General features: G+C 41.8%; 2 protein-coding genes across 16 annotated transcripts in view; both read left to right on the top strand.

Annotated features, from left to right (window-relative positions):
* The window catches only part of MYT1L (myelin transcription factor 1 like), a 371423-nt gene extending 335194 nt beyond the window's left edge, over positions 1 to 36229 (top strand). For 12 of the 14 annotated variants that reach the window (XM_075269099.1, XM_075269101.1, XM_075269096.1 and 9 more), the window contains 9 exons: positions 2787 to 2855; positions 13154 to 13216; positions 15162 to 15245; positions 19265 to 19486; positions 19926 to 20017; positions 25190 to 25293; positions 26422 to 26481; positions 28288 to 28431; positions 35629 to 36229. In XM_075269099.1, the coding sequence (XP_075125200.1) occupies positions 2787 to 2855; positions 13154 to 13216; positions 15162 to 15245; positions 19265 to 19486; positions 19926 to 20017; positions 25190 to 25293; positions 26422 to 26481; positions 28288 to 28431; positions 35629 to 35769 (979 nt within the window). In that variant the 3' untranslated portion in view covers positions 35770 to 36229. The remainder of the gene's footprint in view (positions 1 to 2786; positions 2856 to 13153; positions 13217 to 15161; positions 15246 to 19264; positions 19487 to 19925; positions 20018 to 25189; positions 25294 to 26421; positions 26482 to 28287; positions 28432 to 35628) is intronic. The other 2 variants (XM_075269104.1, XM_075269107.1) reach the window with 2 other exon arrangements.
* Positions 36230 to 49106: 12877 nt separating this feature from the next.
* PXDN (peroxidasin) lies at positions 49107 to 134861 on the top strand. 2 transcript variants are annotated; one of them, XM_075269093.1, is made up of 23 exons: positions 49107 to 49394; positions 88370 to 88441; positions 90777 to 90848; positions 97946 to 98017; positions 104052 to 104123; positions 104208 to 104279; positions 106674 to 106843; positions 107983 to 108100; positions 109952 to 110121; positions 110392 to 110664; positions 113029 to 113145; positions 116580 to 116738; positions 119753 to 119865; positions 120690 to 120846; positions 123198 to 123306; positions 125042 to 125199; positions 127016 to 128516; positions 129795 to 129929; positions 130378 to 130586; positions 130950 to 131070; positions 132145 to 132265; positions 133114 to 133227; positions 134416 to 134861. In XM_075269093.1, the coding sequence occupies exons 1-23, from the start codon at positions 49219 to 49221 to the stop codon at positions 134527 to 134529; spliced, it is 4395 nt and encodes a 1464-aa protein (XP_075125194.1). In that variant the 5' UTR covers positions 49107 to 49218; the 3' UTR covers positions 134530 to 134861. The 2 variants fall into 2 exon arrangements, with proteins under 2 accessions (XP_075125194.1, XP_075125195.1); XM_075269094.1 differs by lacking the exon at positions 90777 to 90848.
* Positions 134862 to 144179: the final 9318 nt, after the last annotated feature.

The following is a 144179-nucleotide window of genomic DNA, read 5'->3' as shown; positions in this document are numbered from 1 at the left end:
TCATCTCTAATTATGTGCACTGGGGGCGGGCCTTCAGCCCTGAAGCACCACTCTTGCTGCTCAAGTGGGATTGCTGATGTCATAGCAGTGTGAGGATCAACTCCTACTTCACATTGTAGCACAGACAGGAAATGGTAGGGGTCTAAATGGCAAGAGCGGAGGTCGCTGGATATGAAGCCCCACCCCCAGTGCACCAAATGCCTCATTTGCATAGAATTTTAAAGTAGTTTTTCTCCAAAGCTACACAAATGACATACATAACAGAGGTATGATATGTATCACTATAATGTGCCCTGTAACACTTAAATATGTTTGGGAAGATGGTAGATGCAAACATTTTACACCTATGTTTGTTGATGAAAAATTAAAAAATAAATTATATTAAAATAAATGATCATTTTATATCAAATAGAAAAAAAATTAATGCAAAGTATTAATTTTATCATGAATGCTTTCCTACTCCAATGTCCATACTGTAGCTTCCTTGCCTTTTTGCATTCGTTTATCCTGCAGAAGTAATAACTATGCCTCTACCCCAATACTGTGAATGTAACATTGTACATCGCACTTTCATAACCGGGTCCATTAGCGGTCGAGCCATCCATATTTTCAGAAGAATACTCATCAGATAGATGCGGAGTCATATAAATATAGCTGTCCTACATATGTGAATAATAACAGAGCTCTTATTGGCAGGGAAAAGTTTGTGAATACCAATTTGCACCTTTCAATGTCTTTTTGTTCTGCTACTCTGTGGTTTCCAGTCAATTTATATCACATGGCCATTCACGGATCCAACTCTTCTGGCCATAATTGGTGATAAATGATGCCCTGCGTTATAATCAATGGACATTACTGTAAGACGTTCAGCCACTGTAATATTAATATGCCTTTAATAACTAATGCATCCTGTTTCTCTAAATATATGTTGGATAATATTTCACTTGGTAAATGTAATTGTACTTTTCAAACAGTTAGACTTCACTTTTTGCTGTCCTCTATTTTAAAGCTTAAGGGAAAGTTCACACTGAGCTTTTTTGCAGAAGGATTGTGAGATGGAATCCCTAAAAGGACTTGTGATGGGTCTGAAAAGCCCCATGTCATCATAGGATAGGCACTGGCACCCTGAGCATTTTGATGCTTCATTTATCCAAACCTATTGAGTTATTCCAAAGATATAAGCCCTTTTAGTGTTGATGTAAATAAGGGTCAAGTCAACTAGCCAAGTGGGTGGTAACGCTTTGGTTTCTCTAAGGGAGAGTTCACACGGAGTAAAGTGCCGCATGATGTGGCACGTATACGCCGTGTGAGATTTTGCGGGCCATATACGCTCCCATTGATTTCAATGGGAGCCGGGATCGTATACGCGGCGCTATTTCGAAATCAATGGGAGCGTATTTTGAAATGAATGGGAGCGTATACGGCCTGCAAAATCTCACACGGCATATACGTGCCACATCATGCGGCACTTTACTCCGTGTGAACTCACCCTAAGGGTGTGTGCTACCACTCACTTGACTAGTAAACCCTAATTTACATTAATTGGGCTGTGAAAGGTCAATTTTAAGGGAATCTGTCATATTGAAAATTGTACCCAATCTGCAGGCAGTATGTTATCGAGCTGGAAGAGCTGAGCACAGTCATATACAGTATATTTTTATGGTAAATCGCTGTTCATTCTGGGTTTAGGTATGTTTTTGGTGATCCTACAACTCCTATATCATCACATGCATGTTAACCAGATAACAGTATAATATATAGGCTAGGGCCACACAGTGACTGTAGCTCTAATTCCTGTTTTGTGACCAAAGATCACCATGCTGCCCTGTGACTCCTTTACTAATGTAAGAGAATAGAGTCACATTGCTACCTAGCGGATGCTTATAGCACACAAAAAAAAAACACTGATCAATTTTTTTGTGACTCCAAGTCACAGTTTCACTACCTCATATTAAAGGGCAACTCCTTTCTATTATATTAATGAAGGAGTCGCAGGGCAACACGGTCTTTGGTTAGGTGACAGGAGTCATCTTGTGACCCCTAGCCTAAAATTAGTCAATAAGGCCAACAGCAGCAAAACACCCTTCTGTGCGCTCAAACTAATGGACACTAATGGAGATCCATGAACTGCACGTTGCTTAAGGCTTCCGAGCTGCAACAAGCATTACGTTTCTTTCTACATTGCACAGAGAAAAATATTTCAACATTTTTCTTCAGGATTTTACATTTTATGGCCTATTGTTGGGATAGGACATCAATATCAGATTGGGTGGGTTCCAATCTCGGAACTGTCCATTTCACAGTGGCCGTTCCTGGCACCGCAACTTAGCTTTGTGCTTTATCAGGCACAGCTACAATACGATATAAGGAGCTGTGTCTAGGCTGCCGCACTTTCCTGTGCCTGGTAACAACTTCAATCAGCCGATCAGCGGGGTTGCCTAAAATTGGATCCCCACCAAACCGATACTGATGGCCTATACTAAAGGAGCTTTCCATTTTTAATTGAATTAGAATAGATCTGCAGTAATCCAGCATGGCCACTACATAGTGGATGGAGCTGTCTACCTTTGGCTGCTGAGAACAGAGTATACAGATATAGGACTATGTGATTCCATGGTGCCCAGTGTTGGACTCCACCAATCTATTATTGACCACCTATCCTATAAAAGAGGGACATAATCCTGTATCTGAACACCCAAGTGGCACATACTCCCCATCTACACCCTTGTACTTACCATCTCTTCCTAATAAGACATTTCTAAGAGTTTTTGTGTATTTTTTTGCAGACTATCTGGTTGTCCACTGGCAGATAAGAGTATTCGGAATATGATGGCCACTAGTTCACAAGAACTCAAGTAAGACCCCAGATTTTCTGTCTTTCTATTGCCTGGTTTAGTTAATTTTTGCATTACGTCTCCTTCATATGATGCTGTCTTGAGCTGCTTGAGCTTGTAGAAGTGAAGGTACTTTACTGTGAAATTGAATCTAAGCTTTATCCAGGGTATCATAAAGCTTTGTACTAGCTACTGGCTGCATTTCTCTTTATTTCCATCTGTTTTACTGTTGCTCATATAACTTGTCATTATTCTATCTGGATTTTACTTTTCTTTAAATCAGTGAGGTTAATACTCTCTATATCAAGTAAATGAAATGCCCCGGTGTATAGCGTGAGGCTTACGGGCATATCGCATAGACTAGGATATGAAAAAAAAACCTGTCCATTCAGCAGTGCTGATAAAATGTAGATTATAGATAATACCGTACATTGGATATAGGGTTCTTACTAAGTTTATACCAGCCCATAGCATAGCCTCAAGTTCAGACTACTGTATATAATAATTGTAACTGGGTCCTGATAATAGTAATAGCAGACCTGACCCAGAGGCGTAAATTAAGAAATCCACTCTACTAGAGAGGTGTTACTGATACTCAGAACCCCTTCCCCTTGTCCTGTACTATTCTGAACAAGCGGCCATATAGCCCTAAAGCAACATGATAAAATAGTTTCTGCCTGCAGCCACCACTAGGGGGAGATATGTACAGGCACATTGATACAAAGAGCAGGCAGCTCCATAGGGGCTGATTAAATTATTACAGCATACCACTTTTTTATTAATGAATAGTGTCAGTGAATAGAAGAAACTATATCTTATCAAAGACATATGTTTCCTTCTTCACTCAAACTCTACCACTCTCACCCCCACCCAGCCACAGACACAGAAGTCTATGGAGAGGGGTGAGGGGAGGAGACTGCTTTTTTTCCCAGCAGTCTCCACCGCCCCCTCCCCTCTATATAGAGTAATATTTTATATGTAATATGTTATAAGTAGCCTGATATATAGTAGGACCACCCACTGGACTCCTAAGCATACAAAGATCAGAGATTTAAGTTATACTAAATCTTTCCCAATTAATACTATATATCAATCTGTTCAGCTCGTCCTATTCTATAAGATGATGCTGGCAGATCACATAGACACCATGTTCAGCAGGTTCCCTTTTTAGGTTTAGGTTTAGATCAGTAAACTGCTGCAGTCACAAGTAATGGAGATGGTCAGACCCTGTAAGATGACTTTTGCTTGCTGGTATATGGGATCAACCAGTGGATATTATTGAGGGCCCCCTATCCAGCTATTCAGGACGTTTTCGTTAAAATTTCAACGCAAACTTGAGATATAAAGTTATGTTTGAAGCAACTCCCCAAAGAGTAATATACCCCAGCAGCAAATGACCCACTCTGTTACGATCTTTGGGGTTGTACACTGCACGGGTTAAGTATAAACTGGATACCATTAATATGTGTCCTTCCTTACCTTTCCTCTAAATTCGACATATCTCAAGTTGAGTGGCAGGAGGTCACTTTGAAAACAAAACACGATTTTGCGATACTCTGTTGGGAGTTGTTTGAGCTATATTTATCTATATGTGGCCACCTAGTGGTTGTGATGTGAATTGCAGCCTGTCAAAGTTTTTGCTGGCATGTTTCAATAATGTATTGAATTTGTATTATGATAGATTCGAGTTTTTAATGAAATTTGCAGAAAGGTAAGGGTGGACACATCTGTATATGCTTGGGACCAATGATAGACCATGTGGTGGGTCAGTGCAACCCGGATTCCTTGACCCATCGATGTGTATTTGTATTGTGCTATGATGTGATTGGAGTAAGGGTACAGCAGCTAGGCAGAAGATGGATGGTGGCTGATGTAGACGCTAGCTGCTTTCACCTTTCTTGCAAGGTTATTATTTCTTGAGGCTGTAAAAAAATCAAGAATTCTGATCTGTATTTCATATGCTATTTATAAAAAAAGGAAGTGAGAATAGGAACTGGATCATTAAGTATTGACAGATTCTTCTACAGGCCTCACTAATGCGTCCAAGACCAACACACGGCATAAAGAATGGCGCACATGTAATATACGCTAGCTGCTAATTGCCGACAGTGATTGCAGGCTGTGTGCGAGGATGATGATATAATGATGGCCATGCTGAGCTCCTGATAATAATGGTGGGAGTGATAATCAATACAGAAATTGAGAAGGAAGGGAAGATATTGTATCTGCTACAAGCTGGTCTGTAATCCAGGCACTGCTATATCTAGACCTTAATAGTGTACAATGTACAGGCCGTTCTCTGGTAATATAGAGATTGGTACCAGGATGTTACATATGTGCTACAAAGCATATATGGAATATTCTGTATCATAAATGCCCCAGATGGTAATACCCCTTTAAACATATATGGGTGATTTAAGTCTGGCGAAACACCTTTAGGTTGAGACCACACGTTGCAGAAACACAGGTTTTTTTGCTGCAGATTTTGTTGCAGTTTTTTAAGCCAAAACCAAGAATGGCTACAAAAGGAAAGGGAAATACATAGGAAGCTCTTACACTTCTACCTTACGCTCAACCCACTTCTGGCTCAAAAAACCGCAACAAAATCTGCAACAAAAAAATCTGCGTTTCCACAATGTGGGGCCTCAGCCTCAAACAGATTTTTTCACTGTTTCATAGTGGATGTCCACTTTCTAATCTCCTAGGGATAGATCATTGGGGAACCAGCAGTTGGGACCCCTACAGATCAGCACAGCCCCCGGTAATGTTTATATGCTGGGAGACGTTCTGCTCACCGTACAAAGTGGTGTGGTGGTTTTAGGTATTGCAGCGATGTCCCATTGACGGCTATACAATACCTAAAGCCTTTGCTATAATCTGTATGGTGACTGAGCAGCAGGGCTGTCCTGAAACAGGTTATCTGCAAGGCCCCGGCTGTATGATCTTGATGGCTTATCCTAAGAATAAGAAATTAGCATTACATAGCTAGATAGCTCTGTGATATATAGGGTTACATGATAGAGGAGAGAAGCTGAGCTCTGTGATATATAGGGTTAAATGATAGAGAAGAGAAGCTTATCTATGTGATATATAGGGTTATATGATAGAGGAGAGAAGCTGGGCTGTGTGATATATAGGGTTATATGATTGAGGAGAGAACCTGATCTCTGTGATATATAGGGTTGTATGATAGAGGAGAGAAGCTGAGCTCTGTGATATATAGGGTTATATGATAGAGGGAGAGAAGCTGAGCTCTGTGATATATAGGGTTAATATGACAGAGGAGAGAAGCTGAGATCTGTGATATATAGGGTTATATGATAGAGGAGAGAAACAGAGCCCTGTGATATATAGGGTTATATGATAGAGGAGGGAAGCTGAGCTCTGTAATATATAGGGCTATATGATAGAGGGGGAGAAGCTGAGCTCTGTGATATATAGGTTATATGATAGAGGAGAGAAGCTGAGCTCTGTGATATATAGGGTTATATGATAGAGGAGAGAAGCTGAGCTCTGTGATATATAGGGGTATATAATAGAGAAGAGAAGCCGAGCTTTGTGATATATAAGGTTATATGATAGAGGAGAGAAGCTGAGCTCTGTGATATATAGGGTTATAGGATAGAGGAGAGAAGCTGAGCTCTGTGATATATAGGGTTATATGATAGAGGAGAGAAGCTGAGCTCTGTGATATATAGGGTTATATGATAGAGGAGAGAAGCTGAGCTCTGTGATATATTGGGCTATATGATAGAGGGGGAGAAGCTGAGCTCTGTGATATATAGGGGTATATAATAGAGAAGAGAAGCCGAGCTCTGTGATATATAGGGTTATAGGATAGAGGAGAGAAGCTGAGCTCTGTGATATATAGGGTTATAGGATAGAGGAGAGGAGCTGAGCTCTGTGATATATAGGGTTATATGATAGAGGAGAGAAGCTGAGCTCTGTGATATATAGGGTTATATGATAGAGGAGAGAAGCTGAGCTCTGTGATATATAGGGTTATATGATAGAGGAGAGAAGCTGAGCTCTGTGATATACAGGGTTATATAACAGAGGAGAGAAGCTGAGCTCTGTGATATATAGGGTTAATATGACAGAGGAGAGAAGCTGAGATCTGTGATATATAGGGTTATATGATAGAGGAGAGAAACAGAGCCCTGTGATATATAGGGTTATATGATAGAGGAGGGAAGCTGAGCTCTGTAATATATAGGGCTATACGATAGAGGGGGAGAAGCTGAGCTCTGTGATATATAGGTTATATGATAGAGAAGAGAAGCTGAGCTCTGTGATATATAGGGTTATATGATGGAGGAGAGAAGCTGAGATCTGTGATATGTAGGGTTATATGATAGAGGGAGAGAAGCTGAGCTCTGTGATATGTAGGGTTATATGATAGAGGAGAGAAGCTGAGCTCTGTGATATATAGGGTTATATGATAGAGGAGAGAAGCTGAGCTCTGTGATATATTGGGCTATATGATAGAGGGGGAGAATCTGAGCTCTGTGATATATAGGGGTATATAATAGAGAAGAGAAGCCGAGCTTTGTGATATATAGGGTTATATGATAGAGGAGAGAAGCTGAGCTCTGTGATATATAGGGTTATAGGATAGAGGAGAGAAGCTGAGCTCTGTGATATATAGGGTTATATGATAGAGGAGAGAAGCTGAGCTCTGTGATATATAGGGTTATATGATAGAGGAGAGAAGCTGAGCTCTGTGATATATTGGGCTATATGATAGAGGGGGAGAAGCTGAGCTCTGTGATATATAGGGGTATATAATAGAGAAGAGAAGCCGAGCTCTGTGATATATAGGGTTATAGGATAGAGGAGAGAAGCTGAGCTCTGTGATATATAGGGTTATAGGATAGAGGAGAGGAGCTGAGCTCTGTGATATATAGGGTTATATGATAGAGGAGAGAAGCTGAGCTCTGTGATATATAGGGTTATATGATAGAGGAGAGAAGCTGAGCTCTGTGATATATAGGGTTATATGATAGAGGAGAGAAGCTGAGCTCTGTGATATACAGGGTTATATAACAGAGGAGAGAAGCTGAGCTCTGTGATATATAGGTTATATGATAGAGGAGAGAAGCTGAGCTCTGTGATATATAGGTTTATATGATAGAAGAGAGAAGCTGAGCTCTTTGATATATAGGGTTATATGATAGATGGAGAGAAGCTGAGCTCTGTGATATATAGGGTATATGATAGAGGAGAGAAGCTGAGCTCTGTGATATATAGGGTTATATGATAGAGGAGAGAAGCTGAGCTCTTTGATATATAGGGTTATATGATAGAGGAGAGAAGCTGAGCTCTATGATATATAGGGTTATATGATAGAGGAGAGAAGCTGAGCACTGTGATATATAGGGTTATATGATAGAGGAGAGAAGCTGAGCTCTGTGATATATAGGATTATATGATATAGGAGAGAAGCTGAGCTCTGTGATATAGGGTAATATGATAGAGGAGAGAAGCTGAGCTCTGTGATATATAGGATTATATGATAGAGGAGAGAAGCTGAGCTCTGTGATATATAGGATTATATGATAGAGGAGAGAAGCTGAGCTCTGTGATATATAGGTTATATGATAGAGGAGAGAAGCTGAGCTCTGTGATATATAGGTTTATATGATAGAAGAGAGAAGCTGAGCTCTTTGATATATAGGGTTATATGATAGAGGAGAGAAGCTGAGCACTGTGATATATAGGGTTATATGATAGATGGAGAGAAGCTGAGCTCTGTGATATATAGGGTTATATGATAGAGGAGAGAAGCTGAGCTCTGTGATATATAGGGTTATATGATAGAGGAGAGAAGCTGAGCTCTATGATATATAGGGTTATATGATAGAGGAGAGAAGCTGAGCACTGTGATATATAGGGTTATATGATAGAGGAGAGAAGCTGAGATCTGTGATATATAGGATTATATGATATAGGAGAGAAGCTGAGCTCTGTGATATAGGGTAATATGATAGAGGAGAGAAGCTGAGCTCTGTGATATATAGGATTATATGATAGAGGAGAGAAGCTGAGCTCTGTGATATATAGGGTTATATGATAGAGAGAGAGAAGCTGAACTCTGTGATATATAGGATTATATGATAGAGGAGAGAAGCTGAACTCTGTGATATATAGGATTATATGATAGAGGAGAGAAGCTGAGCTCTGTGATATATAGGATTATATGATTTAGGAGAAAAGCTGAGCTCTGTGATATATAGGGTATATGACAGGATTACTCTCCTTTTTGCTCTGAAATCCTGAAAGGACTCCTGGGAGAGACAGTGAGAGTCCTGATTACTCTGCCCACACATGATGATTGACAGCTCTTCCTGTATCACTGAGTGTATTGTTCATTTATAGAGACGGATACACCGGGGCGTTGTCAGGATGTTCTGAGCCTTGTTGTCCTCCAGCACACAGACCTTAGCAGAACCCTACAATAACCTGTGTAATATGTGTCCCTATAAATCCCCCAGCTGTGCTAACAGTCTATTAGAAGATGACACCTCACATTACAGATCAGGAGTAAACTGACATAATAAATTCATGTTACACTTTATGATAAAGGAGAATGTGAAAATTTACACCAGGAGTAAATCAGAGAGCTCCCATCCATGCTTATGTCATCCTCGTTTCAGCTAATTATCACTTTGCATCATTTGCATAAAAAACTTGTGAAATGAATATCTCAGGAGGGAATACTTTGCCAATGTCTGTTACATATGATCTGGTGTTTAGCGATAACACCTCCCAACCTCAAATGTGACGTGCCACAATTATTTTCTGCTTATTTATGTATCTGATAAATTGACAGCTGGTTCTCTGCAGTTCTAGATTATATAATGAAGCCTGGCTGAATGGAGCAATGCTGCCCCCACCTGGCCAGTCTGAGAACAGGTAGTCAGGGCACAGGAGATGCACAAGCATCTTGGATCACAGAAAAGACAAAGTCTGGACTATAAATAGAAATAGAGACGGGTTTTAAGGAAAGCCATATTGCAAATTACGGATTAAAGATCCTTTACAAAGACTTTCAATGCTGAACCTTTATACGTGATTCAGCACTGAAACCATATTTTGTTAAGAATTAAACAATTTATCTCATCCTCTATATGACATCCATAAATCCGAAATGTTCAGAATTAGAATACGCCTGCTTTCTTCATTAAACAGTGCCAGGACTGTCCAGGGTTTGTCTGTGCTATTGCAGCTTAGTTCTACTGAAGTGAATGGAGGTGAGCTGCAATACCAGGCACAACCTGTGGACGGGTGTGGCACTGTCTTTGGAAGAAAACAGCCATGCTTTTCTAATGTGTTACTGGTTCTCATTGAGGTATGGAGTTTTACAGGCAATGATTCATGGGAAAAGAATTATGCAAATGAGTTTCCTTCTGATGGATAGCTAATTTGCATATTTCTAATCCTGTATCTTCACAAATTATCTATTCATGTAATGATTGTCATTACACCTACTAGAAGTCAACTGAAAAATTGAATATGTCTGATGAATATCCCTTGCTATTCAGATGATTTCAGCTGGATATGTATAGGATAGATAGATAGATAGATAGATAGATAGATAGATAGATAGATAGATAGATAGATGCATATGAGATAGATAGATAGATAGATAGATAGATAGGAGATAGATAGATAGATAGATAGATAGATAGATAGATAGATAGATAGGAGATAGATAGATAGATAGATAGATAGATAGATAGATAGGAGATAGATAGATAGATAGATAGATAGATAGATGCATATTAGATAGATAGATAGATAGATAGATAGATAGATAATAGATAGACAGATAGATAGATATTGCAGCATTTCCGCTGTGTGTATTTTTCTGCAATATGAAGACTCCCATCCACTTTGTAGTGATTGTAGAGCACTGCAGTTTTAGTTTATGTCATGTGGGGCCCTAGCCTAAGGGTAAGTTCACATGGGGTTTTTTGGATCGGAGCCTGAGACGGGTTCCGATCCAAAAGCCAGGTAGACACGACTGAAAGCCGGTGCACTGCAATGGCATCCAGCCGAGTGCTCCGCTCCAGATTTGGCCCAATGAATGGATCTAGTCCAGAGGAGGAAGTGTCTTCAGGCCGAATCACGAGGCGAAACCACCTGAAGAATGAGCATCTCACTTCTTGTGCCAGCTCCTGGAAAAAGCTCCTGAGCGGCTCCCATTGATTTTGGTCAGGATTTTGAGGCGAATACGGCCTCAAAATCTTGACCAAAAAACTCTGTCTGAACCTACCCTAAGGCTAAGGGCCCACAGGATGACCTGCAGCTATAAAACGCTGCGGGAAAAAGCGCAGCAGTAATGCATTGCAGTTCTTCCCGCAGTGCTTTAGACAGAAAGATTGCGGACTTTTCCTCCATGGACTTCCTGTTACAATTATATCTATGGGGGAACCGCTGGCGTTTGTTTAGGTATAATTGACATGCTGCGTGGGTTTTGGAAATCGTGGCATGTATGAAACACAATTTGGCACAAATTGGGCATGGGATTCACTCGAATCCCATCCACGTTGCCCATACTGTAAAACACTGCGATTATTCCTGTGGGCAAATCGCGGCCTTTCCATCCTGTGGAGCTCTGGCCCAAGACAGACTTCTGTAAATTAGAATGTCAGTATTTAGCCATACACATGAGATAGAAGTCAAAGGGGCAGTTATTGAGAGCAAAACTGGCTTAGTTGCCCATAGCAACCAATCAAAGCACAGCTTTCATTTTGTATTCTGCTCCTGAAAAATAGCTTGATTGTAATTGGTTATTATGGGCAACTAAGACAGTATTGCTTTTATACGGTTTAAAGGGACTGTCCAGGACTTAAAGTCAATCGATACAGATGACCTATCCATAGAATAAGGCCCCGTTCCCATGAAGTAACACGCCGCTCATTTAGACACGTAAACACGTGTTACAGTGAGGCGCTTCAATACAGATCCCATTGACTTCAATGGGTGCCGGCTTACGCGCGCTACACATTGAAATCAATGGGAGGCTTTATAACCCATTGATTTTAATGTTTAGTGCGCGTAGGCCAGCTCCCATTGAAGTCAATGGGATCTGTTTTGAGGCGCCTCACTCTGACAAATGTTTGCGTGTCTAAAGGAGCGGCGTGTTACTTCATGGGAACGAAGCCTAAGTCATCAGTATTAGAGATGAGAGAACACTGTTCGAATAGAAATGAATGGAAGAGGCCGGCACGCGAAGGGTTAAGCGGCCGGCCGCTGGCAAAGTCTGCGTGGCAGGTGCTTCCATTCATTTCTATGGGAGTGTGCTATTCAGATTGGCTGATCCGAACAGTACTCGCTCATCTCTAATCAGTATCAGATCAATCGGACACCCAGTCACACCCGTGGCTAGGTCATCAGTATCAGTTACTTTCAGGTCCTGGACAACTCTTTTAAAAATCTGCCCAAAATTTTCTGATGTCGATCAGACAAAATGATTGACACCAAAGTTTTCTGATATTTCTGAAAACTCAGAGCATTTTTTAGGTTTTCTTTATGTGTTTGGTCAACTTTAGCATAAAGTGGGTCCAATTTTAACTAAATAATTACCCTCTAAGCAGGGGCGTAACTTGAGGGGCTACAGAGGGTGCGCTCACACCCGAGCCTAGGAGTCTTAGGGGGCCCACGAGGTATCTCTTACTAATATGAGGAGACAAGTACTATAAACAGAGCATTATAGATGGGGAGCTTGGTATAGATTTTACAATTGGGCCCATGTTACACCAAGGTAAATGGGTCTGGAACATCTGTTGGGGGTGATATGCAGCACACTAGAGATGGTTGTGCTTGATAACGGATTATTTGTCCCCCTCTCGAGAGACCTTGGGCCACCCTCCAATAACCTCATGTAAATAGATCTCAGTTCCCTTCACATTTGGATGTCTTTGGACCATTATTTTATTAAAGCCTGATGTTCTTGTGGGCCATTCTGACATATACAACCTCTATATTAGTCATTTGCAGTATTACATATAGTTATCTCGCTTTTCCCTATTTACCAAGCCAGGTATATGATATTACAATGAAGAATAATTATATTTTAAAAATTCCCATTTTTTTTTACAGCACCACTCTAGCCCTTGGGCCGTGATTGGTATTGCAGCTTAGCCTCAGGTGAATTGAACAGAGCTGCAATACCAGACACAACCTGATAGACCAAGGTGTCACTGTTTTTCTCTATATAACTACTCTCTATAACATTTTTCTCTATATAACTTGATACCATGATTTTTTAAAAAAGAGAAAAATATATGATATTCACTTTTTTCTGGCCTTAGGTGTCCGACTCCTGGCTGCGATGGCTCCGGACATATTACTGGAAACTATGCTTCCCATAGAAGGTATTCTTACAGAATGACAATTAAAAAATTTCACAAAACACAATAATACGCATTATTTGCAAAAATCTTATCCTGTACTAAAGTCCCTACATTTGAACATACACTTATAGCAGCCAAGATTTCCCTCAAGTAAATGCCGATCACTTGTAGTACTATAAGATAAGATAATCCTTTAATAGTGCCACAGTGGGGAAATTTCAGTATGTTACAGCAGCATAGTAATACAGATACAGGATAATACACAGTAATATATTACAGACGTAGACACACATATGCTGAGAAGAGAAGATATACTAGGAGTCCATAGCAGCTAAGGAAGAGATGAAAGAAAGAAGGAAGACTTCAGGATCATTTAGTTCTCTGTGCGCTTGGTCTGATGTAGATTATACAGCCTGATCGCAGTTGAAAGGAAGGACTTACAATAGCGCTATAGATATAGTAGTCATTGTTAAATATTGTACAGTTATTAGGAACATCTTTAAGGGGTTTTCAGGTCTTTACCATTAATGGACTATCCTTAGACCTTGTTCACACAACAGTAACCAAGACTGAATGAGTGTATTCGCTTGGACAATTTTTTGATGGGCAAAAAAAACGGTCAGTTAAAAAATGGAAGTGAGCTACTTTTGTCCATTTCGTCAAAGCCACTGACCCAGGAGATATCATCGAATCTGTTTTTAATGGATGCAAAACAGACTGACTCTAGGTTCACACTAATGTTCGGGTTTCCATACCTTGGGTCCGCTTGCCCATGGAAACACGTGGACCCCGCACTCAGCACAGAGAACTAAATGATCCTGAAGTCTTCCTTCTTTCTTTCTTCTGTTTCTTAGCAATAAATACATCCATTTTTTTTTTAGGGTTCCCTTAAAAACAGATGCAAAATCCATCAAAAATGGACAAACGGGTGTGGAATAGATGCACAAGAGCCATCTAAAATGGACTGTATTTCTGTTTTTCATGGATCTTTGCTCCATCAAAATTGGATTAGTGTGAATTGAGTGTGAGTGAGTAGACCACAAATGTTTGATCAGCGAAAGTCTAAGGGTTGGTTCACATCTGCATTGGTATTCCGTCCAGGGGAGTCCACATGGGGACCCCCGAATGGAATAACAAACACAATTGCAAGCGCTATGCAGTAAAAGCACATGGACCCCATAGTCTATAATAGGGTCCATATGCTTGCTGCACGTTGCCCGTACGAGTCATACGGACAGGAAAGTAGATTGTGAAGTACTTTCCTGTCCGCATGTTCTGCGCGGAGATATGGCGGCAAGCACACCGACCCCATTATAGTCTATGGGGATCTGTGTACATTTACTGCACAGCGCTTGCAATTGCGTTTGGTATTCCATTCAGGGGGTCCCCATGCGGACTACCCCGGGTGGATTACCAACGCTGATGTGAACGAGGGGTAACTTCCAGGACTCCCAGAATCAGCTGAATGAAGGATGTCATTTCCTCTATAGTGTTGGCCCGATGCATGTGGAGTGACTGTACCTGGTGCTGCAGCTCAGTCCCATTCAAGTGAACAGGACCAGGCTACAGTACCAGGTATGACCATAACTTCAAGCATAGCAACATACTAGGGGAAAAAATGAAGGTCAAAGTGACACTTTAGACAGGAGTCAGACTACTGGTCAAATATGGTCCATCAATTGATGGTCCATCCAGAGGATAGGCTATTAATACCAAAGTCCAGGAAACCCCTCTTAAAGGGGACTTGTCGTGTTGACATGTGGTCTGATTTGTGGATACTATATTGGAGAGCAGGAGGAGCTGAGCAGATTGTTATTAATAAATAATGATATATCAATCTCCTAAGCTCCTCCTGCTCTATAACATACCCACATATGGACTACACGCTCCAATGTGACAGGTCTCCTTTAATATCTACGGTCAGCTTTTATTGTGTATTTATTGTCTGCTTTGTGTCGTTTCTCAGTCTTTCGGGCTGTCCAAGGGCAAAGAAGAGCGGGATCAAGATAGCACAAAGCAAAGAAGACAAGGAAGACCAAGAACCAATCAGGTTCCTTATAGTTATTCTGGGGAATATTATGCTACAGGTCATTTTCAATATACAGTAAATGTAGCCGTATGGCTGCCTGAAGGGCGTCTGTCACTACGTGTACAGATGTGTCCTTCCATACCTTTCATTTGGGTTCAACATACAGATGTGTCCATCCTTACCCTGCTCTTGTCTAGGCATGTCCAGATATGTGTCGTCAGATAACTAGCTTTCAAGACATGATTTTGTGATATTGTGCCACAAGGTGATATGCTATATGTGTCTATGTGAAGCCACCCGGTGGTTGTATTGTGAATTGCAGCCTGTCCTGGGTTTTGCTATCATGCCATAATATTGTATAGAATTGGTTTAATTAGAAATTGAAGTCTTTAGGTAGATTCAGGCCAAGGTAAGAGTGGACATGTCTGTATCCCAAGACGTGTGACATAAGATAACCGGGTTTAAAAAAAAAAAAAAAAAAGAAAGAAAGAAACATGAATATCCTATCTGAGATGTGTCTAAGTGCGCCACCAAGAGGTTGTGTTATGGATTGCATCCTGTCAAGGGTTTTTCTAGCATCTAGCAATATTGTATTGCATTATACTATAAAGGTTTTATGAGAAATTGTAAACCAAATTTGACATAAGTAAAGGGTGGACACATCTAGCACTCATTGTTAGGATACCTTTAACATGTCAGGTTCAGGTCAAGTCAATTGGTACATTCAATTCCACTACAGACAGTCTTCTACCTTCCAAGTTCCAATCCCCGTTCTCTATATGTTCTCCCAAATTCTTGTGACAAAAAGTCTATTAATCAGAATTTTTTTTATTAGGGGGTCCGGATAGGTTTGGCCCATTTTTGTTTCTCTGTTATTTGCCCCTATAATCTGGATTGCAGGTAAAAAAAAACTGGTCAATAAAAAGCACAGTGGCAAATTTAGCTAAACTACATCTCTTTAATGTATATGGCGGTAATATAGGTAACTAAAGGCTCATCGGCCCTAGTGCAAATAGTCAGCCTTAGCTCCCCCTGCACAAATTTTCCTTGCAAACCTCAGCCACATCCTATCCATACAGTCTAGGAGCATGTACATACCCCTTTCCTTCTTTATCTGGGCCCAGACCACCATGAAGAATTTTTCATAATATGTTTGTGAACACAAGCTGAAATCTTGTAAAACACAGTATAAACACAGTAAATATTCCCCCCTTTTGTGTCACAGCCTCTCTATAAAATCCCTCCTTGACTATATGCTACTAATCCACTGCTGTGTTCATAAATTTCCTTATTCTAGTGCATCAGAGGTCAGGAGTAGTAAATTTACTATGCACAGACTGTCAGCCATCAAAGAAAATCAGAAAGGAGATCCAAAAAGATTACTCAGCGTAGAATGGGGCCATAGGCCCTCTGGCCTATGGGCCCATTCACTGCTGTGACCAAAGCAACCCCTATACCTATGCCAAGGCTCCTGGGTTTGAATGCAACTGCAACCTCTGCACCCCTTCAACTTATATCCCAAAGATTACTCATTCATTAGGGAACATTTATAAAAAAAATTCAGTTTTCTAGAAAAATTGCAAATGATGTCAGCAAACAATGTAAATGATGTTAGCACAGGTATAGGTGAGATATATAAAACAAAACTTTGGGGTGCATATACATCAGCATCCTCCTGTCTGTTCTTCTGGTCCATTGCAGGACCAGAAAAAAGAAAAGAAATGATAACAGACAACAACAGATCCCGAGTTGGGCTTGCTGGACTTTTTTGTCCAGGATTATTTATATATTTTGCGATAGCAGCTCCTACTCAGATGTCAATATGGCCTTACAGATAATAAGTTATCTCCAGATCATAAATGGAACATACTCAGGACTCATTAGGGCAATGCCCATGGCCAATAGACCCAGAGCCTCTTAGGATGCCCCTACACCACCAAGTGTGGATATTGACACTGTGTAAAGGGGAGTTGGCTGCTGCCAAAAAACCTCTTCCCTAAGATCAAGGTCTGATCTTTCTTCTAGCTTCATGTATTGAAGGAGAGCTGGGAGACCCCATACACATAATAGAGTTGACTGGTTTAGAGGGTCCGGCCATCTTTCCCCTTATGTGTATGAGGTCAGTTATAGTCTGACCACCCAGCCAAGTGTACCATTGCTGTAGTGGTTAGTAAGGGCCCTATGACCTTTAGTTTTGGGGACACCAAGTCGGCCATTGCTCTGGAGGCCTATTACACCACAGCCCTGTAGTCCTCGGATACATTAGTCTCATCACCTCAGGATAAATTACTGCATTTACTTTCTCTTTTGGCAATTTCTGTCACTTTAGGACATTAAAGTACAAGGCAAAGGCTTTATATGTGATTGCTGATCAATTAGGAGCGTTTCTTGCAGCTGTAAAATATGCTTTTAGCCCCTTGAATACAGAAGTCAAGCTGAGACTTCGCTTGTCACCGTTATATGGCCCTAAGTGCAGATATCTCCAGGTTCTGTCCCTGAACATTGAGTCCTCCTAAATATAACACTCTCCTGAACCCAGCGGTAGAGAAAATCATCGCCTGAACTGAAGCGCTTGTAGGTATAAAATCACTTTCAGGCTTCAAATGTAGCAGAGCTGAATTTGTCATTTACCTGTTTCCTCCATGCACTAGGATAATATCATTGTTTTACCTGCAGTCCTATTGATATTAATATTCTAAATTAAAAGGGTTGTCCTAGAGCTGATATTTATGGTCTGTCCTTGGAATAGTTCATGAATATCAGATTGGTGGAGTTTTCAACATCTGATACTGCTACCTCTGTCAGGTGCTGTGGCCACCAGGTCTGTACAGTGTAAGGAGTCGACAACCTCTGTCAGGTGCTGTGGCCACCAGGTCTGTACAGTGTAAGGAGTCCACAACCTCTGTCAGGTGCTATGGCCACCAGGTCTGTACAGTGTAAGGAGTCGACAACCTCTGTCAGGTGCTGTGGCCACCAGGTCTGTACAGTGTAAGGAGCCGACAACCTCTGTCAGGTGCTGTGGCCACCAGGTCTGTACAGTGTAAGGAGCCGACAACCTCTGTCAGGTGCTGTGGCCACCAGGTTTGTACATTGTAAGGAGTGGACAACCTCTGTCAGGTGCTGTGGCCACCAAATCTGTACAGTGTAAGAAGTCGACAACTCTGTAGTGGCCTTGACACTTTATTGCAGCTTAGCACCAATACACTTGAAAGGGAGCAAAGGCGTAGTATCACAGAATGGCCACTACAGTGTGTATGGAGCTGTCTCATGCACTGAGCAGACCCCAAAACAGTTCTGAACAAGTATAAGTCTTCCCCACTTCTAACCTATGTGCAGCCACTCATCGCGCTATTTTTCATAAATCTATAGAAATCTGCCTGTGTCTATAACTATTACTCATGCCTTTACTTCTTATCTGAGTGATTTCAGTCCCTACATTCTATACAAGCAGTGTCATTTGACAATGAAGTCTATGGAGAGGGGAGGAGGAGAAGGACAGAGATATGAGGTTGCCTACATATTAAATAAGTTGGATAGTAATTTATGATAGCCCAACTGTGTTGTAAAAGGCAACTGTCTCTCTATAGTGCAGATTCCTCTCTGCTTTGAGGGTCTCTCTCTTCCTCCTCCTCCCCTCTCCATAGACTTTTATTGTAAAAATTTGATCAGTAGCAGAAAAAGGCAAATAAGTGAAGAAATAGACCATTTTTGTAAATAACATGTATTACAAAGATTGCATCTTCATCTGCACTATGAATTTAGGCAACAAAAAAAAATTAGTTGCACCCTTGGGAGTGTGGCATGGAAAACTCACCAAAATCTACACCTAAAAATTCTGAAAAAATACATGTACGATAACCTGGGCCACCTGGATTTGAAAAATCTTTCCCATCCTAACAGGCTTTACACGTATGGGCATATTTTTGGCAATTCCCAAAGAAAAGGTTATCCAGATTTCATCAGTTAGGATGTATGTCAGTGATGGAAAATACTACAAAAATGTAAAATAATATGTTTTGTCCTATTCATTTTATAACCAGATGCCCAGTTCCAGGGTGCGATGGCCAGGGTCACGTGACGGGGAAGTACGCATCACATCGCAGCGCATCTGGATGCCCTTTGGCAGCCAAGAGACAGAAAGATGGCTACCTAAATGGTTCCCAGTTCTCATGGAAATCTGGAAAAACCGAAGGCATGTCCTGTCCTACCCCAGGATGTGACGGCTCTGGACACATCAGTGGTAGTTTCCTCACACATCGAAGGTAAGACCCGGGGTGTGACATAATAAAGGTTGTGTATTCGTGTATATCCATTCTCTTCCCCAAGGGCCTGTCCTCACGAGACTCCAATGTTACAGACGCCATTGGATTAGTTGAGCGTGCATGTGGGTGAACGTTGTTAGGCCTCATACATATTAGGTGGTCGGTGGGTTCAGCGGACCAGCTATGTTGGACTATGACACCCCAGTACAGAATGCCGTTGCCTTGACTATCATGACACTGTCTTCGGAGATACTTATCACAGAGCATTGTAACTTGCAGTGAACTGGAGCTAATACAATTACACAATGTCTGTGTGTAGTGTAATGTGATAACTTGTCCTATTCATGTTGTGTCTGACACTCACGCTTCAGCTACATACAAACATCATTTTACAGCAGCTGTAAATAACGACTTAACCCCTCATTTACCATTCTTGTAGCTTATCGGGATGTCCACGAGCCACATCAGCAATGAAGAAAGCCAGATTGTCAGGAGAAGAGATGATGACTATAAAGCAGCGGGCGACAAATGGTATATACCTTTCAATTATTATATATGATTACTATGCTAACACAGTCCGGAAAAAAAACTGTCACCTCCGCTGTCTGGCTGAATGGATATTTGTGTCCAATGGAATTTTTTTTTTTGCCCATTATCTATTGGATTATTTCAATTGGTAATGGCAGATATTAATTATTTCCTCTTAACTAAGGGGGCAGTATACAGGGTGTGGGGATACTAAGGGGGCAAACATAACTTTTCTTGAGGTCCAAAAAATAAAATCTAACTCTGACATTAAACTTGACAGCTGAGGGTTGCCAGTTAGGGAGATGCCCATACACCCAATACTGTACACATTCTTGTACCGTATATACTGGAGTATAAGCCAAATTTTTCAGCACAGTTTTTGTGCCGAAAAAGCCCCCCCTTGGCTTATACTTGAATCAGCAAAAAAAATTATTTATTTATTTTTTTAGGGGGGGGATGTTACTGACCAGCCGCAAGATCAATGTATAGAATCTCCCTTAAAATAGTGAAAAAAAAAAAGCTTTAAAAAAAAAATAAAAAGATTAAAATTTCTAAATCCCTCCTTTCCCTAGAATAGATACAAAAGTAGAAAATTACTGTGAAGCACATACACATTAGGTATCCCTGTGCCTGACAGTGCCCGGTCTACTGAATATAGGATCTGCAGTGCTCCTGTTCCATCAGGAAGGGGTTAATAGGAGCACGGCAGATACCCTATATTCAGCCAGGCTGAATTCCAAGTGGGGGAAAAAAAACCCAGTCCTCAAGCTCAGGGAAGGGGCAGACAGACAACCAAAACACCCCCTCCCCTTCCCCAGCAACTACTGCACCCAAAAACTCCCACCATTTTAATTTTTGAAATTTTCCAGTAGCTGCTGCATTTCCCGCCCTCGGCTTATACTCGAGTCAATATGTTTTCTCAGTTTATTGTGATAAAATTAGGAGCCTCGGCTTATATTTGGGTTGGCGTATACTCGAGTATATACGGTACTTTACAGTTAGTGCTACCACTGTCATACTGTATAAGGACACATCTGTTTGACTAGGAGAATAGTAACACCAACTTGTCAATTCAAGAAAGTAGGACTTTCCAGGCTATCTTTACAGGTATATGGAGTCTTAAAGGCCATGCCTGCAAGGAATTCATTTTATGATACATATCTTACGTCTACATACAGTACATTCATACATGAACTGCACATGGATGGTCTCCACTCATTGGCCATGATCTTCAAAGAGCCATAGACTTCACTGAGTGCGTTTGGTTCACATAAAAGACTAAAGTGGAACTTGCCTCCATCTTATTTCCAGTCTCTGAAAAATATTAGGAGAATTTATTAAGTCAGACAATTCTTATGCCGGTCTAAATTCATTCCCTGGTGGGCACAAGATGCTCTAGAAATATCTTTGTAACATGTTAGCCAGTGGATATGAAATTGAGAGTCTTCAGTAGTTGATACCTTTTTTAATGGCTAGCTAAAATGATGACAGATTACAAGCTTTCGAGACTCTAGGCCTCTTGGATGCCTGAGGAATGCCTAAGGAAGAGACCTAGAGCCTCGAAAGCTTGAAATCTGTCATCATTTTAGCTAGCCATTCAAAAAGTTATCAACTACTGATGACTCTCAATTTTTTTATATTTCTAGAATTACTTAGAAACTCCAGCTTCTTAGTAGTTCTTGGGCATATAGATGCACCTGATGTCACATCTATGCCGGCATCCCCAGCCCACCTAGATTCATACCCCGTTCCTCCCACTATCTAACATAGTAGCAAGCAGGGATCAGGAGCAGGTGTACTATGGGGTGCCTAAAATGGGCCAAGTTGGGCATTCTTGGGCAATCTAAGATAGTAAATTGGTCCAATGTCTGAATATACCCATTAAAATTAATAGGCAGTACCTGTGATTCACAGAAGTGTGAATAAGACCTTACTCTGCTGCTGTAGATCTGTTTAGGTTAGTTGTAACCCTATAGAGTAAATGCTGTATATATAATACCTGAAGTTTTTATCTTACAGATTACTATCAGTTTTAGATTTCTGATTTATGTTGCAGATATAGTACACGTATAATTAGTTTTGCATTTGTAGTGAATTTGCAGATAAATCTGATCCCAATGATGTACATTCTCGTCATATCAATTTCTGTATTATTTACATTACATGTCAGGTTTCAGTAATTTGCCTCAACAAGAAATATGTTCTCAATATTGTAGTGTGAGCTTGTAATATTACCCCACAACTAACGTCATTGTGAATTGTTACCGTACGTCAAGTATTTAATCACATTGGAAGCCGTGAAATAATAAGCATTACTTTTTATATTACAAATCAAATATGAAATATTAAGCTTAATAAATTGATTCCTTACAGGGAGTCTATCACCACCTAAATGGCTTCTAAACTACTGTTGTAGTGGACTTTAGTGGTCATTAGTGACATAGTTAAAAAGTTTTTTGTGTTAAAGTGCAATCTTTGTGGCAAGACAAGTTCTAATCTATATGTGAATGAGCTATTTGTGCCTCTTGAGTGTGACCTAGTGTGCTCGATAGGATTGAGCCGATCTTGAGATTTCAGGATCCTTTTTAAAATCCGATTTCCGATCATTTTCTATCCGAATCCGATCCCAATCCCAATTCCGATCCTAATGCAAGTCAATGGGATTTTTTAATGATTGAAAATCGGATTTTAAAAATGATGCTATTCACTACACAATGTACGCTGTGTAGTGATTAAAAAATACGCCAGCTACTTAGTCCCCCCTGCTATCCAGATACCTGCATAGAACCACTGCCGCCTCCCCTTCCGGTGTATACGCCACTCCCCAGATCTCCGGGCGCCCCCACCTCCCTAGGCTAGTGTTACTGATGCTGAGAGAAGGTGGGGCTTACTGTGGCTTAGGAGAGTGTGGGCGGGTACAGTGCGGGGAGATGTGAGTGCATAACTCATGTCTCCCCTCCCTGTACCCGCCCACACTCTTCTAAGCCACAACAAGCCCCGCCTACTCCCAGCATCAGTAACACTAGCCTAGGGAGGTGGGGGCGCGCACGGCGCTCTGAAGGCTTTGAATGAGAGAGGAGACGACAGAGAACAACGGTCCAGAGCCCTGGGGAGTGGCAGCGGTTCTGTGCAGGTAAGTGGGCTGAGCGATCAGGATCGAAATTCCCATCCCGATCTTTTTAGGCAAAGAAAAAAAAAAGAGAGAGACACCGAGCGCAGTAAGTGTAGTAAACACTACTATAATGGGACAAATGTTAGAGGAGTAGAGTAGAAAGCGACCAGTTGGCCTCTCACCTGGTGGGGTTGTGATGGATTCACAACACCCAAAGATGCAGTTATATGATGGATGGTTCTTGGTGAGAGTGGCAGCGGTTCTGTCAACAAACACCAGAGACCGGGGAGGTGAACAGAAGAAAAAATGGAGACAAGGATCCACACTCTGAGGTCGTGCATATGAAGCGGGGAGCAGGAAACAAATGTGTCGTTGAGACCAGCTTTAATAGGATAAAATACAGTACAACTGTGCTGTACTGTATTTTATTCTACGACACGTTTGTTTCCTGCTCCCCGCTTCATATGTACGACCTCAGAGTGCGGATCCTTGTCTCCATTTTTTCTGACGATCTTTTTAGGCGGGATTGGAACCTGATCACCATCATGAAATTTACTCGATCGCCATCGGAATCCAATCTTTTCCAATCCGAACGCTCAACCCTAGTGCTAGAGCACCAATTCTTGCCTGTGGTTGCCACTCAGTGCCACCATCTGACATTAAGATCAACAGGTCCTAATGTATCATGACCATAGACAAAAATGACAGCGCAAGTAAATGTGGCCACATCCCAAATTTGGCCACAACAAACAGCTCATTTGCATGTACATTAGAATTTGATTTTTATGGCATCAACATTACACTTTGACAAAAGAAGGGCATCTATGTCTACTAACCGTCCCTACAACAGTGTATATGTGGTTTAGAAGTCACTTGGGAGGTGGTAGAGTCCCTTTAATTATCCTGGTCATGTGATGAGCAACAGGACCTATGATACATATACCATCCCTGTACCCAGTCCATGTGAATATCACATGATCAGGACAGGATTATATCCTACAGGATGACATCAAGGAAAGATCTTGAAAACTATGAGAATTAAAAACAAAACGTACATTGGAAAACTGTATGTTTTCATTATAAAATATATCCTGACAGAGCCCAGAAAACTCCATAAAAGTTAGACCAACCTAGAAATTTCTAACATCAAATTTTGAGGTTCACAGTACTGATGGCTTATATATTGGTTAAGTTATCGATATCAGTTCTGTGGGGGTCCAACCTTTGGCACCCCCATCGATCAACTGTTTGAAGGAGCAATTTCCCTTCAGAAGTCCAGAGGTGAAAGAACTCATTACAGGATTTATATGGGATTTATATGGGATTTTCTTTTACTAGTGTCCCTGCCTGATAACATATTCACAATAAGGTAACAATGGCTAGGCTGGCAAGTCTCAGACTATAGAAAGTTCTTGCATTCATGGTCATATCCATTTGAAACTGATCAAGATAAAATATGTCACCACTGAGATGGTTGGAGAAATGTTTAACCTTTAATTGCCTACCAATCTAAATATGGTTATGGTTGTGGAGAAAACCCCTGTCCATAACTGTATATTGATGGTCTGTCCATAGGATAGGTCATCAATATGAGATTGGTGTTGGTCCTACACCAAGAAACTCTACCAATCAGATCATACCGGACCAGCCATCTGTATTTGGCAGATATCCACCAATTGTGTAGATTTACAAGGTGACCACCATCAATCTTCTACCGATGACCTATCATAGGTCTTAGTGAACCCCTTTTAATATTTCAGTGCACGGGCAAGTGGTAAGTTCTGCAAATGCAAATCAATAAAATATTGGGTATAGCGGGGCCCATGACTTTTACGGTTGGGGGTCCTCAGTCTACCCCCAGGCCCTACTATTTGGATATAAAGTTGCAAAGATGATCTTACTTTTTTATATGTCTCATAAGCCTCATTTTCGAACATCACATTAAATCCTAGAGTCTTCTGTTCTAACTAAGCTTTATCGATAGCACCGCTAATACAAGTGTTACCAGTGATGCGTTGATGGTTTACAACTCTATTACATATTTTCCTTTAATATCCCCTTAGGTATAGAAAATGATGAGGAAATCAAACAATTGGATGAAGAAATAAAGGAACTAAATGAGTCTAATTCCCAGATGGAGTCTGATATGATTAAGCTGAGAACTCAGGTAACAGTTTTCTATAAGCAATATTGAAAATGTCTCGCTTAGGAAATTTCAGAATGTTATTACCGGCTCTGCCGAGAAAGCGTACAACTCTGCTACGTACAAGATCCCTATCTGAGATGCCACTAACTTATTCATAAATTTGAGAACAAAATACTAAAACTAAAAAATAACGCAGTAAAGCTTTTATTCTCATACTCACCCATACTTCATGCATGCCCAGGTCATTGTTTCGAAGTGAACGTCACCCTTTTTGGTCACTTTTGCTTCCTGTAACACGGGTAGTCGACAACACAGTAGCCTAGCCCATATCAGACTGTGATACTAAACCTCAATTATCATTGTCATTGTAACATTTTTCTTTTTAAAGCCTGCACTGTTTCTTTGTGACATGCATGTGCATGAAAACTCCGGATTACATCTCTATGTGACATACGTGAGTGCATCCGTATTTCTGTAAATACCGTCTTCTGTGGCCACATAATCATGCTGGCTGCATGGTATTCATCAACCAAGACATCAGATGTATCTATGGACAGATCGGGAAAAAAAAAAAAAAAAAATTACATGGAGGGTAAGGGTGAGGATGAGAACTCGGTGACCATCAAGTGTTACATTCAAGCGTGTGGCACGGTTACAAAAGTTATATGGCAAAAATATTTCAATTGGACCAAATTTAAAAAAAAAAAAAAAAAAAGTAAAAAATAAAAGTAATATTAAGAATTATCCGTAAAAAGTAGAACAAAATAAGAAATGCCTATTGTCTACAGACTTGCGAATATTGACGTAAATTGTCGTAGAATAGTTATGTTTGTATAGTAGAATTTAGTAGTTATGGTTTTTATCATTCAAAGAGGTGGAACTAAAAAGCACACACATTACTAATGATTTTCCAGACAACCATCAATTCCAAGCATCACCTAAGCCACTACTAATGAGTGCTGGCTTACTATTGTAACCAATCCGATTGACCTGTTGGGCTAGTCTGGTGGCTAGTCTAACCAATCTGGTTCCAAAAGTGACCCATGCTGGTCGATGACACACATGTCCATTATTTTGTTCACTTGAATCAGTTCCACCTCTTTTGCTTCACTCTCTGCCCCCTTTTCAGCTTCTGCTCCCTCCCACTAGGTACTGGACGAGCGTCCTGTTGCTTGCCAAGAACCCTGTGTTGATGAATACCAATTTCATGTAAGTTACACGGGAGGGGAGGTTGTGTGATTTTTCCATGTAACTTACACGAAATTCAGCCTTCGAAGAATAAAAGTTTATCATAAGTAGTATTTGATTTCATTTTTGTTATTTACTAGCTTCACATTGTAATACACGGGAAGTTTTCATAGTAGGGTTCAAGACAGAAACAAAATTTGGACATGAGAAATTTTATTTTGCTGTAGAGGACATGAAGTCAAAGTAATTATATTTAGATATTATTTTGGCTCAACTCATACATTTTAGATAGATGAAAGTGATACCGTTATGTCTAATGCAGGGTCCATGGGGGCTGTGTGTGACAAAAAATATTCCTACGTTAGTGTTTTTGAGACGTACCAGCCCCAGTGTTGGGCTGACCCACCAGAGTACCAGAGTATTCTCTGGTGAGCCCAGACTGTAACACAATCATGGTCCAGCAGATGTCATCCAAATTTAAAGGGTACTATTGTCTATTTCCTAGGGGTTGTTGGCGGGTGGGACCCCAGGATCATTTTATCTGGTGGGCCCAAGGAACTTCAGTCCAACACTGACCAGCCTCCAAGATCTAAACATATCATTCATAATACAAAAGGATGCTATAAAACAATATATAGCTATATATCATTTCAGTAAAACTTTATTAAAGATTAAGCAGTTTATAATCTAGAACCGGGGATCAAAACTTGAGGTCTGGTACCAGTTGATGATGTCACTTTTCTGAAAAATTATGATGTCATATACTTAACAGATAAGCAGAAAAGGAACACAGTGCTGTCAGTGGAGTGTTACGTGTTACTGTCAACATGTTGGGGGTTAGGATTGTACTTCATAGAATACTGATGGGCATATGGAGGTATATAGGGTATATAGGGTTTATACCACAGGGCTATACCACAGAAATCAAAGGTACTTTCTGGACTAAAAATATTTATGATCTATTCTAAAGATAAGTTCTCAATACCAGACTGGTTAATGGATAGGTTCTCAGCATCTGATACACAGAGAATAGAGCAGGAAGCAGATAGCTCTGTCCCCTGCGTAGTGGCCAAACCTGGTATTGCAGATCAGCTTTTGTTGGCCACTACACAAAGAACAGTGCTATCTGCTTCCTGCTCCATTCTCTGTGTATCATCTGCTGAAAACAGAAAATCGATGGGTTGGCCCATTCAATATCACACACCCACAGATGTGATATTAGTGACTCATCTTTAGGACAGGTCATTAATATTTTTAGCCCAGAAAACACTTTTGGCTAGCCAGCTATAAAAATATATGACTCTACAACCATGAGCATACATAAATAGGTAGTTATAGAAGGTATCATGAAAATGTAACTATAAATCTGGCCATACACACAATGTTGGCCAAACCTGCCAATGTTTGCATTTGGCCAACCATCTAATGTTGTGGGGCCTCCTAACATTCCCCTGACATCAGATGGGGAAACTAAAAATTGGGGTGTTGGATTTCAACATACCAAATCTTTTTTTTTTTCAGAATAGACAACTTGATGGGGTGCAAAGAGTCTGGTTGCACCCTCACCCTGAGGTTTCCCAATTTGAGGGGAACCAGTAATGTAAGCCTCCACCAGAGGTATCTGGCAATGGCTTAGTTTAGAAGACATGTACATATGAGTTGGGGGGACAGCCAGTGGTCATCTGACCATCGGACTCTTTAATGTAACAGTTACTATTGCAATAAAGTGTCTTAGACCTGACACTGGTAGCATGCTGATAACGCCATGATTATATTACATGTTTTATAATACTTTTGTTGTATTTTGCACCTATGTATGCTTTTTAGATTACAACAATGGAGAGTAACCTGAAGACAATAGAAGAGGAAAACAAAGTCATTGAGCAGCAAAATGAGTCTCTTCTGCATGAGCTGGCCAATCTAAGTCAGTCTTTAATTCATAGTCTAGCTAATATCCAGCTACCCCATATGGTGAGTAATTCTTGTATGTCCAACATAGAAAACGATATTGTATTCAGTTATCGATCAGATAAAGTGACTATTTTAATAACCTCCAGATATAAAACAGTGGTTTCCTTCCTTTGTACGGGGCTCCTTGTGTTTTGGATGTTTCCTCTGAAGATATATGCCCATCATTACTATTACTCAGATGATATCTTTGGCTCTTGTCTCCTGTTTAATTTTTTATTTTCATGGTGTTTTTATGGCTTATCTTTGATGTTCATCATCATGTATAGCAATTCTGCCACCAGACAGAAGTTTCTACTTTCAACTCAACTTTTTGATCACGTAGGTGGAGTAGCGGGTACGAGAACTTTCTTCATAGGCACAGGACTAAACGCTTGGGAAGGATGTAGGAGATTCTGAATCTGGTGGCAACCATTTCTTCTCAATAGTCCTCTTTAACCATCTTGATGTTCATTACCACCTTTGCCTTCTCATTTATATCATCTATATTCCGCCTATCTTGACTAAGCGGTTTTAGTTCCTATGTTGTGAACAAGCTCTGTCTATTTTTGTTGGACCTAAATTTCGATTCCTTGGCTTTTCCTTCATTCTTTTGCCACATAGAGTTAAAGAAAATGTGTCAACAGAAAATTGCCAATTTTTTTTAAACACGTTTTTATTTTAACCATATTTTTTATGAATTTTTGATCATTTTCTCTTAAATTTTCCATGTCATTATCTATATTGTTTGAACAACACTAAATAAGTTAAATTCTGGCCACTAAGCCTAATAGTAGACTGACACTTGACAATTCTGTAGGCATTTTTTTTACAACAGTAACCTCATATACATTACAGACAACAAAGACGGGATTACAATAGAAGATAACACCCCTATAGACAATTCCACATAGCACTAATCAACTTCCACTACAGACAATAGATTATATCACAGCATGCACATAGACCTCGATGACTCGGCTCTAGTCTAGTACTGACTATGGCCACGAAACTTCAGTAAAGCATACCACTAAATAACAGAGCAGAGAAAAAGTTCAGGCAAGATGGCTACCCCACAATGATGTATGCAACATGATTTCACTATATCTGGTTTCAATGAATACAATAATGCTGATACTTTCCCTTTAAATGTATATAACTTATGTCTCAAGATCCAAATACGAATGAGATCACATCTTGAACTCTACCCATGGTCTACTCCTCTTCTCTTTTCTCACTAGCTCATCCCATGCACATCTCCCGGATTCCTCTAGGGCTGGACCTCATCTTTGGAATTCATGATGGTGCTCGATTAGAGCCTCTCAGCGTCGATCAACCAACCTTTCATTTTCCATCTTTGTGGAGACTCATGTTGTTAGTGTTATTTATGTGGAGTCACTCTAGCCACCGTATCTTCCCAGTGCAACCTATGTTGTCAACCCAGTTTCCATTAAAAAAAATTTGTGCTGTACACATTGCTTATCATCATCAAGCCAAGTTACGCCTTGTTATTCCATGTTCACCTCCAGACTGCGCTCAGGACCAACCCCTTCATCCAAAATTGTCTCTAGATCTCTCTTACGTACAGCCATGGTTTCTTTAATAAATGTTGACCTAGGAACCATTGGAACCAAGTGGGACACACACAATAACATAATCGTATGACTTTAAATAGAGTTGTATTTTCTTTTCATGTAAATATATAGACGTATATTTTTCATATTTTTCAAGGCATTGACATATAATATGGTTAAGTGGGCATTTCGAGAAATGGACAATAGCGTGAATCGCATGTCTATATAACAACTTCCTTTTCACATACCGCTCCATTTGTCCGACCTTGTATGGATGTATTTGCACTGAATATAAATTTGTTTTTTATTGACTTTTTGTTGGTTTTATTTGCAATGAATTGTTAAAGGGAAACTTTGGCCAAAAAATTTTAATTTAACTTTTGGCCAATCTCAGGGATAGCTAATAATGATGACTGGACTGTGAGAAGATTCATTTCACAAAATATTCACAAATTTCACTTCAGTCTGAACAGGAAGTTCTAGTATTATATTCTAGGATCTTTTCAGACCCAAAAGTATAAGAATCGGAGAACCAGGGAAGGTTTGGAACAATTAAGAAAAATATCATCCTCATCTTTGAGAGACACTACTGTGGTATTCTGTCTTGTTTCCCACGTGTCCCCGATATTGGCTTCCTCTGTGATGTCAGAGACCAAAGGTCACTGTTAAGGCATGTGATTGGGCCTTAGTGGTCACATGAGGGTGTTAACGTCATAACACAGAGTCTCTGATTATTATACTCTTGGGCCAGAAAAGACTTGACAGTATAATTATGATTCACCGGTAGCAAATTCTAAATCCAAAATTTATGGAAAATTTGTAGCAAAATTGGTTCAATTTGTTGGTTCACTCATCTCTAATCTCTACATTTTCAAAAAGTTTACTGAATACCCCATTTTCAGTTTCTTCTACACTCCTTTATCAGGCCATGGCTGAAGCATTACTTGTAGTTGTTAAAGGGGTTACCCAAGATTAGCAAGCATGGCTGCTTTGTTTCGGAAAGACCTCTACTTCTTCTTGTCAGGAAGTGACATCACATCTGTTGGTCATATGGTCATGCTACAGTCCAGTCCCATTCAAATGACCAGACATGATGTCACTGCCTAAGAGGAGGAAATACAGAGTGCTTTGGCCGTAATTTGAGTGGTGCAAAAGGTACTATGCACTGCACAGCCAATGGGTGCAAAAGGGTTTTATCCAGTTGGGGAATTATAATGAACAGAGAGTGGTGTGGTGGCTGAGCAACAACAAGACTTAAAGTGACAGTGACAAATATGACTTATCATATGAACAGTGCTATTTAAAGGGATCAAAACACTGTAATGTACAGAAAATACACGGAGGAAGAAATAAAATGCACACAGGAACACACCAAGCCTATCTTGAGCAGGGATACCTGTGATGTTGCTATATTATGTTCTATATGTTCTGTTCTGCTTACTTATTCTAATTTGTCTGCCTAGCACCAGTGAGGTAGTAATGGAGGAGGAGCTGAGCTTAGGGGGAGGAGTTGTTAGACAGGGAGCCATGATGGAAGCATGGAATAAAGCGTTCTGATCTATAACAGTAACTATCTCATAGTGGATTTATTCCAGAAGACCTGCATCCTCACTACAATACCTAAGGCTAAAACTATTAAGGGGTATTTCATGGACCCAACACTGAGCACAGACCCGGAACCCGAGCATGTTATCTATGATGTTAGAAACACCCACTTCCCTGTGGGATTACTGCCCTGAACTGCAAACATCACTCCAGTATACAGTAGGACAGTAGTTGTGCTGGGACTCCTATGGTCATAGATGTTGGAGGTTGTGTCCATGCTCAGGGTTGAGTCTGGGAAATATGGCAACTATATGGTCTGCATTTCACAAATAGACCCATGTGAAGTCAACCTTCAAAAAAAAACCAAACAAAAAAAACACAACATTAGATTTTTGGCATCTTTTAAATATTCACATAAAGGTCCTTATGGTAAAGCGTACGACTTAGGTCCATGTCCATAAAAATTGAAAATTTAATATATCCAGAAAAAAAAATAAAAGAAACCCAAGTTGTAGCAGACATCCTATTTTACCGGAATAGTTCATTTCACTTTGTCTATGGAGAATTCTTTCATCCAGGTAATGGAAAACCTAAACAATTTACAGAGATCTAGACTGATTCAGAAATTGTGAAGACATAGTAACATTCCTTACTCATAATAAGTATCATGGGAAGAATATGCAAATCTGTCTTCCATTATGTAAATAGGAAGACAGTGCCTCAGTCATGCAGCCCAATAGAGGTCGCTCCCTTTAATATCATGCCTGACCTTCCCAGAGGCCTTTGCTGCAAATGATGTGGAATTTTACCAAGCCAGTCTTCTCAGCCGAGGACAGCTGTTTCGATCTGATTGGATCTCATCAGCCCGGCGCAGAGAAGACTGACTTGGCAGAGGTGAGAGGCTTCTAGACAGGGTTAAGGGGATATCGTCACTCCTTAGGGAGAGACCACCATTTAGGTGTGTGGAGTCTTATTAAGCCATAGATGCTCCACTGTGAAGAGGATCATGGGAAGAATATGCAAATCTTACTTCCATGATGTAAATAGGAACACAGTGCCTCAGTCATGCAGCCCAATAGAGGGCGCTCCCTTTAACATCCTTCCCGACCTTCCCAGAGGTCTTTGCTGCAAATGATGTGGAATTTTACCAAGCCAGTCTTCTCCGTTAAAGGGAGCGCCCTCTATTGGGCTGCATGACTGAGGCACAGTCCTCCTATTTACATCATGGAAGATAGATATGCATATTCTTCCCATGATCCTCTTCACAGTGGAGCACTCATGGCTTAATAAGACTCCACACACCTAAAGGAGTGACGATATCCCCTTAACCCTCATAATAAGTAGTAAAACTGCCGAATATCATGATGTGATCATTAGTTGGCATTGTACTTAACCATGTGCTGTTTACCGTCATTTTAACAAAAAAATGTAAAACGTTCTTTTTTTCAACCAAAGGCCATCCAAAAATTTCCATTGGCCACTATATTTTTAGAACAAAAATATATGGCCAGCTTAAGAGTGGTACTAAAAAGATTTACTGTGAACCTAGTCATAGCCTGGTTAAAGGCTCTTTAGTTTAATGAAAGATCGCCTTAGACGTTCTACCTAGGACCGCACAGCGGCCATGCTTCGGACCCATCCATTCAATGGCCACAAAATCAGTCAGGACCTGTCCTGAGTTTTGCGGCCTGGACTGTTGGCCCCCATTCACGTTTGTGTCGTGGGCCAACAGAAACGAATGGGCCAGTGAACTATCTGGGAAAAATCCGGATAGCACACCGAACCACGTAACAGGGCCTAAGTCACAATTTCTTTTCTATATTCACTGTGATTATTACAAAGCCTTGCCAAATATGTCTACCTCGTAACATATTCATTTTAATTCCTGCTCCTGGCCGGTCTTATTATTATCATCATAGTGGTCACAGAGGATTCCTAAGCTCAGACTGAGCAGGAATTAAAAAAGTGAATATAAAAAAAGCTTAAAAAAAAAAAAAAAAAAATTACAAGTCAGGTCTTAAGAACATGTTTGTGTCTGTTTTTCGTCTATGAAAAAACATAAATTTTTCTTCCATGATGATATTTGTTTTTGTCCATTTGATGCCCATGTCTACATTATTTTTCCCCTGTATGTCATCTGTTTTTTAGATACTAAAAAAGCAGTGAAGAGGTCAAATGACTAAACAGATTCCATTTTCACATCTTCTAGTAATGGTCTATAAAAACACAATGACTGCACACTTGATTTTACATATCCATTGACTTAAAGGAGTTCTCCAAGGAAAGTTCTAATTCAGAGTATTGGAATGGTTCCATCACCAGGACAAATGATTAGAAACAACACTTGATCTCTAAGGCTGTGGCCCAACTTTGCGGAAAGGCAGCTTTTTTTGTTGCAGATTTTGTTACATTTTTTTAATTTTTTTTTAGCCAAAGCCAAGAATGGCTACAAAAGGAATGGGAAATATATAAGAAGTCCTTATACTTTTACCTTCTCCTCAGTCCACGCCTGGCTTTGTCTCAAAAAACTGCAACAAAATCTGCAACAAACAAAGCTGCGTTTCTGCAATGTGGGGCTTTAACCTAAGAGTATGTTCACACAGAGTTTTTTGCAGGTGGATTTTGATAAGAAATCCGCCTCAAAATTTGCCTGCAAAAATGCGTGCCATTCATTTCAATAGTTTTTTTTTACAGCTAGCGATTTTTTTTTCAGCTAGCGGGAAAAAAATGTGATAGGCCCTATCTTCACGCGGATTCCACGGCTGAGTCAGCTGCGTTGTCCGCGACTCCCTCCTGATTAGGCTCATTCATCCAGAACTAATCAGGAGCGGGATGTACTGCATCAGAATCCCGTTGTGGCTAGCTGCGCGAAAATGGTAACTAAGTCACTCTGCTTCCTCTCCCACTACTACGGTGGGGATGGATTTACTTCTACAATGATGTATTCATCCAGAACATATAGTTCAGGCAACTCGTAGTGAACATGGTAGTGGAGGCAGGAGGTGAAGCGACTCGTAAGATGCATACCTCCTAACTTTTGAAGAACTGAAAGAGGGGCAAATTTAGCTCCACCCACTTTTATGTTGACTCTGCCCATTCTCATTCATTTTTCATGTGCCCCCACACAGTATAATCCTCCTACAGTCACCCGTAAATTATATGTCCCCCCTCTATCTCTCCCCCAGTTTCATATACACCCTTCATCTGCCCCCAGATTCATGTCCCCCCATCTCTGCCCCCAGATTCATGCCCCCACATCTCTGCCCCCAGATTCATGTCCCTCCATCTCTGCCCCCAGATTCATGTCCCTCCATCTCTGCCCCCAGATTCATGTCCCCCCTCTATCTCTCCCCCAGATTCATGTCCCCCATCTCTGCACCCAGATTCATGTCCCCACATCTCTGCCCCCAGATTCATGTCCCCCATCTCTGCCCCCAGATTCATGTCCCCCCCATCTCTGCCCCCAGCTTCATGTCCCCCCATCTCTGCCCCCAGATTTATGTCCCCCCATCTCTGCCCCCAGATTCATGTCCCCCATCTCTGCCCCCAGATTCATGTCCCCCCCATCTCTGCCCCCAGATTCATGTCCCCCATCTCTGCCCCCAGAATCATGTCCCCCCATCTCTGCCCCAGTGTCATGCCGTCCCCTCCTTCATCTGCTCCTTGCTTTAGTCGCATGGTATGTATTCAACTCAGATCTGCGTCCTCCAGACGCAGATCTGAGTTGAAATTGGGACATACCTCCCTCCAACCGCGGGACACGTCACCGAAATCGTGAATGTCCCGCGGAAATCAGGATGGTTGGGAGGTATGAGGACGGGTGCTGGTTTCCAATGATGTAACCCAGAGTTTGTCTACCATATAGCCCATGGGAAGTAACTATAGAAATCCTCCCTAGAGAAGCCCTTTCAAAAAATGGACACCAATAGTGCATGTTTTTTTCGTTTTTTCGTGGAATGGTCCATGGACCGTCAATTTTTTATCTGTACAGTAGTGTTCTCTTAAGTTTACAGGCTCCGTTTTTTTCATTAACCATTATTACCATTCACCCGCCCATAGCGGGATACTTCAAGAATAACATTGACTCTTCACTGTCTTATAGGACCCCATCAACGAACAAAATTTTGATGCCTACGTGACCACGTTGACGGACATGTATACGAATCAAGATCGCTATCAAAGCCCGGAAAATAAGGCACTTCTGGAAAACATAAAGCAAGCTGTAAGAGGAATCCAAGTCTAAGCGGAAGGTTTTGCTCGAACAACAACCAGATCAAATAAAAGATGCCTCTTGTTTTCTGCTGCTGTAATCTACCGGAAAAGTGTTATATATATTTATTCATTCTGAGACAGTGTTATGCTTACAAGACTCCATGATGATTTTCTGTCTTGCTTTAAGAATAGTACCTGCTGAATAGATTTTGAATACATTCACATTTTGTACGTTTTCATATAAGCTAACATTGTGTGATATGCCATGTAATGTTTATAGCTGCTAATGTATGCACATTTTTAAGGTAAATATATTTCTGAGAAAAAAAAAAAAAGGAAGCTGCCGAAGAGAATCAGACGGGAGATTTTTTTATGCTTTGGTGATCAACGTTTTAGTATTTTGAACTGGAGAAGACAAATTCCACCTCTAAATGGTATTGTCATCCGCTGCCACTTTCTAGAAAATTTCATTTGGTCTCGACCGGAGATTTTAGGGTAGACCACTGTACTTTTACAGCAAGCAGTAAAGTGAAATCGCTTTATTTTTTAAGGACCTTTCGAGTATAAGGCTGAAGGTTTTGGGGGGTTTAGGTGTTGGCAATTCGATGAGTTTTTTTTGAAACTCTGAAGAACGGACATTCGAGAGTTGTAAGATAGACTCACTCGAGATTTTTGTCGGATGACGTAAGGCAACATCTAGCGACGGAGGGAAAGTCAAAGCAGCTTAAAAGCACTTTTCATTCATAACTGAACTTCATCTGATCTCAATATGGGAACCTCCATTGTTGAACTATATTGGAAGAGAACGATGAGATAATTCCTACTGATCTTTTTGCAAACAGACTTTGGAGAAATAGCCACTACTCACCCTTCACTCCTGGATCGATTAATTTCCCTTTGAACTTGCGTGTTACACAAAAATATACTTGTACTGGATTCCTGCATTTTTGATTGAGGATGAAAGACACTATTTTTAATACATTTTCTGTTGCCTTTTTTCATTGTGTTCTCATTGAATTGGGGGTTTTACAAGTAATGCAAAAAAAATAAAACCCGTTTCTGATCCCTGGAATAATTCCAAAAAATAGATTTAGCAGAAAGAGTAGACCATCTAAGTTTGAACCTTTTACGTCTAGCCATTTTTCCCCCGTACGGGTTGCGTTTGTCTCTCCCCGTACGTTGTTGGATCGTCCATCCCGGGGGGGCAAAAATGTGAAAATTCGTTAAATGACCAAACTTCAAACAGCACTTATTTTTTATTATTTAGTCATTTTAATGCACATTTTTTTATTATTTTTTTTAATTTTATGTTACATCATTTACGTTCTTCGAAACAACTGCACTAATCGTATGCATAAGACCACTTTTTAAGTCAAAGATGTGTTGTGTTTATAAAGATGTCAAAAGGATTCTTATTTTTTATTTAAATGGCATATCTTTTTCCTTCCATGCGTCGACGTTATGCAGAAAGTACAATGTACTTTAGAATTTTGCTATGAAAAAAAAAAAAAAGATGGGTTTTTTTTAAAAAAAAGAATAAAAAAAAATATTTTTAGCAAAATAGGACTTACAGGGTCATTGTCCCCACAATGTGCCAGTTGATAATTTGCACTTACCTTGTCCTATATATCCATAATATACGGAGGTGTGCAATTTTTTTTCGTGTCTATAGCCTTTGTGACACTGACGGAAAAAAAAGAAAAAATGAACAAAAAATATTTAAAAAAAAAAAAAAAAAATGACAGAAGATAATGGAAGCCGTTGATGGCTGTTTCAATAATATCGCTATGGGAGGTTACAGGGATCTCACAACTAATATTCTAATACAATACTCAACCTCGGTATATATATGTATAAATATATGTATATCCCAGCGGCACTTTATACTATTCACTGTACAAATGCTAACAGTTTTCCAAGAGGACTTTAATAACTAGCTGGGAGAAGATTATGTAATTACTTTGGGGGGCTTTGCAGTATGTTCTCTGTAAAGGCCTGTCTTTCTGTTGTGCTCTTAGTCGTAGCGGTCATGCTCAGAACTGCCTTTTCGAAAGCCGAAGCAAGGTGCTTGATGTTCACCTTCTGCCATATCCATGTCATACATCGCCCCCCGGTGGGAAAAAAAATAAAAAATAAATAAAAAATAAAACTCTTTTTTTCCGGGGGTGTGACCATTGTTAATACTGACATTAGCCTTTTCCACGGCATTGTGTCTGCAGCTTATTCGCCAATATAGTAACGCTTTCAGTAGATTAATAGATAGTATCAGTTGGGAATATTATTGTTATCACCTATGTACAATGGAAAGGGATTTTAAGCACAAACCTGCTGCTCATTTAATGGTGGTACATGATACTGTATCAAATCAAAACCTATCTGTGACTATTATATATAGGGATCACAAAAAAGTGTCACATATTAGAATGCTGATCTTTCATATGGAATTATTGTGAGTCATCGAAGTTTATTATTTATTCTAACTTATTGTTCATATTCATTTCTAAGTTTAATTTAAGTAATCATTTATTAAGACAGAATTTTGTATAAACTATTTATTGTGCTCTCTGTGGAACTGAAGTTTGATTTATTTTTGTACTACACGGCATGGATTTGTTGATGACATTTTAATTTTGCGATAAATGTGTGGAATCACAAAGTTGCTGTGATACTTCATTTTTAAATTGTGAACTTTGTACAAATTTTGTCATGCTGGATGTCAACACATCTTACTCTAAATAAAAGAGAGAAAAACAACGCGTTGCCATATTTGTAGCACAGTGGGTCTACGACGAGTCGACATGTTCACCTTGCTCGATGTACTGGCAGCCATAGCAAAATAAATATTCAGCTGATATAGTTTTAGTCTTCACGCTGTTTGGTTTCTTTTTCTCTTTTTTTAAGTTCTTGTTCGATCCGTTTTTTGCGTGCTGTTTTATGAAGCTGTGGGCGTCTGTGTGGGAAATGTTATACGTCATCCATAACGTTTATGTCTATAAGTTAAGACAAACTTGTGTTCATATCGTCATTGTCTTTTACCTATAAGGGATGCTTTAAAAGGTTACATATTGATAAACTATCTTTAGGATCAATATTTGGTTCGACACCTGGGACCCCCACGGCTCAGTTGTTTGGAGAGACCACATCACTTCTTTAGTGAATACCTATCACAGTGCTACATATTATCTAGAGCAGGGGTGCCCAATACGTCAATAGCAAAGGACGTATGGGTCGATCGCGGGATTCAGCGATCCCCGGTGTCTGCTTGTTCACAGTGCAGGCTGAGAGTCATCTCCGGACACTGGAAGGCGGGGCTGTCTCCTGTTCTCACAATCTGCCCGGCCCCGCCCACAGACACGTCTGCCCCGCCCACAAGCCTGCCTCGGCCCACCCCGGTCCCGCCCTAGTAGATCTTTTGCCTTGGTCAGCTAATAAACTAGCTCACATGCTGAAAAAGTGTAAGCACCCCAATCTAGAGGCTGTGTTTGGTATTGCAGATCACCTCCACACCTTTAAGGCCAAAGCCCCACGATGCAGAAATGCAGTTTTTTTGTTGCAGATTTTGCTGCTTTTTTAAGCCAAAGCCAAGAATGGCTACAAAAGGAATGGGAAATATATAAAAAGTTCTTATACTTCTTTATTTTTCTCATTCTACTCCTGGCTTTAGCGCAAAAATACGCACCCAAATCTGCAACAAAAAAAGCTGCATTTCCGCAATGTGGGGCCTCAGCCTAATGGGACTTACCTGCAAACAAGCCATGTTATCAACATCCCTGACGTGGAACAGAAGCTGCATTCTCACGAGCACTGTTGCCACAGCTGATCTCTGGGTGCTGGGTGTTGGACTTCCGCAAATTATATACAGTCCTATGAAAAAGTTTGGGCACCCCTATTAATCTTAATCATTTTTAGTTCTAAATATTTTGGTGTTTGCAGCAGCCATTTCAGTTTGATATATCTAATAACTGATGGACACAGTAATATTTCAGGATTGAAATGAGGTTTATTGTACTAACAGAAAATGCGCAATATGCATTAAACCAAAATTTGACCGGTGCAAAAGTATGGGCACCTCAACAGAAAAGTGACATTAATATTTAGTAGATCCTCCTTTTGCAAAGATAACAGCCTCTAGTCACTTCCTGTAGCTTTTAATCAGTTCCTGGATCCTGGATGAAGGTATTTTGGACCATTTCTTTCTACAAAACAATTCAAGTTCAGTTAAGTTTGATGGTCGCCGAACATGGACAGCCCGCTCTCAAATGATCTGAAAACAAAGATTGTTCAACATAGTTGTTCAGGGGAAGGATACAAAACGTTGTCTCAGAGATTTAACCTGTCAATTTCCACTGTGAGGAACATAGTAAGGAAATGGAAGACCACAGGGACAGTTCTTGTTAAGCCCAGAAGTGGCAAGCCAAGAAAAATATCAGAAAGGCAGAGAAGAAGAATGGTGAGAACAGTCAAGGACAATCCACAGACCACCTCCAAAGAGCTGCAGCATCATCTTGCTGCAGATGGTGTCACTGTGCATCAGTCAGCAATACAGCGCACTTTGCACAAGGATAAGCTGTATGGGAGAGTGATGAGAAAGAAGCCGTTTCTGCACGTACGCCACAAATAGAGTTGCCTGAGGTATGCAAAAGCACATTTGGACAAGCCAACTTCATTTTGGAAACAAAGATTGAGTTGTTTGGTTATAAAAAAAGGCGTTATGCATGGCGTCCAAAAAGAAACAGCATTCCAAGAAAAACACTTGCTACCCACTGTAAAATTTGGTGGAGGTTCCATCATGCTTTGGGGCTGTGTGGCCAATGCCGGCACCGGGAATCTTGGTAAAGTTGAGGGTCGCATGGATTCCACTCAGTATCAGCGGATTCTTGAGAATAATGTTCAAGAATCAGTGACGAAGTTGAAGTTACGTCGGGGATGGATATTTCAGCAAGACAATGATCCAAAACACCGCTCCAAATCCTCAGGCATTCATGCAGAGGAACAAGTACAATGTTCTGGAATGGCCATCCCAGTCCCCAGACCTGAATATCATTGAACATCTGTGGGATGATTTGAAGCGGGCTGTCCATGCTCGGCGACCATCTAACTTAACTGAACTTGAATTGTTTGTCCAAAATACCTTTATCCAGGATCCAGGAACTGATTAAAAGCTACAGGAAGCGACTAGAGGCTGTTATCTTTGCAAAAGGAGGATGTACTAAATATTAATGTCACTTTTCTGTTGAGGTGCCCATACTTTTGCACCGGTCAAATTTTGGTTTAATGCATATTGCACATTTTCTGTTAGTACAATAAACCTCATTTCAATCCTGAAATATTACTGTGTCCATCAGTTATTAGATATATCAAACTGAAATGGCTGTTATAAACACCAAAATATTTAGAACTAAAAATGATTAAGATTAATAGGGGTGCCCAAACTTTTTCATAGGACTGTATGGATGGTCTAAACCAAAGATCAAGAAAGGACTTTAAAGTGTTAATTCTTGGGATTCATTGCAGCTACTCTCTGCTCACTAGTTCAGGGAAAATTGAAAAGTAGAATCTTCAGAGAGGAAAACAGCTAAAAATGCAGAATGCAAGTCATATAATGGCCATAAATAGGTTATTCCTCATATGGGCATGTGGTTTATCCAGAAAAGTTAACCAAAACATTAAGTTGTTAGGGAATCACTAGATAAGCAATTCCTCAGTCACTGCTGGTGAAACCTGGGAGGAAGGGAACAACAAGATAGTGGGACCTAAGACTGAACCCACCCACAGTCCCTGCCTAGTTGCTTCACATATGTGATAACACAGAACACAGACAAGACGAATGACATCAAATGGGAGGTTAGCTAGCCAAGGAGTCAGAACCAATTGAGCAGCGAGGTATAGAGTCAGAATCCAAGAGAGTAGTCAGAAGAAAAGCCAAAGGTCAGAAATGTAAAAACAAACAGCAGGATCACAGAGCCAGCACGGACAAGGCAATAGCAAGCACAAAGGTGAGGGAAACAATATATAAGAAGAAAGAACCCACCCCAGGCTTGATTGGAAGACAGGCTGTCAATCACACAGGTAAAGCTAAGATTGACTATTTGGGGAGCAGAGAGAAACAAAAGTGTAAGAGATGGGTGTGGTGAAAAATCAATCAGAGGTAAGGGAATAGGACAGTGTTCAGACAGTACAAGAAATCATAGCTGGGCATGCCTCTTGCCCTGTAGCATGTGGACTGAGGATGGCGCAGAAGTCTGAACAGGCAAGGATATTACAGTACCACCCTTTTACAAGGACCCTTGCTAGATAGATCACGTTTCGAGGGGTTCTGACGATTAAAAAAGCTAAATAAACGTGGGGTATGAAGGCCCTTCCAGAAACCCACGTCCACTCCTCTGGCCTGTAACCCTTCCAGTGCACAAGGTACTGGACAGAATTCTGCACCTGGTGGGAATCCAGTGTTTTCTGTACCTTGTATTCTAGTTCTCCCAGGACCACGCAGGCGTTGGTGAACTGGATGATGTAAGGACAGGTGAGATGTACTTTTTCAAAAGTGATGCGTGGAAAACATTGTGAATACAGAAAAAAAAATTAGAAGTTCTGGGGGTGCTGGGTGTTGGACTCCCACATATGATATATGCATGGTCTATCCCAAAGATCATGAAAAGACCTTTAACAGTCTTAATTCTTGAATTATAGTTAAAAGGATTGATTCAACAGGATTACCAAGAACAAAACAATCTCTTGTAGTGCCCAAGACTGGATTTATAATATGCTCCATCTTGTTTGGTTTTCTAAATTAAAGTAATGGTTGATGAATGGAAAATTACAAATTAAATTATCCTTGTTCCCACCACCTTACTTACCAATAGAATTCTTATTTACAGTATATAATATCCCTTCATCCCATCTCCACTTCCTGCTCTCCGAATGGATAAACAACGAGATTTAATGGCAGAGTATTGTTGCCCTTGAAGACTACTTACTTCTTGTTCCAGCATGTAGGACAACCTCTGTATGTGTATCCTGGTGGACATCAAGGTAGCTTTGGCTCCGCTGGACCCAGGACATTCATGTATTTACATGGATGGCCCTTCATTTTAGCTATGACAGCTCTCCCTGCTTTTTGGTTGTAGTTTTACAATTACACCTCCCCTTTAAATAGGCATTAAAGGGGTTGTCCCATCACAAGGATCCTATCTATACTGCTAGTTTATGTGGATTTAAGACTTTTCCTAAATGCATTGCTTTATAAAAACTGCTTTGTTTGGCCGCTATCTTAATTTATTCACTTCATTGTTTACACTCCGTTTCTATGGCCCTTGGGATTATCTGCTCATTTGTCAAGTGATGTAGCTGCCTGCTCTCAGGGGGGAAGAGGGAGGGGCTGGGATCATCTCTGGGCTGTTTGTGTCTGATAAGTAGTGGAGCTTCTCAGATAGGGGAGGTGAGAGCTCCGGGATTTCTTTTTTTTAATTCAGCAAGAGCTCCGGGATTTCTGAGATCTTATCAGTCAGTTTAATTGAATTTGGCTGATAAGGGCTAAGATAGGGAGTCCATTACCTCTGTATGTAATGCAAACTGACTCAAATCCAGCTCTGCTACATCAGCTTCACACTGTGGTAATTCATTTACAACCAATCCCGTGCAAGTAAAAATCCCGCCCACCTATGTGCCGAGAAAAGCAGGGAGTGAAGAGAGCACAACATCCTGCAGGTTAGTGAACAAGCGTCATGGGAATACCCCTTTAACTTGTCAGAAAATTTAGCAAAAATTGATAGCATACGACACTTGAACATAAGGAATTTTGGGTATGGAATAAAAGAATTTCTAATAAAATCTTCTTGGTGGAGAAGAGAAATTTGCTCTAGTGCCATGTTTTGGAAGTTATCTCACCCCAAGTGCTTTATTCACATTAATGCCCTCCATGATAATTCTGACTGAGTAGGAGAGCGGTAAGGAGGAGAACCTTCTGTCTTCTCTATGTGCTCCTTATGAGAGATTCCATAGCGGCTGTTCAGGGACAGCTGAAAAGTAGAACCTTCAGAGAGGAAAACAGCTGAAAACGCAGAAGAGAAGTCATATAATGGCCATAAACAGTGTTATTTCTTATAGTAGCATACGGTTTATTTTTGGGAGGCCGCTCCTGTATTGAACTACAAGAGCAAGAGCGGCCTCCCAAAAATGGCATGCGCACTTGGCTCTACTAGTGTCTCACTGGCAGAGCCAACTGTGCAGGCGTCGGAGGTGACGCAGAAGGAAGACGACGAAAGAAGGGGAGGAACCAGCCGAAGATAGAGGCGTCGCAGGAGCGTGTTCTTGAGCAGCAGTGGGGACGCACCCATTGCATTTTCAGCGCTGGGGCCTGCCCCCATTGGTGTGAGAGAACTAATTTGCATACCGGTAAAAACCGGTATTTCTAAGGAAAGGCGCGGCGGAGACCACGTCTAAAGGTAAAAGTCAAATAGCCTTTCTAAAGGCTGTTCTGACGAGTGATCGCCAAAAAAAATTCATTTCAATGGTAGAATCCCTTTAACTGAAATGTTAGGTGCTTTTAAACTAAGTCATATAAAAATTAAAATGATATACAAAGTTATAAATCTGCCTGCACATATCAGGGAGCAACTGTTGTCCAAACAGCCGACATAAATGTATGGCAGATGTTGGGTCTTTAATGATTCTGCTTGATCTGGAACTGAGTGGGAGCCATAGGTGGCAGGTCTCTGCTATTTTAGGGTGCATTCACACGGAGTAACGTGCCGCGTGACCTGGCACGTATACGCCGTGTGAGATTTTGAGCACCGTATATGCTCCCATTGATTTCAATGGGAGTTAGTCTCGTACACACCGCGTTAAATCACGGCCGCAAAATAACGCGGCATATACGATCCAGACTCCCATCGAAATCAATGGGAGCGTATACGGCGCTCAAAATCTCACACACGTGCCAAGTCACGCGGCACGTTACTCCGTGTGAATGCACCCCATTACACAGAAAAGCCCCCCCCCCCCCCCCGGTAGTGTCTGTGATAGAAGACAACTCTGATCATTGATAATTAACCTTTCAGATGCTGTGGTCACAGGTGTTGATGGCAGGTTAGAGGTTAATTTCCGATTAGATGCCAGGGACAAGAATATCAAAAGCTTTTTTTTTTCTTTTTTTACTTTTTGGTGGTAAAAAAAATACTAGCTCTACTGCCACCTTTTGGAAGAAAACCAAACACAAGAGTCATAAAAATTGTGAAAAAATAAACAAATTCACCACGATATGGCGTTTGTTTGGTTTTGTTCTTTGTGATATGTCCTGGTGAATTTGTTTATTTTTTACTATTTTTTGACTCGTGTTTATTTATACGTTTTTTATTTATTAAAAGTTAAGTTTTACATATTTTTGGAGTTTTTCAAGTTGCTGGATACCTTTTTTTGGTTTTCTTCCAAAAGGTGGCAGTAGAGCAAGTATTTCTTTTACCATCAAAAAGTAAAAAAAATATATCGATATTCTTGTCCCTGGCACCTTTTTTTTTTTTTTTTTCTCTCTCTCTCTCTCTCTCTCTCTCTCTCTCTATTGCTGCCTGGATTGAGAGTTGTTTTTTTTTCCGTGCATGTGAAGGCTCTTGTCTGCTCACCATTCACAATAGTCTATAACTAGGCTGTGAAAATTTGTTTATTTTTTTGCACCTTTTGGAAGGTAGCTCTCTAAAAGGTCTTATCCTATCTATCTATCTATCTATCTATCTATCTATCTATCTATCTATCTATCTATCTATCTAATCTACCTTATCTTATCTATCTATCTCTCTTGTCTATCTATCTATCTATCTATCTATCTATCTATCTCCTATCTATCTATCTATCTATCTATCTAGTCTACCTTATCTTATCTATCTATCTATCTATCTATCTATCTATCTATCTATCTATCATCTATCTCTCTTGTCTATCATATCTATCTATCTATCTATCTATCTATCTATCTATCTATCTATCATCTATCTCTCTTGTCTATCATATCTATCTATCTATCTATCTATCTATCTATCTATCTATCTATCTAATCTACCCTATCTATCTATCTATCTATCTATCTATCTATCTATCTATCTATCTATCTATCTATCTCTCTTGTCTATCATATCTATCTATCTATCTATCTATCTATCTATCTATCCATCTCTCTCTCTTGTCTATCATATCTATCTATCTATCTATCTATCTATCTATCTATCTATCTATCTATCTATCTATCTATCTATCTATCTATCCATCCATCCATCCATCCATCCATCCATCCATCCATCCATCCATCTATCGTATCTATCTTTGTATCCATTAGCAGAAGTAGTAACCTTATGTATAAAGCTGTATACCTATACACAGTCTGGTTGGGTTTCTAACATGAGATTCTTCCGCCCCTACGACTCTATAACTTCTCACATATCACACAGTGCCAGCAGTTACACAACTGTAAGCAGCAGACCAATGATGTTACGTATTCTGGAGAGCACCATGGAAATGTTTGGTTGACACTTTGGATACTTAGATAAAATACATTTTCTTCCCCCATGACATCCTATAATGAAGCTTAAGCGCTACAAAAACAGGAAGCGGGAAAGAGAACATTCTCCAAGTATAGAGAAGAATCCAGGACATGAAATGCTTTATGTACAGCAGAGCCTGGAAGGAGGAAACGCACTTGGCATGGAGCATATAACTTTCCATTGGTAAGATTCAGTCATGGAAAAATTAGGTAAGATAGTCAAATGCGAAAGGTGAAATGGAGGGGACCTGGAACATAAGATAATATGGACCTAGTAAAACAAGGTTACAGGAGCTTCTCTTGTTTAATGGACAGAGGTGTAACGTCAAGCTCCTGAGCCCCCAAATCCAAAATCTTGAATGTGCTGTTTAGAATAGTGATATATTTTATGTGGTAGAGAGACCTTTGTGGCCCCTACAGGGCGCAGGGCCTGGTAGTGACTGCTACGGGTGCACCTCCTATAGTTACCCCTCCAAAATTCTGGATATATAATGTCAAGTATGATGGTCCCTAAAGGTACAATGGCCTCAGGATACAATATTCTCCCCATACAAGAGTCTGGTCCTTTGTAACTTGCAGCCAATGCAATTCAATGACCTCTATATAACGCTTGGCTATAGGTCCCAACAAAGCATTACACTGGTAAAGAAATTCCCTGTTTTAGTGAAGCGCATGCGCTGACTGGCTGACTAGTAGCGCCTCACTACAGTATAGCGCAGTACTATATCCTCTCTTTACCTGTGTTAGGACGAGCTGCCCTTTTGGATACCAGGTGACCGTGGCTCCATGTTATTTTTTTCTATGTGCTCTGTGTACTGTACAGGACCCTGAAAAAGCTCCCGTCCCCATCATAGAAAGTGATTTACAGCTTCCTAGAACCAATTACTAGTTTCCCATAGAGTTACAGTCTCAAGTTACAGTGTTTGCACGGGAAGCAATTAACCCTTTCCTGACATTTGCCATAATAGTATGGCAGATGCCGGGCCTTTAAAGGGGTTGTCCCATCACAAGGATCCTATCTATACTGCTTGTTAATGTGGATGTAAGACTTTTCCTAAATACACCGCTTCAGCAAAACTGCTTTGTTTGTCCACTATCTTACTTTATTCATTTCTCTGTTGACACAGCCCTGACTTATCTGCTCAAAAGTCAAGTGATGTATCTGCTGCTCTCAGGGGGGAGGGAGGAGGGGCTAAGTGCAGGGAGCGAGCCTGGGGGGGGGGGGTAGTTTACACTTTAGGGGGAAGGGGCCGCCAATACAGACCCAGCATCTGTTGTAATAGAGAGGCGGATGTCGGGGAGGGTTAGACGCCAGCACAGGTTCCGGGGCCTGCGACATCGCTACGTTCCTGCCCTGCATGAAGCCAGCAGCGGCAGGAGCGATGCTGCTATTCCGGAGGGGGGGGATGGAGGAGCGAAATAGCAGCATAGCTCCTGCCGCTGCTGGCTTCATACAGGGCAGGAGCGTAGCAATGTCGCAGGCACCTGTGCCGGCATCTAACCCTCCCCAGCATCCGCCTTTCTATTACAGCAGATGCCGGGTCTGTATTGGCATTGTTAAGGCTGGGGAACTGACTGGTCTCACTATTCGCTGTACGTCCGATGCCTAGCTGCATCGGGAGCGCGCACGCAGGGCCAGTGGCATAGAAGCGACGTCATCTCGCCGCTGGCTTTGCATATGTAACCCCGCCCACCAATGACGCAACAAAGCAGGAAGAAAGAAGATTTTACAGAAGCGAAGACTGGTGAGTATGCAACGTGGGAATACCCCTTTAAATATGGGGGCCACTCTGGAGCAGAGCAGTCGCCGGGTCACAGTTATATTACACAGCAGATAACTGATGGTTATGCCCACAATTTTTTTTTTTTTTTTTGTCACCCAAAAGGTTTCCGGAGCTCCAACCAAAAAGGGGGTCATATACTGTGTGGGGTCCATACAAAAGGGGGATAATATACTGTGGGGAGGGGGATAAAAAGAGATTAATATACTGTGTGGGGGCCAGAAAGAGGGAATTATATAATGTGTGTGGGCCAATTAAAAGGCAGTATACCATGTGAGGAACAAAAAAGTGGGCATTATACTATGTGGGGGCCAAATGAGGGGATTTTTTTATCTGCAAATGGGATGACATGTCGTACTTGAACCCTACAGTGCTGCAGAATTTGTTGTCGCTATATAAATAAAATGTATTATTATTATTATTATTATTATTATTATTATTATTATTTTGGCTGCAGAGTGAATGACTAAAAACTAAGTTGCAGTTTTCTCTAATTTCACCCCATTCTGAATTTTTTTCAAGTCTTTGCATGCCATTCTTCTGCACTCAGGGGTGTAACTTGAGGGGGTGCAGAGGATGCAGTCGCACTGGGCCCAGGGGCCTTAGGGAGCTCATAAACACTGGTATCAGTATTGAGATTGCAGCTTCCATCTGGCCCATAAACCAAGGAGACCACAGATTACCATAACCACACTAAGGAGGATTAAACTTCTTAGCACCCATAATTGTTACTATCAGAAATTCACTGTAGGCGCAAAAGATTGCAGCGGGGCCCACAAGACTTCAGTTACGCCACTGTCTGCACACCTTTATGAAATCCATGTTACAGCCAATACATGCAGTGCAGCCATATACAGTATATATTGGAATGCTCCAGAGCTGCTTGCTAGAATGAAATCCTATATTATAATGGACATACCAACAGTTGTCCCTGCCAGGGCTGAGGAATGCCCACAAAGCGCTTGCACTTCCACAGTTATCCGCTAGATGGCAGCGGCGCTCACGTCTCAGCGTCACGTCCTCCATAGTAATCCAGGAATCCGCGCAGAGTGCGGCCTGTGTGGGCGAGGGGAGGACGTGCCGCTAGCGCTGCCTCCCTGTATCCTCGGCTCCCCTTCCTCATATATGCCCTCTCCCCTCCCTGCACCCCCTTAGTGTGTCCCCTGCTGCCAGCATGGAGCTCTGCAGACCGGGATGCATGTGGTTTATCTTTGCTGCAGGGATTTTCCTTGCTTTGCCCCAGCAGATCAGCTCCTGCCCCAGCCGGTGTCTTTGCTTTCGGACCACGGTGAGATGCATGCATCTGATGCTGGAGAACGTACCCACTGTGTCACCCCAGACTACTATACTGTAAGTCACTGATCCAGCTGCAATACCTGGGACAGACTTCATTCTGTAGGGGAGAAGGGGGGCTTTAGAGAACTTTCTAACTTTTTGGGGGAGGGGAGATAGTAAAGGGTTAAGAGATCTTATGCAAAAAAAAGTTTTTCTTACATTCTGAGACTTTATTCTACTTTGTTCTTCGCTTTGTCTGTATGTTCTGCATTTAGTGGCAGCAAATCCTTCCCAGATCTTAGTATTAAAGTTTGTTCCAATTGTTTCCATTCTGAACAGTCCTTTGTGGTCTCTGTGTATAATGTCTGTACTTTGTTACAATGTATCAGTGTATGCAAAACATTTTATTCTCAGTTCTACCGCTATAGCCAACAATAGTTATTTTTAATGGTCGTCATACAATTGCATTTTATTTAATGCACGCGAATGGGGGCTATTCGTATGACCGCGGTCTGTATTAACGGACCGTCAAAAAAATAGACTGTTCTGACTTTGCATGTTCTCACGGATCCCTTTAGACACTCAAATGTATGACGAATCCGTAAAAATGGGCGCCCCTCTGATGCAAAACGGTTGTAAAAATTGTCCATTGTTGATGGTTGTGTGATTGTAGCCTAAGGGTATGTTCACATGGCAGATAACTTGTGTTTCTGCTATGGTGTGCGGTTCTGGTTGGCATGGGTCTGCATGCGCATAATACTAGGCTCACACTAGCATTGCCTGACCATTGTATGGGTTCACTGAAGGAGAGATAGAGAGAGACAAATCGCTTAGCAGTAACACACTGAGCCCAACGGGCCCCATTGACTAATAAAGGAGTCCAAACTGCAACCGGTGGAGGAAACAGTCAGTGCAGGACTTTCTCCTATACCAGTTTTGGGAGGGCACTGTTATGGGCGCAGCTATAAACATAGCCTTACCTGTGTGGCCAACCAGTGCAATTTCAGTGCTAAAAACCACAAGATAGGACATATGCTGAATTTTGTTTCTTTTTTTTAATCCGTGTTGCAGGATTTTAGTTGTGACCGCAGGAAAATCTGCACTGTATAAAACCGCATTGGAAAAACTACATGCAACTTTGATATAGTTTTTTTTTTTTTTTTTTTTTTTTATATCGCCGAGACACTCTTATTGAACATGTTTTATTTGTAAAATCAAAAACTGCTCCAAAAAGCCCATCCAAACATTTCAGCAGTTCTGACCTCACCCAGTTCCATGGTGTGAATGCATCCCAAGGCGCCATACAATTGTATGAGAAGTCATATAGCCCATAAGGGATGCTCATGTAGCAGTTGCTGAAACTCCATTGGCATGTGGACACAGAAAATGCCAGTTCATTGGCAGCCGCATGTGGCTACCACTCTTTGAGCCTACACGGAGTCTCCAGGTGCTGTTCTCTAGCATGTTCCAATTCACTGACAGCAGAGTAAAAGTTGCAGAACTTTAGGTTTAGGATAGTTTAAGATAACATCGTTTTTGCACCCATTTTACATGCAAGTGTCCTGGCATGACTGCAAATATATGGCCTGAACCAGTGGTGTAACTAAAGTCTTGTTGGCCCCGGTGCAATCTTTTGTCCGGGGCCCCTACCTCATCCTTACAGCGAATTCTTGATAGTGATGCTTATGGGTGCTAAGGAGTTTAATCCACCTTAGTGTGGTTAGGGTAATCTCTGGGTCTCCTTGGCTTATGAGCCAGATGGAAGCTGCAATCTCAATACTGATGCCAGTGCTTATGGCCCCCTAAGGCTCCTGGGCCTCGGTGCTACTTTGCAGTTGTCTATATTCCGGTGAGTTTGGGTCTGTAGACCCACATTCTGGCCAATTTTGCTCCCTTGTTTTTGGATTCCTCGTAGATTTGAGTCTGTTGAGGGAACCGTACCTATGAATAAATATAGGGAATGTTTCACCAGACCATCATAAATACAGTTGTGTGAATAGTCACATTCACTTACACTGAACTTGATGCAGCTGATGTGTGAGTATAAGCTTAGGATGTCCCATACAAATCTTGCATGTCCATGCAAAACAATGGGAATCCATTCATTTCACTGGCACCTTGTGGTATAATCTACATAACAGCTGATATAGGGATTCCCATTAGAGATCAGGGTGACTCTCCAGATTGTCTGATCTATAGTAAAAGATAACATCTGATAATGAATGGATCATGTAATGGATCTCTGACTGTGGCTGATACTTTGTGCCCCTGTACAGTTGTACTCTGTAGAGGTTGTTTCAGGTACTTGCATGGGGGAGGGGAGTCGACGAGGGTTAATGCTAAACAGCTGGCCCAGCTTGAGGACATGGAGCTCAGAATTTGGGATCTGACCCGTACTTGATTCTTCTTTTGCCTGGTACTGAGCTCCATGGCTGTGTATTCTTTGTGTAGGGTAGAGGGGTCTGCCTGGAGTAGGCGGGGGCTCCGCTGTGTAAGTAAAACTTGCTGACTGCTCTGACGCCTCATTAATTTTTAACATGGGGCCGGCCCTGTAATAAGACTCTACAGGCACAGGAGGAATTCCTGCTCATTGTAGGGGAGATAAGGGAGGTGCAGTTATGTGATAAGGAGCTGGAAGTGATAGATTTGCTACTATGTACTGTATACATAGCTGTCATTGTAGTGGATACATTGTATTTCATGATGGCAATAGATTATACTGTTGTATACATTACCATATACTTGACCTACTTGGTATATACTGTCACCTCTGGCTCCCACATGACTCCGTACAACATTAAATTTATATGGCAACCATAGAAGACCTTCTACATCTCATATGCCTCAGATTTTATACAGAGTCTTTCTTCTGCTGGACTACCTATGTAGTGTAGTCTATCGGATGACGTGTGTGGAAGGTTTTCTATATAGAGGTCAAAATCCTGACCAAAACGACAGCTCCCATTGAAATCAATGGGAGCTGGTCAGTTCTTTTTTCCGGGAGCCGGAAAAATTCAGGAGGAGTCACCTGACGAGTCTGCCTGAAGACACTCCCTCCTCCCGACTAGGACCATTCATTGGGCCTAATCCGGAGCAGAGTGCGTGACTGGATGCCATTATACTGCTTCTACAGGGGTTATAATACGGAGTCCAAGCACCGCTTTTAGGCCAAGGCCTCATGTAGCGAACTGCAGCTAAAAAACGCACATTGCAACATTGCAAGGATGCACATCTAGAGCAGGTTATGTCTGCCATACAATGCCTGGACAATTGTATGGGGGACGTATGAAGTCCCTCCATATACACAGCCACAGGGCATGCTGTGTGTCCCCATACGACCTCCTGGTAATGTAGACACAGCTATCGTACTGGATATATGCACCAATTTTATTGCAGATTATTCTCCAGCTATGAAATACTGTATGTAGTGTGCTGTGACTTCTGCCATGTACAGGATACTATATAACATGGCCATGTCTTACAAACATCTGGAACAATTTGCACCATCTTGCTCTTCCTGTGGAAAGTGTCAGTCTTGTCCCTCAGTGGTTGAACATTTGGTGACGTTGCCCAAAAATTTGCTACAAGGCTCAAAAAGTTGTTTGAGTTGGTTTCTCGTGATCTGCAACAAAGTGCTTTTTTTTTTTTTCTTCAACCCGAATGTCATTACCAGGGTAGGACCCTTAGCAGATTCTGGGGGGCCACCGTGAGCCGAGGGGCCCTTTACACTTAGACGTAACATGTAGCTAGTTATTAAATCTATGTAAGGTGTCATGGAGGATGGAACGCAGTCTAAGGGCAGCTTAACCCTGAGGTCACACAGTGTGAACATGCTGCAGACTTTGTGCAGGGAGTTGGCATTTTTGTGACTTCACAGCGAGCGTTATCCTTGTATTTTGACATCACTATTTGTCACTTTTCGTATGGTGACATCATCGTGTGCTATAGAGAGCAGGGCTGTGTAATTGGTAGGGCAGACCCACTCGGATTTCTCTATTTTTTGATAGCTTGACTCCAACTCCTTGGTAATTGGGTGACAGCCATGATCAGACAGAAGCAGGAAAGATCCTCTGCTTCATTACAATTCTAGTGACTAAATGCCTAGAAAAGTCTGTCTACATTCACATCTGTGGTGGAGTCTCTGTTGGATATTGGCAGGGGAAAAAGTCCTATATAGACTACTATTTTCTCCAGCATTTTTATAGTGATGGACACCACATGGACCCAATTATAAATAATAGGGTCAGTCAGACTCCTCGTGTGTTACCGGAGTTTTAGCAATGCGCCTTTCCATTGTTGGGTCTTTGACAGATCAGATCAACGGAGAGCTAGTGGGAACATAGTGTAGCAAACTATACATCTAATTATACAATAATTGTATAGTATAATTATTCCTTTTATGTTAGTCGGAGTCGGTAGTTATGTTTTCAACTCTCTCTGCTCAAAATTAACCCTGACTATTGCAATGCAAAGGGTTAAACCTATTGCATATCAGCAAAATGTGCAGGTCCCATTACCTGTTCCACAATTGGTAAAACCAATTCATTAGTTAGTCAGCGTCACGTTATATTGAATCGTCCCGCGCCTTTCCGACCAGAGATAAGAATCCGCCATAGTAACAGTGCCCTATTTGCTACAATAAAGTCTTCTCCATCTGTACACTCTCTAGGCTGCCATATTATGACACATGCTTGTTAGCTTTTGCTCTCTCCATAAGCATTAACATGCACAAGTTCCTGGCGTATTCCCTTGGCAATCCCTCGCCTGTTATCTTTTAGGCTGTGGAATGTGGAAACAACTGTGGATTTGCCGTATAATTCGATCCTGTCTCAGGGGACCCCTGCTTTATATCTTTCTCCTCGCTGGTGATATTAAACTCTTCCTGGGGGCTTCACAACTCTATTACACACACAGATGTAGCAGAGCTGAGTTGTTGTGCGCTAGTTATTGTTGCTGTGTTACCAGTATGGTTGTAGAATGCATCAATGGATGGTACATGAAAGTGAAGAAGTGTATTAAATTGTGTCAAATGTATCAAAATAGATTCCTGCGACTTAGTAAATTTGGTAGAACCTGCTAAACATGTTATAGATACACTTCTTTTCTTTATACCCGTTCATGTATATTAGAATACGACATAAAATAGGTTTCACTAAAATCAAAATTAAACCTTACAAAAATGAACCGAATTGACTAATCCTACACATACAAATGATGCAAGCTCCCAAAGAGCCCATCTGTAATTGACTGACATAGTAGTGTCCATGGTCTATCCACCAATTATGGTCGGCCATAGCACCGGTTTCTGTACTAGAGTAAGTTGTCACATGAACTCGTGTTAGCGTCTGTGTCCTCCAGTAAATGATGGAGGCCTCTGGATGAGGAACCCGAGATGCTCATAGGCAGGGGCGTAAGATATTACAAATTTTGCTATGGTGCCCCACTTGCCCATGACCACGTTAAGCAGCAAGTTGAGAACTTGAAAAGTGTACGTTTTTTTTTTTTTTAAATTCTTTTACATACACAGATAACGCACACAGTGACGTCACAGTAGCGGGGGAACGCGTATGCAGAGATCAGTGTGACATCATAGTGTGATGATGTCCCAATAAAGTAATGGAGATACATTCACTCTTCTAGATCCCCTTCCATTTTCCAGAGTTACCACTCATTGCACCCTGTTAGTGAAAATGGGCCTCATAGCAGCTAATATGTCTGCTACCCCTGATGGTCACGTCTGTGTTCTTGTGCCTTTAAATCATATCAACTGTGGTGCGAAGGCTGATCATTTCCATACCTGGCATCTTAGGCCCAAATTTCATCAACCTCCTCCTGACTATGTCCTGTCTGATATAAAAAGAACGTAACCTATAAACCACGTCTGCCTTACATTTAATGGTGCAGCTTGTTTGGTCCAGAACATCCCGTTCATACCGCTCTCTTAATATGGAGGCATACTTTGCCAACATTTATACTGGTAATAAAGAGTTGTTTAAGTATAACTTGTATTCTCCAAGCCCTAAACGGATGGGAACTGCCCCTTTTTAGTCTGGGTTTTTGTAAAACTCCCCCTTTTCAGATACCACATGTCTAAACTTGCTGGGATGATTTCAAAAAAGGGATCCTATCATTGGATACCCTTTTTTTCTGACTAACACGTAGGAATAGCCTTAAGAGGTTATTCTTCCCCTACCTTTAGAGGTCTTCTCCGTGCCGCCGTTTGGTAGAAATCTGGGTTTTCTTCGGTTTGCAAATGAGTTCTATCACACTCAAACAGCACAGGGGGCATTCCCAATGCTGCGAGAGAACTCTCCAGCGCCGCCTCCACCTTCTTCTAGAATGCCCTCTCCCTGTGTTGTCTTCCATCCTGAGTTTCAATCTTCTAGGCATGCGCAGTCGGCCCTACCATCGGGCCTAAAGCAGAGCCAACTGCGCATACCTGGGTCACATGAAAAGGGCCGCCTACAGTATATACTCGAGTATAAGCCGAATTTTTCAGCACAGTTTTTGTGCTGAAAAAGCCCCCCTCGGCTTATACTCGAGTCAAGCAAAAGAAAACATTTTTTTTCTTTTCTTTTTTTTGAAGGGGGGGGGGAGGGGGACTCTATGACCAGCTGCACAGGTGTCCCTGTGTCTGAAAGGGTATCTGCAGTGCTCCTGTTCCATCGGGAAGGGGTTAATAGAAGCACTGCATATACCCTATAGTCAGCCAGACTGAATTCCAAGTGGGGGAAAAAACCCAGTCCTCAAGCTCAGGGAAGGGGCAGACAGACAACCAAAACACCCCCTCCCCTTCCCCAACACCCAGCAACTACTGCACCCAAAAACTCCGACCATTTTAATTTTTGAAATTTTCCAGTAGCTGCTGCATTTCCCCCCCTCGGCTTATACTCGAGTCAATAAGTTTTCCCAGTTTTTTGTGGTAAAATTAGGACCTCTGCTTGTTTTCAGATCGGCTTATACTCAAATATATACGCAGTGTTAGTCAGAAAAAAAGAGTATCCAATGGTAGGATCCCTTTAAGGACTGTCCCAGCAAACTCAAGACAATTGGCAGCTAGGCTTCTATTACTATAGTACTAGAGAGACTATAACCTGGTAATAATCCCAGCGTCATTGCTAAACAAAGGCCTCTTGGAAGGTCGGGCATGAGGCTAAAGGGAGCAGCCATTATTGGGTTATTTCACTGGAATCCTGTCTTAAGACAGGCTTGCACATTCCAGTGAGCGCCCTCTATTGGTTTGCAACAATGAGGCAGCAACTGTCTTCCTAATTACATCATGGAAGGCGGATTTGCATATTCTTCCTATAGTACTATAGAGTGCACAGAGTGCAGCATGGTGATTCAGTGGTTAACACTATATCCTTACAGCACTGGAGTCCTGGTTTCGAATCCATAGAACATCTACTAGGATTTTGTATGTTCTCCTTGTGTTTTTGGGGGTTTCCTCCAGCTACTCCAGTTTCTTCTCACATTCCAAAGACGTGCTAATAGGGAATTTAGATTGTGAACCCTACATGGGATAGGAATAAGGCGACGCTACATAAATAAGTATAATGCTAAACGCAATCTAGTGTCTGAATATTACACCCTTAGGTGGCCATCTTTAGTGCCCCCCTTTTAACTTTGAAGACTAACACAGCCAATACAACACCAATGGCTGTACCTGTATATAAATGTATTACTTGAGAGCAAGTTCATAGTGACAGTGTAAGTTCTTTTAAGCATCTTTTAGGACGGCTTCTTAAACTGCAGCCTTGTTCCTGTTGAGTGTCTGAACAGTCTTCTAGAGTTTTATAGGACGCGGTGAAGGTCGGTCTCAGGGTCGTACAGCTGGCAGATTGTGTTCTTGGTTTGCCTTACTTCTCCTGGCATTGTTTAATGAACTACAGATCGTAACACGCCATTTCCTCGTGGAGGAGTTCATGTTCGCCTCAGGATGTGGAACAAAAAAACATTTGTATTAACCCTCGGGTGGTAACGTGTAGTGCAGTTACATGGCTGCAAGTCGTCCTAGACATTTCTTTTATCTTCAATTGTCTGCGGTTATGTCTTCTTCTCCGTATAGAATAATGTGATTATTTATAATAAATTCCATGCAAAGATTTATGCAGAGAGATTTAGTATATGGAAAGCAAATAATACAAATAAGTAAAATTCCATCTGGAAATCTAGAAAATCAGCTAATCCAGAACTTGTGTCTAGCAAGCCAAAGCCAGGAGTGGATTGAGTAAAAGTATAAGAACTTCCTAGATATTTTCTATTCCTTTTGTAGTCTTTCTTATCTTTGGCTCAAAAAAATGCAACAAGAAAGACTGCTTTTCCGCAATGTGGGGCCTCAGCCTTAGGCTCCTTGTAGACGACCCTGGTGTGGTTCAGTGTGTATCTGGGTTTTTCCTGGATAGCACAACAACCCATTCATTTCTGTCGGCCCATGACCATGAATTACACGGTTTCATGTCTGGGCTGCAAAACTCAGGATAGGTCCTATTCCGCTCCGGTTTTGCGGCCGTGCTTCTGAAGCTCCTATTCAGTCCCATTCAATCACGGTTGACGGATAGTGCATGTTCTTGTGCAACCAACCGCCTTAGTCTGTGCTCACATGAATGGAGAAGTGGAATCATTTTATTTTTTTTAAATGTAGATTGGAACCCTATATAGGGCTCACAATATACATTTTCCCCTATTAGTATGTCTTTGGAATATAGGAGGAAATTCACACAAACACGGGGAGAACATACAAACTCCTTGCAGATGTTGTCCTTGGCAGGATTCGAACCCAGGACTACAGCACTGCAATCTGCAGTGCTAACCACTGAGCCACCATGTTGCCCCAAAGTGGAATTATGTGGTCCTTAAAATCTGTACAGCAATTCTTTATGTAGATTTCCCTTCAGATGTTGTCTCCTTTAGTAGAATGCCACAGTTTCACTTGGAACCTGAATTTAATAGGTAACGCGCCATCTCGGATGACGGATGGCCAATAAGATTCATTAGGCCATGGGGAGTGGTTGTCAAACACAAATATAAAGAGATTTTAATAGGCAGTCATATTAGGTTGGTCCAAACCACCATTATTTAATGTCTGTTGTTCTGATCCATCAGAGAAAGGAATATAAAAGACAGAAACAGACAAACACTCTCTGTCTCCATTCACCCAATGTAATAAGAGAAAAGAGTGGCAGCTTTCTTATTTGTATTTGTATTTTTTACATTTTTTGATGGAAGAAAGTGCTGTGCTTTCAGTGCCTTCACTTCTGTTATAAAAGTAAATATGACGTAAGAAAACATCCATTGTGTTTTTTACATTATAGTCAATGGCAATAGACGCAGATGGAGGGGACTCAGTTGAACAGTGTGAACATACCCTTACAGACTTCTAAAGCCGCTGTAAAGTCCTTTCGACTTTTATCTTTTGCCATTTAAAACTTTGAATAAACGTCTTTTGGTTTCTGACACTATCTTTCACAGGGTTATCACTATCATTGTCTCAGAGTCTGATGGACCCTATTAACTAAAATGGGGTCGATTGCTTTAAAATTGAAACTGGCGGGGGAAAAAGTCCCCTGTGCAGAAGTTTTTCTGCCCTTTTTCAGGCAGACATTGCAATGGAATCTCCAAAGGAAACTCTGGCACAAATGTGTGAACATAGTCTTACATAGCTAAGAAATTTTCAAGTTTTGATGTAAGACTACATCAGTATAGGGGGAGCTTTGTAGTGCTTTTACTTTGATATACACTGTTTACCAGTAAGTATTTGGACCCCCATGCAAATGAAGATATCTGCGGTTGTGATGTGCGTCACGCCTTCTGCCGTTAAGTAGGAAACAGCATTGGCGTTAGTCACATGCAGGATGCCACAAAGTGCAGAGTTGTGAAAGGGGTAATTGTGTTTATCATCTTCAGCCCATCCTGTATGGCCCCTCCACCTGACCCATCTATCAAAGTTAATGGAACCACAATTACCCCTGTCCCACAGGCCCGATGCCTTGGGGTAACCCTGGACTTTGACCTATCCTTCAAGCCACATATTCAAGCCCTCAACACCTCCTGTCGCCTCCAGCTCAAGAACATCCACCGAATTCGCCCCTTCCTCACCCAGGAAACTACCAAGATGCTCGTCCATGCCCTCATAATCTCCCACTTAGACTACTGCAACACCCTTCTCCATGGACTCCCAGCAAACACCCTCGCCCCCCCCCCCCCCAGTCCACCCTAAACTGCTCGCTTAATCCACCTCACCCCCCGATCTTCATCGGCTGCTCCCCTCTGCCAGTCCCTCCACTGGCTACCCATAGCCCAGCGAATTGAGTTCAAGCTACTAACGCTAACATACAAAGCCATCCACAACCTGTCCCCTCCATATATCTCTGAACTAATCTCCCCCTACCTGCCCACACGTAACCTCAGATCCTCCAATGACCTCCTTCTCCGCTCTGCCCTCATCCGCTCCTCACACAACCGTCTCCAAGATTTCTCTCGTGCATCCCCCATACTCTGGAACTTCTTACCACGACACATAAGACTGATCCCCACAATCACAGGCTTCAAGAAGGCCCTGAAGACTCAACTATTCAGGAAGGCCTACAACCTCCAATAACACTATCACCGCACCACCATCTGTACAGTCTCCCCCTCTCCTTCTGTCTCTACCCCCCTTCCCTCATAGATTGTAAGCCCTCGCGGGCAGGGCCCTCTACCCCACTGTGCCAGTCATTGTTAGTATATCTACCTGTATATTTTGTGTATTGTATGTAACCCCCAAATGTAAAGCACCATGGAATTAATGGTGCTATATAAATAAATAAATAATAATAATAATAATAATTGTGGGGTACCACAGAAATGATCAATCCTTAAGGGACATAACAAGCGAACTGAAGCGAACCCAAAATCAACAGTGGCCTATGTGATTACAAAGTTGAAGGTGACCGGTGATTGGCGGAATATGCCCCGAGTCGGCAGACCCCCGAAACTGGGAGATAGAGACCGACAAATGCTGGCCAGAGAAACCGCACCCAAGCGATGTCTCACATACACCAGGAGTGTCACCAGGCATCCGGGAGTATTGTGTCGCTCAATACCATCCGTAAGGAAGCATCTGCTGGGGTCAACCAACTATTGTATAGGAAGAAATGTTGTTTTTCTATCCTACCACACGTGTCCAAATACTTATTGATAGACGGTGTATTAACCTTCCAGGTGATCACACAGACATTGCTGCACGATTACCGACTGCCAGGATCAGAGACCTGAGCTGTACGACCCATAATGATCTCTGAGAACAGAAGATTTAAAAAATGAGTTCAGCTTTAGACATGAATGAAGTAACTCAAAAACCTTACAAGACTGGAATTTACAATTTCACCTTTTTTTGTAGATTTTTGTCTGTGGAATGCTGTAAAAATGTTTTGCCGATGGAAAATAAGTTTTCTTTTAACTTAACTTTGGCAGTGAGATCTATGGGCTTTTCCAATTCTAGTACAGTTGAAGTTTTTAAGCTATGGCAGATGCCGAGTGAAGCAGTCAGAGGTCTTTTCTTTGCAGTATTTTACCACATATGTCTTGTGTCCAGTCAGTGGGAATTTTTTAAATTTGACAGTAAATAAAAAATAATTGGTAAAAACATATGATTTAAATTTTTACCTATTTCTGGCACTGATCAGTCACTTTCTGTTGGTCTGAGAATCAGAAGAACATTTCTGAAAATTCATCTGTGGTATATGTCGTATTTTCTGGCCGGTAGTCTATTTATCAAGTCCTGCACTCCAGAATTTTGGCAGGAAAAAAAAAGTTAAAGTAATTTTATAACTTTTTCAGCTTATTAGTTTAAAAAAAATCACAAATTGACACTCTCCAGAACAGAGTTGTTACTTATAGCTGGGCCAAACGTATCTTAAGACGTTCAATAAATTTAATGTGCAAAAATAACTTTAAAAAAAATAAAATAAATAATAATATAAAATCCCATCATGGTATATTCCCTCCAATATGTAGAGATCTGCCCACCAATCTAGTATGTCAAGGGAAAGCAATATCAGACATGTTCGGGTTCAGGGTCGGACTGGCCCGCCGGGGAACCGGTGAATCCCCCGATGGGCCCCAAGCCTTGACTATCAGTTCGGGGCCCCAGGCTGCCGGCAACACTGTAATGATTAAAGATGGCCGGCTGCCGGCAGTTTCCAAGGGCCCCGACACTTGCACAGAGGGGCCTCCTGTCAGTGCTATACTTTGCCTATTAACATAGGGAAAGTATACATCGGGACTCGGGAGCATACCAGGGGCAGCAGCTCTCCCTGCAATCTTTAGAAGCGATCTCTCTGCAAGCCCGGACTTTCCCCCCTCCCCCTTCCTGCAGTGAGTTATCTCTTACATCGGACCGTGTGGGGACAGAGGAGTCTGCTGCTGCGATGAACTGCTTCACAAATGTGAGTATATATTTTTCTTTTTTTGGTAAAATGTAATGTTTAATATGTATTTGTGTACATTTGTTTAACCCTTAAGTCCTATCATGGTGTCTATCATACACCACTACCGTACACATATCACTATGATAGACACCCTGATAGTACTTAAGGGTTAAAGTATGTGACTTGTATACTGTGTGAGGACTGTATGTTTGTATACAGGTATTTGTGATTGTATACAGTATGCTATAATGTGTATATGTATATATAGTATTCATACATTCATAGTGTGTATATATGGCTTATATATGGTATATGAATGTATATCTATGAGTGTGTAGGTATATAGTGTGTGCAATCCCATCCACACATTGCAGAAAAATACACAAAGCGGAAATGCTGCAATTTCCAAAACTGTTGCAGTTTTGGAAATCGCAGCATGTTACTTATACCTACAGAATCACTTGCAGTGTCGCTAGAGGTATAATGGAAGCAGAAAGTCCTCAGAGAAAACCTCTGCGGAGTTTCTGCAAAAAGCACTGCAGGAAAGACTGATGTGTTGCCGCCAGGGGTTTTCCCACAGCGCTTTTTTGCTACGGCTTGCGACATGGGGCCTTAGCCTTATAGTGTAGTACACAATGTATTGAGATAATAAGGATGAGGCCCAACAGCGAAACGCAGCTAAAAAGCACTGCTGAAAAAAATAGCGGTGAAGCACAATGTATTTTTTCCGCAGTGTATTTCTTTGAGCTTTTGATGCATTTTCCCGGCACTTTCTCCTGATTGTGCAGCTGAAAGTAACCGGCCATGTATTTAGAAGAACACGCATTTTAGAGTTTGCAGCATCTTCCACGTCTTTTTTTCCTGCAATGTGCGGATGAGGTAAATTTGATTCAATTTCATTCACTTTGCTTGTTTTGTTAAACACATAATCTTTTTTTCTGCCGTAGCCAAAAATGCTGTGTTTCTGCAGTGTGAGGCTTTAGCTTAAAGAGGTTGTCCACAAACTGGAGCGATCACTGTGGCGGCCGCCAGGTGGTTGTAAAAAAAAAAAAAAGCCTTCTCACCTGTCCCCAGCACCCCATTGTTCCCCGCCTGTGTCTGTTCAGTCTCATGGTAGCGCCTAATTTCTGGAAATCCTGTACCTAATTGTTCTTAGCAGTCACATGAGGTGCAGGACTCCCAGCAAGGAGGCGGCAGCACGAGACTGAGTGGACACTGGCAGCAGACAACGCAGCGCCAAGGACAGATGAGTGTGTTTCTTATTTTTTTTTTTATTTTACTCCTCCCGCCCGGCACATGGTTTGTTCCAATTCCTGGACAAATCTTAAAAGGACTTATCCACCTTTCGAATATTGATGGTCTGTCCTTAGGATAGGCCATCAATATTACATCTGCGGTGATACAACAGCCAGGACCTCTGCAGATCAGCTCTTCCAGGATAGTGTGGCTGCAGGTAATGGTAACATTTCTAGGAGCCGCGCTGTTCATTTGCCATACAGGGTGTAGCAGTGGGTTTAGGTAGTGAAGTGGTGCACAGTGTATGGTGGGTGAGCATCATGGCTCCCGAAATGTTACCTGTAGCCGCCCTGTCTCAGTATCACTGGTCTGCAGGGTCCTGATGGTGGGCCCCTAGAAATAATTCCACTGGTGGGCCCTAGACACCCCAGTCCGACACTGTTCGGGTTGTTTCATAAAGACAACTCCTGTCCATATTCCCAATAAGGGCTTTTGGAAATCATGAATGGGTGTCCTATCTTCTGGATCTGCCTCTAGGCCCTAGAGTCTAGGGGGACACTCTGTATAAAGGATACCCTTTTGGCAGATTTGAGTCTTCCTTGTATTACATGGATGTCTGAGTATATTTATAGGATACATTTTCCATATACCAGTTACTGCAGAAAAAAGGCTTGGCTGGTTGTTGTTATTCCCAAGCAAAGTCTGCCAATTCCTTGTCGATAAGCTAGAATTGTGGAGGTATTGGGCCAAACCACCGACTCTGACCCCCGGTTCACATCTCCGTTTGGGATTCCGTTCAGGGAGTCTTCTTGGGGAACCCATGAACGGAAACCTATACACATTAAAAAAAAAAGCGGTTAGCTAAGAAACCACTCGGACCCCATAGACTAAAATGGTGTCCGTGTGGTTTCTGCATGAAAAATTCAGAGAGAAAAGTAGTGCCTGCAGTACTTTTCTCTCTGCATGGGTCATGCGGACACCGACCAGAAACCACACGGACTCCATTGAAGCCTCTGGGTCCATGTGGTTTGTTAGCTAACCGTTTTTTATTGCGTATAGGTTTCCATTTAGGGGTCCCCAAGCAGACTCTCTGAACGCAGATGTGAACCGGCCCTGACTCCTCTACTTTTCCACGGCTCACTTCTGCTCTGGATTAGACTCCTTCATAAATAGTCAGACCTAGGCGGTAAAACTCCTCCTATGTTTTGCCAAAAATCTATTGGTTGAAAGTAAATACACAACCAACTATAGATCTAATTATTCAATATCAAAAAATTGTAGAATTTAAAAATTTATTTTGAAGCCAGTGTCCAACTGCACCCAAATCTGGCCCCATATCGGACTCTACAACACATTTTGAGAGAGGTTGTTACTGCTGAGACAATCCCTTTAATACTAGTCCATTATTAGTAACTTTAGTCCTCTTCACACTACATCAGTTTCTTCCACAAAATACAGTCTTGACGTTACCACCTACTAGACGTACTGTAGACTTAGCGATATGGCCACCTCTGGTGTTTCTAACATGCTGAAATTTTACAAGAAAGAACTGATGATGGCCATAAAAACCTCAGTCTCACTCCTGGTTCTGTATATCTTGGCCGCGTTTTGTAAGCGTTAGTAGTGATGTCATTGTTTCCTTGTGGATCTCTACTTGCTTGACCGAGTCTAGTCTATACATACCAGATCTTACCCGCCTTCTGTCCTTAGATGACAAGGGCCCTTTAATTTAGAGCTCAAAGGAAATGATCACTTTAAGGTGTTTTTGGCTACAAATAATCTGGACCTTTTAGTGCAGGAATTTGTAAGATAAGTCACGTGGAGGAGCTTTGATGTTTAATGACCTCTGCGCTATTATACATTTTATTGATGGTCTTGTCTTGGGTGGTTTTGTAATCCTTCATCTTGGTAAACCCAACACCCTCTTCTTTTTGCAGAATCCCATTCTGCCTGGGCATTTCCACAATCATGTATTTGTTTTGTAATGTTATAGGCAAGAATATTAGACAAGTTCTCATCCCAAACTTACTGAATTTTATGACTCTACATCATTGTTTTTGAATGGTTTTTAATGTGGCATATTTTATCAGAATTGTATTTTCTTGCATCTATTATTTACAATATGTTTTAAACTAATAAGCTAGTCAGGTCACAGAAATAGTCATTACATTTTCGGAAGGGTCATGGGAATGTTCTGGGAAGTGGGGCACAAGTCTTGTGATGGGCAGTGACCTGTCCATTTGTGGGGCTGACGTCAAGGGCTGACGAGGACTCCTGGACCAAATCTGGCAGTAAAGTTGTAGCTTCATTTTCTAGACTTCCCGGAGATAAGAAACCGTAGTTGACGCAGATGTAGCATCTTAAACCCAATCTCACTGTTTACTGGTCCAAAAACACCGGACTGATTTCTGATAAAAACAGCAGAGAGAATTCATCATTCTCCCATCTGGTGATATTGAAGCGGACGTATGGCATAAGGCCTCTGCAGTAGATTTCCATTCTGGCACAGGAACAATCCAACAGATTTATGAAAGGGTTGCAGACTCTTCATAAATCAACCATTCCCAATTGGGTCAATTAAGACTGCCATAAGGTCTTCTAGCATTAATAAATTTGCCCCAATGTCCATACAAGGGCATATAGGTGTCCTAGAGGGTGGATTCCCTTCTGTGAGCCAGGACAGTCTCTAAGTTAGGCCTGGATCACATCTGCGTTCCGGTTTCCATTTGGGAAGTCTGCTTGGGGACCTCCCGAACTGCAACCTATACGCAGTAAAAAGCGGTTACCTAAGGAGCCACACAGACCCCATAGACTATATAGAGGTCTGTGTGGTTTGGTTTGGTTCCTGCAAGCAACACTTTTCTCTCTGCATGTTTACGTGGAATCCGAACGGAAACCACGTGGACCTCAATATAGACTGAGGTCTGCGTGTTTTCCCAGATAACAGCTTTTCTGTGCATTTAGGTTTCCGTTTGGGGGGGTCCCTGAACAAAATCCCAAACGCAGATGTGAACCAGGCCTTAGAACAGCTCCTGCTCTGATAGATCTAAATGCCATACTACTTGTCCTGCAGTGGCCACCTGAAGCTTCTCCTAGGAGGTGACTTTCTGATCTCAGGAGGTCTCCTGTGCCCAAGCAGAAAGCTCTTCAATATAGTGTACCTCAAGATAGATTCAACAATGTTTATCTATTGATGTTAATGCGTAAGAACACGCCAAAAGTTCCACAAACTTAGTGTTCTGTGGCATGTGCTTTAAATTCAGAAACTGATATGCAACAAGAAGACCTCATTTCCCATTGGAATTGTGGTGGCTTCATAGCAACGTGTATACAAATGTGCATTGTTTGGTCTCGTGGGATAGTGGTGCCGTCCATTTGGGAGCTATTTTGAGTACACTATGTGGGAATCTACCCCTTCTTCAGTCCATTTTAGAATAGATTGTCATGTCTCCAGCTGTTTTGTATGTTTCAGTAGCTGGTGCAGCTGTTGGTGGCTGAGACAATGTAAGTGACATGCCGAGGAGTCATAGTTGTGGGATGAGAAGTTATGACTAAGGCTATACAGAACAACAACTTAATCCCTGTCCCAGATGAGCAGTCTGCTCTGCGCTGGTTTTATGTCCTTCTTCTCTACAAGACGTCTTTGTATTGTATCTGTCCTTCCTGTGCACGCTACATCTGGGATTGACCTTGTTTCTTCGCGGCACCTGGATTCAGTTGGGTTACCCCTGTGAGTGAGCTACGTTTCCCTGGATTCGGGCTCGTCTCTGGTTATTTGCATGTTAAGGCAAACATAAAATGATGTGTATATAATCTAGCAGTAAATATTTCTGCAGATTAGACATGTGGTTTATGTTTGGCGCTATTTATTATTCAGTTCCCGTAGAGAAGATGCTACATGTGAGTGACTGCAGACAGTCAGGGCCTCACCTCATGTTTTATAGGCCTGTAGATTATTTTTCTTTTTATTATTTGTATTAACTAAAAAGTATCTCTGTGGTTAACAAGTCAATTGCAGTCTTTGGTTCACTCTAAGTGTAACCATGAGCCAGTCACTAGCCAATGACTTGTATGTATGGGTATAACATGTGTTAGGGTGAGCTTTATTATTCCCTGGAGAATTCCTTTTAAGGTGCAAGTTCAGAATTTTAAAAAGTGTCTTATTTACCCATGGGGGTAATGCGTGCCCTGTCGTGACAGTGCAGGGGTGATGCACACAGTACAGTGAGGTCACGGTATGGGGATGATGGGCACAGTGACGATACAGTGCAGGGATGATGCGCACGGTGGCGACACAGCGTGGAGGATGATGAGATGGGCATGGTGATGACACAGCGTGGGAGATGATGGACACGGTGACAACACAGTGCAGGGATGATGCGCACGATGACGGCACAGCGTGGGGGATGATGCGATGGACACAGCGCGGGGGATGATGGGCACGGTGACAACACAACCCTGGGGTTGATGGGCACGGTGACGACACAGCGCGGCGGATGATGGGCATGGTGAAAACACAACCCTGGGGTTGATGGGCACAGTGACGATACAGTGCGGGGATGATACGCACGGTGACAGCACAGCATGGGGGTTGATGGGCACGGTGATGACACAGCGTGGGGGATGATGCGCACGGTGATAGTGCGGGGAGGATGGGCACAGTGATGACACAGCAGGGGAGGATGGGCACGGTGATGACAGCTTGGGGAGGATGGGCATGGTGACAACACCGCATGGGGAGGATGGGCATGGTGACAACACGGCATGGGAAAGATGGACACGGTGATGCGACAGTGCGAGGGAGGATGGGCACGGTGATGGCACGGGGGAGGATGGGCACAACACCACAGCGTGCGGAGGATGAGTACGTTGACGCCACAGCACAGGGAGCATGGGTATGTTGACGCCACAGCGTGAGGAGGGTGGGCACGATGACGACACAGCGCGGGGATGATGGGCATGGTGACAACAGCATGAAAATGATGGGTACGGTGACGACTCTGTGCAGGGATGTTTGATGCGCACGCAGACACACACACACATCACTGTGTATACTGTCACATCACAGTTTATGAAGAAAGTAATTATGATATCACAGGCAGACATTACGATGAACCCAGTAAGACAACAGAGATACGTGCAGTCTTTTATTTACTGGTCTTGATAAATTTCCCCCACACAATTTGTACATCTACACTGGGGGTGGGGGTTGGCAGTAAATTCTACTACAACATGTAAGGGGCTTAATTGAAGAAACCCATAGTTTTTGTTACCAGTAAACCAGGGGGTGCATTATTGCGAGCAAAGACTCATAATCTGTTCATCTGTTGGTGCCCTCTTCTGCCATTACAACACTGGAATCCTCTTGCTTTGGACGTCCTTCTTTGCACCTGGATATGACCTTTCATGGACGTACACGTTCCCTTCAACAACCGTTGTGCCAAGTGTGGGCACATTTTAAACAAGCTCCTTGGGGGATAAGTATTTTTGTGTAAATGAATTTGTTTCTATAAATATACAATGCGTACTGGTAACGCTCTCCTCACATAACATGGAGTCTTCCTATAAGAGCACACTGTGGCTGTATTTGTATTAGGCGATGAGGGCACGGGCTCGAGAACATGTATGAACACATTATGGCAGTGGCCGCCTTGCTGTGCTAACAAGGATGATGTTTGCATTGCCTTAGGGCTCTTATACCTGACATGTATGATGAATAATATGCACAAAACAAGGTGCATGAAAATCCTACCAAGACGACCTTACTGAAGAGCTGTGGAAATGCATTTGCCAGCTGTCTTGTGGAATGTCTGCTGGTCACATTTTCCAAGAATGTTCTCTCTTTCTCGTCCAAGCTATATGGATGTTTTTGTCAGAGTAAATTGCAAAGAAAATGTAAAATTGCAAAAAAACAAATACGTAATTCACTTACCAAATCAATGGGGGTGGGGTGCGGGGGTCAGAAGTCAAAAACACAATTTAACAAAGAAACTCTTTTATACAGTTGGAAACCAATGCTGTGTTTTTAAGCAAGTTGATCCTATTTTCCTACCCTCAAAGCTGTCTGCTGGCCAGAGAACCTGGCAACCCGTGTGTCTTATGGGTTTGTATAGCAAATAGATCGGAGGGAAAAAAACTCAACCAGGATGAATTGTAATTGTTGAGATTTTCTGTCGTGAAGATGTTATAATCCAGGTGGCGTGTGAGGATTAATACATTTGGAGTGGTCTTCGATGGTCTGTTTTCCAAAACCCAATAATTACAATGGATATTTTGTGGCAGATCCTTAATATTTATAAGGGATTTTCTTACTGCCTAGACCACTAATGTTCTTTATATGGTTAGCTGATATAACCAAGATTAATGGGATCTGCAAAGAAATTTCTACTGCTGTCCAAACATATGCAATGGCTGTCGGACAGATGTTCGCTCAGTTGATTCTTCCAAAAACTTACATAGTTGTTTCAAAAGGCGAAGAGCTTGTAGACTCCTCTGAATGGTGTTCCCATGTTCTCGTTTTTTTTCCCCACCTCTAAATGCATCCCTTTAAATGGGTTTTCCGTGATGGTCATATTGAAGGTCTAACTTTAGGATAGGTTATTAGTATCCGATCTATGGGGTTTGCATTAGCCTGGATCAAGTTTATGCACTTGAAAAAAAGCATTTGTGGCCCGTACCGCAGTTGCATTGTGCGTCCTATAGCTGTCCTATATGTGTCTCCATTGACCTGAGAGTGCCGCCTCCACCACTCTTTGATGTAGCGATCTATGGGGTCTGGCACCTGGGACTCACATCCACAATTTTTGCAGTTCAAAGGTTGAAACCTTGGATGACCACACAGGCAACTTCCGGTGACACCTGCAGAACAAACAGGCAACAGTGTTTTGCTTTCTCGGTCCAAAAAATGATACACAATGGACAGCAATGGATTTTTTTTCTTAAAGTTGAAGTCTATGGAAGGTGTACACAGAAGGAATACCATTGGATAGTTATCCGCTTGTATTTGTTTTGCAATCCTCTTCACTCTTCTCTGCACATGTTCACAGTGAAGAGGGGAAAAACAGATCTGTCAAAAGCTAACAATAATACACTTTTTTTTATGAATCTGTAAAAAAGACAGATTATGGCATGTACTTTGTATCAGTTTGTCAATTTTTGTGATAAACTCATTGTTATTTTAGACTGATGGTCCCAGTTCACATCTGCATTCGGGTTTCCATTTGGAAAGTCCGCTTGGGGACACCACAAACGGAAACCAATACACGTTAAAAAGTGGTTACCTTAAAGGGGTATTCCCATGACGCTTGTTCACTAACCTGCAGGCTGTTGTGCTCTCTTCACTTCCTGCCTTTCTCGGCACATAGGTGGGCGGGGTTTCACTTGCACGGGATTGGTTATAAATGAATTACCACAGAGCTGCTCTCAGCCCCTCCCTCCCCTCTGAGAGCAGGCAGCTACATCACTTCACAAATGAGCAGATAATCCCAAGGGCCATAGAAACGGAGTGTAAACAATGAAGTGAATAAATTAAGAAAGCGGCCAAACCAAGCAGTTTTGATAAAGCAATGCATTTAGGAAAAGTCTTAAATCCACATAAACTAGCAGTATAGATAGGATCCTTGTGATGGGACAACCCCTTTAAGTAAGCCACACAGACCCCATACACTATAATGGGTCCGTGTGGTTTCTGCTCGGTTTCCGCACGAATCATGCGGAGAGAAAAGCGCCACTTACAGGCCATTGTGTTTTATGCAGTTATTGCTCTGACAGTATACACTTTTAGTGCACAGTTATTTATTTTTTTCCTTGGACTGTTTGTCATGGAATATTTCCAAGAAAATCTGGATGAGGATAATGCATATAATTGTAGTAATAGATGCTTCAGAAGTGGAGAGATCTGAGGGGGTAATAAAAATGTGCACTCATGTTACATAATTGTTGTAAATGCTTCAATGTCATCTGCTTATCGGAGGATCTCGAATGACTTAATATTTGAATGTCAAGGGTAAAAAAATCAGGATAAATCTTGAGACTGTTCCTGAAGATAATTGGTCTTTTAGCTGTATGCGGTATATTTACATTAGGTATTATGTGTACTTATTGCCACATGTTAGACTTCATTGACAGATCAAGTCCATGTGTATGGAGCCTGTACCACTACAGATGGCATCTCCACAAGTTATGGGATTTCTAATCATATGTGACAACAAAATCCTTCTTCTTGATGAATAAAATCAGATTTATGTTGTATTATGACTCCATAAATGTAATGGTGTCCTTGAGACCTTGTTGTCTCTCGACTGACTCTACCATGTACCTTCCTAGGTGAGAAGCTGAAGCCACCAACTTGTTGTCCAAGGCAGTCTGCACGTCATAGAGGAGTCTTCCTCTTGGTCCCTTTGTCATTGTATAGATCTTATTATAGGGGCCGATTTATTCCCTGATTGATGCCATCACAAGACGATTCGTGTCCAAGGAGGAGTTTTTGCTACTGACTGCGATTCTGCGTCCTTCAATAGGAGCCACATTGCTGAGTCTGGTGTAGTTGTCATTTTTTTCCTCTAGCCACCACTATTCCTGAGAAATCGGTACTGTTTCAGCATCCAATATGGCAATTAGGTGCTCTGCTGTCAGGTGGCAGTCCCAGGCTGTGTAGTCCAGCCCAGGACCTCCCACTTGACAATAGAGAACCTAATTAGCATAATAGGTTCCAAAACTAGCTGTACGTATTGCTTAGGGTGGTGGCTAGAGAGTAATACCAACTGCGCTGGAATTGGTAGAGTGGAAAGGTCCTATTTAATGTGTACACACATGCCCCAAGAAAAAAAGTGTCTCCAAGCAGTTTTCAAGACGGCACACTCCCTGTTTTCATACGATGATTTGCTGTCGACAATAATTCTTTCGCTTGCATTAAAGGCATCAACCGACAAATGAGCGTTTAGTTGTTTGTTGGTAGACCATGGGAGCGTCTACTATATTTTGAAATAAAAAAAAAAAAAGCGAGTGGGTTTCTCTGAGGGTAAGTTCACATAGGGATTTTTGGACCGGATTTTGACATGGAGGCTGCCTCAGAATCCGGTCCAAAAGACAGCTGCAACCGGATGCTGGTGCGGCAGTTGCGGCATTCCGCTCCGGATTAGGCCCAAATGAATGGACCTAGTCGGGAGGGGAGTGTGGCGCAGCAGCAGATTCAGATGCGGAATCTGTAGCAAGAATAGTCATGTCGCTTCTTTTTTCCGCTACCTAGTCAATAAGAGCCGGTTTTAGCAGCTGCGTTTGAGGTGGATTCCGCATCAAAATCCGCTGCCAAAAAACTCAGGGTGAACTTACCCTGAGATGTAAATGAGGTGAGTGCTGCAAACAGGATTAAAATAGAGGTTAACACTAGAGATGAACCCTATTATAGTTTATGGGGGGAAAATGCTCGTTTCAGGGGTAGGCAACGTTCGATCAAATTATACTTACCAAGTCCACGAGTGAGGTTCGGGCTGGATCCTCTGAGAAGTCTTCTCCGTGCAGCGTCCCCGCGGCGTCTTCCGGCTCTTCATTCACTCTGCCAGGCATCGGGCCTGGGCAGAGCCGACTGCACATGTCTGCACTACAAGCGGACATGCGCAGTCGGCTCTGCCCAGGCCCGATGCCTGGCAGAGTGAATTCAGAGCCGGAAGACGCCGTGGGGAAGCTGCACGAAGAAGACTTCTAAAGGTAGGAGAAGAACCAGCGTTGATTGGCCGACTGTATAGCATTCGGCCAATCAATGCTAGTTCTGCATCGAACTTTTCCGTTCAAACAGCGAGTGGTACTCGATAGAGTACGAGTATTTTGAATACCGTAGTATTTGATCGAATACCTACTCAATCGAGTACTACTTGCTTATCTCTAGTTAACACCTCTATAGATAACATTAGAGATGAGCGAGTACTGTTCGGATCAGACGATCCGAACAGCATGCTCGCATAGAAATGAATGGACGTAGCATGCAGGGGGTTAAGCGGCCGGCCGCCGTCAAAGCGGAAGTACCAGGTGCATCCATTCATTTCTATGGAGCGTGCTGTTCGGATCGGCTGATCCGAACAGTACTCGCTCATCTCTAGATAACATAGCTGACCCATCATTGCAGCCAGTACTTACAATAGATGATTTCACTTATCAACTGCAAGATCAGGCCTAAAAAAAACCTCAAAGACATCATTGAGTCTATTCCAGACTATTGCTGTCTGTGCCCATGAGACTGCTGTCTATATATCAGTATATGCTGTTAACAGAGCAGAGGAGAATTTAAGGCAAGCATGAAACATGGAAACGTACAGAAAACAGAATAAAAAAAAAAAAAAAACCTGCCATCTTCACTCTCTAGTTTTAATGAAAAAACTGCTGTCACAATCCTTTTAAACTGTTCCCTGGGGTCGGCCATTTTGAAAGCATACATTTTCTCGGTTGTCTGTATAGACTGTTCAGCTGGAAGTGTTTGCTTTATGGCATCTGTCGTGAATGGGAGTTATATCATAATTTTTTTTACATTTCAATTGTAACCTAAAAAAATTTAGAGTACCTTTCATGTCCTCATGAATATGTGGTTTTATATACCGCTTGAAAGCCCACAGTGTGCTGAATTCCTGGCTTTCCTGGTATGTGCCTGGAGATATCGGTGCCGTTAATTTTGGCCCAGATATCTCCCCACAGTCACAAAGGTGCTCCTCATAGCTCAGCGTCATTGTTGAGCTGTGAGGAACGCCCCCTTTGACAGTACAGGGCTATGAACGAGTACTGTCGGGGGTGGGGGCATTCCTCAGAGCCGAGCAATGACGCTTGCCTATGAAGAGCGCCCTTTTGACAGTGGGGAGAGTTTGGTGCCTAAATTAATTCCACCCATATCTCTAGCCTGGGAAAGCGGCAGTATGCTGAATTCAGCGCGCTGTCTGCTTTCTAGCGGTATATAAAACCGCATATTCATGAGGACATGAAATGTCTTTAAACCCAAAAAACGAATCTGAATTAAAACTTTAGAGCTCACAATGTACATTTTTCCCTATCAGTATGTCTTTTGCAATATGGGATGGAAATCCATGCAAACACGGGGAGAACATACAAACTCTTTGCAGATGTTTTTGTTTTTTTTTTCCCTTGGCGGGATTTGAACACCAGGACTCCAGCGCTACAAGGCTGCAGTGCTAACCACTGAGCCACCGTGTGGCCCCGTGAATTAAAACTTTTTGATGCTGCTTGCTCGAAGTATAAATTCCTTAGCTTGCAGTGTTTGTGGTTATTCAGGTCAAGTGTATCCTTGTCTTGGACTTTAAGTTTTTACTTTTTGGAATTGTAATTGGAACTTGTTTATAGTGACTTCATGTGGCTTAATCTGATGAGTGGATTGTGTTTACATAGTATACCTTATTTTAGTATGATGTCATCCTGTATGGACTGGAATGTATAGCACACAGGGCCAGGGTTGGCGGAAAGATTGGATACGCCATCAGTCGACTTGTCACGCAGCCAGCTGTAAAAACAAGTCTTCATTTTCATATACTCCAGAGCTGTTTTGTTGGTGACCGCAGATTAGTGAAGGGCCTCCTCGTACGTATTGTTATGAGGAGTCTTTCACAATAAGTTCAGCAGAGCTCATGTTTTATTTGCCCATGTCTTTACATTAAGACACTTCTATATGATCTAAATGGAAAGTGAATGACACTGTTACAGGTTACAACAACAAGAACTGTCAAGTGTACACGTTGTATCAGAAGCAATTACCCTGGTGATGACATTTCTGGTTGAATACCTCTTATGTTGTATCTGCACGTCACTCACTTTTTTTCATGTATTATATATATATATATATATATATATATATATATATATATATATATATATATAATTTTTCAATTTTTATGTAAATCCTAATTTGGCAAGAAACAAAGTTCTACTTGCTTCCTACAATGCCCCACCTCTCCATTACCATAATTTTTGGGCACCCACTAGTTTCTCCCTGTTCCAATTTTAACACCTGGGAGATGGCTACCTAGCCAATCACTTGTTGAGGTGGGTCACATGTGATCAGTGGGCTCTTCCTGTGTGCTGAGAGGGAGCAGAAAGTGGTAACAACAAGCAGAAAGTATCCAAACTAGAGTGGCAGGGGATCAGCAAATTCAGTGACGTTGTTTTTCTGTCTCAATTCTACCTATAGGGAAACCACCAGTGTTTCCTTAGGTATAATTGACATACTGTGATTTCCAAAACCACAATGGTTTTGGATATTGCAGCATTCCCACTTTGCACATTTTTCTGCAATGTGTGGATAGAATTGCAGGGACTGTTTTTTTTTTTTTCTGTGGCGTTACCACCACGTGGGCCCTGGTCTAAAAGGGTTGTCAGGGACTATGATTGTTATGGCCTCTTTACTTACTAAGCAGAAAGTGCAGCTAAATATCTTCGTCCCGTAAAACTCCTTTAACTGGGGTTATTCCATTAGACCCTTATAGATCAACTATATAAAACAACTGCAAAGATCTGCTCCAACTTTGGAGGTCTTAGGGGAACAATCTGAAGTGCTTGCCTTTGCATTTGAATAGGTGTCATATAATGGCAAAATTCGGGGGTACTGCAGGAGAAATGTATGGCTACGTTTGCTTCCCCAGATTTCTAAAATCATGTGTATATTAGACATTGCAAAACCCATTAATTCTGAAAAAAAATTTTTAACTGGAGGTGTGTTTTACATAAGTGAATAGTAAAGGTAAAAATAAGAAACTTTCAAATTTCGGAGGAAAATGAGGGTGCGTCTTATAGTCCGAATGTGGGAGGAGGAGCGGATTTGCAGCATGGCCGCGCTACTGCCACCGCTGGTTTTCTGCAGCGGCAGGAGCGTGACAATCTGCAGGCCCCGGCAGCTAAGACACTCCCCGGCCTCTGCCGGTCTATTACAGCAGATGCCGGGGACTGTCTTAGCTGCCGGGGCCTGCAGATTGCCGCGCTACTGCCGCTGAAGAAAACCAGCGGTGGCAGTAGCGCGGCCATGCTGCAAATCCGCTCCTCCTCCACAGGTCCCGGCAGTTAGTTAGCCCCGGGGCCGGTCCCCACCGGCCCCATACCTTTAGTGATGCAGGCCGGCTCCTGCACGGCGAGGCCGCAGGAGCCGACCTGTTCCGATGACAGCCGGGAGCCTAATGAAGGCTCCCAGGCTTGTCATAGATATATATTACTATTGCGGCTGGTCTATGACACTCCGCGATAGTAATGTATAGAATCTCCCATAGACGGCAATACACTTGTATTGCCGTCTATGGGACTTGCAATCAAATGATTGCAGGTTCAAGCCCCCTAGGCGGGGGATAATAAAATTAGTAAAAAAAAAAAAAATATAATAAAAAATAAAATAAATAAACGTTCACCTCCTTTCCCTAGAATACATATAAAAGTATAACATTACTGTGAAACATACACATTAGGTATCCCTGTGTCTGAAAATGCCTGGTCTACTAAGATTTTTATGTACAGTGAACATCAAAATCAAAAGTGCTAAACCGCCGGGTTTTTCTCTCTGTTTTGCCTCTGAATTAAATAATAGGTGATCTAAGCAATAAACATTTCCCAAAATGGTATAACTAAAAAGTACACCTGGCCCCACAAAAAAACGCCCTTTACATCCCCGTACAGCTGCAGGGTCACCTGTCAATGTGGCCTTGCAGCTGTTCCAAAACTACAACTCCCATACATTAAATATTTTACCATTTTTTGCCTGAAAATTTTTTTTTCCCTATTTTTCTCCTCTAAAACCTGCGTCTTATAGTCCGAAAAATATGGTACCTTATCAATGAGATCTGTTTCCTTCACCACTTGTTTAAGATAATCTTCTGTTCCTTATCTAATTGCTTGTTTACATTAGATTGTCTCAGTCTTCAGCCTCACATACACTTAGGACTGTATGGAGAAGGGAGGGGTTAAATAGGATTCTCCTGTAGGCAAGTAATTGATTTATTGCCAAATTCTGTGTACTAGTTGCCTCTTATCTACAACATAGCAGTGTTAAAACAAGGAATAGCAGAGTGTGAAAGTGGAAAAAGTGGACAATGTGCTAAATTCAAGATGGCAGCCTCAACAGTTCTATGGAATTTAAACCTTCTTGAGGGGGGAAAGGAAATATAAACTACTGTGTGAGATATTCCAAATGCTTGTGATTCACTTAGCCATAGTCCTTGTTTTATAAACCTTAGGTGTCACCCCAGGAATAAGATTGTAAAAACTCTTAAGGCTGGTCCTAGTAAGGCTAGGTTCACACCTGCGTTGGGAGTCCTGAACACCGGAGATCTAGACTGCTAAAACAGCGGTTACCTATATACCGCATAAACTATAATGGGGTCAGGACTTTTCTATGGTTTTTACGGCAGCGTCTCTAACAGTGACTCCAGTGCCAAGGCCCCTCTATCAAAGTCGTCGTATAAAAGGACAACCTATGCAAAGAGATTTTGTTGTATTTGTTAGATAACAAGTAATTTGCAACCTTTTGGGACCACATTTTCTATATTCTCCTTCAACCATGAATGACTTCTCCAGATATTCAGAATCCTCACGACTGAGATGTAACATTTCAAGACTGCGGCTTCATAAATGTGTCATTTAGCAGAGCAAACAGCATTAGCGCACCATTAACATCATCGTGTCAGTGCATCGGGTGATTATCCCGAGCCTTTTTGAGTGAATTTCATGCTCTGTTCCCTCTCATTGTGCTCAGTGTTCAGTTGGGTGTTTTGCATTTGCTGCTATTCTGACCTTGAATGGGAATCGAGTAGACGCGGTTACTGCAGTCTTGCTGGCATCTGCAGAACTTTTGTTCAGAAATTAGAAGAGGGCAGTGGTGTGGCTTTTGGCAACTTTTGTCAATTTTTTTTTTCCTTCAGTGTTGGCAGCAGGATGTGTTTTCTTTATGCAGTTTAAAAAATTATTTTATACTGGTTGGGTGTGCGTATATGTTGTGGGGAAGTTAGCTTGGTAGAAGCAGTGGTGTGGACCCAAACAGTCAAGACAGGGACACAAAATATGTAGCAAACTGGTTGATTTAGGAACAGGAAAATAAATAACCTTTCACTTAAGGTAAAAATAAGCAAAAACAAAATACAGCCTTATCTTCAGGCAAAAATAAAACAAAATCCTGCTCGTCTGAGCAACTAAACAGAAATAAGCGAACTATAAGTGTGGCTTACTACCAGCCACATGAACAAAACAAGCACAATATTGTCTCACCGGACTCGGTGTTACAGACCCATACACCTCCTCTTACTCCATGGGTCTGCCCTAGGAGTCCAGGATCTACAGCCTTTTTCTTGCCCAGTAGTGAGTCAAGGATTCACACATGGAGGCCTACTCAAGACATGCATTGGACTACACATAAGTTAAAAACCTTGCGGAGATATAGCGAGATTCCAGTACTCTGCCTGTCACCTTCTCACAATGTATACATCAGTATGGCTATCTATCTATCTATCTATCTATCTATCTATCTATCTATCTATCTATCTATCTATCTAATCTATCTGAATATCTACAGAACATGGTGATCATGTGAGTGTAGCCATTCCTGGTGCTACAGCGTGGTTTTATTCACAATGACCAGCTCTGCCCCAACATTCTGCCCCTTCTCATACACTGATGATCTATTCTCTCATAAAACGATCTATGTAATTTACTTAGTGTATTTAGTGTAGGAAATTTGTACAAAGGGAACTTAATGAATCCAACATAGAAGAAAAGAAGGCAGCGGTCTTTGTAGCATCTGTAATTTATAGCTCAACTTGCTCATAAGCAGATTGTATCATTGTAATGTACATTATAAATTGAAAGCAAATGCTCAGTGGTTATGGTTACCATGTTTTCTTGTAAACATTTCCCATAAAATATCCCATACATCAGCGTTGGAGCCACTTTCCTAAGTCATTTAGGAGCGGGGAAGAGGGTCCTCCACATTTGCGGCTCTTAAATCCTAGCTGAAATAAACAATTGGGTCATTCTTTAGTTCTGTGGTGCAGATGTATGTGGACTACACATGAGACCAGATCTGACCAACCCGCTGTATGAATCTCATGTATTTTTTACTAACTAAAATCAGATTGTGATTGACTTTTTTTCCCCCTTTTTTTTTTTTTTTTTGTGGTGTGAATGAACAGAACTTTGCTTATACTAAGGTGCTACGGGCAGTGGGGGTTTGGTAAAATGGATTTTGGTCTTGTAGCCCAAAGTTCTGTAGACTGCAATCCGTATTGTGCACTTAATAAAAGTGTTCATTATTGCCCCCATCATGTATATCGGTACCTTTGCCAATGGTATTGGAAAAATTACTGAAATAGTTTTTATTTGAAGGCAGGGGTGTAGATATAGGGGGTGCAACAATAGAATTCGCCACTGGGCCCTAAAGCTTAAAGGGGTTGTCCCATCACAAGGATCCTATCTATAAGTGCACAGGAGCGAGCCTGTGTATATAGCTATTCCTGTGTCTGCACCACATGACCTAGCTTCCTGCTTTCAGATAGGGGAGAGGAGCTGCTTTCATTTCTGAACTCGTCTTCTGTTCTCCCAGTTATCAGACTAGCTAATTCAATTGTGTTCATTATGGCAGAGACAGGCAGTCTCTGTATGTAACACAGAATGGAGTTGCTCCTGCCCGTAATTCATAGCCCAATATTGTGCATATAGTGTTGTTTGAGGACCTTTGATGACATCACAGGCCCTTCAGCCGTCCCATAGGATTACGCTATGTGGTGGGCGGAGCTAAACAGCAGGTTGCATGTGAAACCCCGCCCACCAAATGACGCAAGAAACCAGGAAGAAAGAAGATTTTACAACAGTGAAGACTGGTGAGTATGCAACGTGGGAATACCCCTTTAAGGAGCCCCAAAAGTGCCCTTGCCCCATAAAATATATCACTATTCTAAATGGTACATTAGGTATGGGCCGTATTACAGATTTTGCACTTGGGCCCAAACGTTTTAAGTTATGGCTCCTGTTTGATGGGGTTATCCAGGGACAGGTAAAGCTTACCAGTGCACTTTATAAGCTTTATTACCAATATATAGCAGGTTCTCCAGAGCCCGGGTTATTACCTGTGTAGATTACAGTCACGAGGCCTGAAGTCTTGTTCCTCTTCTTGACTTGCTGATGCTCTCTCTATGGACGTACAGATGGAGTAGTGTGCACTCGGTGAGGTCACTTAGAGTCGGAGCATCAGCAGAGGACATGGTGGACAGAGGCTTCGGGCACGCTCTACAGAGGGACCTGCTTATTTATTAGTAATAAACTAGTCAATGCACTGGTAAGTTGTTTTGTTCCTGGATAACCCCTTTAATGCAATCCTTTTATTGCTAAAATAGTTCCCTTTTAGGGTAGTTCAAAGCCACTGACCCCTCTATTGTGCTCAGTGTTTACCCCCTGCAGAAACCCTTTGTAACCTGTTATTGGGATTGATTCCCTTGATAAAAGGGAGTATTTGGGAAGACTGTCCAGCAGTGCATGATGGGAATGCCTCGCCTTCACTTGTGTGAAGTGTGTATTGCAGAATAAGGGTGATGGGTGATTCATGTTAGACATTCCTGTCATGCTTTTTCCATCACACTGTTTGGTCTGAAATCTCAAGCACTTGCTTTTAGTTTTCCTATATTCTGTCCAGAGTTACTGCAACTCCTCCATATTCACGAGTGCAGGCTGTGAATGACTCATGAAAGGTTAGTCTTGGTAATATGGCCTAAAAACTGCTGACGATCTATCAGTGTGTATTCAGCAGTATACAAGTCACAATCTTTATGTGATCCTCCTATATTAGTGTGAGTTATGTACGGTATTTATTGTAGTGAGTAGTTACAAATGTTGTTCATTGTTATAGTTTAATATTGAGGCTGTACGTTGCGCATGTTGACCATTAACGTTCATTACCATTACCAAATCGAATATCTGCTATAGGGATTATGATTTCATCTTCAAGGTAATCGCTTACCTTGCATGTCATCCCTATATGAGGAATTCGCCAGAGTTATAACATGTTCCACACATAAGCCATATCCCTGTTGATTTGGTGCCAGTAACTATCTATCCCTGGGCAAAGGTAGAAGGGTCCCAAAAGGTGGGTGGAATAGGGTTCCTTCGAAAATAGATCATGTACAGGAATCCCTTTGTCAGATGTCTGGAGATGCAACCAAGCCTTTGTCCAACGTCGTCCTACTCCATGGCCAGGCCTGTAAAAGGTTTCTTGGTTATTCTCTTTTTATCTGTCTACTGCTTAAACCATAAAAAAAAAATAAGCATCGGCCACCCCTTTAAAGCATAAGAACATTGTTCTTGGCTCTAAAACGTCCTCACATTCCCAAAGATTGCACCTTTTCATATGCCAGGGTGCCTAATCCTCGGAATCCTCTTTGATACATCAAGGGGTCCCTTTATAGATGTAGTTGCCACCAGTCCAAAACCATACCTATGTCCTGATGTACATACCTGCCAAGAGGCCTGAATTTTCCAGGTTATCCTGAATTTTTGGAGACCATCTGAAATTCGACTTGTTCTGGGTTGAAAATGGGTTGGACTTATTGGAAACCCCACCCAAAAGTAGATGGGTTGGTAAGGTTGGAGGTGTTTCCAGGGAATTTCCAACCCAAATATTGGCAGCTACAATGTGGAACAAACGTTTCCTGGTGATAAATTGAACTTTAATGGCGTATCTACTGGGAAATTGAAACCCTAGACTTATTTGTTACTGTAGACTAAATAAAGCTTTAAAATATGACAGTCTGGGAAAAAATGTTAGAAGATCTACGGGCCTGCCAAGGATTAGACTGGTTCGAATAGTGATGTAAAATAACAGGGCTGTAGAGCAATAGACAGGAATTCATGGAATTGCTGAGTACAGAAAAGTGATCAGTCCTTAAGACTGATTGCAACACTTAGACTAAACAGCGATAATAATTGGCAAAAGGCAAAACCCCAAAGTTTTCTCCTGGCATATTTTCAGGCGTATGTAATATACCATTAGCATAATGATTTGACCCTTCAAAGCAAAATACCATGTATAAAGTGACATAACTGTGCCATGTATATGTTGTATACTGTATAGCTGCTGCCATAAATTTAGCTTTGTGCTACTCTTGGTATAGATGGATCTCTTGGTGTCTATGGGGTTATTTCACAGTGTGTTTCTCAAAAGGCAAATGGTATATAAGGAAAGGCACCATGCTTGTTTGTGCCCTATGGCTATCTCCTTGGTAGCTTCACTTCATGTATGGGGAAACTGTTCCACAAGGAATCTCCACGATGTCCTATCACTGTTACTACTGATGGCTAGACAGGCTCCTATCACAAGGTTATACTGAAGAATTTGACAGTTCAGCCTAACTAACTGTATAGTTATGTATGGTGTTGAGGTTATAGGGAGAAAGAGCATTATATTCTCAGTAGGCAGAGATGGTAATGGCTCTAGCTGTGTTCAGTGATCATGGGATTTATAGTATTAAAACAATAGGTCATTTAATGGTGACTCCTTCATTTTAAGCTTAGTGAAAAAATTGTGCAAGGTATTTTTTCGTGCAGCGTCCCCGCGGCATCTTCCGGCTCTGAATTCACTCTGCCAGGCATCGGGCCTGGGCAGAGCCGACTGTGCATGCCCGCACTACAAGCGAACATGCGCAGTCTGCTCTGCCCAGGCCCGATGCCTGGCAGAGTGAATTCAGAGCCGGAAGACGCCGCGGGGAAGCTGCACAGAGAAGAACCAGCGTTGATTGGCCGACTGTATAGCATTCGGCCAATCAATGCTGGTTCTGCATCAAACTTTTCCATTCGAATAGTGAGTGGTACTCGATCGAGTATCTCGAATACCGTAGTATTCGATCGAATACCTACTTGCTCATCTCTAGTTGTGGAGCCATAAGTGACATTTAAAGAAGGACCTAAGTCATCCAATAACAAGGTGGCTGTACAAATGGCCACATAGTCAACATATCCAATGGATTTAGACTGACTGGGTTTCCTGCATTTCTGCCTATCAGACCACATTGGTCAGGGGACTAAGTCAATTGGAACTGTCCTTTTTTGTGGCCTTTCATAGGGTTAGAATAGAGGACAACCTTCAGCACAAGGCATCTCGCACTGTAGATTTCGAACCCCTAGCAAGTCTATTATTGTTGTATTGTTGCATGCGGCCAGTCTCAGTTGGTTTTTGCGTGACTAGGTCCACTGTAGGACAACCCCACAATTTCCTTCTGGCTGCATATTTTACAGTCTATAACAACGAGATCACAGCTACAATTGGGGAAATTTTTACTGTGGTTTATCAAATTGCTGTCTACAGAAATGTATTAATTTGAAACGTTTGCTTCTATTTTTTTTTTCTTTTTATGTTTTTATGGCAGTTGTCGGCTATGGATCTTAAGAGGTTAGGTTTCAGGTTAAGAGTAAATCCGTCTCAGAACGGTACACGCCATATTTAACTTTCTGTTTTGATCCAAGTGTCTCATAAATTCTCAGCAAAGAAAACTTTCGAGCCCTTTTAAGAAAAACTTTCTTCTGAGGTCTCTTCGCGTAGATCAGTCAACCTCCCTGACTCTCCTAAGCTCTTCACATACCACAAGTTTTCTATACACTAGAGGTGAGAAAATAAGTATGGTCTATTCTGGAAGGATTGCAATCTGTACAATATCACTATTCCATGTAGGAGGTCTAGTTAGTTTCTGTTGGGAGAAATCGGGAATGAGACGGTTTCCGCGCACATTCCAAGAGAGAACGATATGGTAATATGTGTAACCTGCACTGGAGGAGGATGGAGTTTATATCCAAAGTTTAGACCGTAAATATCTTGAATAACTTAATTTTTATTCATGATATTTGCAGTAATTCTGATAATTTTGTCATTGATTTTTTTTGAGGAATTAACCAGCTCCCTTCTATAGGATACAAAGTTGTTCTATAGTTTCCGTTTTGTGTTGGACAATTCTTTGCCTTCATACTGGATTATGTAGTTTGCATCTGTGGAGTCATTTTAAGGGCCCCCCTCCCCCACTGTGCATATATTTTACGGACATGGAGGCTGCAGATTTGGTGTCTGCTGAGTAACGTTCTGGAGGTCGAACACCGCTCAGGTTTCCTCCATAGTTTTGCATAGAAGTGTGAATGATCTGCCGCAGCTGGCGACTTACTAGCTGCTTGTCATTCACTGTGGGACACATACGTGCAGGTGTTCCCGCAGGTGTTTGAAGTGTTTTTTTTTTTTTTTTCTTCTTTTGATGTTAAGTCGTTCTAGAGATTTACCCTTGTTTTATCAAAAACTGGAGCAAATCTTAGCAATTCATTATTCTCCTCTGTACAATGTAAAATGTTTTCGAAATTCTGGTGCAATATTTTATGAAACATGAATGTGTGTAGAAAATAGAAAGCTCTTGGTTATGCTAAAGGCATAACTATTGGCATCTGCTATCCTTCCAGTAGTGTTCTTCAGCCCATGGAGGCTACTGGCTCTGGATGGAGACCTACTTTTCAGGTAATGCTCCCTGGGAAGAAAATATTCATTAATTTTAATGAATATAATAATAATGAATTTCGGTCAATGCAGAGACGCCCAACTGTAGACCGCTCTGTTTCGGTGTTCTTGCTCCAAGAGCAGGGTTACTGGATACATGGATGAGAGATGTATTAGATTAGCTCATGGGGGGGGGGGGGGTTTACTGTGAAGACACATGGCGGCGCTTTAGGTTCCAGTCTTCATATCTACTACACTGGTAGAGCGTACACCTAACGTATGAAAGGGCGCATGCTTCCTCATAAATCTGGCACAACCTCAACCAGACTGACATCTGTATCAGCTTTTAACTGACATAGAGCCCAAGGATCTATTAAACCAGTAAAGTGGATAAATCTGGTGAGACGGGTGACCATGATCATGCCACGTTCAAGGAAAATGGTGAGGGTAGCTGAACAGAGAAAAAAATGTCTAAAATTTTTGCCTCCAAATTTAATAAATCTGCCACTTAATTTTTTTTTTTTTTTTTTTTTTTAACTACTATGTGTGAAAATACACCAACAACTTCCATTGTGAGGGCAAAAAAATACCCTGACTTCCTAGTGTATTTCTGTTTTTGATCCAAATCTGATTCAAGTGTAACCCATTTATTTTTATGCATTCGCAACAAAGATTTTTTCTTCTTAAATTTTCAGCATTGCCTAGTCCTATCCTATCCTACTAATACTTTAAATGTGAAAGTTTGTGTGTTTGGATGTTTGTTCTCCTCAAGCGGAACTGAGGGGATCTTCAACGACAACTACACATGCATTATATGCTGTTGCAGCGAAGAACAACTTAAGTGCCAGGCCAGCATGCCATGCCAACAACACGCTCCTTATATGACGTCCCAGCGAGCTGCTGAGATGCCGCAACAATCACGGGCACAGTGGGAGGAATGAGTTCAACGGCAGGTCAGCTTGAGAGTAGCCAAAACGCCGGAGCATGCGGATCATCAACGCCAACAACACGCTCATTATATGGCATCCCAGCGAGCTGCTGAAATGCTGGAACAATCACAGGCACAGTATGAGGAGAACAAGTTCAGCAGCAGGACAGCTTAAGAGCTGCCAAAACACCAGATCAGGCAAACCATCAACAACAGCAATTTGCTGAAAATAAGCAGATCATCCACTCCAACATCCCGAAGACGAAGTCGGGGGCAGAGGCTAGTAATGAACTAAATCTGTGAAAAACTAATGGAATGCGGATAGAACATGGAGATGACGTCCATGTACAGTCTGCTTATTATCATGGCCCCATTAAATTGAATGGAAGAGAAAAGTGAAAAAAAAAATGCATTTAACTATTTTACAGTTTGTTTTTTTTTATTTTTATTTCCTCACTGACCCTTGGTATGTGAAGGTGGGAGGAAATATGTGAATGTCTTGATTCACTATAATGTATCTACGTGCTTTTTTTCCCCTCTTTTTATAAATTTCCTGAGGCTGTAGAGTCGATAAACCTCTATATTCTTCCACAGTTAAACTCCTTCATAAATGGCTGATCAGACATCAGATTGGTCGGGGTCTGCCACCCGATCCCCAAATGATCAGCTGATGCTTCTGTATATAGCTATATACAGTTCTGCTCCTATTCAAGTGAATGGGATTAGTGCTGCCATTCAATGGGCCATCGATACACTGTACGAAGTGTATGGTTTCCAGTGTCTGTATCAGCGGTGGAGGAGCCAGACCCTGACCAATGTGACACTGGTGATGACTTTGGGATAGGTCATCCAGAATCAAAAATCTTCAGATCCTGGACAACCCCTTTAAACATTTTATTTTGAATATGGAGACATTAAAACGTTAATTTAGTTGACCATAATACAGCCATTTTCCATTATACTGACCATTTTTACAGCTGCGAATACCGTCCTGCCGTGGGTTTAATGCTCCAAACTAGATGCTTCATAGATCCCATGTAATGCAGCTAGTGGGGTCATTGAATTTGGGGATGGAAGAGGATTTGTGAGTGTAATACGTCCATATTACGACCATCTGAATTAGTCCTTACTGTCTTCTAAGCTCTTAAGCACAGCCCTCTAATAACAGATCTTACGGCTAAAGGGACAATAAAATATTTAGGACATGGTTAAATGTAGGTTGGTGAGAATATGGAGATGATCTATAATACTAATACTTGCTTTGATAGCCTTAGGCTTGTATTGTAGAATAATTTCGTAGTGCGTGGGGCAACATGGGTGGCTCAGTTTTTAGCACTGCAGCGCTGAAGTCCTGGGTGTTCGAATCCCGCCAGGAACAACATCTGCAAGGAGTTTCTATGTTCTCCCCATGTTTGCGTGGATTTCCTCCCATTGTACAAAAAAAACATACTTAAATTAAAAAAAAAAAAAAAAGAAAAAGTACATTGTGATCCCTATATGGGGCTCATAATCTACATTAAGAAAAAAAAAAAAAGAATAATTTTGTAGTGCGGTGCTTTGAATAGAAACTGGAAATGATGGTGATCTGTTCTCCTTCTCGTCTTCTGTCGTCCTTCTTGTATTCCTCTCTCTCACAGAGTAATGTCTATATATATATATATATATATATATATATATATATATATATATATATATATATATATATTATGTGGAACATTTGAGACTTTTATTGTCTGTGATATTTTTGTCCATATGTTATAGGGTGCGTCTGTATTTAGTTTATGGTGATAGATGGCATTTTTATTACTTTTTTTTTTTTTTTCAGTAGTATTTTCGGGATATTCAGGGTATTATTTTTCCACTAAATTGACCCTTTTTATAATGGAAGGGCATAAAACAGCAGATTCCAAATTGATTTCTATTATTAGGAGTGTCCTATTTACCAATGGTTAATACCAAATGGTCTAAATGACCTCTTTGTTTTGCTGATGGATTCTCAGCAGATAGATTTCTCCAATGTTGTGTAGGTTTTTTATTGGAGTCCAAATCTAAATGAAAGATTTTGGTCATGTATCTGGGGGGAAGTTTCCAAAAGGAACAGAATCTCACGTTCCAAATGTCCAAACAAATAGAATAGGGGTATCAGGACATGTAGGAAAACGTTGTGGCAGTGGGTTCAATCCTCTGTCTAAACAGATGTTGCAGTCAGGAGGAGTCTTGAAAATTGCAGCCCACCCTGGTTAACCCATATTTGTCAGTCTCCCCTTAGCCATACTATATTCATTTTTTTACAGTTCCTGAAATTCCTTTTTCTCATGTTTAGGGAGGGAAAAATCCTCTTCCAGTCTTGTGTTAATATCAAGGTTTTCAGGCCTTTCTTCTAAGATAGATCTGATTTCTCTCCCGCCCTGGCCTTTTCCCATCATTACTACTTCCTGTCAGTTTTCTTGCACGCCTGGAGCGATTTTTCATGAGAATATATTTAAGCCTGGACCACATGTGTGATCCCTGTGTAGGACTCTGATTCAATGCAAAAACTTAGACTCAGACTTGGTGTAAAAAAAACATACAAAGTACACTGGGGACAAGCCTGGATTGCCTACAGACAGCTGTGGTGCAGGCTAAAAATGTCAACCATGTAAAGGGGCGGAGTTTAGCAGCAAATCCCAAGGAGAGGCGGAGCATTTAAAGCTGTCTGTAGCAAAATCTGGCAAATCATGCCCCGCCTCTCAGGCACATGCAGACTAATTTGCATATCTATTATATGATTATCTGTTTTGCTTCATCGTTTGTGACCACAAAGGTAATGGTGTACAATTTTGCTTCTTCTTGCATTGGGGTTTGTAGGGTTTTACATTTGGTTTATAGACCCAGTTCTATATTCTACTTATAGGCTTGCAGGGAATTTTTGAGATAATCTGTGGTCTTGTTGTCCACAAATCTGATCAATTAGACTCCTATAATATATGCTTATTATATACTTGGTCTTGTTTTGCAGAGATTTGCGGTTCAATAGGATAAAGGATATCCAGCCGGGTGCATTTAGACATCTCAAGAATCTTAATACCTTGTAAGTATAATTCAGTTACTATATTCTATACATCACTATACTGTTTTATTTGGGAATAAGGGAAAGTTTATTAAAAAATTTTTTATATATATTGCTTGACAACCAATTACAGCACAGCTTTCATTTTATCAGAGCAGTTTAAGAAATGAAAGCTGAGTTCTGATTGGTTGTTGTGGGCAGCAAAGACACTTTCACTTTTGGTATCTTAAGCCCAGTGTTCGGTTTCTTTGGGTATATTCACACACAGTAGAATTTGAGGCTTATTCAGTTTCAAAATGAGCTCCAAATTCTTCCTGAAACGAGCTTCCATTGATTTCAATAGTAGTCAGATGCTGAATTTTTCCTATACCTGATTTTTTTCAGCTAGTGGAAAAAAAAGTCATGCTCAATTTTGAGGGGGTTTCTGCCTAATTGAAGTGAATAGGAAAATACACCTGGCAGGTGCATTGTTTTCGGGATCTGCCACAGAATTTGATCAAGCAGAAAAATTCAACTTCAAATTCTTGAAGCTGGGAAAAATTAAGTTGTGTGAACGTACCTTTAAAGGGGTTGTCCAGGATAAATTGATAATTAACCCCTAAAATAAACCCCCTCCCTCCACTAATTTCTAATTTCCTTGAATTACATATACTGCTCCTTGGACACTTTATGATAAACCGGTGATGTTCTGTTTCACAGCTTACAAAATGGAATGTGCCCATCACTCTTCTCCCTCCCCTATCCCCTGCAATACTTACCAAGCCTTCCTGGGTCGGAAAATGGCTCCTCCCCCTCTTCCTGTCTCCTAGTAGTGGGTGGAATAGCTTAGCCAGGGAGGATGGGAGGGGCTAGTTATGGACGGGATCGATAGGCTTAGTGAGATATGGTGGGTGGGAGGGGCTAGTAATAGGCAGGATGGTTAGTCAGAGTGGGAGGGGCTAGTAATGGACGTTATTGATTATCTTAGTGAGAGGGGTGTGGGAGGGGCTAGTAATGGGCAGGATCACAAGTGAGTGGGAGGGTCTGGGATTAGAGAGACAGTAAGAGTAGAAGGAGCTAGACTTAGTGTAGGCTTAGTGAGACAGGTAGGGTAACGGAGTGAGAGGGAACTAGTGCAGCAGCTACACAGAAAGCAGCGCAGCAGGAAGTCACTCCATATAAACAAACACAGAGAATGCCAACAGCAACCAGAGAAACCCAGAAATCACTCCAATCACTTACTTTTTACATTGAGTTCATCAGTATCTCATTATTGGGGACCAGCAGCACTCCGCCTTCACTATAGAGTGGGCGGAGCCTACAACTCTGGCTATATACTGTAGGAACAAAGCTGCTTCCAGCACCCAGAAGCAACTGGAACAGGTGATCAGAGCAGGGTCCTTGTCAGACCCCCCCATCCCCACTAACAAGATATTGATAACCCTGATTGTTAATTTCACATTGCCTATGTATATGATAGGTCTTCAGTCTTTGGGTTTGGACCTCCATTACTATTGTGTAGGGAGGAGGGTTCTTCACTGTACATAATGAATTGTTCTACCATGAAAGTCCATCTGCAAGGATGAACCACCATGAAGGAAACTCAACAGCAGCAAGGGCTTTTCTTTACGAACTCAGAATTCACTAGTAAGATGTTGGATGATTATTCCCCTTTCCTTATTGAGAACACATGTTTGGGTGATCTTTTTATTCTTCAGATCCCATGTGTAATATATGGACATGGCCTGAATGAGCACTGGGAACTGGATGTGCTCCCACAGCTGGTTACCAGGGAGAAGATTTTGGGGACTGCAGCTTTAGTAATGCAATGATTTGGACAGGACTAGAGTAATAGGAATCCATGTTTGTGTCTTCCAAATACAGGACGTGGCTATCTGTAGTTCCTTAAGCTCTCTAGGAAGACGTTGCAGGCAATGTAATAATATATGATGGTAATAACTTCTAAGACTCCTAGATGAATGCGGCATTTGTATTCTGCACACTAAGCAGATCTCACTCATATTAAGAAATACTTACACGATTATTCTTCCTGCTTTTCTTTGTTCATTTTCACGTCAAACTTAATCCTGCTCATAAAGAAAATATACAAACCCCATAATAAGTTCAGGCAGATTGGCTTTGTTACTCAAGAAGTGGATTATTCACTGTATTAGGTTCTGCTTTGTGGCAGACAAGCACCTCGGATTCCTCTTCATTCTCTGCCCCCTTGGCTTGACTAGCCATAGATGAATCTGCGACAGATTTTGTTAATTCTCTCCGCGTCCTGCTCCAATGGGAGGAAGAATCGGGGCACAATCTGTGTGTGAATGAGACCGAACAGTTTAACTTTTGGGTTTTTTTGGGTTTTTGTTTTTAGACTTTTAAACAACAATCAAATCAAACGGATCCCAAGTGGAGCATTTCAAGACCTAGAGAACCTCAAATACCTGTAAGTTGTTTTTCTATTATTATGATTATTATTATTTAATATTTATTATTATTATTAATATATATATATATATATATATATATATATATATATATATATATATATATATATATATATTTTTTTTTTATTCTACTTGGAAATTGTGGAAGGATAGTTAGAGAAATTAATGGGATAAAACACCTAGTGTAGCATTTATTTTCCCCCTTCAGATATGTCTTAGAAAAGTTCACATTAGAGTCCTTTAGTACATATAAATTACGCTGGTGAAGTCCCCTCCATTTGTGTCCGTCACCATTCACTCTAATGTTAGAACAAAAACGGTAGCTTTCGTTGATCCTGTTATAAGTTTAATCCGAGGATAAAGTCCTGCGTCTTGTCTTCCATCTTGTTTTGAACATTACGGTGAATAGTGAAGGGTGCACACATAGGGCACTTCATCTGCATCCTTCATTGGGTCAACTTTTCGGTCTGTCGTCCTGATCCTGCGACTTATCAGACTAATAGACTAAAGAAAGCCAGTGGGAACATAGCCTTATGTATGTGTGTCCAAATGGCCGTATCCAGACAGACACTTCATGGGCAGCGTACGTTTGCTGAATCATATTAAAGAGGACATTTCACCACCGTCATTGCATCTTTCAATAGAGGCAGTTTTCCCAATTCTGGCTCAAATGGAATTTTTTTTCTATAGCTTCCATCATTCCCAAGCAATCATTTCTGTAAGTTTCAGCATGGTCATGTTCTCTGCTGTCAGATGGTCGATCCCAGACTGGAGTAGAAAGACAGTGACCACCGACATGCCAATAGAGAGTATAACGGAGATGAAACTTACAGCGTTGACTTGCTCAGAAATGGTTGGAACTCCGAAGTGCAGGAGAAGCTGTTGAAGTGTTAAAGAGCTGGAGTTGGTGTAAAAACTTCTCCATCACTTTCAGAAGACCACCCACATCCCAATCCATTTTTTGCTAGTTGTCTCAGAGGTTTCAATGTAATTGTATTCTTCAATATTACTTCTGAACATCTTTTTCTAGAACTCTACATTGTGCCGTTCTTCTTAGACATTGACACTTTTGGTGTTTTCGCTCCCCATGGAGACACACCCCATTAAGTAGACAATGTCAAACCGCAGGCTGTTCTGCATACCCACCAACAAATGAGTATCTCTGTGTTGTGGCCACAAAAGTGTATGTTTCTCTACAAGACACCATTTCTGGTCTACAGGTACCATTTCTGGAATAAAAGACGTTTTGGAACTGATGGACTTGCTTTAGTAGATACCACAATAGTGAATGTGCACTATTAGCCATTGTGGTATCCTCTCTCCTGTGTCTGGTTGTGTTTCGGTAGTGTTCAGCGCGGTATTCGCCACAGATTGTGCTGTAGCTTTGTAAAAGTTGCTTCATCAGGTGGTGAAGGAAAATTCGACTTAATACTACATGAACTGGCCCCACACGTTACTATAATCGCCATAATCCTCTATGTAATATTACCGTAACGTGTGGAGGCGGTTTATGCAGAATTAAGACTGGACCTTTGCTTATCCTCACATCTCTAAATCGGAGGTGACTGAGAGCCCCAATCACAACTTTAATGTATAGCTAGCTTTACAATGGGAAATATAGTATAAGCACGGCCATTTTTGTAAAGCTTCCTTTGGGCATTACACCCCAGAATTGTTCTATTTCCATATAAAAATGAGCCATAAATGTAACATGTTTTAGAGACTCTCTTGTTTCTAATCATGTCCAGTTGCAGCTGCTGTCCCTCTGGTTTTACATGGACGGGATCCAAAGTTTTGATCAGTCACAGACCTACTGATATGGAGCGAGTGGAACATGTTAGGGAAGTCAAGGATAACTGGGCAGGAAGTGTGGTTTCTGTTCCCACTGCATTAAAGCGGAATTACACTGCTCTCTAGAAATACCATTGTACCAGGAATGTAACGTCTCCTGTCTGAAGATCTTCTAGTATGCCCTGTATGTGGGATGGGTGTACGACGACAAAGGAAGACTCATTCACAGTTTATTCAGTATGTTGCATCCAACAGATTATCACCAATATCTTGTAAGGCTTTGTTCAGTCTCCTTTGCGGGCTCCTTACTTGATAGCATAGTAGTGTGCCACTAGTTTATCAATTTACGACTCCTTGGCATATCCCATCATCTAGAGTTATGTTCACATTGGCACTCTCTTCTGTTACTCTGCAGACAGTAGAACTAATGGAAGTGCCAGATGTGTAAAAGGACGGCTGAAAAGATTCCTTTGACTATAATAGGCTTCCTTTTAATGTCAATTTGCAAGACATAAAAGTCTGACCACAATTTTTAAAGGAGCCTCTGACATAGATGTGAACATGGCCCAAGCTTCTAGAATTTAAAAGGGCTCTATCGGCAAAATTATGCTAATAGAGCCCCACATATGCGTGAATAGCCTTTAAAAAGGCTATTCAGGCACCGTAATTATTATATTAAACCCCGGTCCCGTTTTTAAATAATAGCATTAAAACACATATGCTAATCGTACCTGAATGTGCACCATGGGCGGGGATGCAGTGCAACGTCAGCTTCGGGCACGCCTGCCTCTTCTGTCTTCTTGTAGTGACGCCCTCTGGTTCCATGTCTTCTTCCGTCGTCTTGTCTTCAAATCCCGCGCCTGCGTAATAGCGCTTCCCTCCGGAGCGCTACTGCACAGACTCACTCGCGAACTGCCGTTAAGTAAAATGGCGAGTGAGTCTGCGCAGTAGCGCTCTGGATGGAAGCGCTATTACGCAGGCGCGGGATTTGAAGACAAGAAGACGGAAGAAGACACGGAACCAGAGGGCATTAATACAAGAAGACAGAAGAGGTTGTTAATTTTGTTGATAGAGCCCCTTTAATGGTAAAAAAAAAAAAAAGTCATTTTGTTGCAATCTATCATTTCTGTTCACATTGAAAAGTGGAATAATCAGCACTTTTCAGTATAGTAGTATGCAAAAAAAAAGTGTATATATATTTATTTTATAATGGTGGTTAGTGGCAGACATTGTATTCAACCAGATGGTTATACCTTGCAAGTGATTGACTTCAGTTTGGAACCATATGAAATCAGAAACATGACTTGTCCTGTGTGTTTCCTCCTCTTACTAGTTAAGATGGTGTGTTATATACTTGAAATAAAACTAACAAGGACAAGTTGTTGCAGTTGAAGCTTTCTATGTATGAATGTAATGATGGTGTATATGTAACTGATTGCAATATTGGAGAGAAAGGAGAAGTTTATTGGGGAAAACTGTACAACTGAAAGCAGGGCTGTGGAGTCGGTAAGCCACAGTTGCGACTCCGACTCCTGGATTTTATCAGGTTCCGACTCCTGCTCCGATCTTGTACTCTGTTTGGCCGACTCTAGATGAGATAGACATGGAGGTATACAGGTTCCATGATCTATCCCGTGCTACATTTGCCCACAGATATTGTAGCCTGGTCTGTAGATCCTGCACACTTGTAGGTTGCCGAAGCTGGAGACTCAGCTGTCCCATAAATACTCTATTACCAATAAATCTGGCAACCGGGCAGGCCACAGAAGCGTCTCAATCTGGCAGAGACATTCCTAACAAATCCCTTCTGTGTGTAGAAGGCATTATCCTGCTGAAAAAATTTAGTTGGAAGCCCTGCCATGAGAGGCGACACGTGGTTTAGAGAGGTCTTGTATAACTACTGGGGGTGACTTCTTGTTCACAACACCACTGTAGACAAAGGTGACGGTGGCAGGCCATCAATGGCTAGACATGTTATGAGTACTGTGACTCCAAGTTTCCGTCTACAAGGAGCTTGGAAATAGTCCGGCAGAGACTGGGTTAGTAGGGAAGGTGTCACTAGTGTCTGGATGGTGGACATTGAAATTGTGGAAGCTGCTTGTGCTTGTCAGAGGATTAATCCTCTGTACTGATGATTTGTCTGGGCCATCCAGAGCCTGTTTGCCATACTTGCGTGGCCTCACGTAACCGATGCTCCCTACAGCTAGGTCAGAATACCATATGGATGGTTCACTTTAGAAGCTATTGTTTGAGGTTGGTTGAATTTTTCCAGTTTTGTATCACTGGCGTGTATTTTATTCACACCTCTCACGTAGGTCAGGAGATGTGTTGCTCATGACTGCAGTACTTCTATGAACCTTTGTATAACTAGATTTAGAGGTTCAAGTCTTTCATAAAGGCAGGTGTGACACCAGCCTTACCGTAGCAGAATCTGTACCCCAAGGAGCTTCAAAGTTTCTCGCAATGTCACAGATCAGAGATCATAAATGATGACATGTTTGACTTGACTGGCCTCTTACACCGTAGGCTCATGGTGGTTGGCTTCAGGTGTCTAAACCCTCAAGTGTCTTGTCTTGTTGGAACATGTGAGTTATAATTTCTCAGGATGATCGTGGTGTCGATGAAAGAACTCAGATCTTGTGTAGTTTCCTTGTAGTTTATTACACGCTTGTTATTCATGTGTGGTTTATTAAAGCTTTGCATTCATTTGTTGGATGATATAAAGGCCTGTGTTGTGATGTCACATGTGTGGTCCCATTAGCATTTCTTCTGTGAATTCATGGAACAGCTGGCGGAGCAGAAGGGTTACATTCAGATTCTCATTCCGTCCTGTCCTAATTCAAAGCATTAGACCTCAACAAAACCAAGTGTCTACATAGAGTCAATTTGGAATACTTTGTTCTGTACAAAGCTGAGTGTGATAACAAAATCACACAAAAATCAACAATGGAAATCAAATTTATTAAGCACTGGAGGAATAGATTTGGAGTTGCCCCCAAAATTAAAGTGGAAAAACGCACTACAGGCTGATCCAACTTTGATGTAATGTCCTTAAAACATGTCAAAATGAGGCTGAGTAGTGTGTGTGGCCTCCACGTGTCTGTATGACCTCCCTACAAAGCCTGGGCATGCTCCTGAAGAGGTCTCCTCCCAGACCTGGACTAAAGCATCTGCCAACTCCTGGACGGTCTGTGGTGCACTGTCGCAATTGGTGAAGTTGCTAATCCTGGTGTTCTGTGGCAAATGCTAAGCGTCCTGCACGATGTTGGGCTTGTGAGCACAACCCCCATCTATGGATGTCGGGCCCTCATACCATCCTCATGGAGTCGGTTTCTAAAAGCTTGTGCAGACTCATGCACATTTGTGGCCTGCTGGAGGTCATTTTGCAGGGCTCTGGCAGTGCTCCTCCTGTTCCTCCTTGCACAAAGGCGCAGGTAGCGGTCCTGTTGCTGAGTTGTTGCCTTCCTATGGCTCCCTCCACATCTCCTGGTGTACTGGCCTGTCTCCTGGTAGTGCCACCAGCCTCTGGACAATACACTGACAAACACAGCAAAACTATTTGCCACAGCTCGCATTGATGTGCCATCTTGGATGAGCTGCACTACCTGAGCCACTGGTGTGGGTTGTGAAAGCTCAACCAACATTCAAAAGTGCCCGAAACATCAGCCAGAATGCATTGACATTGAGATGTGGTCTGTGGTCCCCACCTGCAGAACCCTCCTTTATTAAGGGTGTCTCGATAATTGCCAATAATTTCCATCTTTTGTTTATACCATTTGCACAACGGCATGTGAAATTTTGTCAATCAGTGTTGCTTGAAGTTACATTGTGTTGCTTAAGTGTTCCCTTTATTTTTGCAGTGTATTACGTGGGCACTGTGGGGTGCTTTCTACTAAGTTAGGGCAATTATATTACATGTGGAGGCATGGACTAGGACTCTTAAAAAGGTGGGGATCTCAGGTGGTTGAGAGAGTCTCATCTACAGGACCTTACTAAACCCCTATAATCCTCTGATTTCGTACCAATGGTGTACAGAGCGCTTTCTGTTCTATATATATTGCTATATTATGGACAAATTCTCTCCTAAGAAAATTGCTTCAATGGTCAATATCTTTGTACTGCACTGCTTTACAGAATGCTGCATGGTGGTGGCACATGGAGTGTGTAAGCCTTTGTGCTGCCATATTGGATGGTGCCACTGTGCTCTAAAACTGAATGTTCACATAGAAAAGCTTGGATGAAAATTTGTTTAATTTTACTTTATAAGTAAAAGCTAACATAAAGCCAAAAGTCTACTTGGACAATGTAAAAGGTGGTCCCACTGTATTAGCTTAGCAGAAAAGTGTCTACTCGGGAGTCATCGTGAGACTTCTTTACTCTAAGAACCTGGACAGATACAATATAATGGATCCCACCAGATGGAACGGAGCTGAACAGCGCAAATAGAGCCAGAGACAGTGTTCTGTGTATATGTTATGTTTTGCATCTTTTAACATGGTGTTTTACATGGTAACGATTTTTTTTGTGTCTGCTTATAGAGGAATTTAAAATTATTAGAAATTTATTCTTGAAATTTTATATCAAACCCCCAACAATATTTAACTGCCACCACCACATTACAAAACATTACAGTGAAAAACATCATACCTTTGTTATGTACAGAATGTCGTTTTGGAGAAATACTATTTTGACGTTTTATGTAAATGAGGTAGTTGGTGCACTGGGGGTGGACTTTCAGGCTTGGCAGCACTACTCTTGCGAATATCTTAATGGTGATAGGATCGACTCTGGCTACCCGTGGTGACACAGGCAAAAGATGGTAGTGGTCTGAGTGTCGAGCAGTGCTTCCAGGAGCTGAAGGCCCGCCCCCAGTGCACCAGCTGCATTACTTCCTTAAGATTTCAAAGTAGTTTTTCTCCAAATCTACTAAAGTGACATACATAACAAAGGTATGTTGTATAGTACTGTAAAGTGTTCTTCAAGATGGTGGTGACTTCTTTGAAGAATAAAGTGCTGTATTTTCATAGAATGAGCACTATACCCAGAATCATCCTAGTAAAGGCCTTCCTACTATTCTATTATACTTTAGTGCGGGGTTATTATGTATTAATAATCTGGAATTCCTCCTTTTAATGTACCTGTCACCTATGGCACTAGTGAATTGGATGCCATTTGGCCACTCTTTCAAAATGTCAGCCCCCATATGTGTGCACAGGTGACGGGTGACATTCGTGCATGCTCTTCTTGTCTCGTGCATTGCTTCTTGTGTCTTTTCACTAATCCTGCTGATTGTTTCTTATTTCAGCTACTTGTACAAGAATGAAATCCAATCCATTGACAGGCAAGCTTTTAAAGGACTTGCCTCTCTAGAGCAACTGTAAGTGTCCTCGGTATATTAGTAATGTCTGTCATATAACTGTCATATAACTGCTTAAATTGTTGTGAAATTTCATGTATTGGATGGTGTTTTGTTACACTTGTCTTGTGTGTGATATGTTTTGTATGTTGTATGACAAATTTGTAATATTGTCCTTGTCGTCATTGGTGATACCTGTTGGTCTTGGCCAATACGTGGCCATTTTCTGTCCCAAATTGTGTGGTCCTTTGACAATACACCAGTTAGTTTGGATTTGTACCCATCCAAACAATTTCCAAGGATTGCAGCCAATCTTAAGACTAGGTATTAGTATGAGTAATGGGAGTAGATTGGCTTTCTTTCACCTTTCTGTGCTGTCCATATCCTTTATAATCCTGGCCAAGGCAAAGTAGACTGTTGGCACCCATTGACTCTTCGGACTTCTGCCCAATAGACTACGTCTCCCCTTTTTCTTGCCATCTAGCCTCTGCTCTGTTTACATCTGTGTTAGAGACTGTCAGGAGCCGTCTCATTTGTCACACAGCACTTATTTTTCCAGTGAAATAACTGAGAGCACAATAGAACCTGATGGACCCCATTATATAAGTCACTATGTCTGTAATGTGATGAATCCATCACACATACAATTCGGCTTTTGGTACAGAACAAAAAAAAACCTGAAGTTAAAACGTAGATGTGAATGTAGGAACAAATGTGTCCTCTTACGTCCTAGAGTAATACAATTCTACTAAGGTTTTCTAGGCATTGGGTCAGAATCAGGACCTTTTGATTAGGCAGAAACTCCACTTGCCACCACTCACATAGGGTATGGCATAGGTGAACATTATTTCCAACCACCGTACTAAACTTTGAGATGGTATTTTGAGGATCCTGTATGGCATGATAGAAAAACAGAAATCCCACCTGGGATGAATCGTCATATAACAGACACAAACCGGTCCTGAAGGACACCTTTGAGTCTAGTTGGGAATCCGTTGGGTATCCATTGTAATGATGTCCATCATTTTGCTGAGTGGAAAAGTCCTGTATGTAGGACTTCCATGATTTTTGATGCACTCTGCAACTGAGGCCCCTTTTTATGTATCCTCATGCCACCTTCATGTGCCGTGGACACTAAATATCCTGGCCACATCCCAAAGTAACTGGTAGCCCAGTGACATTGAAAATTAGCCTGTTCATCCCGAAGTCACTCCATTTTTGGGGGGTTTTCAAGTATGATTAAATATTCAAGTATTAAGTCCATATTTAGTAAACTGGATAGGTAAGCAAAGCTTGGGAATTGGGTAGCTCTGGCGGCAGTTGTCCGTAAATACTCTGGAGAACCCAAGTACTCATTTCTAGGTTTATTTTAGATCTTGTGCACACAGACCTGTATAGTTAGACCTGGAATATGGTTCTCCATGTGGATCGTTCACTGAAATCAGTACATTTATAGGTTTGATATGGAGCACCCAATGGAGCAGTCTGCATGTTTTTGGGTACTTTATTTGAGATGTGTGTGTTATAGCTATATAATATATAGAGAGACCACTTTCCCTGTTCCTGGCTGCCCAATGAGACAATTCCCTTGTCAGGACAACCTAAACTCCTACTGTAATACATTCCTCTCTTCTATAATCTCTTGCCTAAGGCAAGTGAAGATTAAAGAAGAGATAATGTCTTGCAGTAATCTTACGCCATGACTTCATTCATATATATTACACATTACTGACAGAGGAAACCGCAACCAACAAAGCAGCCATTTCTTGGCATTTATGATTATACAGACATCTGTTTAGACAAATACATTATATACAGATGCCCTATAACTGGATACTGTATTTCTGTGCTCTGTATATGTTGGGGGAACTGGTTGCAAAATGTGTTGCTGCAGGGCAGGACTAGCACAGGGTGAAGAAGGCAACCAACTCTGCTATCTCCAGTGCCTGCTCTGTATCCCACGAACCTGTAAATTGTTTTACTAATCCTTTAGCAAACCTAATGCTTTTTGACAAGTTACTGAATTCGCGCGGCTCTGTGCCTTGAGGGGATCTTTTGCACAGATCAAGAAGACAGTCCAGGTTCACTGCTGCATGGTGTACGGGCCGTAACAATTGCATCCAAGTTATCGACAAAGAGATATATAATGCTAACACACAAGGATAACATAGCTTTGCTTTTTTAATTAAAATAACTTGAAGTTTGGTCATTTGTTATTTTGTTGCCACTTTTGATGTAGCTTGACATGTTTTGGCTTTATTCTTTACAACAAGTGCCAGATGTTCTGTATATCTATGTCTGATGCCAAAGAAAATTCCATGAATAGATTTTATATAGTATAATTATTTAGACCAATTACTAGATCTGAAAAGCCCAATGTACATTACCTGATAGGCAATGCCACCCTGAACATTTTGGTGTTTTATCCAAATCTGTTCAGCCATTCCAAAGATATACGGTATATACTCGAGTACAAACAGAGTTATTCAGCACAGTTTTTGAGCTGAAAAAGTCCGCCTCGGCTTGTACTTGAGTCAAGGTGGCGGCCGCTGGAATTTCAAACTGCAGAAGTACTTATGGTACTTCTGCTAGCAGGCACGGCCGGAACGCAGCCTCCACTCCCTTGCTCTAAAGACCATATCCAACCACTGTTCCATTACACGGCGGGTGACATGGCCCTGTAAGCTCAGGCCCGCAACCAACGTGTGACTGTGTTCCTGGCCTGTTAGCAGAAGTACCGTAAATATTTCTGCAGGTTGAAATGAACAGCATCGCCAAGTACCTGTCGCCGCTGGTTTCCTGCAGCGGCAAGAGCGTGGCGATGCTGCGGGCCCAGCACCCGCCCCGATGTCTGTATGTCAGTTCTGTAACTATAATGGCGCCGCTATGCTGTAGAGAAATCTCGCGCCATAGCAACTTTTTTTTTGGGTGGGGGGGGGAAGAGACATCTCCGGAGGACATCTCCACTATAACTCTTACAGCGGAGATGCTGGAGCTCATGCCTGCGATCTCTAATCTCTAAGAGTTTCAGTGTTGATGCCCTCCGGACTCATCCCCCCACCCCCTCCAAAAAATACAACAAAGGTTAAAATTAGCCCCATACCTTTAAAGTTGCAGGCTGGCTGCTACGCGGCAAGGTCACTGAAGCCGACCTGTTCCGGTGACAGCCGGGAGCCTAATGAAGGCTCCCAGGCCTGTCATAGCAATATTACTATTGCAACTGGTCTATGACCATCCACAGTAGTAATGTATAGAATCTCCCATAGACGGCAATACACTTGTATTGCCATCTATGGGACTTGCAATCAAATGACTGCAGGTTCAAGTCCGCTAGGGGGAGCTAATAAAATTGTGAAAAAAAAAATATAATAAAAGATAAAATAAATAAACGTTCTAAATTACTCCTTTCCCTAGAATACATATGTGGGTTCACACCAGCGCCCGATCGCAGTTACACAGGTTTCCGTTTTCTGTCAGCAGAAGATGTAAACCGACATTCACTGTCCGCTGGTGAGCGTCTTCTGCTGTCCGCAGCGAAACCATTTTTTTTTTTTTTATTTAACCGGACACAAAGTCGGACATGTTACATTCCAGTCATCCCTATGGATGCACTTAGTGGTCACCAAAGAAAACTATAGAGCACAAGATGACCATAAACTATTAGGATTCCTTGTTCAACTCCCACATCTTAAGAATGAAAACATTATTTACCAGCTAAAATGACTAACCTCTCCTGTGTTTCTCTGTTACATGTATATTTACTAAGGGGAAATTTATGAAACTGTCTAATAAAAAAATAAAAAAATTGGCTACTATTTGCTCATAGTAGCCAATCACAGCACGGCTTTCATTTTATATTCTGTTCTTGAAATGTGAAAGCTGCGCTGTGATTGGTTGCAGCAAAGACCCTTTCATAGGTTTGCCCCATGTTTGGGTCCTGTACTTAATCTGTATGTGTTTAGGGCTGTTACTTGTGGCGTCTTATTTCTTAATGTGTCTTTTCTTTTTACTCTAGCGCTCACATTGCAGCTAACTGACAATGACGGGTAAGGCTGCTCGCCTTGCTTGCTTGCTTGCTCTTAACATCTCAATCCTTCTATATATTTATAGTCAGTAGTGATAGGACTTATGTGCATGCTGTGTGTTCATCTTATGTAAAATGTATGCTCAAAATCCAGTTATAGGCAATTCATTTACTAAGACGAGGAGCTTATGAGGAAATGAATGTAGTAGCCAGACACACAACTTTACAGAAGATCTATCGCCAAGTACAAAATCCTAAATACCATACATCATTTGATTGACGCTAGGCCCCTGATCAATTTGGTGTTTTTCTTATTAAAATCCATCCACCCATTCAAAAGATACAGCCCTTGGTAGATTATCTGTGAACCTACCTCTGATTCTCCAAGTGGGCGGGAACCATTTGTATTTCTGTGAGAAACTAAAAAGGTTCCCGCCCACGCTTAGACTTAGAGCTAGTTCACAGATAATCTTCCAGGGGCTGTAACTTTTGAATGGGTGGACCGATTTTAATAAGAGAAACACCAAATTTATCAGAGTCAAAGCGACAATCAAATGATGTATGGTATTTAGGATTTTGTACTTGGGGACATAATCTCTTTATTCTCCTAGCCCAACATGCAAACCTTTTAATGGGGCCCTAACCTATAATACCGCTACTGTTTTGTGCGGTAAAGGGCTTTTGGTCCTCTTTTGCAGTTAGGCTTGAGTGTGACTACCCCATAGCATCTTTTTTAAGGACTAAATAGGAGCTGAGCTGAGTAACCTGGCTTGGTGACTGTAGTATATGTGGAGGTGTCAGCTTCTGGCTTTATACACTGATTTTGACAAGTTGTTGATCTGGGACCCCTTTGACATTTTGAATATATAGTTGGGATCTCAGTGTTGTCTTATTTGTAAAAATAATAATGCAACATCTTGGAGTTCAGTGGTGTGGGAATGGTGTAGTTAGGGGTCGGAATAAGATGGCGACTACTCTGGTTGCAATAGTTGTTGGCACCAGGCCCTGAGGTAGCACTGTGATAAGGGGTTGCACTGATGTGTGTCTTTTTTTAAAAAAAAAAATGTAGATTGTGAGCCCCATATAGGGATCACAATGCATATTTTTTCCTATCGGTATGTCTTTGTACTATGGGAGGAAATCCAAGCAAACACGAGGAGAACATACAAACTCCTTGCAGATGTTGTTCCTGGCAGGATTTGAACCCAGGACTCCATCACTGTAAGGCTGCTGTGCTAACCACTGAGCCACCGTGTTGCCCCTGCACTGAAGTCTTAAGGGTCACCTTTTTCTCTGCTCTTTTCTGTTTCAAGCGATGGAAACTCGGTAGTTAATGGGCTCCACCAGGCTCCCTGTGTAGCCACCATTTTTCCAGTTCAGCTCTTCGTTGTTCGGATCCCCAAAAGACCCGAACGACAGGGAGCCAGCACTAGTATGAACCTTACTAGGGTAATGCACCATATGCATGAGATGGTTTGTAGAGTTGAGCGAGTACTGTTCGGATCAGCCGATCCGAACAGCACGCACGCATTGAAATCAATGCACGCAGCCGGCACGCGGGGGGTTAAGAGGCCGGCTGCCGTCAAACCGGAAGCACAAGGTGCTTCCATTCATTTCAATGCGTGCGTGCTGTTCGGATCGGCTGATCCGAACAGTACTCGCTCATCTCTAATGGTTTGTTTACTACACCTCTCAGGTGACCTCGTTCTGTATTTTAGAAGCCCAATCTGGCAGATTATATAAAGTATCATACAGTTCATTTACATACATGTCATATCTACATAACTAAGTGTATGACTTTGTATATGAGCTAATGCCGTAAGGCCGTGCTACATGTAAAGTTATCCTACGTGTCTGGTTTCATGGTTTAACTCGTCATTCTTGTTCTTTTTTTATTTCTTCCCTTTGGCTACATTATTCTTGTGTGTAATTCTGCAGCTCCGCGCACTTACAAGTAGAAACATTGCCAGTCAGCAGTTTTCGCGGTAGTGTTTCCAATACGATATCAGACGATACACTTTTTTTTTCTAGGTATCTTCACTTTAACCACATTGAGACGTTAGAACCAGAATCTTTCCATCATCTTCCCAAATTGGAGAGACTGTGAGTCACCAGTATGAGTATTAAGAAACATTTTGGACATTGATGTGTTTATACAAATATTAATGCCATTTTTTAACCCATTAGGTTTTTACATAATAATCGAATCACTCACCTGGTACCTGGCACTTTCAGTCAGCTGGAGTCTATGAAAAGACTGTAAGTATGCGCTGAACAAGCGTTGTGTTGGGGTAAATTGTACCTTGCAGCGGTTTAGAGGAATCCATCTTCACAGAATTTGGTTTCCTTAGTATTATATGTACTACAATCTCATCTAATGAGCTCAGAATTGTGACACTACTGTGTACTGACCACATGTGGCCAAGTCGCTTTGCGTCCAATCCGTGACAGATGGATGTGGGATGGCTATAGTGCTGATAGTGACATCTAGACTTAAAGGACACCGGACTTTTTTCTACTTGATGGATCAATGTAAACTCCTGTTAATAAAAAAAAATAAAATTAAGGTTTAGGGCCACGTGTGGAGTGATCGTAGAGAGTTAACCACCTCTCTGGCATGTAGTCCTCTGCAATCTACACTAGCAGTATTGTGAATGTCTGCCGTTTAAAGGTTGAAAGCAACCGGAGAGCTTCAGCAATGTCTACACATGTGCCCAGCAAAACCCATCCAATTTTGGAATTCCCATTGTTCAAATATACCATCACTTTGACTACGAAGGTTTGACCTCTTGGAACTCCATTAATCTTGAGAAGGAAGGGGAAGCATTGTTGGTTTAGTGCTGTGTCCAAGTTTTTCCTGCACAGCAACATCTAACTCACGTCTCAACTAGAGATGAGCGAACAGTAAAATGTTCGAGATTCGATATTAGTTTCGAGTAGCCCCGCAATATTGGACTACTCGAATCGAATATCGAACCCTATTATACTCTATGGGGTGAAAATGCTCGTTTCAGGGGTAGGCAACATTTGATCAAATAGAACTTACCAATTCCACGAGTGAGGGTCCGGCTGGATCCTCTGAGAAGTCTTCTCCGTGCAGCGTCCCCGCGGCGTCTTCTGGCTCTGAATTCACTCTGCCAGGCACCGGGCCTGGGCAGAGCCGACTGCGCATGCCCGCACTACAAGAAAATGGCCGCTTACAGTCAAAGCGGCCATTTTCTTGTAGCGCAGGCATGCGCAGTCGACTCTGCCCAGGCCCGATGCCTGGCAGAGTGAATTCAGAGCTGGAAGACGCCGCGGGGACGCTGCGCGGAGAAGACTTCTAAAGGTAGCAGAAGAACCAGCGTTGATTGGCTGACTGTATAGCATTCGGCCAATCAACGCTGGTACTGCATCGAATTTTTCCATTCGAATAGCGAGTAGTATTCGATCGAGTACAAGTATTTCAAATACCGTAGTATTCGATCGAATACCTACTCGATCGAATAATACTCGCTCATCTCTAGTCTCAACGTCTGACTCTAATGAGTTTGGGCCTGGGGTAGCCCTCTGCACGGGAAAGCACTGAAGGGTGCAGTGCTACGACTGTACTGCAACTCTTTAATTCTCATGATTATATTGGTCTCAAGGTTGGACCTCTATGATGATTGTCATCCTAGCGATATGCCAATAAGAGATTTCCAAAGCAGGACTTTACATCGATCCTACTCCTCAAATAAACAGGGCTAAGCCAAGGCTACATACACTACATGGATTTTACTATTCCAGGCACTGTAGTGAAGGAGTCCCAATGTCTTATTGTTCCATTGATCACTGGGTATCCCTTGGGTCAGATCCCTCTGATTGTTGGGACTTCTACATAGGATAGCCGAGGAATGTAAAGCTTTCCCTGAAATTTCAGATTTTTGGTCATTTTAGATGACCATCTTCTAGACATTGTAGGCATATGACTGTTTATAGCAACTACTGTCTGCCAAAAACGTCATTGTCCAGTTGTTTTTGTTTTGTTTTTTTTCTTTTGTGATGTCTAGTTGAAATTCCATATATATGGCAGGAGATTCCACATACGACCCATCATTTACCACTTTGTATATGCTCACTTTGATGCTTTACACTTTATTCTCCCCATCTGCCACTTTTGACACCTTGAAGATGAACGACTTCTGTATGATCGATCTCCCGGGAATCTGAACGATACTTATCTATGGCCAGCAGAAAACCCCTTTACTCTCCTTGTACTGCTCATAGATCTTTGCTGCTTGTAACCTAATGGCACATGCCAAGCAAAGAAGGTTACCCAGAGCATAAAAAGACCTACTACGGGAGATTCAATGGCGATCCATGTCCGGCCCTAGACTACAGTACAAAAATCTATTTATCCGTTTTCTTCATGTGGTGTGAACAGAGGTCTATAGGTTGTAATCTCAGTCCTCCTACCCTGTCTTTGTTTTGTTTTCTATAATGAAGATTGCCCTATTGTCTTTGGTTCTGGCTGCACCTTCAGAAACCATCCTTTACCTGTGTGTGTATGTATATATACTCCGCATTACTTCTATTACTTAGTCCTGTCCTCTTGTAGCGCTATATGTATATAATATGATGTATGCAGATTTATATGGGACATGGATGTGATGGTGTGTGTATCACCAACAGGCGCTTGGATTCCAACTCTCTTCATTGTGACTGTGAAATCCTTTGGTTGGCGGACCTTTTAAAGATCTACTCCGAATCTGGTAATGCTCAAGCAGCCGCTACTTGTGAGTATCCACGAAGGCTCCAGGGAAGATCTCTATCCACTATCACACCGGCGGAACTGAACTGTGGTGAGTCACATGGCCAACCTTTCAGAATTTTGTGGTAACGATGGTCCTGCCTGAGGGGTCCATCTGCCATGTTTTGCCTGGCAGGTGATCACAGTCTCCTATTTTAGGGGCAACATAGCACATTTGCTGGTACACTGGGGTGCAGAAGGTAAAGACAATCCTTTAGTAGTCCCACCGTGGGGAAAATTCAGTGTGTTACAGCAGCATGATACAGGATAATAGGGATATACTACAGAAGGAGACACACATAAGTTCAGAATAGCAGATAGGAGAAAAATACTAGGAGTCATAGCAGCTGAAGAAAAGAAGACTTCAAGGTCATTTAGTTCTCTGTGCGGAGTGATCTTCGCTTAGCCTGATGTTGATTATAAAGCCTGACCACGGTTGGAAGGAAGGACCTCCGATAGCTCCTTCTCACACTTGGGGTGAAGCAGTTGGTCACTGACCGTACTGCCCAGTGCTGTCACAGTCTCATACATGGGTTGGGATTTATTCTCCAGCATGAAGCTCACCACAGACAGTATCCTTCTGTCACCCACCACCTGTACTGGGTCCAGGGGCTCCCCAGGACAGAGCTGGCCCTTCTAATCAGTCTGTCAAGTCTATTTCTGTCCCTGGCTTATGTACTACTCCCCCATCAGGCCACACCGAAGAAGATGGCTGACTATCACACCAGACTGCTCTAGAACTGGCACTCGGGATTTAGTACTAGTGATCTTGCTCCCGCCACCAACATAGATGCGTTTATCACCAAAACTATGGATAGGTGATACATTTTCATGGGATCATACGCCCTACATTGGCATTCCACCAAAGGGGAGTACCCCCAAGTGAACTGATCACTATTATCCGCCATTTTGGTACCATGGTGTTAATGCTATGTTTGCCCTGTAGCAACCTGTTGGGAAAATGCCTATTTGTCTGGTGTTATTAGCCGATTACACTAAGCTGGACCCATGTCATTCACAAATGTAAAATGTCCCATTGCTAAGAATTTTGATACAAAATGCTGAGCTTTTACCTTTCAGGAATTTGATAAAAATGGTTGGTGGTGTTTTAAAAGTTTTCATGTTTTTCCAAATATACATTATTGGGGGGCTACAGAAATATCTCTAAAATGATTTCCATTTCCGATACAGAACGGCCAAGGATTACATCAGAGCCTCAAGATGTGGACGTTACCTTTGGGAACACTGTGTACTTTACATGTCGAGCTGAAGGCAATCCCAAACCAGAAATCATCTGGCTCCGCAACAAGTATGTTTAATAGAAAACAATGGCCGCGGATTATTGCCAAGCGATCCGTTTCATCAGCTCCCGTTACATCTTATAATGGTCCATGTGTTAGATATTGAGACCATTTGTGAAGTATAATCTTTCTGGTCAGTGGAAGGTTAACAGGACAAGTAGATTGAAGTCGCCCACCTGCGGAGTCGGGGCAGAGGCGGAGTGTTTTTGGATAAAGGTTGAAACTTTTGTCCTCATCTATTGAGGGTAATAAGATTAACATTTTTGTGATCCAGAGTTTTAAAGAGAAGGGAAATGTGAGCTTTCCTCTACAAATCTTCTTATTAAATTAATAGGCTGTTAGTCTTACAGTCTGGAGAACATTTGAGTGTATGTGAAATGTTTATGGAGGTCTGTCATTTTTTTTTTTTTTTTTTGTGTGTGTGTCGTGAAGTCTTAGTTAAGTTACCATTTTCTCTTTTTTTTATTATTTTTTGCTTTGACAATGTAAACCTGGTATTATGCGTATCTTGCCCATATAGCAGCCTATATCATGTTATTACATACTTGTCAAATTTGCCACTGATAAATTTTTTCCTACTGTTGTCTGGCTGGTTAATAGAATATCAAGGAAGGGTCGTAATTAGAGATGAGCGAACAGTAAAAAGTCCGAGGTTCGATATTCGTTTCGCGTAGCCCCTCAATATTCGACTACTCGAATCGAATATCGAACCCTATTATAGTCCTTGGGGGGGAAAAATGCTCGTTTCAGGGGTAGGCAACGTTCGATCAAATTATACTTACCAAGTCCACGAGTGAGGGTCGGGCTGGATCCTCCGAGAAGTCTTCTCCTTGCAGCGTCCCCGTGGCGTCTTCCAGCTCTGAATTCATTCTGCCAGGCATCGGGCCTGGGCAGAGCCGACTGCGCATGCCCACACTACAAGCGGACATGCGCAGTCTCCTCTGCCCAGGCCCAATGCCTGGCAGAGTGAATTCAGAGCCGGAAGACGCTGCGGGGAAGCTGCACGGAGAAGACTTCTAAAGGTAGGAGAAGAACCAGCGTTGATTGGCCGACTGTATAGCATTCGGCCAATCAGTGCTGGTTCTGCATCGAACTTTTACATTCGAACAGCGAGTGGTACTCGATCGAGTACGAGTATTTCGAATATCATAGTATTCGATCGAATACCTACTCGATCAAGTACTACTCGCGCATCTCTAGTCTTAATGCCTCCTTAATAGAGATGAGCGAACACTGTTCGGATCACCTGATCCAAACAGCACGCACCCATAGAAATGAATGGAAGCACCTGTGACGCCGGCCGCCGGCAAAGTCAGCGTCACAGGTGCTTCTATTCATTTCTATGGGTGCGTGCTGTTCGGATCGGCTGATCCGAACAGTGTTCGCTCATCTCTACTCCTTAAGTCTTTAGTAATTGGTCTATCCATCTCATATGACTTGTGATCCTGTCTATCTTTTGAGATATATATATATATATATATATATCGGTCCACCCACTGTCCTGTTGGTCAATTGGCCTACCGTATCTCTTTGTTGGTCAGAGGTCTTAGGTTACAGTCTCACCTGCGTTGGATGACCATACAGGGACTCTGTCCCCATTTTTGCTTAAACTATGCAGGATTTCGGACAGAAGCCACGTGGAAACTGCTTTTTAAGCAGATAGGGGTTTCGTTTTTTGGGTTGCCAAGCAGACCCGACAAACAGTAACCCAAACACTAGTGTGAACCTAGAGTCAGTTTGTATTCTATGCAATATTTGCCTATCAATTGCCAATTATATTTTATTTCTATATACTGTACATCATTTCTATGATGTAAATACTCATTTCATGGACCCAATAATACATTTTGTTAATCTAGAAATGAATTAAGTATGAAAGAAGATACCCGGCTGAATCTCCTAGAAGATGGCACATTGATGATCCAGAATACTCAGGAGGCTGACCAGGGAATCTACCAGTGTATGGCAAAGAACGTGGCTGGGGAAGTGAAGACCCACGAGGTCACCCTTCGATATTATGGGGCACCAGGTAAACCTGTCCCAAAATTTCTAAAAACACAGAATGGACTGTTGTTTAGTATAATATGACTTCATTTATTTCTGGTTTCTCTTCTTTAGGTATTGCATAGCAAATGAGATTTTAACATATTTTAATATATTTCTTAAAATTTTTAATGCAGCACATAGAGGGGGATGTTTAATAAAAGTTTTGCCCTGATTTTCTAATCGATTTACCCTTTTCCCTTTAAATTATATTAAAAGTTTTCATTTCTATTATTTTCCCCCATCCCCTAAACAGCCAGGCCAAATTTTGTGATCCAACCTCAAAACACAGAAGTGCTGGTTGGCGAAAGTGTCACATTGGAGTGTAGCGCTGTTGGCCAACCACAGCCAAGAATAACATGGACCAGAGGGGATCGGACACCATTACCCAGTGATCCTCGCATCACTATTACAGCTTCTGGAGGACTGTACATTCAGGAGGTCAACCAGGATGATGCTGGGGAATATACATGTTTTGCAACCAACACTTTGGATACTATTCACTCAACTGCCTACATCATAGTCCAAGGTAAGTACTCTCTACAGTGGTGTTCAGATCACGTCTTTGGGACACAGCACCAGTATCTAAACCCAACACCACACGCTGTATGGGAAGTGAGCATCGCTGCTCTCGGATATAAACATTACTAGGAACAGCTGATCTGCAGGTTCCCTAAGGATAGGCCATCAATATTATGAAGGTTGATAAGCACTTTAACTGTAAGCTGGATGAGTCTTGCTTGAAAGGTGGCCATACATCTTAAGTAAAGGTCAGCTGAAAGCTCATTCAGCTCACACATATTCAAGTCTCCTTCATACACATGGACACTTTGGTGAATGTGCATGCGTTCCCAATAAGGATTGTAAACCGATGCCAGGAGTCTTATCACCATTGAGAACCAAAGGATTGGGCATGCAAAATTCATATTACCTGATGCTTCTTTTCCGTGACCCCATCTGTCAGGGAGGTGAGTTGGCATACCCCATAGTTAGCCATATTCTTGTCAGATTTGGCCAGCTTTGCTCTTGCGTGTATAGCCATCTTAAGAATGTGTAAACATACTTAAGATCTCGTTAGAATGTTATCTCTCCTTTTCATGATATCTTTAATATCTTCTTTGGAAGTGCCACGTTCGCCAATTATCAAGCTCAGCTCTGCTGCATCTGGAGGTTTGTGGACATGAATATTTGTGTATTATTTTGTCCGCTGTGTTATTACAGTGACACGTGGTCTACAACAGCTGTGAGGTCCCGTGTCTTAGATGAGTTGGCCGACCTAACCACAGTCTTGTTTTCATCAATGTCCTCCCCTCACCTTAAGTGCTTTTAGATACTCATACTCCCGCTTGGGCCAGCTGGCTGTCCGCCACTCACATACAAATCAACAAAACCTCCATTGGGGGCTGTAGAGGAAAACTGAAGTTAATTATGAGCTGTGCTTAGTCAGGATCTTCTAACCCAAAAACTGACTGCAAGCACACATGTCATCTGATGCTGATGGAGTTACGATATTCTGCTCAGTCAGCACTGTCCCTCCTCTGGAGCATAGTATATTATTTTTAGTGGCCTTTTATGGATTTTTTTTTACACTGTTATAAGATGCTTTGCTCACAAACATGACTTTGTCGAAGTCATTAATTCATTGCAAGTCACATTTGCTTAGAATTAAAGGGGTATTCCTATGACGCTTGTTCACTTACCTGCAGGCTCTTGTGCTCTCTTCACTTCCTGCTTTTCTCAACACATAGGTGGGCGGGGTTTCACTTGCACGGGATTGGTGGTAAATGAATTACCACAGTGTGAAGCTGATGTAGCAGAGCTGGATTTGAGTCAGTTTGCATTACATACAGAGGTAATGGACTCCCTATCTCAGCCCTTATCAGCCAAATTCAATTAAGCCGACTGATAAGAGCTCAGAAATCGCTCCCACCCACCCCCCCTCCTTTAGAGCAGGCAGCTACATCACTTGACAAATGAGCAGATAATCCCAAGGGCCATAGAAACAGAGTGTAAACAAGTAAGTTAATAATCTCAGATAGCAGCCAAACAAAGCAGTTTTGATAAAGAAATGCATTTAGGAAAAGTCTTAAATACACATAAACTAGCAGTATAGATAGGATCCTTGTAATGGGACAACCCCTTTAATATCCTTAACTACTAGACTAGGGATACGACTAGAAAGGAGATGGTGAGGCAAATGCCCTGGATGCTAAATATTGTAAATGGCCTGAAGAGATCACTCTGCCAAGCTTGTATAATTCATCATATGTTTCGTTTGTTGAATATTTACTTTCACTCTTTAAGTTTTTTAGTGCATCTGTCTGAACATAGCCTTCAGCCATTTACAGTATGAAGGTGTCTGAGTCAGAGCAATAGTCAGTCGAGCCCTGCTTTCAAATATTGGGTGACCAATTTTCTGCCAAAATTTTAGCGCAAAATGTTTCAGTTGGAGACACCTCTCCTTTCCTACAAATCATGCACTTTTTATCTGTTAGATTCTCTAGTAAAAAAAATAAAAAAAAATGTCCTGAAAACAGGTTCAACGTTTTGCTCCAATTTTGTTGCATTTTATGCCTCATTGTAGATGTGCAGATATTAGTACATCTGCCTTATTGTGTAGTGGCTGGGCTCGAAGTGAATCGAACTGAGCTACAGTAACATTCAGTGTATAGGCCTGCTATCAGCAGTCGGCTGATCAGTGGGGGTGCTGAGAGGTGGATGTAATATTAATGAGCATTCATATGGATAGCTTACCAACATTAAAGTCCCAGAAGACTTCTATTAAATGCAACATGTACAGAACAACCCTACTTCAGATATGTGTATAGTATGTCAAAAAAAAACAAAAACAAAAAAAAAAACAATTAATCTAGTTGTCCTTCTTCCATTTTAGCCATCCCGCAGTTCACGGTTGTTCCACAGGATCGGAATGTTTTTGAGGGCCATACTGTGGATTTCCATTGTGAAGCTGAAGGGAAACCACAACCAGTAATTGCCTGGACCAAAGGAGGTAAGAAAAAGACTGGACTGGAGAGCAATTGAATATCTATTACATTCGCTATGCTATATACTAGGGAACCTATACCATATACGTTGTGTGGTGCCAAAAACTTTCTTGTGCGCTATTTCCTACATGGAAAAAAAAAACCAGAACTGTAGTGGTTGTACCATTGGTGATTTTTGTGTTTATCTGTCAGTCATAGTCTTGCGTATAAATTAAATAATAAAAGAAAGGATTTTTAGAGTTTTTGGCAATTATCACAAAAAAAAAAAATTGTGTGTGTGTACTTTTGCATGATTTGTTTCTGTAGTATATCCAAAGGCCTCGATCTTGGCTGGATCACCTGCCAACACAAGATGTGTGAGTGTATGTATCTTGGTATACGCAGTACACGTTTAACAAGTGTAAAAGTCCTCATTGTAAAATCTGCTAACCTAATTTGTAGACAAGAGTGGACAAGAAAATGAGCTGCTAAAGTCAGACTGATCTGAGCCTGGAGACAGTAATGTAAAAGAATGCAAAGTGTTTGTACAGAATCTGGAGTGCGGCCCATGTGTACCAGTCTGCGCCATCCACCGCACCACAACTAATCTATCATGTCTCACTTCTTTAAATGGGTAGATGTTTGCAAAAAGGTTTCACATAAACTGTCTCCATGTGAACAGAATATTGGGCCGTATAAGCAGTTACACAGAATTTCTCAATGTGTATTAATTCAATGGACTATGTTGTTAAAGAGATTTTTGGGTTGCCTGTATTGGTTACCTATCTTTAATACCATGTTTCCCCGAAAATAAGAGTGCCTTATATTAAATTTTGGTCCTCAAGATATGCTATGTCTTATTTTCAGGGGATGCCTTATTTTATTTTTGTGTGTTGCTGCCACCACTGTGCTACGCAGAGATGTGCTTGCAGCGCAAAGACTGTATGAAGAAAAACATTGCAGCCGGCTGAACGCTGTGTGCGGTGCACAGGAAAGATGGCTGCTGGCGCTGCTATTATACTGTACGTTGCATCCACTGTTCCTCAGGTGTGGAATGAGCTGGGAGATTATACCCCCCCCCCCCACCGCATACAATGCTTAATGTATGCACAGCGAGCATCTCCCAGCTCATCTTACAGCAGCAGGAACAGTGGATACAACGTATCGCTGCGGCATCTGCAGCACACGGAACATCGCACACAGTGTTCAGCCGGCTGCAATGTTTTTCTTCATACAATCTTTGCACAGAAAGATTATTATTATTATTATTATTGGGGGATGTCTTACTTTCGGGGGTGCCTTATATTAGACAATTCAACAAATCCTCTATTTCTTACTTTCGGGGGATGACTTATTTTCGGGGAAACAGGGTATAGGTTATCACTAGGGGCCCCAAACCCAGCATCCCCACTGGTATTGGTAGGGTCTTGGGTATCAGCTCTCCACTGATCTTATTATTGATAACCTGTTCTACGAATAGGCCATCAATATCTGTAACCCAGAAAACGCTTTTAACTCTGGGATTTTAATGTGTTTGCCCAGGAATTTCTATTTAGGGCCCATCTTCTGATCCCTGTAGGTCTCTACCGATAAGACATTTATGGCCTAAGGAAAGGTCCATTTTTAGTGTTCCTGGATGACCATTAAGTTCACACCTCTATTCGGTGGGAATGCCTCAAACTGTTTGCAGAGCATAAACCTCTATATAGTCTATTCCAAATAAGCAGGCTATTCGGTCTTGCTACTGCATCTTTCTTTGCCGATTTTAATTTTTTTATTTTTTTCTTATATGCTATGCATGATCTGGATAAAATGTACAAGATAGAACAAGTATCTTCTCCTTTCAGATCGTGTTCACTTTTTTTTTTTATTTACTGTCGGATGCAAAAACATGGTGTAAAGAGGTGTTAATAAGAGATGAGCGAATATGCTCGATCGAACACCTCGGCTGCATAGCTCCCGGTGCAAAAACACTTTCAGGGGTTTCAAATTTTTACTGCCCCTCCCACCTACCCTGCTGCCGGGAGCTATGCGGCCGAGGTATTCGATCGAGCATATTCACTCATCTCTAGGGTTAATCAATTCATATTTTTCCTTTGTTCTGTCCAAGATATTTTCCTGACCGAGATGTAGTTCTTCAAGGTTACAAATTTAACCAACCTTGAAGGGTCTTTTGTCCACTTAAAGCAAATGTACCACGTACATAATGTGTGCGTGCGTGTGCGTGCGCGCTTTGTGTTTTGCTATGTTTTTGTTTACTGGAATATGGGGATAGCCATATTGCGTATGCTACTGAGTTTTAATGTTATCTCCTTTCACTGTTCACGAGAACAGAGCCCCATTCCTCTGCATGCTTGGACTGCAGAAGATGGCAAAGTACAATGCTCGATTACCACCATCCAGTTTGAATCCTTGACCTGTTGCTACATCCAGGCAAGCGATCAGGGCACCCATTGATCACGAGAAAGGGGATCCTAACAGTCGGACCTCCTCCAATGAGCAAGTTATCCCCTATCTTGTGAATAGTGAGTAGTAGAGATGAGCGAACACTGTTCGGATCAGCCGTTCCGAACAGCACACTCCCATAGAAATGAATGGAAACACCTGGCACGTACACTTTGCCGGCGGCCGGTCGCCGTGCCAGGTGCTTCCATTCATTTCTATGGGAGCGTGCTGTTGGGAACGGCTGATCCGAACAGTGTTCACTCATCTCTAGTGAGTAGCATTAAAACTTGGGCTAACCCATTCACATTCAGAGGTGTGCTTTACAGCAGCCACATCGCCAATAGGAACCTGTAGTCTCTGAATTACTTTTTGAATCCTTCATTGTGAGCGGTGTATTTTCTGTTCTATGTATGTGTGTGTATATGTAATATCTGTTATTGTAATCCTGCCTGTAATGATTTTTACATGGCTGTGGAGAAGTAATATCTACAGACCAGGAAGTTAAGGCCTATTATGAGGTTCCATGGCCTGAGTGAAAAAATTTTAATTATAGATAATGACATGGAAATTTACTAAAATCACCAGAAATCTATTAAAACACGCAACTTCATGTAAACAGTAAGTCATTCCCTTTATGAGCTCCGTTGACAACATTCACTCCTACTTGGGAAAGAGGAGAAATCGCTCTTTATACGAAAATGTCAAAACAGCTGTTACTCATTCCCTACAATGTAGATCCAAGTAGAATTTTTAGTGACAACATGCACTCGTATATGTCGCATGTGATCACGTATACCCTGTTCCTGACCTTCTGTTCCTTCAGCCTCAGTATTACGTTTGCTGAGAATTACTCCGAGTATTATAGCCTATTTTCATTTACGACTGCGCTGTTCTTTTTTTTTTTTTTTCTACCAAGTCCTAATCCCTTAGAGATTAATATCAAATAAAGTTTCCCGAGAAGCTTATTTTATTAAGTTATCAGAGTTTCTTAGATAATGGCTGTGTTCTTTGATAGGAAACCAGCTGTCTGTGGACAGAAGACATCAAATCTTACCCTCTGGGACCTTGCGGATACTTCGAGTTGCTCTGCATGACCAGGGACAGTACGAGTGCCAGGCTGTGAATATCGTGGGATCTAAAAGTACTTCAGCGCAGTTAACCGTACAAGCCAGAGGTAAGGGGTGGCGCCAAAGGATGCACTAAAATGTTTTTTGGTGTTTTTTTTCAATATATCATTAGTATTATTAATAATAATAATAATAATAATAATAATAATAATATCATTATTATTATTATTATTATTATTTGTTTATATAACACCATTAATTCCATGGTGCTTTACATTTGGGGGTTACATACAATACATAAAAAATATAGGTAGATATAATACTAACAATGACCGACTGGCACAGTGGGGTAGAGGGCCCTGCCCGCGAGGGCTTACAATCTTTGAATCTGACAAAATCCTGTCTCTGTCCACTGTATATTTCTATTGGTGGTTGATTAAGATGGGTGTTGGACCACCCCCAAGTATAAATCCTTAAAGTAACAATTCTAGAAAACCTTTTGAATCATAATATTTGTTGTTTTTTTTGGCAAGTTCCTCATCTTTTAGTGTCTGTCCCTTTAAATTATACAACATAGTTTGGATACCAGTATGCGTGAGTTTGTTGATTTACCAAGGAAGAGCATTTTTCCCCTATCCACAGGAGATCTGATTTTTCTGGGTCCAACCACTCGGACCAGAGTGGTTGTGCACTTGTGTAACCAGCGCTCCATTTTCTTCTTTGGGACTGATGAAGATCTGTACTTGACTATCTCCTTCAGCCCCATAGAAGCAAATAAAGTGGTGCATGCGCATTACCACCCCTATACACAGGGGGAACTCGACTGTTCAAGCGATCAGACCCTAATACCTTATTTTTAAAGAAGTGTACAGTTGCTGTTCATGACAAAGTGGAGTTTTCATACTGATTTTGTCCATTGGATAGGTCATCTGAGACCCCGACCTTGCATAGATCAGCTGTCCTAGCAGCTTTCAGGTTCAGGGAGCTGGTACTGTAGTTGGAGGAGCACATGCAGGCCACCAATACCACCACTATGCCCTGGACAGGGCTTCAAGCCTTCTCCTATTGCTTAAAGGGGTTGTCCCATAACAAGGATCCTATCTATACTGCTAGTTAATGTGGATATAAGACTTTTTCTAAATACATTGCTTTATCAAAACTGCTTTGTTTGGCCTCTATCTTAATTTATTCACTTCATTGTTTACATGGGTTTCTATGAGCACAGGGCCGTTCTGAGCTTATCTGCTCAGTCCCCAAGTGACCTAGCTGCTTGCTCTCAGGGGGGGGGAGAGGGAGGGGCTGAGTGCTGGGAGCAGCTCTGAGCTGTGTATGTCTCTGCCACAGACAAGCAACGGAGCTCCTCAGATAGGGGAGGGGGGGGGGGGGCAGGTGAGAGCTCTGGGATTTTTGAGCTCTTATCTCCTGCTCTTCCACATATCATTCGGTTTAATTGAATTTGGCTGATAAGGGCTGAGATAGGGAGTCCGATACTTCTGTATGTATTACAAACTGACTCAAATCCAGCTCTGCTACATCAGCTTCATACTGTGGTAGTTCATTTACAACCAATCCCTCATTACTGACTGCAAACATAGCAGATAGCAGAGCAAGTGAAACCCCGCCCACCAATGTGCCGAGAAAACCAGGAAGTGAAGAGAGCACACAGCCTGCAGGTTGGTGAACAAGCGTGATGGGAATACCCTTTTAAATATGAACAACCTGCATAAGCTCATGGATGCTGAAGAAGCAGCTGATCTGTGCAGGGTTTTAGTATTGGACCTGCACAGGTCACATACAAAAAAAAAATAGCAAAACAACCTGCAACAAACACAGCTTTCCACAAGGTGATTTCCAGGACTGGAAAGAGCCAGGTCTGCTGTTACTTCTTCCTTGTGTCTCATTACTCCTGGCCGTGGCCTGCCTGTTATTACAGCTCAGCACCATGCATTTCAGGAGCAATATGCTGCAATACCAGGTGCATCCTATGGACAAGTGTGGCACTGTTCTTGGTAGAAAGGTTTTTTTTTTTTAATCCTGGGTTCCCGCTAGAGATAATACTGTATTGGCATCTGAGAATTCAGATTTGCCAAACCTCCATTAAGCAAGTGAGATAAGTGGTTAAGTAGTTGAGCTATTTTATCATTTCCACCTTAGTTTTAGACCTGGAATAAATGATCTCTGCCCTTTCCAAGTTTTTCTGCAATACAGATCTTAAGTGTTCAGCCAAGGAGCAGCTGTGTTTGGTAATTGATTTCTCTTGTCTGTTCTTATGGCAAAGACAGGAGCGCAGAACTTTGGGACTTTAGAAATCTTGACGTGTACAGTAGATATGCCTTATTCCTATTCCATGTACCAGACCAGTATGTGACCTATAAAATGTATATTCTCAAACTCTATATACACTGGCAAACGTATCTTTTGTTTGATGGTTAATGGTTAAACTTGTTAATGGTTGTTGAAATGCAATTCTATTGTTTAGTAGAGATGAGCGAGTACTATTCGAAACTCCCGTTTCTAATAGTACACACCTATAGGAATGAATGGACGCAGCTGGCACGCAGGGGATTAAGTGCCTGGGCTGCCGGCACAGTCTGCGTGCCGGTCGCTTCCATTCATTCCTTTGGGTGGGTGCTATTCCAAACGGCTGTTTCGAATAGTACTCGCTCATCTCTAATGTTTAGCTCACAGAGCATTGTAAAGACTGAGAGCAGGCCTATCTATGTGAAGGGTCTACAGCCTGTGAATGAACAGTCTCATTCACTGACAGTAAATGGAGATCTTGAAAATTCTGTATGATATAGGGTAAGGGATATGCAAATAAGACCTCCTGGGTCGAAAAAAGGAACTTGCTCTAGCCTCCTTTGGAAGGAAGCTCCCTACAGATCATGTTTTTTGTTTGTTTTTTAAAGCCAAGGCAGAATGTCTACTCCAAAAGGAAGAAGAACCTATTCTAATTCTTAGCAAAGCATGCATGGTCTAGTAAGGCCCTGTACACCGCACAGGGACATCTCCGTAATGAGACATAGTATCCCTTCTGTATAATATACAGACAGTATATTATTAAGATTCGTTGTACAAGTCTATTCTAAATGTCTAAATGTTTTTTGGATTTTTCTCCTAGTTACCCCTGTTTTTGCTACTGTGCCAAGTGACATGACCGCTGAGGTTGGCTCTGAAGTTCATATTCCTTGCAGTTCCCAAGGAGATCCTTTACCTGTTATAACCTGGAACAAGGTAACACATTAAATTACATTATATTATGTTCAGGGTTACATCCATTCCATGTACTATATAGAGCACAGACATAAAATCAGTAAGCGCTTTGGCCTGTATAGTGGCTGGGCACCAATACTGCAGCTCTGCCCCCCTTCTGATCAGTTATAGAAAAATGAAGAACCATCCCTTTAAGGATGGCTTCACACAGCTGAGCATAGGCCAAAAACTCTGTCCAAGTATAGGCTACATTTACTGGCCCAAACCAATACAGCTGGAATGAACTGACGTGCCAAGCTACGTTGGTGCCCTAACTTGGCCATGTGGAACGGACTAACACCCTTTCTCAATAAATAAAATATGTATTTGGCAAACCAGATAATTATGTCTGCAGAGAATCAGAGCCGATCCAGCTTTTGTCCTGTCTAATGCCCATGTTTAATTCTATTGCTTTAATATGATCTGACTCCTCTCCTGAGTTCTTGAAATTCTGCAATGTACTATTCCTCTGTTGAACCTACTGGAAATGTATGAATAAACCAAATGGGGATACCATCCTCCTTGTCAAAGGGGTTCGTCCCTAGACAGACTGACACCAGCAGTATGGATTGGACAGGGTTAGAGGTAGCAAGGACACCCCCGTGTCCCAAGCTGGTGTCAGTTATTTCTTGGAATAAAAATAGAGGAATGGAACAATGCAGAACTTGTCGCATAATTATTGTAATTATAATTTCCTCAATTACACGTCAGCAGAGGTGATACCAGATTAAGAGCCCTAACAGGATAGAATGAATGTTTGTGCTATGTGGATAACTGAATAAGTCATGTCAATGGTTGTTTTTTAGGATGGCATACAAGTCACTGAAAGTGGCAAATTCCACATTAGCCCCAATGGATATTTGGCTATCCGAGATGTTGGGCCAGCAGACCAAGGCCGATACGAATGTGTGGCGAGAAATAGCATTGGATATTCTGCTACAAGCATGGTCCTATCTGTGACTGGTAAGGTTAATATGCTCCATTTATTTCGCAGCTTAGAAATTATCATAATTTAGTCTTAATGTCCTAAATACCCACCATAGTGAAAGGATGGAGAGGAGAAAGTTGCATATGACCAATGTGAGCCCACCAAATGGATGGCCAGGATTAGGAGAACCACAATACTACGTGCTCTTCCTGGAACTCCCATAGAAGTGAATGAGAGTTATGGAAATGGCATAGCACAGTGAGCTCTGCTGTGTTTGTAATTCTGGTTACTTCTCTATCCAAACTGGAGACAGATAGCAGCCCAAGAAAGGGTTGGACGACCCCATACTAGAGATGCAGGAGTGGATTAAGGTTGCGATGGGCCCTGTGCTGTCCAGAAAGTCTGACCCTCACCATACATGCCAGAGATCCTTATGACAGAATAATGTCCCATAAATGCCTTCCACATAGTAAAATGTCCTGTAGCGGCCCCTCCACACAGTATGATGTCCCATAATGGCCCCTCCACAAAGTATGATGTCCCATAGTGGCCCCCTCCGCACTGTAAGATGTCCCGTAGCGGCCTCTTCGCATAGTATGAAGTCCCGTAGCGACCCCTCCACACAGCATGATGTCCCGTAGCGACCCCTACATTAATAAAAGGGAGAATAAATACACATACGTAGGGGTGACTGAGCCACTTCTGGGGCAATTTTAGGATTCCCACAACTTGGCTACTATTATAGAGGCAAGTAGACATGGCAGTCTTACTCTCTTTCCCAGGGCTCCAGCTCGGGTCCCAGTTCTCACACATACACAGCTCAGTCCATAACAGTCTTGCGTTTAAGAAATAGAATCCCTGTTATGGCTCTCATAGGGTTAATCACGGTAACAATTCTCCCAGTCTTGTCCTATAAGCTGAGTGAAATCCTGTCTCCTTCCTCGGGGCCTGTCCTTTGTGTTGCACCTTTTAGAGCTTTTAGCAATGACTTTACATTAAGTGGTGGCTGCACCTGGAAGTCATCAGGTTCCTTACGTCATTTGTCCTGCTGATCTTTTGTTATTCAGCATCTGTTCACTTTAAGTAAACTTCAAAACTTTCAAGTCCCCACATTGACGCTTGTACATACTGTTCAGTCTTGATGTCCTCATAACACAGCCAGTATTGAGTGTTGTCTATGGGATGTCTTCATTAGAAAGAAATATAATGGGAAAAAGATTAAGGAACTGAAAATTGGACTAATGTGGTGTTTGTCATAGTGGTCTCCCAGGGAGTTACTTAAAGGGTTTCCCACTAATATGACTTCTCTCCTATCTGTATAGCAAACACATGTCTGAACACTGGGCACCCAACACTCACTAGTACAGGGTCCCATATGAATAGAGTGGTGGGACATATGCTGCGCCAGTTCTTCACTCTCATCTATGGGACTGAGGTCAATGCTGTCATTCGTTTCTGTGACCGGTTGGGGTCTCTGCATTGGCATCTTCACTATAACATGTCAAAGGTTTTACGAAACATTAATAATGGAATATTGACCGTATTACCTTTATAGATCGCCAATGTGAGACCATTCTGTCCAGTACATGTGCATGTCCATTTGTCATTGCATTGTAAATGTTCTTTTTCCATGGTGTGGGGAAGTTAGCTCGGTAGAAGCAGTGGTGCGTACCCAAAGAGTCAAGGCAAGGACACAAAATATGCAGCAAACTGGTTTATTAAAAAAAAAAAAAAAAAAAAAAAAAAAAAACAGGAAAATAAATAATCCTCGACTTCAGACACAAAATGAGCAAAATAAAATACAGCCTTAAATTCAGGCAAAACAAAATAAAAAAACCTGCTCGTCTGAGCAACTAACTAAACAGAATAGATAACCTAACTATACATGTGGCTTACTTCCAGCCGCACGAACAAAACAGGAGCAATATTGTCTCACTGGATTCAGGGTTACAGGACAGAACCATACACCTCCTTTCACCTCACGACACTGCCATGACCTGCAGGCTCTGCACCCTTTTTCTGGCCCAGTAATGAGTCCAGGGTCTACACCTGGGCTGAGGCCTACTCCAGATCTACCTTGGACCACAAATATGTCAGAAACCTGGGGCTGATATATCTGGACTCCATAACTCTGTCACCTTCTGACAGTGGTCATCCTAGATGTATACACATACATCAATAAGACCTGATGGGTTATTTGGGGACAAACTCGAAATAAATAAAGTGACTTTTTCTTTAAGAGCTTCATATAGGAATGTCTACTGCTGGACCTGTTTATCGTAGGGTTCATGACTGGATCAGAATTGGGGAAGGGGGTGCCATCTTGGATAGCCAGTCCGTCTGGGTGAATGCAGAGCTTACTAATATTGGTTTTCTTTTCTTTAAGTTCCTGAAGTCAGCCGTACAGGGGACCCCTTTGTTACTATATCAATTAATGAAGCCATTGCCACGGTGGACAGAGCGATAAATTCCACAAGGTCGCATTTATTTGACAGGTATTTGGAGCTATGAATTATGTTATAGTTACTCACTATGGATCCCATTGCTTGGTATAACTCTAGATCAACTCTTCAGTCTCTGGTAGTGTACGGAGATGGGATATATAGTTTACATTTATAGAATGGCATCAGCGACAGAGACTTTTCCTAATAAGGCCTCCCTCTTACTGAGGCCTGTGCCCGTACTCAGACTGTTGTGCCAGTTTTACTAGCTGACTAAGGATTTATAATCATAAAAGCAAGTCAGTCATGGCCGTCGCCAAGTAATATTTCACTCAGGCCACGGTACGTTTATTAAAGCCCGCCATTAATATGCCAGTGGTTTATAGTATCTAGGGATGAAGCGTCTTGAGACCGTAAAACTAGTCTCCAACCTGTGTACTATTACACCATGACAAGTACATATTCACAAACTGTAAGATTGTCCCATTCATCGGTGTGGGACTTTTAGAAATCCATAGACATGCTGCAGAAACACACCAATTCAGATGTCTGCAGCATGTGAATGGAAGCCTGTGGTGTAACAGATGTGCTGCACAAGGTAAAGCGAAGACCACTTATTTGGCTACTTGGACCAGATTTCTTATGACAAAGGTTTTTTCAATTTCACCTTATGCTATGAATAATGGCCATCTTCTTTGGGAAGTCCAATTTTCACTTAATTTTTGTGTGATTGAGTTTTAGAGGCTTTTATATTTAGTTTTTCTGTAACTATGGTCCGTATTCAGAACTTCTCATTTGTTGTTTCTGATGGTTTGTTCCTCCCCGCCTTCTAAAAACCACAACTTTTTTTTTTTTTTGGCCTTATCCCCTAGGGAGCTTCAAACTGCAATCATTAGATCATTTTTAGTAGTATAACTATTGAGTCCTGCCGCAAGCTGGCCTCAATAGTTATATTTGGGAGCTGCTAGAAGAATTCTGACTGCTGTGTCAACCAAACTGCTCCTGTGGTTTCAACGTGCAAAAGTTTTTTGGGAAGTGAAAGGGGCAAAAGTCAGGTTAAAGACCCCTCAGGTACTATGCTCAGGTGCAGTTGCAGCACCTAATAAGTGTCTGCGATAAGAGGTGTCTCAGATCACTAGCATTGCCACCAGAGCTTGGCTGTGTAAATCTGCACCCCTGAGCTCTTACACTTGTGCCTTACTTAGGGTCTGTTCACAAGGAGTTTTTTTGGCAGTGGAATCCGCCTCAAACTACCAAAAATGGCTCCCATTGACTTAAAAAAAAGAAGTGAACTACTCTATCTTTCTGTGGATTTCGCGGCTGACTCAGCCACAGCATCCTTGGCACGATGCTCCCTCCTGATTAGGCCCATTTATTTGGGCCTAATCCGGAGCGGAATGCCGCGCCAGGATGCCGGTGCACTTCACTGGCATTCAGTTACCGCAAGCCGCGCGGTGTGTTCACACATGGAAGCCATTTTCTGATGTGTAGGCATACCCTAAAAGTCTCAAGAATAGTATGGCAGATGTCAGGAAGGGTTTTTTTTTGTTTTTTGTTTTTTTTTGTTTTTTTTTTTTTTTAACTTGCAAGATTTTCTGTGGGAAAACCCCATAGAAATGGGCAAAGCTTTTTCTCCTCTTATTACAATTCACTCAATATTCCCTTTATGATGATTTTTCTACCTTTCTACTGGTGTCTTATCAACCAGAACATGGTGATACTTGGGCCTATCTAGTGGTTGGTTTATATAACAGCATTTTTGTACTTTTTTTTCCCCCATGTCTTTCAGTCGTCCCCGTTCTCCAAGTGATCTTCTGGCCCTCTTCAGATATCCCAGAGATCCATACACAGTAGAACAAGCTAGAGCAGGGGAAATATTTGAGCGAACCCTCCAGCTTATACAAGAACATGTTCAGAATGGTTTGATGGTCAACCTAAATGGGACAAGTAAGTATCTCTTTATCTGAATAGAATTTATATTCCTCATAAATGGGTGTCCAGTGTCAGACCAATATTATGAGACTAAAGTTATTGTTTGTTTAATGAAAAGTTGTACAATTTTCCAATATAATTTCTGTATCAATTCCTCTGTTTTCTTGATCTCTACTTGCTGTCATTCATACTGCTTCCTTCTAGTGGATAAAAATCAGTCCATGGTCATGTGATGTACAGTCCATGGTCATGTGATGTACAGTCCATGGTCATGTGATGTACAGTCCGTGGTCATGTGATGTACAGTCCGTGGTCATGTGATGTACCATCCGTGGTCATGTGATGTACCGTCCGTGGTCATGTGATGTACCGTCCGTGGTCATGTGATGTACCGTCCGTGGTCATGTGATGTACCGTCCGTGGTCATGTGATGTACCGTCCGTGGTCATGTGATGTACCGTCCGTGCTCATGTGATGTACCGTCCGTGCTCATGTGATGTACCGTCCGTGCTCATGTGATGTACCGTCCGTGCTCATGTGATGGACAAACAAGTGCATAGTTCGTTACCAGACCGATGTCTGATTATAACGAGCTGTGCACCTGTGTGTTTATCACATGACCATGGACTGATCTCTTAATATTGGTCTGAAACTGGACAACCCCTTTAAATTGCTGATCCAACTTCAATCTATACAAAGGTCAAGTACTCTTTCTAATTTATTGAGTACAAGCTGAGACACCTCCATGCACTTTAGATGGTAGTCTAGTAAATACTGAAATCGATTAATCCAATATTTATGGGCAGCTTTATGTTGGAGGCTTGGGTCTATTTTTATTTTATCAAAAAAGAATTACTAAAGGGCCTATTACATTGAATGTTTGTTAAGGGGGCGTTCACACTACGGTCAGTGTCCGACAGGTAGTGTCTGGGCTAGTGTCCGTTCAAAATCTCGCACGGACATTAGGAGCGGACACTAGCTGTGTCCGTGACACCTGTCATTCACTTAAATGGCGATCGGGTGCGTTCTTTACATGCGGACAGTGAAGGACAGGCACGGAGTGCAAAAGAACGCTAACGATCGCCATTTAAGTGAATGACAAGTGTCACGGACACATCTAGTGTCCACTCCTAATGTCCGTGCGAGATTTTGAACGGACACTAGGAGCGGACACTGCCTGTCGGACACTGACGGTAGTGTGAACGCCCCCTTAGGCCAGTTTTTGGAATTCTCCATACATATGAATACCTGTCTCAGATAAATTACCCATTTAAGACTGTGTTCACACTTTGCATTTTTTGAATGGTTTTAAAATACATCAAAACGCATTTGGGAAAAATTGCAAATATGCAAACAATTTGCAGTACATGAGTCCAATAAAGTCCTGGAAACCCCTTTAGTCTGGCTTCAGATGGATGTATTCAGCCTATGAAATGTGGACTGTATATGGGACATATTTCCCGCATTGAATTCTGAGCAGGGACCCCGACTCAAAGTATCTAGTCATCAATAAATCTAGGAGTCCCTGCACTGATGCTGGACCACAGGCTCATGCTGTCCACTTGATTACAGTACAGGACAGCAGGGACTCCTACAGTCACAGCACCTGCTCGGTGTTCGCTTCGGGAAATACTGCATTTTTCACAGAAGACCATTGTGCAGCTGACCTTAGTCCCCATGCACACGACTTGGGGGATGACATATGAGTTCATTCTATGATGCCCTCCTCACTGTGATCACTCGGTCAGGCGCTTAGGGCCTTAGGGTACTTTGTCATGATCAACTTAATTTAGTTATGGCTTTGATTTTACACATTTTTTTTATTTTTTAGGTTACCACTACAATGATCTTGTATCACCTCACTACCTTAACCTTATAGCCAATCTCTCAGGATGTAGAGCTCATCGGCGGATAAATAATTGTACTAATATGTGCTTTCATCAGAAGTACAGAACCCATGATGGCACCTGCAATAACCTCCAGCATCCAATGTGGGGGGCATCTTTGACCGCTTTTGAGCGCCTGTTAAAATCAGTTTACGAGAATGGATTTAATTTACCAAGGGGCATAAGATTTGATAGATTATATAATGGGTATCCTCTTCCTCTTCCACGTTTGGTTTCTACAACATTGATCGGAACTCATACCATAACTCCAGATGAGCAGTATACTCACATGTTAATGCAGTGGGGACAATTCCTCGATCATGATTTGGACTCTACAGTAGTGGCATTAAGCCAGGCTAGATTTTCTGATGGTGAGGATTGTAGTTCTGTCTGTACAAATGATGCACCGTGCTTTCCGGTTATGATTCCACCAAATGATCCGCGAGTCAGAAACAAACGCTGTATGTTCTTTGTGCGTTCTAGTCCAGTTTGTGGAAGTGGAATGACCTCCTTGTTAATGAACTCTGTCTATCCTCGAGAACAGATGAACCAGTTGACCTCATACATTGATGCTTCTAATGTCTATGGAAGCTCCGATCATGAAGCCCAGGAGATCAGAGATTCTGCAAGTCACAGAGGCCTTTTAAAGCAAGGAATTGTCCAACGTTCTGGGAAACCACTTCTACCATTTGCATCGGGGCCACCAACTGAGTGTATGAGGGATGAAAATGAAAGTCCTATTCCATGCTTCTTAGCGGGTGATTTCCGAGCGAATGAGCAGCTAGGTCTAACCAGTATGCACACTGTGTGGTTTAGAGAACATAACAGAATTGCTGCTGAATTGCTCAGACTAAACCCCCATTGGGATGGGGACTCCATTTACCATGAGGCTCGCAAGATAGTTGGAGCTCAAATGCAGCACATAACCTATACCCATTGGCTCCCAAAAATCTTTGGAGAAGTTGGCATGAGAATGCTTGGGGAGTATAGCGGTTATGACCCCAATGTAAATTCTGGAATTTTAAATGAGTTTGCAACGGCCGCCTTTAGATTTGGCCACACTCTTATCAATCCTATTCTTTACCGACTGGATGAAAACTTTCAACCAATTCCACAAGGTCATTTACCGCTACACAGGGCCTTCTTCTCTCCATACCGAATTGTAAATGAAGGTGGCATTGATCCTCTCCTTCGAGGCCTCTTCGGAGTTTCAGGCAAAATGCGTGTTACGTCTCAGTTATTAAACACAGAGCTGACAGAGAAGCTCTTCTCGATGGCTCATGCCGTGGCACTGGATTTGGCAGCAATCAACATTCAGAGAGGACGCGACCATGGGATACCACCATATCATGACTTTAGGGTGTTCTGTAACCTCTCATCTGTGCACACTTTTGACGATTTGAGGAATGAGATTAAGAATCCAGATGTTATTGAAAAGCTAAGAAGGTGAAACCCTTATGATTATTATAGATAATTTTTTAAAGTGTGTCTAACCTTTATAGCATGCTTAACCCTCAAGCAAACTTTACACGTGTGTGTGTATATTACATGGGGAATAAATCTATTTCTGCTCATTATATGACTTGTATTCAATAGAGATGAGCGAGTAGTTTTCGATCGAATACTATGGTATTCGAAAAACTTGTACTCGATTGAATACCAATCTCTATTCGCAGCGAAGCGAGTCTAAGATCGGACCACAGCAGTCTCTATTGTGGTTCGATCTTAGACTCCGCCTCGTCACAGATGAGCCTCCGGCAGAACCAACATTGATTGGTTAAATGCTGTACACTGGCCAATCAACTCTGGTCAATGCATTCCTATAAGGAAAAAGTCAGCTCCTGCATGAATGCAAGCTTCCAGCTATCCCGACTAGCAAGGACAAGCCTGCTGCAGAACCAGAGTTGATTTGCCACAGGCTCGTCTTTGCTAGTCAGGAGAGCTAGCAGCTTGTGGTTACGAGGGAGCTTACTTTTTATCAGCGCAACTGCAAGCGCTGTGCAGTTAAAGCGCACAGACCCCATACACTATAATGGGGTCCGTGCGCTTTAACTACACAGAGCTCCACCTAAACACTCTCCTCCTGCTACTTGTGGACTTGGTGACTCTCCTTTAGTCGAATAGTGGTTTCCCCTGAAACAAGCATTTTTTCCCCTAGACTATAATGGGATTTGATATTTGATTGAGTAGTCGAATATTGAGGCTCGACTCGAAACGAATATCGAATCTCGAATATTTCACTACTCTCTCATCTCTAGTATTCAGCAGTTTTAGTAGTTTTCCCACATGAAGGCTCTGGAGTTTACAATTTCTCTATGAGCTGTCTGGGCAAAGCTGGCTGTCATAGTGCACACAGTAAGTAAAGAAGAATCTGCTTCAGGTTCAGCCACATGGTGGTTGGGCATAGTGTGGATCTCCAGATGGAGACATCACATAGCTAGTCTATGTACATTCACTTCATCAATGTACGGCACATTATTGTGTTCCATACATGGTCATGAATTGCTGTAGAGCGGACACATGAACATTGAGCATAATCGTACTCTCTTAATGTATGGCACGTGGGACGGACGTATCGAGGGTTGGCATTTAGATTCCTAACTTGTAACCGCTGCTATACAGCTACATTATATATAGCTTTCTGTTATAATATTTGACTTTTAATAGGTGCAGTTTTAATATTTTCCATTCTATTAATGTATCTTTTTTTTTTTTAATTTTTAGGTTATATGGCTCACCTTTAAATATAGATCTGTTCCCTGCACTTATGGCAGAGGATATCATTCCAGGCAGCAGGTTGGGGCCTACACTCATGTGCCTACTGACAACTCAATTCAGAAACTTACGGAATGGTGACAGGTAAGATTATGGTAATGCTGTTATTTTTTTATTTTTTTTTAAGGAATTGTTATACCCCAATTGAATAATTTTTTTCTCATTTTAAAGATTTATAGAGGACTTGTCTGCTCTCTTGACAAGTCTGTGTTGGTAAATAGTATTATTCCATTAAATAACAAATTCCTCTGTTATTACTCCTGATAATGTATATATAATATAATATATGTAATATTTAATCTATCTCTATCAATGATGGAGGAACGGTATAATAATGAGATTTTTTTTTTTTTTTGTAAGAAAAAAATGCGCCTCAAGATCTTCTACAAGGAATAGAATTGCTAAAAGAGAGAGCTAGATATTAAATTAAATTGTATATATTTTAGAACGTGTATAGTATGGTATGGTATAGTGCTACCACTGCGTGTGTGTAAGGTGAGAGATCTGACTGGTTTCTGCATTGTAATATTAGGTTCTGGTATGAGAATCCTGGCGTCTTCACACCGGCTCAGCTCACGCAACTCAAGCAGACGTCTCTGGCAAGAGTCATATGTGACAATTCCGACAACATCACCAAAGTGCAGCCAGATGTGTTCAAGGTAGCCGAGTTCCCGCATGGTTACGTTAGCTGTAAGCAGATCCCTCAGATGGACCTGCGGCTCTGGAAGGACTGCTGTGAAGGTAAGGCCTCATCTAGTAATGGCAATGTAAGAGATCTACTCTAATAGCGTATACTTAGGGAACCGCAAGGTGTCACCAGCAAATGATAACATAGATTTAAGAATTTTTGATGATTTTATTTCGCATCGTTATAAAGTACTATAGCCTGCAATTTCTATGGTCATGAGAGTGTTGTAAGGTATATAAACAACTGTACCAGGAGATCTTCTGATTTGAGATTCGCAATTTGTCTTGAACTTGGTATCCTACACCGAAGAGATTTTTCACCTCTACAACTAAAGACTTTATATTTAACCATTTATATAGCTTTTTAATGGTGTTTTGTGTTGCCAGTTATATCACAAGTGTCCTATTTACTCCCAGACTGTAGGACAAGAGGACAGTTCAGCTCTTTCTCTGGTCACTTCAGAGGCCGACGCTCCCCAGAACATAGCTATAAAGAAGAACATCCCCAGGAGAATGCTTTGACCGATGAAGTTTCTAAGTGAGTAATGAAAGCTATGCTATAGAGACCGTTCATTTTACAATGCTTTGGAATTGTCACCGTCAGTATAAAACATGACATTTTATATTAATCGTATACAATGTATAGTAGTTTATGAATGTATTCTGACAGTCTATAAGAATGAGAGCTGCTCAAAGCGATGAAACCTTGCCTAACAATTCTTGATGGCTTATTCACACAACCGTGATAGAAATCACAAACAAAATGGTCCATTTATCGTGGTCTATTTGCTTCTGTGCGGCATTTGTTGCGAGCACAGCGTCATCATCCATCTCCACCTCTTCACTGCGTCAGCAGCCAACGAGTGCAACTTCAGGAATCAAAATCCTGCGCATGCAGTGTCGGCTCTGCCACTTTGGATTCGGTCAGAGCTGACTGGGCATGCTCGGTTGGCCATTCTTCTGTGGTTTCTCACATGAGCTGGTTTAGGCACAGAGAAGATGCTCCTGATCTATTTCTTCCTGGAGTTTTCTGCAACATTTTTTGTGTTCTTAGAAGCCTTGTTTGTAAACCAGACCTTGTACACCAGTGGTCTCCATGCGTTGTCTATCCAACTATTAAGAAACTACAATTACAGGCATGGTAGCAGTGGGAGGAAAAGCTACTCAACTAATAGGCACCGCTTCATCCATTCAGACATAGTTTTTTTATTTAATCCAAACAATCAATGAGGAAAAAGTGCTGTTACTTTGGATGCCTGATAAGCTGTTTAGGCTCTGCGTTGTCAGGTGGGTGGTGTCAGGCAGGAACAGACAAGGGGTGCGATTCTTGAGCTCCGACACGGTCCACCTTTGAATCTCAAAATCACACCCCCCATCTTGCTGTTGCCTGGCAATAGAGAACCTAGATAACCTATCAGGCACCAAATTTAACTGCACTGATTGCTCAGGAATGGTGAGGGCTAGAGAAAAAAAAATTATCATGCCAGAATCTGTTTAAGAACTGGTGGTGATAGTGAAAGGTCCTCTTTAATGTATTGTTATGGTCACTGTTATCTTATCTTATTCAGTTCTACAATTTATAATTTTTTATTTTTTTTGTTTTCTTCTACAGCCCACCATATGATACAAATACCACTTCTAGCACTGAACAACCAAAGAATATGCCACTTGTCAGCGACTTTAAGGATTTTGTTCTTGATATGCAGAAGACAATTACAAGTCTAAGAAAACAGGTAGGGTAGGGTATGCTTATTAATACAGTAATCTGGATTGGCTAATAAACTATTGCCTTGTATATCACTGTTCTAGAGAGAACACACATACACGTAAATACACACGCCTATGTAACGTAGACACACTGCTGCTGTCTAGTAAGGGCTAGTTCACATGGGGCCAAAGGGGCGGATTTTGACAGCGGAATCCACGTCATAATCCACCCCATTACAATAGTGGTCTATGGAGACCACTAGCATTCTTTTTTGCCGATAGAGGAAAAAAAGAAGCGAGCTGCCCTTTCTTCAGGCGGATTCCGCCTGGCAGCCGCAACCTCTGGCGTCGGCCCCTTCATTTGAGCCGACTCTGGGTGGGGGAAGCCGTGACCGCGACATTGTGACAGGCGGGTTTTGACCATATTTTGACTTTGCTCCCTAAGTCAAAATATGGTCAAAATCCGCCCCACTGCCCCCCCCCCCCCCGTGTGAACGAGCCCTAAGTGATTTGTTGCCTTGCTCATTACCCTGTTATCTGACTCTAGCAGCAGTGTGTGTGTGTTTCTTCCTTTCTCCCTCCAGCAGCCGCCTTCTGTTTCCTTTCCATAGACTTCTATATTGGAGGTAGCTTGATCGGTGTGCAAGGCTGACAATCTGTCTTCCCTCTACATATGGGTTATGTACAGAATTAATGGAGGGAGCAGCCTGATAAATGGAGATACAAGCATTTATAATTGTAAAAATAAGCATCCAACTAACACCAGACATCAGGATCAGGCACCATTTGATGTCCTGCACCATATAAGCTTTACTAAGCCTGAATATTCGCTATAAAGAGATCAAAAACAATTTATTTTTTCCCATCTCTTTAGATCAAAAATCTTGAGTCTCGGTTAAGTAGTACAGACTGCACTGATGAAACTGGAAGGACACGCACCACTACCGAAATCTGGAACAAAGATCCTTGTACAAAATGTGAATGTAAAGTAAGTAATAAAACCATTCAAACTTATAAGATAATATAATGTAATGTAAGTATTCTAAAAATTAGAGTATAAAATACTAAATAGATCAATATTTTAGTTGTATGAGACTGCAAAATTATGGAAAAATTGGCAGTTTATGACCCATTAAAAAAATAAATAAAATTGAGCCATAAACTCTACTTTGATATTAATAGTGACCCTCTCGATAGTTTTAGTAGTTTTTGATAAGGTCAAAGCCATGTTTATGACTAATTGACCTATAACCCTGGGTAACTGTCATTGTGCTAATTAATTGGGCTGAGTGCCAGCAGTAAGGAAATGACACCAGACACACAATGTTGGGATTAGTTCCTTTCTCAACCAAGGAGGAAATACTGACACACTTTTATTAAACAACATGGGGTTAAATAGTGGCAGAGAAAGGAAGAGAGATAACAACATAAGTTTCATATTCCTTCCTGATTGCTATGGGACATCTCAATCAAACTGAAAAAGTTTCAGCAGTGCCATATATAGCCAGCTACTCCCGGTCCTGCGTGGTAACCTTGGGGTGCTGTCTTGTAGCAGCAAGACAAGCATTTGTTTTTCTTGCACCCATCCTGGATACAGGCGCCATCTTATCATATAACATTATACCAAGCACAAGCAACTATATCTAGCATTCAGCTTTAAAGGATAACAGTGTTTTTCATACAGTACATGATTATAACCTTCACATTTTCACCGCAGAGCCGACATATATATATATATATATATATATATATATATATATATATATATATACTTTTTATCCATTTATGAACATTAATAATCTATACTCCCCGCCCCCGTTATGTCAGTGTTTCATTATTTTTGGAAACAAGAATATCGTAGTCTGCAGCTCTATTTTTGCTATATCAAATTCCAGAACCTTATATGTGTATTGTACTGTAAGAATGAATATAAAACCCCTTAGGTGCATTTCCATTCCTCAGTCAGGGAAATCCATCATGTTTGAGGGAAAGAATAACACATCATGTGATCAAAATGACAGAACCTAGTGGACTTAATATATGTCGTCGATATGGTCCATGGGGCACCAATGGTGTCATGTAATGGATCTTGCTCTCCAATTTTTGTGCTGCTCTAATACAAAAATGCAAATGTGAACAGAGCCATAATGTGATCTCCAATATTTTTGTCTTCCAGAATGGGTCCATTACATGTTTTGTGGAATCCTGCCCCTATCTTCCATGTTTAGCACCCATTCAAAAAGAAGGAACTTGCTGTCCAGTGTGCGCAGATACAACAGAGACCACATAACACTCCGGATATCCATGGTTCAGGAGAACAGAATTCATCGATCCAGGGTTACAGCAGACATGTCTACACTGCGCCATTTTTTTGTTCATTTAACACTCCCACCGTATCGTACAATGGTTGTTTTTGTATCTTTTTTTCCTTTTATACCTAGTTACGCCTAAAACGGTCTCTTTTAAAGGGAAGTATATAAAGCAATGACAGGATATTAACATTTGTGTCAGCCATATTTTATTGGTTAAACGCTTCTCAGGTTGGGAATACAAACTGGTGCTTACCACAATATCTTACGCTAGGTTCACACCTGTGGTCGGGCTTCCGTTCTTTGGGTCTGCTGCGGACCTGCAAAACGTAAACCTAATCTGCTTAAAAGCGGTTACCCCATAGACTATAATGGGGTCCGCTGGGTTTCCACTGGAAAACGCATTCTTCAATAGAATCGGGGATAAAATCCCTGATCGGAATCCGGGCACAGGTGTGAACCTAGCCTAACTCTGTAAATGTCGCATCAGCACAAGTCAGTTCACATTTTAGTGATTGCACAAATGGAAACTTCCGGTATGTATAAAGATTTTATAGCAATTTATCCTGTAGCGATGGCAGTCAATTATTTAAGAGGAAATAATCGTTTTTGCTTTAAGGAGAGTATACCTTTTGGTCTCTGTGAGAGTTTCTCAATGTTATGTTAACTCAGGCCCACTATATATGTCAAGTATATTTCTAATTGTCTCTTCTATACGGTTTTAATTCCGTGCCTATCACAAGAAAACTTCAATACGATTAAAGGGGATGTCCAGGATTAAAGGAACTTGGTTGCTTTCCTCCTGAAACAGTGCCACACCTGTTGTTCTGTGGTATTGCAGGGCCACCCCTTCGTGTCAATAGAGCGGAGATGCAGTACCACACTCCTGGCAGCTGTGGTGCTGTTTTTGGAAAAAACAGATGTTTTGCTAACCCTGCACCCCTTAGGGCGCTGCACAGATGAACTCACACTTGTGGATTGACTGCTTTGTGGTTCAGTTATTTTGTTTCCCCATCTTTTTTGTGTTTCGTGCTGCAAAGTGTTGTTGTGCTTTTATACGCAGTCATAATTCTTCATAATTGACACACGTTATCTGAATTTAAATGTCTGTTTTGAAAGTGAACGTATCTACTACATACAGTGAAGGTTGCGACGTTGTTACCTTGACCAGTATTCAGAGAAGTCTGTAAATGCACTGTTCACTAGTGGCCACTAGAGGCACTATACCATAGTCAAACCTTAAAGGAAGTTTTCATGAATATAAATCATAACCTTTAAAAATTGGGGACTCTTTAGCACACTGTTATATATAGATTTAGATCTGGTGGCCTAAGATTGCTTGTTCACTTGTCATTAAAGGGAATCTATCAGGGTGATTGAATGCTAAACCACCCAATGGTCCTTATAGAGCGGGCGTTTAGTGTCACAAAAAGCCTTGTTGAAAAAAAAATAAAAACCTTTTGGACTCACCTAGCTTCTGTACTCTGTGTGCCTGCTTAGTTGTTTGGTGAAGACAGGGAAAGTACACCTCTGCTTCGTTGCACACGTGGCAAATTTCAGGCGCATGAGCAGTCAGGCTGAGGTGTACTTGTACAGTGAAGCTGAGGAAAGCCAGAAATGAGTCCTTGTAGACTAATTTCTAGGAAATTTTTAAAGGGTTTTTTTTTTTTCCAATAGGGTCACAGACACCTTTACAATGGGGCTATATAGGACACTGCATCCTTGGTCTATAAGGGCCTGTGACACCATAACGGGTTCCCTTTAAAGGAGTTGGGCCATGGAGAGCATGTAACTGTTCACAGAAGGGGGTGATAAATATATGTAGTTCTAAACTCTGAGACGCCCACAGTTATAAAAATGGTGCTCAATTGATGGACATAGAACCAGTATTTTTGTGATTCTTGGAGATCCCAGCAGTTGTACCCTCAGCGATATTACACTTTTAACCCCCTGCCTTGTGGATAAATGATAAATGCTGTTCACGGACCCACGTCTTTAGTGATTTGGGTTTAGTTTTACAAATTCATGGAAGGACAACAGTTATACCTCATTTCTCCATTGAATGGTGCTAGGTATAGACGGCAAACATGGACTGATGTATTATAATTGTGTAATTACATTTTCTGACCATCATTTCAATATACATTGGCTTTTCATGTTTTCAGTTCTGTCTCTCGTCATTACAGGGTATTCTAAAATAAAACAGTTTAGCCCCAGACTTTGTCAGATTTAACATTCCTAGGAAATTCCAGGTTCCATCTTGTTTTTGGAGGGTTGATACTTGGCTTAGCAGTCCAACTCCACTTTGTTTTTGCTTTTGTCCTGACTCTTAGTTAGACTTTCCTTCGCGAGAATCTGCGGCAAGATCAAGCAAAACACTTATTATCTCAGAGTCCTTCTGCAATTTGTTCCTCCAATTGAAAATAATGGTAGTCAGATTCCTGGTGGAACCTGCCATCGATTCAGTTGCGGAATCCATCCCAAAAATCCATGTCCATGTGAAGGTAACCTTACAGTCCAGAGTTTTTTTTTTTTTGTTTTTTTTTTAATATCTGCTGGCTCAATGTCTTGAAGAACTTGGTCTGAGGATTTGGATTCTGGGAGTACAGTATTAAGTATTCTACTGCATTATAGGTGCTCAGCTAAGATGTTTGGTCTGATGATAAACTGTCTCACAATAACTATTCCCCTATACAGGCAGGGGCATAGCTATAGAAGGGGCAGGATAGAGGATGTGTCTGATGGATCCTACTGATCTCAAGAATGGGAATCCCTTTGAGCGGACCAGACAGCCATTCAGGCAGCTGATCACTGTGCTAGGTTGTCTCCCTCAGTCCCATAAAGACAGACCTTCCATTGCTAGTTACAAGGTATTAACTCTTCACAATTGGTACACAGGGGAAATATATTTTTGTCATATTCCAAACATGGGTAGCATCCTTACTAATGCCACTTTTTGGATACAAGATCTAACCATTGATGCTCTCTGCAAGACCATAGAACGCTTCACCTTGCCACTGAACCTACTGTATGTTTAGAGATACCACTATATACCATATGATTTTCATTCTTTGTTTATTGGCAGTCTTCTTCATCCATTGCATTGGTGTCCTTTGTACCATGTCAGATTTGCTCATGACATTTAGTTTGCAAGTTGTATAATGGCAGATTCATGACCCATTTATTCTGTACTGTTTGAATTGGCTGACATTGAGTCATTCTCTGCCAGTGATATAGCTAGGTTCCCGAAATGTGGCCATTAAATGGTCATCAAGACTTTAAAATTCCCTTTATAGTAAGTTATGTCCATAGATTTCTGCTGCCCTGTCTGAAAGCAGAAAATGATGAGAGAAGCTGAGCTGTGTGATATACAGTATACGGTTATAGGATAGAGGAGAGAAGCTGAGCTCTGTGATGTATAGGGTGATATGATAGAGGAGAGAAGCTGAGCTCTGTGATATATAGGGTTATATGATAGATGGAGAGAAGCTGAGCTCTGTGATATATAGGGTTATAGGATAGAGGAGAGAAGCTGAGCTCTGTGATGTATAGGGTGATATGATAGAGGAGAGAAGCTGAGCTCTGTGTTATATAGGGTTATAGGATAGAGGAGAGAAGCTGAGCTCTGTGATATATAGGGTTATATGATAGAGGAGAGAAGCTGAGCTCTGTGATATATAGGGTTATAGGATAGAGGAGAGAAGCTGAGCTCTGTGATATATAGGGTTATATGATAGAGGAGAGAAGCTGAGCTCTGTGATATATAGGGTTATAGAATAGAGGAGAGAAGCTGAGCTCTGTGTTATATAGGGTTATAGGATAGAGGAGAGAAGCTGAGCTCTGTGATATATAGGGTTATATGATAGAGGAGAGAAGCTGAGCTCTGTGATATATAGGGTGATATGATAGAGGAGAGAAGCTGAGCTCTGTGATATATAGGGTTATAGGATAGAGGAGAGAAGCTGAGCTCTGTGATATATAGGGTTATATGATAGAGGAGAGAAGCTGAGCTCTGTGATATATAGGGTTATATGATAGAGGAGAGAAACTGAGCTCTGTGATATATAGGGTTATAGAATAGAGGAGAGAAGCTGAGCTCTGTGTTATATAGGGTTATAGGATAGAGGAGAGAAGCTGAGCTCTGTGATATATAGGGTTATAGGATAGAGGAGAGAAGCTGAGCTCTGTGATATATAGGGTTATATGATAGAGGAGAGAAACTGAGCTCTGTGATATATAGGGTTATAGAATAGAGGAGAGAAGCTGAGCTCTGTGTTATATAGGGTTATAGGATAGAGGAGAGAAGCTGAGCTCTGTGATATATAGGGTTATAGGATAGAGGAGAGAAGCTGAGCTCTGTGATATATAGGATTATAGGATAGAGGAGAGAAGCTGAGCTCTGTGATATATAGGGTTATAGGATAGAGGAGAGAAGCTGAGCTCTGTGATATATAGGGTTATATGATAGAGGAGAGAAGCTGAGCTCTGTGATATATAGGGTTATATGATAGAGGAGAGAAACTGAGCTCTGTGATATATAGGGTTATAGAATAGAGGAGAGAAGCTGAGCTCTGTGTTATATAGGGTTATAGGATAGAGGAGAGAAGCTGAGCTCTGTGATATATAGGGTTATATGATAGAGGAGAGAAGCTGAGCTCTGTGATATATAGGGTTATAGGATAGAGGAGAGAAGCTGAGCTCTGTGATATATAGGATTATAGGATAGAGGAGAGAAGCTGAGCTCTGTGATATATAGGGTTATATGATAGAGGAGAGAAGCTGAGCTCTGTGATATATAGGGTTATATGATAGAGGGAGAGAAGCTGAGCTCTGTGATATATAGGGTTGTATGATGGAGAGAAGCTGAGCTCTGTGATATATAGGGTTATATGATGGAGAGAAGCTGAGCTCTGTGATATATAGGGCTATGTGATGAAAGAAGAGGAGGATAGAGGAGAGAAGCTGAAAGAAGCTCTTCTTCCGCGGGCAAATTGCGGTGTTTCCGGACCGTGGGGCCCCGTCCTAAGAGTCCTGATTAACAGTCATTGTAAACCCTGATACAGGGGTATCTGTCAATAACTGTGTGGGAGGGGAAGGGGACCCTAAATGTCTCTCCTAGGAGTCTGTCAGGATATACTCTGTTTTTTACCTAGAAATGCTGCTTTAAATCATATAACCCTATGTCATATACTATTTATAGAGCAGCAGAATAACCTGAAGGTTATGGCCATATACTACGATTTTGCAGTGGTTTAGCTGTGGCAAAATCCCATATGATTAATTTTCTGCAATGTATAGTAGGAGTCCAGTAGGTGGATGGGATTTCAGAAAATCCCATCCACACACTACAAGAAAAAAAAAATTATTGTAAAGTTTGTTGCACTGCAGGGTGTGACCATGTTACAATTATTGGTTTGGCTGTGGATTTCAGCCATTGCAATGCAAATGTTGGAGCTTGGCAAGTTCATAGGTAGGTAATAGTCTGTGAAACCTGAATCTCCAACCAACCAATTGTGGCTGTTTTTTGCCAGAGTCTAGTGGAAGGTTTATTCTAAGGGCAGATCTAGCTGGTCCATGTATTAGACTCCCCTAAATGGTTAGCATGTTATACCACTGTACACTTCCCCAGGAAAAGCGTGGTTTGCATGAGGTTTACCCAGTAATAACATCCAAGCTATAGGTTTCCAGGGGCCAAACCCTCAGAGTGAAAGAGAACCTCAATATACGACCCGTAAGATGTCCCTGGGAACTGGATTTCAGAAACTCTGCAGTTTACTTAGTCCATGTAGCCAGTCCTAGATGCACATGGTTAATGGTATATAGTGCATTCTAAGCATAGGGGCATATACATCATTCTGTCTGGACATTGACTATAGTCAGAAAGTTCATACCACTGACATTTACCAGGTATTCACACTGAACCAATACCCTGGTCTCACTGAATTCCCACATTTACTTTATTATCTGTACCACTGTATCCATTGTGACTGTAGAAAGCAACTTTATTAGTAATACCACTAGATATTTGCTGCAGTTATGGGAATATTCCATAAACTTGCTGTAAATTCTTACCCACTATATACCGTATACTGTAGTCAGTCATAGGCATTGAGAAATGGATAAAGCAAAATGTACCTGCCTGAAAAATAACTCTTAACCATTTGCTCCTGTTTAGGGGAAAGGTTTGTGGTATACAAAAATGCAGCTGTAACTCTTCCCCCGGCGTATTGTTTTCCATGATCTAGCACCAGATGAGAAGAAAAAATAATGCCTCTCGACTAGGGTTGAGCCGATTTCCGATCATTTTCCAGCCGATCCCGATCGTGATATTTTCTCGATTGCCGATCGGAATCTGATCTTTTCCAATCCCGATCCTCAACCCTAGTCAATGCTTCTCTACGGGAAAAGTCACTTTTAGGGTTGAGCCGATCTTGAGATAATCTCAGATCTCGATCACGCTGGAAAAGATCGGGTCGGAATTCCGATCGCGATCGTGAAATTTACTCGATCTCCGATCGGAATCTGATCTTTGGCCTGCTGCTCCTTTGATTCTGGCACAGTTGTTTTTTCTCTAGCTCGCACCATTCCCAAACAATCAATGCTGTAACTTTATGCTGTCAGATGGGTGGTCCAAGACAACTCCAGCCCAAGACCACCCACTTGACACTAAAGAGCACAACTGTGCTGAAATTAACAGCAATGATTTGTTGGGGAATGGTGGGGGCTAGAGAAAAAATTCCAACTGTGCCAGAATCCTTGGAGTGGCATCTACTCAATGATGCAATGAGTTGGAGTTGGTGAAGGTGCTGAAAGATTCTTTGTTGGAGCTTGTTGTGAATTTAGTTTGTCTTAGCCACAGAAATTGAATTTACCAAAAGGGTTTTCCCAGAGTACAGTCCTTGTACAGGCAGTCACAAGCCTTGGAACGCAAAACTGCATCTTCACTGCCAAACTAGTGCAGAAAACTGGTTATATAAACAAGTGAGTCATTCCCATGTCTTTCTTACAGTCGTGAATAATGTTCTTTGTCTTGTGGCAATACCTCTGAAATGCTGAAAACTGTGCATATTTATTGTCAGATCTTAATGTTACCAAACCTAAAGAGTGCCTTTTTTATTGTAAAACAGTGATTTTTACCAAAGAAATGTTTGCACTGTGTAAGGAATGCATCTTTAATAAATAGGCCATATCTCGAAGTCGTGTCTCCTGGTTTTTTTTTTTTGGTTTTTTTTAGTTATAATTTATGATGGACACCATTGACTGGAATGGGATTTGCCGGGCCTCTACTATGATGGGGTGTTTTCTTCAACTGTAATTTTTATGAAATTTTTTCAAAATGGAAAACAAAGGACCCTATACAAAAATCAACCACGAGAACAACAAAAGGCAGTCAAGACGAGCAATAAAACAATGAAGCCGCTGCTACAGAAAGACAAAAGTTAAAAAATAACACATGGACTGTAAATAGAGATGAGTGAACACTAAAATGTCTGAGGTTCGAAATCTGATTCGAACAGCCGCACACTGTTTGGCTGTTCGAACGGATTTCGAACCCCATTATAGCCTATGGGGGGAAATGCTCATTTCAGGAGTACGCAAAATTTGATAAAATTATACTTACCAAGTCCACAAGTGACGGTCGGGCTGGATTCCCCTTGAAGTCTTCTCCCGGCACAGCGCCCCCCGGCGTCTTCTGGCTTGAATTCACTCTGCCTAGGCATCGGGCCTAGGCGGAGCCGACTGCGCATGCGAGGTCGGCTCTGCCCGGCCTGATGCCTGAGCAGAGCCGACTGCGCATGCGCGGGCATGCCCTCGCATGCGCAGTCGGCTCTGCCTAGGCCGGATGCCTAGGCAGAGTGAATTCCAGCCGGAAGACGCCACGGGGACGCTGCACGGAGAAGACTTCCAAAGGTAAGAGAAGAACCAGCGTTGATTGGCAGAATGTATAGCATTCTGCCAATCAACGCTGGTTCTGCATCGAACCTTTAAACTTCAAACAGCTAGTAGTACTCGATCGAATATGAGTATTTCGAATACCGTAGTATTCGATCGAACACCTACTCAATCGAACACTACTCGCTCATCTCTAACCGTAAACCGTTTTGTTCATGAATGTGAAAAATAGCCCATTGTAGAATAGGTGTTCAGAATAGTAGGTGTCAGCCACCTGGCACCCCCACTGGCTCAACTTGTTATTGCAGTTCAGCCCCGTTGATCTGAAGCCATGTGACTACTGAATATGACTTTATTAATATTTAAAGAGGATCTTTCACATCCTCGGGCACATGTGGTTTATTACACCGCTAGAAAGCAGACAGTTTGTTGAATTCATCGGCTTTTCCGTTCTGTGCAGTTATCGGTGCAGGTAACGTAGCTCTTCAGTGTCAGAAGGGCGTTCCTGACAATGTCCTCCTCACAGTAGTGTCTATTGCGTTAAGTAAGTGGCCATTTTCTTGTGGCCTGTGGGCATGCGCAGTCGGCTCTGCCTGAGGTCTAGAGGTTTGACACCCAGTGCCAGAAGAAGACTCGTGAAGAGGCCATTCCTGAAGAAGATGGAGGCGGCGCTGGAGGGTTCTCTCGCAGCACTGGGGACGCCCCCAGTGCTGTTTGAGCGCTGGGGACCGCCCCCCAGTGCTTCAAGAGAACTCATTTATATACCGACGAAAACTGGGATTTCTACTGAACGCCGGCACGGAGAAGACATCTACAGGTAGGAGAAGAATAGCCTTTCTTAAGGCTATTCCTACGTGTTAGCCACAAATATTGATTTTTAATGATAGGATCCCTTTAAAGGGGTTGTCCCATCACAAGGATCCTATCTATGATAATGTGGATGTAAGACTTTTCCTAAATACATTGCTTCAGCAAAACTGCTTTGTTTGTCCATTATCTTACTTTATTCATTTTTTTTTTTGACACATCCCTTGACTTATCTGGTCATAAGTCAAGTGATGTATCTGTTGCAGAGTGCAGTCGCAGAAGAAAGCTTCAGAGTAGATTATATGGGTTAATCTTCAGTTTACTTCTCAGAACATGAGGTAACATACAGCATCTCTTTACAGCAATATAACAAGGAGTACACTGGAAAGGACCTTAACCATAGATATGCAGCATTCTGAGATATAGACAAGTCTCCATAGCATTACATTACATGTATTCAGCACATAACAATAATAACATCGCCATCTAGTGTCCGAAAGCTGTAAGTTCCTCCAACACAGTATAATACCAATAAGTCTATATCTGTTGCACATCTGTATATACCAACAGTATCTGCTGCTCTGAGGGGGAGGGAGGAGGGGCTAAGTACACAGGAGTGAACCTGGAAGGGGGGGGGGGGTAGTTTACTCTTTGGGGGAAGGGACCGCCAATACAGACTGTGCCGGCGTCTACACTCCCCGGCATCTGCCTCTCTATTACAGCGGATGCCGGGGAGTGTAGACGCCAGCACAGATACCTGCAAAATCACTATGTGCCTGCCCTGCATGAAGCCAGCAGTGGCAGAAGCGATGCTGCTATTCCAGAGGGGAGGGGGAGGAGCGGAATAACAGGAGCTCCTGCCGCTGCTGGCTTCATGCAGGGCAGGCACATAGCGATGTTGCAGGCATCGGTGCCGGCGTCTACACTCCCT

The sequence above is a fragment of the Leptodactylus fuscus genome, chromosome 3 (genome assembly GCF_031893055.1).
Source record: "Leptodactylus fuscus isolate aLepFus1 chromosome 3, aLepFus1.hap2, whole genome shotgun sequence".
Taxonomy (NCBI): Eukaryota; Metazoa; Chordata; class Amphibia; order Anura; family Leptodactylidae; genus Leptodactylus; species Leptodactylus fuscus.
The sequence above is the reverse complement of the archived record's forward strand: the minus strand, read 5'-3'. Positions and strand labels throughout refer to the sequence as shown.

Bases quoted from the DNA above. Each gene is read 5' to 3' on its own strand.
- PXDN (XM_075269093.1), top strand. From the start codon at position 49,219: ATGGAGCTCTGCAGACCGGGATGCATGTGGTTTATCTTTGCTGCAGGG. The intron at 120,847-123,197 runs GTAAGGTTAATA...CTTTTCTTTAAG, and splicing joins CATGGTCCTATCTGTGACTG to TTCCTGAAGTCAGCCGTACA. The intron at 130,587-130,949 runs GTAAGGCCTCAT...ATTTACTCCCAG, and splicing joins CTGGAAGGACTGCTGTGAAG to ACTGTAGGACAAGAGGACAG.